The sequence below is a fragment of the Peromyscus eremicus genome, unplaced genomic scaffold (assembly GCF_949786415.1).
Source record: "Peromyscus eremicus unplaced genomic scaffold, PerEre_H2_v1 PerEre#2#unplaced_62, whole genome shotgun sequence".
In the NCBI taxonomy this organism is placed as follows: domain Eukaryota; kingdom Metazoa; phylum Chordata; class Mammalia; order Rodentia; family Cricetidae; genus Peromyscus; species Peromyscus eremicus.
In genome coordinates this window covers 38638-167752 of record NW_026734305.1, presented here as the reverse complement: position 1 = coordinate 167752, position 129115 = coordinate 38638, and the positions used below count along the sequence as shown (strand labels likewise).

Genomic DNA, 129115 nt, shown 5'->3' with positions numbered 1-129115 from the left:
AAGGCCTCTCAAACTGATGGCATTAGGGAAGGAGTATGGGTGGGCTTTTGGAATCTATCTACTCAAGTGGCCAAGTATTTTCATAAACTGCAAAGTAAGACATTTTAATAAGCACAGTGGGTTTCGATCTCCATCTCTCTAGTTGCACATTCCTGAGGTCTGTGCAAGATGGTACACTGCAGTATAGCTTTTTCTTGTAGGTATAACATGGGCATCCCATTGCCATTCTGGAGCATAAGATTACCTTGTAATCTGAGCAGTGAAATAAACACATCATCGGAGATAGGTAAACCTGTGACAATGCTAAGGAGCTACTGACATTCTTTGGTTAGGAGGGGAGAGGAATGTTCACAGTTTGGAATCTGTCTGGAATTCCAAACGTTACAGCCCTACCTCCTCCCGCCACCTCCTGATCTGATCTCCCACCTCCTGCCAACTGCAAGGGATCCTGGGAGACTCTAGCATTTATAAAGGAAGATGAAGGTTAATTGAAAGGGTCCTTAGTAATGCAACTTCCCAGAGGTCTCCATTATGATGGTGACGCAGTTGCTCTGGGGTCACTCATGAGGCTCTAAGTAAACCCTTACTCATGCTTGTTAAGTAAACCCAATAAACTAATTGGTTACCAAGTTGGACTTTGGTGGAATCATTACCTTGAGCAGGTTCTCTAACTGGTATTAACAGATATGTGTTGTTGACTCATTCCCAGGAAGGCTTAACATCATACACAGAGTTTTCTTTCTTTTTTCTTTGTTTTCCTCTTGGGAGGGAGTTTGAAGTGAGAAAATCTGCTTCCACAATGTTTGAGGTTTTAGGCTATTTCAGTATTTTGCACCAGTGTTGTGTAACAGTGTCCTCTAGACTGCAACATTCATCCTACAGGAAAGCTCCTTAAGCAGGAACGTAAATAACAGAAAAAGAGCTTCAGGAAGTCCCCGAAACTCACCAGATTCACTAGGCCCCTCCCTGTCACAGTAAGAAATAAAAGCCCATAGTCTCTCTCAGAAGAGCAAAGCCAAACTGCAGGGACGACTCTTGACACCAGAGCAGCTGCTTGGAAGAAGCAGAATGCATCTGAGCAGCTTGGAAGAGGTTAGACCAACTGAGGCACCGAAAGGACACCCTCCAACCTGTTGAGCCGTGTGCAGACTGTACAGCATGCTCCAGGTTACCAGCTTTTGTCACCCATGCTGGGGTGGGCTTTGGTGATGCAGCTGTCTTTGCGTCATTCCTGCTCCTGTAAGTCACCCCTCACCCACATTCCTGTAAGTTACCCCAATACAACTCAATGGTTCACCAAGTTGGACTCTGGGTGGTGTCACATGCCTTTAATCCCAGCACTGTGGAGGCAGAGGCAGGTGGATCTCTAAGTTAGAGGCCAACCTGGTCTACAGAGCAAGTTCCAGGACAGCTAGGTCTACACAGAGAAACCCTGTCTTGAAAAACAAAAACAATAACAGCAAAAAGATTTTTAAAATAAGTGTGTGTGTGTGTGTGTGTGTGTGTGTGTGTGTGTGTGTGTGTGTATTTGTGTCTGTGTAGGGATATGTTGTTTGCATGCAGATGCCCTAAGGGCTAGATTAGGGCATCAGAGTCTTTAAAACTGGAGTTATAGATAGTTGTGTGAGCCATCATCTGGGTTCTGGCAATCGAACCCTGGTCCACTTGAAGAGCAGCCAGTGATCTTCATGAGCCCTTTCACCAGCCCCCAAAATATTTCTATATGAAAGAAATGTGACAGAGTTTTCCTTAAATCAAAGGCAAACCTAAGAGTTCATAAGACATTATTGATTACAAATTGTGAGGCTGATACAAACTTTTCTAGATCAACAATAACAGAAAACAAATTTTAATTTATGCCAGAGGCAATAGTCTGTCTAGGAAATACTGCTGCACAATCATCACATTTTGGGCTTGAGAAATGGCTCTGCAGTTGTTACTTTGATAAAGGACCTGAGTTCATTTCCCAGCATCTACATGGTGACTCACAACCACCTGTAGCTCCAATTCCAGAGAATCTGACACTCTCTTCTGACTTCTGTGGGTTCCAGGTACATACATGCACCTGTCTGTCCTGTCTATCTATCTGTCTGCCTGTCTATCTACCTATCTATCTATACCTACCTACCTATCGATCATCCATCTGTCAGTCTATCTGTCTGTCTATCTATCTATCTATTTATCTATCTATCTATCTACCTATCTATCATCTGTCTGTCTATCTACCTATTCATCTATCTTTTTTTGTTTGTTTATTTTTTCGAGACAGGGTTTCTCTGTGTAACCTCCCTAGCTGTCCTGGAACTCTCTCTCTCTCTCTCTCTCTCTCTCTCTCTCTCTCTCTCTCTCTCTCTCTCTCTCTCTCTCTCTCTCCTGGAACACATACACACTCTCTCTCTCTGTCTCCTGTCTCCTGGATCTCTCTCTCTCTCTCTCTCTCTCTCTCTCTCTCTCTCTCTTTTCCAGAGCTGAGGACCGAACCCAGGGCTTTGGCTAGCACTCTACCACTGAGCTAAATCCCCAACCCCGGAACTCTCTCTGTAGACCAGCTGGCCTTGAACTCACAGAGATCCACCTGCTCCTGCCTCCTGAGTGCAGGGATTAAAGTCGTGCGGCACCACTGCCCACTCTATTTATTTTGAGTGTGGGTCGGGGAGTTTATGACACAGTGCACCTGCGGAGGTCAGAGTATAATTGGTTCTCTCTTTCCAACACGTGGGTCGCAGGCCCTCTGGCTTGGTGGCCAGTGCCTTTATCTGCTGAGCTGACTCACTGGCCCTCTTTATAGTTTACAGCCCGCAAGCCCTCTTCCCATTTCTTCCGCTGTTTCTTGTGGGTCTTCCTGTTTCATCCTGGGCCTCCCGAGAGGAGCATGTTTAGCCTCCAGGTTGGCTTATCTTGACTCTCCCTGCCACTCCTCCTCGCCCTCTCTCCTTAGTAACAGTTAACCAGCAGTTACAGAAGAGAGAGTGTGCTCAGACAGGAAGGAAGAGCAGGCCGAAGCCACGGGCTGAGCCAGAGGGATCTGTTGGCAAGCCATGCATACAGATGTCCGGAGCTAGGGAGCCTGGCCTCTGCGATAGAGCTTGGTTTATCCGGCAGAGCAGGCAGGCAAGGCAGAAGGGAGTCGGTAGCACCGTTCATGAATTTGGGAGCGTGGAATACAGTGCTGCCTGCCGTCAAGGCTGAAGGCAGAGAACGGTAACTTTTTTGTCCTTGTGGTTGACACGAGCAGATAAAATAAGCCTGTAATCCCAGGACTCTGGAGGGAGGCCGGGGTAGGAAGATTGCCAGGAGTTTGAGGCCAGCCACCCTGTGCTGCATTGTGAGTTCAGGACAGCCTGGGATGTAGAGTAAAATTATGTCTCAAAAAACCAAAGGGGCCAGGCAATGGTGGCATACGCCTTTAATCCCAGCATTCTGGAGGCAGAGACAGGCAGATTTCGTGAGTTCGAGACCAGCCTGGTCTACAGAGTTAGTACCAGGACAGCCATGGAGGTTACACAGAGAAACCCTGTCCCAAAACAAACAAAAAAACCAAAGGGGAAGGGGAAAATTTATATATGTACATATGTATGTGTATATATATATTGCATATTATATAAAATCATATATAATATATATAAATGATATATATCAAGAACCCCAAGAACACAAACTGTGAAATGACAGCCTGTTTTACTAGAAACCATTATATGGACAAAACCATGAGGAACTAACTTCTTTTGTGCATTGAAAGCTTTATACTTTCTGCTTATTTTATCTGATTCCATTTGATGGTACAAATTTCATTCTCAAAGATCACCTCATTGGGAGCCAGCTGTGGTGGCACATGCCTTTAATCCTAGCACTTAGGGAGGTAGAGGCAGGAGGATCTCTATGAATTGGAGGAGGCCAGCCTGGTTTGCATAGGAAATTCCAGATTGGCCAAGGCTATGAACAAACTAACAAAAATTCCTTCCTTAAGGTCAGTCAGATGGTTCAGCAAGTGAAGGCGTTTGCTGTCAAGTCTGATGACTTGAGTTCAATCCGAGGATCCCACATGGTGGAAGGAGAGAACTGATTCTCTCAAGCTGTCCTCTGGTCTCTTCAAGTGTGTCCTGGCGTCTGTTTGCACACAACAGGCACACACAATAAATAAATGTAAAAAATATTTTTTTTCCTTATAATCTAGAAATTTAACATGTCCTCTCAAAAGCAATTTTGTTTTGTTATTTCTAAGACAGCTCTTTTGTTGTTGTTTTCTTTCTTTCTTTTTTTCTTTTTTTTTTTTTGGTTTTTCGAGACAGGGTTTCTCTGTGCAGCTTTGTGCCTTTCCTGGAACTCACTTGGTAGCCCAGGCTGGCCTCGAACTCACAGAGATCCGCCTGGCTCTGCCTCCCAAGTGCTGGGATTAAAGGCGTGCGCCACCACCACCCGGCTTGTTGTTGTTTTCTGCTTGTTTATTTTGCTTTTGCTTTTTTGAGACAGGGTTTCTCTGTGTATTCCTGGCTGTCCTGGAACTCACTCTGTAGACCAGGCTGGCCTTGAACTCAGAGATCCAACTGCCTCTGCCTCCTGAGTGCTGGGATTAAAGGTGTGTGCCTCCACCACCCAGCTGACAGCTCTTTCGGAACTTTACCCCTACACAGGTTTTTAAAGATTCTGAGGGCTGGAGAGATGGTCCTGAGTTCAATTCCCAGTACCCACATGGTGGCTCACAACCATCTGTAATGAGATCTGGCTCCCTCTTCTGGCATGCAGAAATACATGCAAACAGAACATTGTATACATAATAAATAAATAAATCTTAAAAAAAGATTCTGCTTTATAAACGATAAAGGATTAGAGAGATGAGTCTAGCAGGTGAGAGCACTGGCTACTCTTCCAGAGGCCATGGGTTCAATTCCCAGAACCCACATGGTAGCGCACACCTGTAACTCCAGTCTCAGGGGATCTGATGCATTCATTCTCTGGCCTCCTTGGGCAACAGGCATACATGCAGGCAAAACACTCCTACGCATTAAAAAAAAAGTCAGACGATGCCTCAACCAAAGAGTGAGCTCAGGGACTGAGTTCCTTTATAGCACCAGAGTAGCAGCATGAACTACCTTCTCTGCAGGAGCTCAGGAAGGAGGGTGGTTAGGGTAGTGATCCTGGTCCATAGATAGACAAGGTAGGTCAACACCAGAATTCAAATGTTTAGGGGGGGTGGTGGGGAGGTAGAAAGAAGAGTTTTTTCTGGTTGATCTCCTGAAGTATGTATGGTCATTGACAGCCAGGAATATCCCAGCCTGAGATGAAAGAATCCTGAGTTTAAGTACTGGTTAGTTACTCCCCCACTGTTGGGAGCATGGTCCCTGACCACTCAGCTGTTGGTATTAATATCTTTGAGTAGTGGCTTCCCACACTGAACTAGATCACTAACTGATTGTATCAGAGTGATGGTGTGTGAGTTCCCAGGCAAGGTCAGAGTAGCCTATACCTTGTTCTTGGATGACTGACTTTCAAGATTATAAAGGAATACGGCTTTATTTAATTAAGAAATAGCTAATCATCTTAAAGCAAATATCCTGGTTAGTAGAGGGAACTAGTTTATTGGCCAACTCAAGTTTCTTCTTGTGTTTCCATGACTGTTGTCACCCCCCTCCCCTAATGGGCCTAAAGAGTCCCTCTCCCATTCCACATGCTGATATCGGAGCAGAAAAGCCTCTTCCTTTGCTCAGCTTGTCCTACCGGAGACAGGCTAAAATTTAAAAAGACTTTCTGTGTAATTAAAGAGAACACAGGGGGAAATAAACACAGAGAAAAGATGTATAAAAATATTCCACCAACACACATTATATAACCCTGTGTATATTTAATTTGCCTTCGCATATGCATATGTATATGTATATACGTGCACGTAAAACATCTGAAACCTGGGGCTGGAGCGATGGCTCATCGGTGAAGAGCACTTTTTGCCCTTGAGGACCCAGGTACATGCTAACTATTTTTATGGGTATCTGAGAAAGAGGGGAAGTGTGGAATGGCTGGAAAAGTACAGCTCAGTATAGAGGGACTTGGATTCAACCTTTGTGAGTGTGTGTGTGTGTGTGTGTGTGTGTGTGTGTGTGTGTGCCTACACATGTGCAGCCAGCCAGAGGTCAACCTCAGGTGTTTGTCCTCAGGAGGCCTAGACCAGGTCTTGACCTGACCTGTGCTGGAGTTACAAGTCACCATGCCTGATTTGTGTTTTGTTTGTTTGAGATAGCATCTCACTATGTAGCCTTGGCTGGCCTGCAGTTTAATATGGAGACAGGCTGGCCTTGAATTTACAGAGATTTTACTGCCTCAGCTGCCCAAGGCCTGGGATTAAAGGCATGTGCCACCATGCCTAGTTCATGACTGGCTTTTAAAAAAAAAAGTTAGATTCCGGGGGCTGGTGTGATAATCTGCTCATTAGTTAAGAGCACTGGCTGCTCTTCCGGAGGACCTGGGTTCAATTCCCAGCACCCACATGGCAGCTCACACCTGTCTGTAACTCCAGTTCCAGGGCTTCCGACATACATGCAGGCAAAACACCAATGATAATAAAATTAAAAAACAAACACAAAAACCAACACGGATTCTGGGGCTCAAACTCAGTTCCTCAGGCTTACATGGCAAGTACTTTAAGAAGTGAAGTATCTCCTCAGACTTGGATTCCTTTTTTTTTTTTCTTTTTTTTTTTTTGAGACAGGGTTTCTCTGTGTAGCCCTGGTTGTCCTGGAACTTGATCTGTAGACCAGGTTGGCCTCCAACTCACAAAGATCTGCCTGCCTCTGCCTCCCAAGTGCTCAGTTTAAAGGGGTGTGCCGGGCTCAGACTTGGATCCGTAATATGTTTACTTTATAGTATTTGGAAAAGGATGATGGCAATATATTAATGGCTGACATGTAGAATTAAGAAATGAATTACATGATATAAAAACTAAAATCAATGCAATTATAACACAGATATCTGTTGCATGATCCTTAGCTTGTTGCTGGGATTTTTCGGCTTCCTCAGACAACCTTTCCTCCCGATCCTTGGGTCTTGAAGACACTTTGTGGTCAGCCTTTCTGGTTTCTTGTTTTTTTTTTTTTTTTTTTGGTTTTTCGAGACAGGGTTTCTCTGTGTAGCTTTGCGCCTTTCCTGGAACTCACTTGGTAGCCCAGGCTGGCCTCGAACTCACAGAGATCCGCCTGGCTCTGCCTCCCGAGTGCTGGGATTAAAGGCGTGCGCCACCACCGCCCGGCTCAGCCTTTCTGGTTTCTTATAGGCTTCTTTCTACAAGGCATGTGTCTTCTGAAGCCCTGCTTCCAAGGAGCTCTGTCAGAGACCCTGCTTCTCCCCTATGTTGGCTCATTCAAAGAGAGCAGATCACTTCATATGGGAAGCAAACATACTCAAAATGCAGGACAGAAAGCAATAATGTTGCTGGGCATACCTATAATCTTAGGCCTCAGTGCTGAGGCAGGGGAATTTTGTGTTGGAGGCCAGGCTAAGAAACACAGCCAGGAGGACCTTGTCAAACCAACCAACCAACCAACCAACCAACCAACCAACCAACCAACCAACAAACACAGTCTTATATTCTACAGTGTCATGTGACAAAGCTTTTCCTGGGGAGACTCAACACACTGTCTATTCACTCCTGCTAGAGAACCCACACAGACCAAGTACAGACACCACCACAGTCCAACTTGGTGAGCCAATGAGTTTTATTGGGGTCACTTACAGGGGTATGACTCAAAGACAGCTGCATCACCTAAGCCCCCTCCAGGCAGGGAGGACAGCTCACCAAGCTGGGATCTGCAGCCCACTGCACAGCCTGCAGGCGGCTCAGCAGGTGGAGGGTGTCCTCTCCAGGTGCCTCAACTGTGTAAACCTCTTCCAGGTAGTGAGGCTGACTTCTGCTCTGCCGGGCAGCTGCTCTGGTGTCAGTCTTCTTCGCCGCTTGGCTTTGCTCTTCTGACCCCGACTCTCAGCTTTTATTGCTTACTCTGGCAGGAGGGGGCCTAGCGAATCTGGTGAGTTTCAGGGACTTCTTGACGCTCTTTTGAGTTGTTTACCTTCCTGCTTAAGGAGCTTTCCTGCAGGATGGACTCTTTCAATCTTGGAAGAAACTGCTGCACAACATACAGGTTCCTGGCTATAAGTTAGGAATGGTTCCAGGCTTGTGTGTGTGTAGTGTGTATGTGTGTGTGTGTGTGTGTGTATGTGTGTGTGTGTGTGTGTGTGTGTGTGTGTGTGAGAGAGAGAGAGAGAGAGAGAGAGAGAGAGAGAGAGAGAGAGAGAGAGAGAGAGAGAGTTAGTTCTTGGACCAGCAGACTCCCCAGACATGTTCTTCAAACTGTGTAAGCCAGGAGTGTTAGGAAGGCGAGCAGAAACATGCAATACCTCTTGAGGCCAGGACCTTCAGAGTCTTTACCCTGTAACTTCTGTCCATGTTGCTTTGGCCAGAAGCAAATAAAATTATCTGAGTTCAACATCAACAGGGTGGAGGAATGTTCTAACTCTGAGTTATGACAGATCTACCTTGCATTTTTTAAAGCATTGTTTTATTATTTTATGCGTGAGTGTTTTACCTACATATATTTCTTTGCACCATGTGCATGCCTGCTACCCACAGAGGCCAGAAAAAAAATGGCATTGTATACCCTGGAACTGGAGTTACAGATGGTTGTGAGTCATAATGTGGGTGCTGGGACTCAAACCCAGGTCTTCTGGAAAATCAGTATGTATTGCTGAGCCATCTCTTCAGCTCTCAGATCTACATTTCAAAGTGTATGCATGCATGGAACAGTGAAAAAACAAAACCAAAAAAACCCGAGAGAGCAGCAAGTTTTTTTTTTGCCTGGGACTTTCCAGCTTACTTTGGTTGGGAAACGGGAGAAACATTTCTTCTCAAAGTAGCTAATAGGAACAGGATGTTCCTGCATTTAAGATTTGTCTTTAATGAAAGCAAGCAAGCTCCTGCCATGTGGGAGATGCAGTATTCTTACTCAGAAAGTATCAAAGTGGGCAGTGGTTCTCATAAGTGATAATTTATTTGATCAGAAACAGGAGATAAACATAGTCCTCCAGAAAGGATGCTGTGTGTGCAGTATAACTATTATATATTAAGGTCTGAAAGTTACTGATACTTCCTACATGTAGTTCAGAGGGGTGCCAATAGTCACTAAGTCTTTGAACTCAAGACTGAAAACTTCTCTTGAGTTAAGAGGATAGTTGATTAATCACTCTGCTCATTCAGGTTTCTACCACATTTCAGAGTGAGAATGTCGTTCTAAAAAGTTGCCTTTTAAGATATGAAAGAATCACCTCCAACTAGGCAATAACAGCTTTTAAAAATGAGGTTAAATTCTTATGTTCATCAGGGACTTAAAACACAGCAGCCTCCCATTTGTCTCCAACATTTGAGCCCTATTCCAGGGTCATTTCCACGTTTCCCACGTTCATTTAAACAGCTATCAAACCGCTCAGGATTTCTTTTTCGTAAAAACTGATTGTAGAGCATCAAAAACGGGTCGGTGGGAGCCCAGAAATTAACCCGGTGGATACTGTTTCCAAGAGCCGAGTCTCCCGCAGGGAGGCTGCGAGTGTCTGAGCACAGCAGGATCGGCCCCCGCGCGCACCGGGACAGCCGCCGATGCTCTTTGTTAAAGAAACGAATACAAGCCGCGGCGGCGGGGAATGGTGGCGGTGGGGGAAGAGACCCGGGCGTCTGCATGCATAACTGCGCCTAAGAAAGACCATTAGCGAGCCGCTGCAAACGCAGGACATCCCGGGCACCGTGTCATTGGCTTTTGTGCCCTGGAAGGCGCGTGAGAGTGCCCTGCTCAGAGGCTCCCCTTTGTGTGAAAGTGTGCAGACCAGAAGCCTGCAGCTCCCGCTGGCTTCCTTTTTTCTCCCCCCCAATTCGCGGACACTTGGAACAAGATACTCTTGCTCCACTCACACGCGCTCCTTCACTCTGGTCCCTAAGATCCTGGGACTTGAGTTGCTTCTCGGCGGCGGACAGAGCGAAGAGCGACAAAGGCTGGGGCGGGCGGTCGCGGCTCCCCGGGACCCCCCCGAACGGGGGCCGCCCGCCCGCCGCGCTCCGCAGCTGCGCGCTGGGCCGCCCGCCCGCCCGCCCGCCCGCCGGCCACCGCGGGCACCAACCGCCGCGCAGCCCGGCCGTTGGGCGGTGGTAATTTCTGGGAACGGGGCGGGGTCCGCTGGGGACGAGCGGGGAGGCGGAGCGGGCGGCGCCCCCGGTCGCCGAGCGGGCGGGGCGGGGCGCCACGTGCGTCAGTGGCCGGGTGGGGCGGGCCGCGCGCTTCTGCCCGCCCGCCTGCCCGCCCGCCCGTCCGCGCCACCACCAGCCACCGAGCCCGGAGACGCGCGCGGGGTACTCTTGAACACCCGCGCCGACAAGAGTTTCATTTTCCAAACCCTCACTTCTCTAACGCCCTGTCCTAGTGCGGAGCGGTCACTCGGAGACCTGGGGAGGGGAACCCCGAGTTGGGAAGGGGATGAGGGGTGACAGCAGGGACCCGAGAGTGGCCCGAGGGCTGCGCGTGTCGTCCCGGCCGGGCTGCAGGTGCACGCGCGTCCCTGCCGTCCCCACGCGCCCGTCCCGCGGCCGCAGCGCAGCGCAGCGCGCGACGTGGGGGGGGGGATAATGTGGGGAGAAGCCCCGGGGACGCGGAGCGGGACGAGTGGCGAGCGTCTCCACCTGAGCAGGCGGGTTCGGGCGAAGTTGGGCGCGGAGGAGAGGGCGGGATTCGAGAGCGCAGGAGGCGGGCTGCGGGGGGCCCGAGGGCGGCGGGGAGTATAAATAGCCGGCCCGGTTTGACAGGCGCTGCGGTGACTGGCGGTGTCGCCTCCCCGGCGGCGCGCGGGGAGGGAGGAGCGCGCGGAGCGGCCGGGTGGGGGAGGCGGACTCCAGTGTCCTGGTGGCGGCGGCAGGAGGCCGAGGGGGAGGAGTCGAGGCGGGTGCGGAGGGCGGGGGCCGGCCGCAGCTTCCCCGCGCCGGGCCGTGTCGCCTCCGTCGCCTCGGCGGTTGGGGGGGGTCTGTGGGGCGGTGCGCGCGGTGGAGGGGGGGGGGGGAGAGTGGGTGCGCAGCGCGGGGCGGCGCAGCGCGGTTTTGTCTCGTCCTGGGGTGCGGAGCGGCTCGCGCGGTGGCCCGGGGAGGCCCCCTCGGCTTCCCGCAGGACGCCCGGCCAACGGCGGGCGGCGGCGGCGTCTCGGCCCCGGTCTGTGGCCCTGAAGGGAAGGGCAAGGGCCACGGCGACGTGGAGGGAGAGCCAGGTAAGAGCGCGGGGGACGGCCGAGGCCGGCGGGAGCGAGCGGGAGGGAGAGAGAGGGCGCGGCGACCCAGCCCGGCCGTCCCGAGTGTCGCCTCCTCCCGGGCGCCCCCGCCCCGCGCCTGTGTTGTTTGCTCCGGCGGCCGCGGAGGGGCTTTCCGGAGGCTTGGGGCGGTGACACCGGCGGAGCTGGGGGCAGGGCGGGAGCCCGCACCGGAGCGGCCCGGGGCAACGGTCGTGGCGCCGAGGGACCGCGCGCGGCGCGCGCTGTTTACCTCGCGGCGCCAGTCATCGCAGGGCGGCCGGGCTGCGGGGGAAGCGCGTCCCGGGCGGCAGTTTCCGTCGCCGTCGGGCCTGCTCACCGCCGCCCCGGGCGGGCGGGCACGACAGGTTGTACCCCGCTGTTCTTTTATTCTCACTCTCCGCGGGCCCTCTGCCGCCGCCGCCGCCGCCGCCTCCTGGTCCCCCCCGGGGAGCGGGGCTGCGATCGCAATCTGTGTTTGCAACAAAACAACAACAACAACAAGAAACCTCGGGGCTCTCCGGAGCGCCCTGCTCCGGTGCCCGCCTCCCGGGTCCCCTGCCCGCGGAGCTGGCCCAGGGGGGACCCCGCCGCGAGTGTCGTGGGCGCTCCGCGCGCCTCGGTACCCACTCTGCCCCGGCGGCGCTCCGCGCGCGCGCGGCGGCCGGACCCACTCGAGGCTCCAGTGGGACATTTTCACTCTGTCAGCCAAGGACAGAAGAATAACCCACGGGGCCGAGAGTCAGCCCCAGTGCAGTTTCCGACACCCCTCATGGGCCAACTTGCTGGGCTGTCCGCAGAGGAGCCACGTTCCGAACAGAATAGCCTTTCTTTAAGTTCTTAGTAGTCTAGCAAGTGAGAGAAAGATGGGGGCCGCGTCACTGTGACCCTGGGACATCTTTCCCGTGTTGATGACACCACTCTGTGGTTTCTGTTTTAATCGGGCAGTGAGAAACTATGCTAGAGATCGCTCCTTTGAGCTTTAGATTTTTTTGCTTTTCTTTTTCTCCGAGTCTCTTTAAGATGGGCAAATTACTCACTTTCTCTAAGTGCCAGGATCGGAACAATGTCAGTCCGGGCCTTACTGAGATAAGATTGTATGGGTTACAGTTTCTTCAGAGAGTTGAATGACTTCATGTGAGACTGGGAACTGTTGGATTTCATGTTTAATGGGATTTAGGAATAAGGTTTATAGAATGCAGTGCAGTTTACAGAGTTCATTCATGTGGCTGTAGTTGATACATCCAGTAAATACTAGAAGTAGAAATGTGAAGTGTCTTCAACATTTAAAATTTCAGTATTTAATGTTACCTCTTCCTCCTCCCTGTCTCCCCGAGTCAGGATAGGGTCTGTCTGTAGCCTTGGTAGTTCGTGAATTTGCACTGTAGACCAGGCTGGCCTCAAACTCACAGAGATCCGCCTGCCTCTGCCTCCTAAGTGCTGGGAGTAAAGGCGTGCAATATTATCTTACTTTAAACTTGATTACTTGGATTAATCATTGTACTTAGAGGGCATAAATAGTTACAAAATAACCTAGAGTATGTTTGGAAAGAATTTGAAACTTTGGGGTTTTTCTATCCTGAGTCTCTTCAGTGGTGTGATGGGCCTACCAAATCAGGGTTGATGATTTTGCCTGTTTACAGGTTGTGTATCCGTTTGTGTGTGTGTGTGTGTGTGTGTGTGTGAGAGAGAGAGAGAGAGAGAGAGAGAGAGAGAGAGAGAGAGAGAGAGAGAGAGACAGAGAGACAGAGAGAGAGAGACAGAGAGAGAGAGAGACACAGAGAGAGAGAGACACACAGAGAGAGAGAGAGAGAGAGAGAGAGAGGGAGAGAGAATGGGTCGGGGTGGGAAGAGGTAGAAGCACTATTGAAATACTAACCACATGCCATTTAGTTGATTATAAATGTACAAGTTCAATGGAGATTTTAAGATATATTCAGAGTTGCACAATTACTGTACTCAAATTTAAAGTATGTTCTTTACCCCTAAAAAAATCATACGGGTCATCAATGTAGCCCGGTGGTATAGTGTTTGCTTTGCATGGGGGAGGCCCCCCATGGAGTTCGATCCCCAGTAACAGCAATCAAGAATCTGACCAATCAAGACCTGACCAACTATCGCAAGCATTAGCAGTCACTCATTTTCGCCCCCATCCTTCTGGCCTTAGGTAACCACTCATCTACTTTGTATCTCTGTGCGTTTGTCAGTACTTCATGCAAGTACACGAGTACAAAATGTAATCTTGTGATTGGCTCTTTCACCCAGCATAACGTTTTTAAAGTTGGTGCATGTTATAGCCTGCTTCAGTACTTTATTGTTGTTATTTTGCTGAGTAATGCTCCTTTGCATGGATACACTTGCTTTTATTTATCCATTCATCAGTTGATAGGTACTTGAGTTTCCATATCTTGGCTATTATGAGTAATATTTTTGTGCAAGCTTTTGTGTGGACTTGCTTTCATTTCTCCTTGGAGTGATATTTTTAAAGAAATCAGTCTTTTGGCTCAATGTCAAAAATAATTCATCCATTTTGAGTGTATAACCCAGTATTTCTTCCCCTCCCCCCCCAGTATTTCTTAATAAATGTATAGGATTGAGAATATCCTAGGCTTTCTTTAGAATAAGTTTTTATGCCCACCCCCAATATTTTCTGCAGCCTGTTTATGGTTAGTTTTAAGTCCCCAAAGTCCCCAGTCCTACTACCTCGGCAGCCAGTCTGTTCTGTCCCCCATGTTTGCTTCCTCTGGCCATTTTGCATAATGGAATCAATCCTATGTATATATTTAGGTTTGACATCTTTCTCTTGGCACACTTTTGAGACTGTTCTATAGTGTAGCATGTATGAGGACTTTATTCCTTTTTATTGCTAATAAGTACTATATATTTTATGGATAGACCACGTCTGTCAGTCGACCAGTTGATAGGTATCTGGACTGTTTCCAGTTTCAAACTATTTAAAAGGATACACCTTGCATGTTTGATTGCAGGTCCGTCTGTGGATGTTTGGTTTCCTTTTCATGAGTACGCACAAGGGAATAGAATTACTGTGTCTTGTTTACCTTTCAGAGAAACTTCCAAATTGTTTCTCAAAGTGGCAGTGCCATGTTGCCTGCTCATCAGTCATGTACTTAGAAGTCTAGTTTTCTTCATATCCTGTCAACACATTATTGTTATTATTATTTTCGAGACAGATTTTCTCTGTGTAGCTTTGGAGCCTGTTCTGGAACTCACTCTATAGACCAGGCTGGCCTTGAACTCACAGAGATCCACCTGCCTCTGCTGGGATTAAAGGCGTGTACCATCACCGCCTGGCTCAACACTTTTTTTTTTTTTTAAATTTATTTTTATTTTACGTGCATTGGTGTTTTGCCATGTGTTGGGTCCTCAGGAACTAGAGTTACAGACAGGTGTGAGCTGCCGTGTGGGTGCTGGGAATTGACCAGGGTCCTCTGGAAGAGCAGCCAGTGCTCTTAACCGCTGAGCCATCTCCAGCCCATTATTTTCTTTTCATATAGTCAGTAACCATAATTGTCCTCTACTGTCTTTCTTTCTCATGGTATTAGTTAAACATGCTAAACAAGCACTCGGCCACCGAGTTACATTTACAGCCCATTCATACATCCCCTTTCTTTCTTTCTTTCTTTCTTTCTTTCTTTCTTTCTTTCTTTCTTTCTTCCTTTCTTTCTCTCTTTCTCTATTTGTTCATTTATTTATTTATCCATCTATCCACGTATGGATGTGCTCATCTATCTATTTATTTATTTATTTACTCACTCACCCATTTACTTATTTGTTTGTTTGTTTACTTATTTATTTAGAGACAGGGGATTTCTCTGTGTTTCCCTGGCTGTCCTGGAACTCACTCTGTAGGCCAGGCTGGCCTCTAACAGAGATCCGCCTGTCGTTGCCTCCTGAGTGCTGGGATTAAAGATGTGTGCCACCACCACCCGGCCCATTTTTATATTTTTTATAAATAATTTTAGGGCTGTCTGCATTTGAAATAAGGCCACTTGAGTTTTGGTAGAGATTGTTTTGAATCTACATCAATTTGGGGAGAATTCCTATCTTATCACATTGAACGTGAGAATTTCATTTACTGATCTAAAGTATTCATATAGAATTTTATGTTCTTCAGTGAATAAACCCTAAATTTTAAAAAAGAAGCTGTAAGCTGGGCGGTGGTGGTACACACCTTTACTCCCAGCACTCGGAAGGCAGAAACAGGCCGATGTCTTGAGTTTGAGGCTAGCCTAGTCTAGAGTGAGTTCCAGAACAGCTGGGGCTACACAGGCTTCCCTGCCTCAAAAAAACTGGGGGGGGGGGCTGTATTTAAGTGTGTAATATAGTATTGTTTACTATGGTCAAAATGTGTCACAGCAGATCTCTAAATTTGCTCATTTTGTACAACTGAAACTTTATGTCCATCGACGTTAGTTAGGCATCGCCCTCTTTTTTTTTTTCCTTTTGGTTTTTTGAGACAGGGTTTCTCTGTGTAGCTTTGAGCTTTTCCTGGAACTCTCTCTGTAGACCAGGATGGCCTTGAACTCACAAAGATCCTAGGCCTCGCCTTCTTAAGCCATCCTGGCGACCCCTGTTCTCTGCTTTTCTGAGTTTGGCTATTTTAGGTAACTCATATGTGAGTGTACTTACCTTTCTGTGTCTGCCTTATTTCACTTAGCATAGTGTTCTTAAGGTTCATCCATGTTGCAAATAGTAGAATTTGCTTATTTTTAAAGACTCAGTAGTATTCCACATATATGTATGTGGAATACACATACCAAATTTATACATCTTTCTTTTTCAGTTTATTTTCTGAGTATTTTATTCTTTTTGATGATACTGTGAATGGAATTGTCTTAATTTTTTCTTTGCGTTTGTTTCTTTGTTCAGTGTGTATGCACATGCCATGATATTCTGTATGTGTGGAGGCCAGAGGACAGCTTTTGGGAGTCAGTTCTCCTTGCCCCGTGTGGGTGCTAGGGATGGAACACGGGGTCAGGTTTGGAAGCCAGTGCCTTTACCCTTGAGCCGTCTCATGGCCCGTGGGTGCAGTTGTCTTTTAAAATGTTGTGCCAGTTTTGTTGCTGGTGTATAGAAGCTGCACTGATTTATTTGCAGATTGGTCCTGTATACTTTTCTCTCTCAAATAATTATTCTTGCAGTGTTTTGGGTGAGCTCTGCAGTATTTTTCACATGCAGACCATAACCTGTGAGTGAAGGCAGCTTTGCGTTGTACTAGTCAGAATACGTTTCTCTCCTTTTCCCTCTTCTCTTTCCTTCTTTTGGGTAGAACCACCAAGAAAGCACAAGGCTGACTAGAAGTGGGCAGGAGCCTGCATGGCAGGAGGACAGAGTCGGGGGAGCCTTTCTGTCCCTGGGCACAGTGCTGGCTGTCGCTGTTTTTGTAGCTCGTGCCCATCTGTTGTGTTGTTTTTAACGTGCACGGGCATTGGACCCGTCACGGATCTCTCCATGTCATTTGGCATCTCTAGCTGTGACAGTTTACCTGGGACTGCTCGTGTGTAGTGTTGAAAGTCTTACATCTTGGGAAGTCCTTCAGTCCTACACAGATAAGTGTGATTGGTCACTATAAGATAATACGGTTTGCCCTTTATTCCAGTAATATACTGTGTCATGTCACTTGACATTTCAGGTATGAAGCAGATTCCCAGGATAAATCTCTCTTGGTCAATGCAGACAATTATATGCTGCTGGATTTTGATTTGGTGATATTTGACTTATTTTTATGTCTGTGTTTATCAGGGATATTGGCTTGTATTTCTTTTCTTGTTAGATATACTTTTATTACTATATATATTTTGATTTACTCTTAATTTTAGCCAAAAGGAGAAGTGATGTCCCCTCTGGTTTAGTTCTAGAGTAACACTAACCTTGAGGGATGTATTGAGTATTTCTGCCTCTTGTTTTCTGTGAGGGTTTGTGAAGGATTGGTATTATTCTTTGAGTACATTTGATAAACTGTATCAGTGAAGGCATCTGGCCTGGGTTTTTCTCTTTGGGGATTCATTAATTTGAGTGTTGGTCTGACTCTGTTACAGTTCATCATGGAGGACAGCCAAGGCAGGAGCCTGAAGCAGAAGTCACAGAGGAATGCTGCTTACGGGCCTGTTCTCTGGCTGTCTCCTAGCTGGCGTCATTGTTACTATTACTTTTACTTTTAATCCTCCCCGCTCTGTGTTGTTGTCCACTCTCCCACCCCCACGTGTGAGTGCTCTGGAGCTGGTGTTAACAGGCTGTCGTAAGCCACTTGACATAGGTGCTGGGAACTGAACTCAGGTCCTCCACAAGAGACCCCACACACACACACACACTTCACCCCCGTAGCCTGCGCAGCAGACCTGTGCATCTCTGGCTATCTTAGAATTAACTCGGTAGATCAGGCTGGCCTGGGAATCAGAGATCTGCCTCTGCCTCCTGAGTGCTGGCGTTAAAGGTGCGTACCACCACTGCACGCCAGGAACACTTTTCACTCTTAACTGCTTTGCTACCGCTAGCCCCATGATAGCTCCCCCCCCCTCCCCCCCAGGGTTTCTCTGTGTAGTCTTGGCTATCCTGGAACTCTCTCTGTAGACCAGGCTGGCCATGAACTCATTGGAATTGGCCTGCCTGGCTTTCGATAGCTTTTTTATGCTGTCTAGAACTACCTGCATGAGAAATTGTTTCACCCCCAGTGGGTGGTGAAAAAAAAAAAAAAAATATATATATATATATATATATATATATATATATATATATATATATATATAAAAATCTGTGCATGTGTGGGTGCACCTCTGCTGCAGAGCACATGTGATCAGGACAGTCTCCTTTTGACCTAACAGACTTCCCAGTGTGCTGTTGGAGCTCCCTTTTCCTATGTTATTTGTTTTCTTTTTTAAAGGTAGATTCTCCAGACTGTCCCGTTGCTCACCGTGTAGCCCAGGCTGGCTTTGAATTCAGCACAATCCTGCCTCAATGTGCTGAATGCTGACACTTCAAGTATGTGCCACCATATGCAGCAGTATAATCTTTAATTTATTATAATCTATTTTAGATCAAGAACAACTTCAGGGACTGGAGAGATGGCTCAGAGGTTAAGAGCATTGGCTGCTCTTCCAGAGGTCCTGAGTTCAATTCCCAGCAACCATAGGGTGGTTCACAACCATCTGTAGTGAGATCTGGTGCCCTCTTCTGGCCTGCAGGCATACATGCAGGCAGAACACTGTATAAATAATAAATAAATAAATCTTAAACAAACAAAAAGAATGACTGACTTCATTGTGACATAGAAACTTGGCTTCAGTCTGTCTGTTAGCAGTAGTTGTGTTCAGTAGTACAACTTCTGTGTTTAGTTTCCCTCTGCTGTCTGGAGATGGGACCGTGCTGGGGGCCCGTGCTGCTGGGGGGCCCGTGGTGCTGGGGCGCCCGTGCTGTGGGGACTGTGCTGCTGGGGGACCGTGCTGGGGGCCCGGGTTAGTTGCCGTGATGCGCAAGCTCCTCCTGCGCAGCTGAGCCTGCAGTCGGGCGGCCCCAGCTCCGTCCTCCTCCTCCTCAGGACTTCTGCTTTCTCTTTTCAGTTGTGTGTCCTCTCAGAGAGCATTTGGTACTTACTGCGTGTTGATTTCTTTGTGTAGCTTTATATCTGTTTGTACGCATGCCTGTTCATGGACTTGAGTTGTTCAGCTGGAAGAAATTTCTTTTCTTTTCTTCTCTGTCTGTCTGTCTGTCTGTCTCTCTCTGTGTCTCTGTCACTCTCTCTATTTTTGAGACAAGCTTTCTCTGTGTAGCTCCGGCTGTCCTGGAACTTGCTCTGTAGACCAGGCTGGCCTCAAAGTCACTCTGCCTCCTGAGTGCTGGGATTAAAGTCGTGTGCCGCCACCGCCTGGCATGAATTTTTAATTTTAGTGTACTGCTTTTCAATGTCATAGTTTTCATTTGGTGCATTTTTATAACTTGAGTACCTCTATTGAGATGGTCTAATATTGATGCATAGCTGTCTCACTCTGCTTTGACTGTTTAAACGTAGGTGTTATTTATTTGGAAATGAGACTGAATTTTCTTTTCTTCTTTTTTGTTTTTGAGACTGGGTATCTCTGTGTATCTCTGCCTGTCCCAGATGTAGCTCTGTGGATCAGGCTGGGCTCAAACTCAAGAGATCCACCTGCCTCTGCAGCCTGAGTGCTGGGATTAAAGGTGTGCACCATCACTGCCTGGCTCATGTGATAGTTTTAAACAGTTTTCAACTTTTATATAATTACTAGTGGTTGTTGAAAGAAAGGAGCAGCATGTATATTTAAAACATTAACTAGAGCTGTAGTTGCATTTCTTTATTTTGATTGATGTGGAGGCCGGAGAACACCTTGCAGGAATTGCTTCTCTCTTTCTACTGTGCAGTTCCTGGGGATCGAACTCCGTAAGCCAGGCTTGGCAGCCAGCTTCTACCTACTGAGACATGTCCTTGGTCCTAAGAATCAGTATAGATTTAAAAGATTTATCAGGGACCCGGAGAGATGGCTCAGCTGTTAAGAGCGGCTGTGACTCTGAAGTGGACCCAGGTTTAGTTCTCAGCATCCACATGGTGGATCAGAGTCATTCTTAACTCTAAGGGATCCGATGACCTCTTTTGACCTTTGTGGGCACCAGGCATTCATGTATGTGGTGCACAAACATGATTCAGGCAAAACACTCTTTTTTTTAAAAAAAAAAAAAAGATTTATTTATTTATTATGTATACAGCATGTATGACTGTAGGCCAGAAGAGGGCACCAGATCTCATTTCAGATGGTTGTGAGCCACCATGTGGTTGCTGGGAATTGAACTCAGGACCTCTGGAAGAGCAGTCAGTGCTCTTAACCTCTGAGCCATCTCTCCAGCCCCCTGGGCAAAACACTCTTACACATAAAATAAATTAGGAAAATCCAAACAAGAAGATAGGTCATTTTGCAATCTCATCAGTCTTTGAACTGGAAACGAGTATAGCTAGTTACTTCCTGCGGTTGCCCAGTCCCCCGTGGAAGGCAGACACAACAAAACCAAAGGAATAGTAAGACTGGAGGAGCTCGGGAGCACATTGTGAGTGGGCGTGGTTCTGCAGTGTCAGATCTTCCCAGCCTTCGCTGTATAGCTGCTGCAGAGGACCCAGCACCTACATGGGGCAGGGCTGGTGCTGGTGGGGGTCCATCACCCCCTTCTCGGCTCAGATATCTGCGCTCAGATATCTGCTCGTGGCACATACACATAACTAATCAAAAATAAAACAAACCTTAAACAAAATAGCATTTTAAGTTTTTTGGGAGACACAGTAGACAGAGTAATTGCTATTTTACTGTTCTCATGGGTTTTATATTTTGGAAGGGGAGACAGGCATTAAACATTCAAACAAGGTCATTTTAGAGAGTGGTAAATAGCGAATGAATATAACAGGGTACTATGATTTTAAATAGGGGATGATAAGAGGGCTGTGTGCAAAGGAAATGTGATTTGGGGGAGGGGTGTTGGGAGAAGGTTGGAAGGGAAGGAATGCCTCTGAAGGAATGTTGTCCATCCTGTTGACAACGTGGAAGGGACTGCTAGGCTGGGGAGCAGGAGCTCCAAGGACCGGTGCTTGTAGTGTATTGTGTGAGTGCCCGGGTGCCTGGATCAGCCAGCCCAGGTAGGAGAGAAGTGTGAGGTCAGAGGTCAGCCGGCTGGAGGAGGAAGATCTTGGAAGCGTGCACACACACTAAGGAACATTCCTTTGTTTCTTTTTTCCAAGTGGGGAGAAAGCCACAGGAAAAGTAGTGTAGCAACTTTCATTCCAGGCTAGAGAATTAATTTACAGCAGAGTTTTTCCCTTTTCTTTTTAATAGAGGGTGGGTAAATGTTATATATACTTCATGTAAATGGTGTTTGGTCGTTTAGGGAATAACAGGAAAAATAAGTTTTCCTCTGGAAATTTCTTCCTTGAAGTTTATCCAAAAATCAAATATCATTATGTATAAAACTTCAGTTTTGCTGGGTGATTGTGGCCTTTAATCCCAGCACTCAGGAGACAGGCAGACAAACCTGAGTTCTAGGTCAGCCTGGTCTACGGAGTGAATTCCAGGACAGTCAGGGTTACAGAGAGACTCTGTCTTGAAAGAACCAAAACAAACGAACAAATGCAAACCTTTTAATACAGTCGTCACATTAACAGGTGCCTTCTCCATTATTTTTCTGACTCTTGCCTCCCTGCCCCAGAGTGAGTGTGTGTGGAAGGCTGGGAGGCTAAGAGCCACAGAGCAGTGTCATCTTGGGCTCTGATGGCAACGCTAGCTGCCGTGACACGTCAGTTTTGTCCTCTTGTCTCTATGCTCATTAAGTCTTTAAGCAATCGGATTGTAGTGGTTAGAAATCAAGAGATACTTCTGTAATTTTCCTACGTGTTTTCTATATAGCCCCAGGGCTTTTGGCCCTCATTTTTTTTTTTTAATCATTGTTTCCTTTTGCATGTAATGAATTTTTCTTTTTTAGTAGAGTCTTTAAATTTCTTATTTCTTGTTATATATCCTGTAGCTATTTTCTTTGTGTTTGCTATTGGAATTAAATTTACTAACCTGCAGTAACACTGTTTGAACACTGATTTGAATTTTGGCAGTGCGATTTTTTTTTTTTTTTTAGTAATATAAAAACTCTACTTCTCCAGGGCTGGAGAGATGGCTCAGCTGTTAAGAGCACTGTCTGTTCTTCCAAAGGACCCGGGTTCAATTCCCAGCACCCACATGGCAGCTCACACCTGTCTGTAACTCCAAAGATCTGACACCCTCACCCAGACATAGATGCAGTCAAAACACCAATGTACATAGAATAAAAAGAAAACAAAACCCCAAACCCTCTCCTTCTGGGCTGGTGATATAGCTTGCTCAGTGGTAGACTTGCCTTGTGCATAGAGCCCTGTGTTCAGTCTCCAACACAGAAAAACAAAAACTCCTTTATGACCCTCCATCTCTCTGTTTGATGTCATCAGATTGTGCCTTCCTGCATGTGTGCCCCCCAAACAAACTACTGTTGAAAATGGATTTTCTCATTAAATAAAAAAGAAAACCTGTAGTTGAATGAAATGTATATTAATATGTTGGCTTCTAGAAAAAAAAGTCTTGAACAAGTTTGTTAGTTCCTTAAAGCACACAGGAAAACAAAAGTGACTGAAAACCATTTTCAGCTGCATTTCCCTGCTGCCCAGGCTCTGCTCTGTGTTCTGCCCTGACCTCTTCACGGAGGTCCAGGGTCCTCCTCTATCTGGTTGGCTCACTGGAGCAGTTCCTGAAGTGGGGCCCGGCTTATGAGTAATGAACTGTTGGGCTGGTCTGACGATGTCTTCACACCTCTGCCTGTGAAGGACAGCTCTGAAGAATACAGGGTTCTTTGTTGACAGCGTATTTTCTTTTAGTTCTTTGAATATATATGTCAGAATTCTAACCACAAAATCTGATGACATATTTCCTGGTAATCTCTTGAGGATCCCTCATGTGTGACAAATCATTTCTGTTGTTTCCAAGTTTCCTTGTCCTTAATTTTTAAAGGTTTATTTATTTTTTTTATTTTTCTTTTTTTCGAGACAGGGTTTCACTGTGTAGTATTGGAACACACTTTTGTAGATCAGGCTGGCCTTGAACTCACAGAGATCCGCTTGCCTCTGCCTCCCGAGTGCTGGGATTAAAGGCGTGCAACACTATGCCAGGCTAGGGTTTATTATTTTTAGGTTTAGATGTATGAATGTTGGCCTGTATGTGTGTGTAACGTGTCTATGCAATGCCTGAGAATGCCCGAAGATGACGTTGGGTCCTGGAACTGTCGTTACACCTTCTTGTGAGTTGCCATGGAGGTGTTGGTCCTGTACAGTTCTCAACCTCTGAGCCATCTTTCCAGCCCTGTCCATAGTTTGTTTGTTTTACATTAGCAGCAGTTTAATAACCACCTCAGAAGCACCCTGAAAACTTAGGAACTGGCTCTTGCCAGTGCGGTCTGGAGTCAAGATACTAAGTTCTTTGACACTCTGAGCAAAATGTGGTTCTCCTCATCACACATCTTATATTTCTACTTCCTCTCCCCAGACAGACCTCTTCTATTTTTTTTGTGGGGGTGGGGGATGGGACTCCCTTTCTCTTTTTTCTTTTCCCATAGTTTTAAAAGGATGATTACATTGTGTGTCATTGTGTGTGTCTCGTTGAGTTCAGTTGACTTGGGGTTCATTGACTTTATTAAATTTTTTTTTCTCTGTTTCTGAGAAACGGTCCGAGCTACATAGACCAGGCTGGCTCCTGGATGCTGGGATTAGAGGCATGGGCCACTGCTGAGTGGTGGTAGCCCACACCTTTAGTCCCAGCACTCGTGAGGCAGAGGTAGGCAGATCTCTGAGTTCTAGGCCAGCCTGGTCTAAGAGCAAGTTTCAGGACAACCAAGGCTACACAGAGAAACCCTGTCTTCCAAAATCAAAACCAAAAAAAAAAAAAGTGCCACCATACCCATCCTTTTTTTAAAAAAATTCTTTATTTCCTGTCTGTGTGTCTGTCTGTGTGTCTATCTATCTATCTACCTATCTATATCTATCTATCTGTGGTAGAGTATGAGCTATATAGTGTGTTACATCTACAGTATAGTCCTGGCTGGCTTCAAACTCAGAGATCTGCCTGCTTCTGGCTGGACCTTAGGAGTAAAGGTGTGCACAAGCACACCCAGCCTTAGGGGTTTCTATTTATCTATCCTCTATCCATCTATTTTATGTCTGTAGGTGTTTTGCCTGCATCTATGTCTGTGTGAGGGTGTCAGATCTTGGAGTTACAGACAGTTGTGAGTTGTCATGTGGGTGCTGGGATTTGAATTTAGGTGCTCTAGAAGAGCAGTCAGTGCTCTGAACAGCTGAGCCATCTGTCCAGCTCCCTAGTTTTATTTTTTTAATTTTATTTACTTCTGAAGGAGGATGTCTTAGTTAGGGTTTCTGTTGCTGTGATGAAACACCATGACCAAAAAGCAATTGGGGAGGGAAGGGAAGTCAGGACAGGAACCTGGAGGCAGGAGCTGATGCAGAGACATGAATGGGTGCTGCTTACTGGCTTGCTTCACCTGCTTCCCCCCCACCCCTCGGTTTTTCGAGACAGGGTTTCTCTGTGTAGCTTTGCGCCTTTCATGGAACTCACTCTGTAGCCCAGGTCCCGAACTCACAGAGATCCGCCCGCCTCTGCCTCCCGAGTGCTAGGATTAAAGGCGTGCGCCACCACCTCCTGGGCCTCAGCTTGCTTTCTTACAGAGCCGTGGCCACACCCACAATGGGCTGGGCCTTCCCACACCAGTCACTCATTAAGGAAATACTCTACAGGCCGGCCCAGATCTTATCGAGGCATCTTCTCGGTTGAGGCTCCTGCCCCTCCAGTGACTCTAGCTTGTGTCAAGTTGACATAAACCTAGTCAGCACAAGGAGTTGCACTGCCAACACGCTCTGAGAACCTTTTGGTTGGGGCTTCAGCGATGGTTAAGCAGTGGAGAGTTTTTCTGGACGACCTGTGTTTGACTCCTAGCACACATGTGATGCCGCACATGTGCCTTCTTTAACGCCAGTTTCAGGGAATGCACCCTCCCCTCCCTTTTTGTTAATAATAATAATAGCCTTTTGGTTGATTGTAATATACTCCATAATATGGAGCATAGACTGTGGTGTGTATGTTGGATATGACCTTGCTTAATTGTCATTTAGTGGTAACTTAAAGTTGTAGCACTGATTTAAAAAAGTTTCTGATGCCTTAGTCATTTAGAAATAGTAATTTTATATTTGCATAAATATGTGCCATTATCATTTGGAGATGATTTGTGTTATTATTTACTGTCTGAGTCATACCTATGTAGGGCAAAATGTTTTTTTGTTTTGTTTTAATTAGAATTGTGTTAACACTTTCTCTTTTCCTTTCCACTAGTAGTTCCAGAGAACTGCTGGTTTAGACTTTAACTCTTGACGAGTTGTGAAAAGAGTGAAGGATGCTTAGACTACCTAACATTCAAACTGTAAGTAAAGTTTACTTCTGTTTTTTATGTTTGGAAAACAGATTTTAGAAATAGTAACAGGGACCTTTAATGTGATGGCATTGTGGGTTTTTCTTCAATTTTCTTTTTTTTAAATTTATTTATTTATTATGTGTACACTACTATGCTGCCTGCATGTACATCTGCATGCAGAAGAGGGCACTAGATCTCATTACAGATGGTTGTGAGCCATTATGTTGGTGCTGGGAACTGAATCAGAACCTCTGGAAGAGTAGCCAGTGCTCTTAACCTCTAAGCCATCTCTCCAGCCCCTTTAATATTCTTAAGATATAAACATTTCTTATTTAACTTTCTGTCTAAGGTGCAAAGTCCTGGAGAAATAGTCCAGTGGCTAAGAGCACTTGCTGCTCTTTCATAAGACCTGGGTTCAGTTCTTAGCATCCACATCCTGGCCGCTGGCAGCCTGTACTCCAGTTCCAGGGGATCTGCCTCCCTCTTCTGGCCTCTGCATGCATTTGCACATACATGGTACTCATATATATTCTCAGGCACACATACATGCACATTAAACCATAAACAAATAAATATGTGTAAGATGAAGTTTCTACTTTTTTTTCCAGGTACTTTTTTTGTTTTATTTTTGTTTTTCGAGACAGGTTTCTCTGTGTAGTTTTGGTGCCTGTCCTGGATCTCGCTCTGTAGACCAGGCTGGCCTCGAACTCACAGAGATCCGCCTGGCTCTGTCTCCTGAGTCCTGGGATTAAAGGTGTGCGCCACCACCACCCTGCTCAGGCACTTCATTTTATAGTAAACCTTTACAGGAATTCCTTATTGTTTATTCCTATTCAGTATGAGGCAATAGCCAAAGTTAGTATGAGCATAAGATTAATGGAATAATTTATTAGAAGTATAGATTTCCAGCTGGAGAGATGACTCAGTGGTTAAAAGCACAGGCTGCTCTTTCAGAGGACCCAGGTTCAATTCTCAGCGCCTACATGGCAGCTCAGAATTGTCTATAATTCCTGTTCCAGGAGATCTGACACTCTCACACAGACATACATGCAGGCAAAACACCAATGTACATGAAGTACAAATAAAGTACAGATTTCTTTAAATCTGTTTAAATTTTCTGCGTTGTTTAATTTTGACATTAAAAAAAATCTTGTCAGAAAGCTTTATATTTTCTCTATATGAAAAACATAATACAAAATCAAATTAAAAGTAACTTAAGGGAGCTGGGCAGTGGTGGCACATGCCTTTAATCCCAGCACTCAGGAGGCAGAGCCAGGAGGATGTCTGAGTTCGAGGCCAGCCTGGTCTACAGAGTGAGATCCAGGACAGGCACCAAAACTATACAGAGAAACCCTGTCTCGAAACAAACAAACAAACAAAAAAGTAACTTAAGGATTAAATCCAGATAAGACACATTTTGATATTCATCTCTATAAGAAGAGAGAGGGCTTGGAGAAATGGCTCAGCGGTTAAGAGCATTGGCTTCTCTTCCAAAGGACGCCGGTTCAATTTCCAGCACCCACACGGCAGCTCACAACTGTGTGTAACTCTAGTTCCAGGGATTCTGACACCTCACGCAGACATACATGCAGGCTAAACACTAATACACATAAAATAAAAATAAATACATTTTAAGAAAGGAGGAGGAGGAGGAGGAGGAGGAAGAAAAGACTTCAGAAGCCCCTCTGGGGAGATGGCTTTGTCTGTAAAAGCAGAAGCTGAGTAAGCCTGACAGTTCAAGTTTAGCCTCAGTGTGTTCAGTGCTTAAAAGAGTTTAAAGAGTCTTTTAAGAAAGACTCCTTTTGGGCTGGAGAGATGGCTCAGAGGTTAAGAACACTGCTTGCTCTTCTAGAAGTCCTGAGTTCAATTTCCAGCAACCATATGGTGGCTCACAACCATCTGTAATGAGATCTGGTGCCCTCTTCTGGCCTGCAGGCATACATGCAGGAGAATACTGTATACATAATCAATAAATAAGTCTTAAAAAAGATTATGTGTGTGTGAGTGTGTGGTGTGGTCACAGGTGTTAGCAGAAGGGAGAGAGCATTGCATCTGCCTCCCAGTGCTGGGATTAAAGGTGTGTGCCATCACTGCCCGGCTGAACTCATCACTTTTAACGAATGAGCTCTACGTCCAGCCCAGATTAAAATAAAAATCTGGCCAGGCAGTGGTGGTGCACACCTTTAATCTCAGAACTCAGGTGGCAGAGGCAGGTGGATCTCGGATCTCAGTGAGTTTGAGACAGCCTAGTCTACAGAGAGAGTTCCAGGAGAGCCAGGGTTATGCAGAGAAAACTTGTCTCAAAAAAACAAAACAACAACAGCAACAAAATCTGTAAAAATACTCCAGGTATAATGTTGCATCTCTATAAAAGAAAGAAGTACTAACATTATGTGTATAGGTGTTTTGCCTGCATGTATATCTGCGTACCATGTGTGTGCATGGTGTGGAGGCCAGAGGACACGGGATCCCCTGGAACTGCAGTTGTAGATGGTTATGAGCTGTCATGTGCGTGCTGGGAACTGAACCTGAGTCCTACGGAAGAACAGCCAGTTCTCTTAACTGCTGAGAAATCTCTCCAGCCCAAGGAAGTTTTAGCATTATGTCTTCTATAATACAATATCCATATACAATAGCTTGGTAAAATATTGTTCAATAAGTTAATGAATTTGAATATTAAATTCTTACGTAGAGTACTATATTTACTTCCTTCTTTTGACACAGATGTAGAAGCCTATATCCTTTTTAATTAAACAATGTTAAACATTAAATTGCTTTCTACCTTTCCTATGTATTTTGACCAATTGCAATTCTTCCTCTTTTTAGACCCTCTGGTTAATCATCTTTAGAAGACTGGACTTCTGGATGTCTAATCTACTCCATCGCTACTGAATTAAACCATGAAAATGAAACCTATAACTGGCCATCATCTGTGAGCCCTAATCACGTTGACTCATAGCATTTGAAACTTGCTCAGGGAGTAGGCAATGACATCGGCTGTGGTTGACAGTGGAGGTTCTGTTCTGGAGCTTTCCAGCAATGGAGTAGACAATCGAGAGGTTAGGCATTTAATATACTTCCTCTCTGCTTCGTTATAGAAATCAATACATGAGTTAATCTTGAAATCAATGACAGAATCAGGTATTTGAGAATAGAAATGTACAGTGCGTAAAATTGTACATGTATTTTCATGTAATTTAGTAAGAGGGTGGGAAGGGTGCTCACCTGAATGATGCAAGATGTGTCTGTTAGGATGAATTTGGAAAGAATGATGTTACATTAGTTTCGATAAAATTTAAGTTTCTGGCCGGGCGGTAGTGACACATGCCTTTAATCCAGCATTTGGGAGGCAAAGGCAGGTGGATCTCTGTGACTTTGAGGCCAGGCTGGTCTACAGAGAGAGTTCCAGAACATCCAGGGCGATTACACAAAGAAACCCTGTCTGGAAAAAAGACAAAAGAAAAAAAAATAAGTTTCTGATAATATCCACTTTCTTAGATCATGGAGAGTGAGAAATACATTGTATCTAAATACCTAAATTGCAGTCATCTTAAGTTAAGCTTATCTTTGCTTTCTGTATCATCTTTATTTCTTAGTTATTCTGTTATGTGCAGTTATTTCTATAATTAGAAAATGAAGTTTTGAATTTCATGTGTAGGATTTTGAGTTTTAGTGTATTTGGTCATTTTCCTGTTACAGAAAGAAAGCACTGAAGAATAGGAGGTGGGGGCAGGAACAGATTTTCTTTCTGGTCCTGGCTCCTGTTCCCACCATTGGTTAGAGACTGAGTGTGGAAACAAAACAGAATTGTAACAGTGCCGCCGTCGTGCAGATGTGTGGTTAGAGGCACCTTGGGAAAATGGACAGTTTTCAGTATCATGAAAGTCTCTTCTCTCTGTGAAAGATGCTGCTGTCACGGGGGTTGGTGCCAGGATAATGGACAGTGCCATGCCTGATGACAGTGAGGACACACTGGTGTGTGTTCTGCGGTCTGGATTCTTTTCCCTGCTTGCTTGGTGTCTGTTCAGTCTGTAAGTCCCAGATCTGCTGTGGACAGACTTAAGGGACAGTGGATTTGCTAATTCCTACATGTTCCCTTTGTATTTAAGACTGCTTCTAAAATGGATGTAGAGTCCATTAGAAGAAGCCCAGGTTAACTTCTTCCTTTAAGATCACTTTCTGAGCTGGGTGGTGGTGGTGGTGCACACCTTTAATTCCAGCATTTGGGAGACAGAGGAAGGCAGATCTCTGAGTTTGAGGCCAGCCTAGTCTGTAAAGGGAGTTTCAGGACAGCCCTTGCTGTTGCACAGAGAAACCCCGTCTCAAAAACAAAACAAAACAAAACAACAAAAAAACCCTATCTTCCTACCCCTGCCAAAAAACAATTCACTTTCTGTTTAACACCTTCAGGTATGAGTCACCAGAGATCCAGGTTGGACCCAGGTTGGGCTCTCTCTCATCTGATGTCCCCCAGGAAATGCTGCTTCTCTTTCAAATAATTTTTCTGTGCTCTGTAGCTTTGTAGTGTTTTATCATGTGAGGAGAGCTGCCATGAACAGTGTATTTACAGAGTATATTTACATTTTACTGATTAAAAAATAACAGTGTGGGGAAAGAGGGCCAAGGTCTGTTTCTGGAAGCCTTCTTTAGTTTTTCCTCATTTACATGGAATCACAGGGATTCCTGGTCAGAACTTAGCATGGAGGAAAAAATTATGAATTTATCAAGTTGTTATTGACTGATGATTTATATGGTATAACAGTGTAGTTATATTCTATGGAAGGACGTCAGAAGAAGCCAGTGTGCTTAGTGGATATTTGAAGTGCTGTGGTACCAGTGTGGGAACAACTTTCTGTTCAAATTCCACATCTGTTCATCTGTCCTTTTAACCAATGTTAGTCAACTACTTAATATGGATCAAATACTGTGTTTTTCCCCTCTGTCTTTCTTTCTTTCTCCCCCCCCCCAAAAAAAAAAAAAACAAAAAACAAGGTTTCTTTGTGTAACAGCTCTGGCTGTCTTGGAACTCACTTTGTAGACCAGGCTGGCTTCGAACTCACAGAGATCCTCCTGCCTCTGCCTCCTGAGGACTGGGATTAAAGGTGTGCGCCACCACCGCCTGGCCAGCGTGTGATCTTAACTACTGAGCAATTTCTCTGGTCCTGAGAGAAGATTCTTAGTGAAATGGGATTTTATAAAATTCTCTATCTATTTTTGATAAAATCTCTTACTTTATAGATGTGATATCTTGTAATCACGCACACACACACCCCTACACACACCCCACATATAACTAAATAAGTGTAATTTAAAAATCTGAAAACTTAAAGCATAGTGTTCCCATGTAGATCAGTCTGGCCTTGATCTTGATATGTAGCCAAGAATAATCTTGAGCTTCTGATTCTTCTGCCTCTACTTCCCGAATGTGGAGATAACAGGCATGCACCACCACTTGTGTGGAGCTGGGTATTGAACTCAGGGCTTACTGCATACCTGACGACTGAGTCATGTCCTCAGCTCCAGCATCTGAGGCTTTTTTATTTTATGTGTATGCATGTTTTGTCTGCATGTATGTATATGCACTATGTACATGCAGATACCAGAAGAGGGCATCCAATCCCCAGAACTGGAGTTACAGACAATGTGAGCTATCATGCAGGTGCTGGGATTTGAACCAGGGTTCTTTGCAAGAGCAAACAGTGGTCTTAACCACCGAGCCAACTCTTTAGCCCCTGAGTTTTGAAAACTTAAATTAGAGCCTTTATAAGGAATATGTGTGCTATTTAGTTCGCGTTCTGTAGTGTTGACAGGTAAATTCTGGGGAAAAAATGAAGTCAAGTTTCCTGCAGCTGACTGCCTTCTTCAGGTGGCCTGGCTGAGAGTAGCTGTGCTTCTTCTCCCAGGTCTGCCTTCACTGATGCCATGCCGGTAGTTTGCATTTGTTCATGGTGAGAGGATTTACACTTGTGTGGTTAAGTCATTTTTAAAACTGTGACTAGAACTTTCTAAGATGACATCTGCTTCTAGAGAAACAAATTGAGAATTTTTCCGTTTAGGATTGTGATGGAACAGTGGAGACCAGACTGCCAGCATAAACAAACAGGAAAACAGAGCATATGATGACATTGTGCTCCCTGAAAGACCAGAGGGCATTTCTGAGACTGCCCTGGTTGGCTGCTTGGAGCTGGTTTACTTAGGAAAAAGGAACGGAAAGTGAGGTAGCTGCCCCCTTGAATCAAGGAAACAAATCTTGGGGAGGTTCAAATGAACCCATGAAGGATATAGTATCCAAAAGCCAAAGAAGCACCCTTCCCAAAGAAAGAGCTGCATGCCTTGCTGGGGCTCTCGTCTCTGGCTGGAACATTCCATGGTTTAGGCATGGCAGACTCCATGAAGCTGTGAAAGGACTGGCCAGGGAGTCACAAATGCAGTTCTTGTGCTGGGAGATGCTGGCATTGCAGTTAGCCAAGTGCAAGAGTCCCTGTTGAAAGCCCAGAGCATTCATTAAAACCCCTGTAAGGGTCATGTCTTACATAGTGGGGCCAAATTAGCTCTAGAATTAAGGATGTTTGAAGTGTACCATGAAAAGGTTTAAAAACAGGTCTTAAAATTGATGCAGGGCCTAGTGGTGTAGTTGTCTAGCCAGTACAAGACCATGCTAGATCCCTGATACTGCTCACTTCCCTGAAAAAGTCAGTCTTTACATAACTGTTCACCATACTCACTTTCATTTATTTGTTTGTTTGTTTGTTTGTTTTGGGGGCAGGCTCTCACTATGTAGCCCTGGCTGGCCTTGAACTCACAGAGATCTGCTTGTCTCTGCCTCCCGAGTGCTAGGATTAAACACCACCCAACCGTAGAAAGACTCTTAAGGGCAGCCAGCAGTGAAGCTCAGTCAGTACAAAATGAAGACTAGCATTGCCGATGCTTCAGTTGGAACCTTTTAAGTCAGGGCAACAGTACCTTCAAAATGCTGGGGAAACGCTCCGGCTAAGAGCTCTGGCTGCTCCTGTAGAGGACCTGGGTGTGGTTCCTAGCCACCTGTGCGGTGGCTCACAAGCATCCGTAACTACAGAATCTAGTGCCCTCTTGTGACGTCCCAGGACACCAGGCACTTACCTGGTACAAAAACATACATTCAGGCAAAACCTACACACACATAAAGTTTATATATATCTATATCTATATATGTATGTATGTATGTATGTATGTATGTATGTATGTATGTATGTGTGTTTGGTTTTTCAAGACAGGGTTTCTCTGTGTAGCTTTGGTGCCTGTCCCATCTCGCTCTGGCGTCGAACTCACAGAGATCCCCCTGGCTCTGCCTCCACTGGGATTAAAGAAGTGCACCACCACCACCACCACCACCCGGCCGTAAAAATAAATCTTTAAAAAAAAAAAATGTCAGGCGGTCGTGGCACACACCTTCAAATGAGCACTTAGGAGGCAGAGGCAGGAGCATCTCTGTGAGTTCAAGGCCAGCCTGGTCTACAGAGTGAGTTCCAAGACAGCCAGGGTTACACGGAGAAACCCTGTGTGAAAGAAAAGGGGAAAAAAAGCCGAGAGGGTAAAAGTCTCAATTTTTAGTTACACATCTAGTAAAAAAACAAAACAAAACAAAACAAAACCATGTTGGCTCTGTGGCTCTTTGGGTCACCAAACCTGATGGCCTGGGTTCAGTTCCTGGGACCCACAGAGTACAAGGAAAGAACCAAGTTCTGCAGACTGTGCTGTGACCCCTGCATCCGCACCCTGAGTTCATATACGCACACAGTAATGTCATAATAATAAAAACTTTAAAATGAGTTTTCCCCCCAGACAAAGGCTGAGAGAATTCATCACCAATATGCCTAAACTGTAAGAAATATTACAAATACATTTTTTAGGCAGAAAGTTAATTATTCCATCTGGAAACTTGGTTCTGAGTGAAGAGGCCTGGAGAAATGGTTACTGTATGGTAAATATAATTTTTTTTTTAAAGTAAAGCTTATTGTAAACAATATGTAACATATTTAGGTATATACATTTTTTTTGAGACAGGGTCTAACTGCATATCCCTGGCTGGCCTTGAATTCACAAAGATCCACCTGCCTCTGGAGTGCTGGGATTAAAGGTGTGTGTTATTATACCCAGCATGTAAAATCATTTTAAAAGTTACTCAGCAGAAATAAAAATTATTGTGCAGTTTATAATGTAAAGTAAATGCATCACAGCAGAATGAAGTAGAGAATTAGAATAATACTGTTATAAGATCCTTATATTAAACATAAAGCCATATAATATAGATTGACAAAATTAAAAAGCATGGTGTAAAATGTAAAACAACCACTAAGAAATTAAGTAAAAATATGTATCTGATGAGCCAATAAAATTGGAACTTAAAATATTCAAGACGGTAAGCAAAGAACAATATGATATTTTAAACCTAATATCATTGGTATTAAATGTGCCACAGATACTCAATAAATATAAATAGATAAATATGTGTAAAAACAATAAAAATTCAAACTTATGGATATGATATATGACTGATTAAATTTCTTGGGAAGCTGAAGCAATAGAATCATTAGTTTAGGGATAGTGTGAGTCACATAGTGTGACTCTCAACAAAACCTTTACTAAATCTGGCAACCTAGCCTATAGAGTATAAGGTAGGTCATATAAAGACCCACTGATTTTGAGTTTTATCTATTTTAATTTTGCATACTTTAGTGACTTGAGTAAACTAATCCTAAGAAGATAGTGGATGTAGTAATTACTGCTCTTCCTCATCTTTCTGCGTATCTGTATGAGGTACCTCTGTTCTTCATCATCTGTATGCGGTACCTCTGTTCTCCATCATCTATATCCAGTACCTCTGTTCTCCATCATCTGTGTGTGGTACCTCTGTTCTCCATCATCTGTGTGTGGTACCTCTGTTCTCCATCATCTATATCCGGTACCTCTGTTCTCCATCATCTGTGTGTGGTACCTCTGTTCTCCATCATCTGTATGCGGTACCTCTGTTCTCCATCATCTGTGTGTGGTACCTCTGTTCTCCATCATCTGTGTGTGATACCTCTGTTCTCCATCATCTATATCCGGTACCTCTGTTCTCCATCATCTGTGTGTGGTACCTCTGTTCTCCATCATCTGTATGCGGTACCTCTGTTCTCCATCATCTGTGTGTGGTACCTCTGTTCTCCATCATCTGTATGCGGTACCTCTGTTCTCCATCATCTGTGTGTGGTACCTCTGTTCTCCATCATCTGTGTGTGATACCTCTGTTCTCCATCATCTATATCCGGTACCTCTGTTCTCCATCATCTGTGTGTGGTACCTCTGTTCTCCATCATCTGTATGCGGTACCTCTGTTCTCCATCATCTGTGTGTGGTACCTCTGTTCTCCATCATCTGTTGGCACAGAACTCATGAGGTTACTCGGGTCAGATACTATGTGTTGAGTGTGTGAATAACTGCCAAAGGCAGAGTCTGTCATGCTGTGTTCTGAACTCATTGACAAGTGCTTAAATTCTACGTGACATGATGTGTGTGTCTTCAAGGACTGAAGTGTAATTTTTGCTATCTAATAATTTCACTGTCCAGTCAAGGATTTGGAGATGTACTTATAATAGAATGCCATAAATAGCATTAATGGAGGCAAACAACTTGTGTCAGAAGGACTTGGAATAGAAAAATACCTGTTGGGGATTAAAAAAGACTCCCTAGGAACAGTATTCTCAAGAGACCCAAGGAAAAAGGCAAATCAAGAATTCTCTAACTAGCCTGGTTGTCATGTATGTAATAAAACAATTTCAACTGAAAAAAAAAAAAAAAAGACTCCCTAGAATGGGATGAAAAGCCTCTGGTAGAGGAAGAGGATTTGGACAGCCGAGGAGGCTACAAAATGCCATGAGTAGAAGTCATGGGAAGGTGTACGCACAGGAACTAAGTCACGCAGCTCTCGTGTAGCAAAGACACTGGTAAGGTGGTGGGTTAGTTGGGTGGGCGGGGCTGCTCTCTAAAACATCCCATGGACTGAGTGGTTTCACAAAACAAAACGATAGTCTCACGGTTCTAGAATCCGGAATTCTGCAGTTCTGCAGTGTTGGCTGTGTTGCTGTCTTCTGCGAGCTGTGAGAATCTGCCTTACGCCCCGGTAGCTCGTCAGCTTCACACTCGGGAGGTAGAATTCTCCCGAGTCTTCAGTGGTTTCCCTCCACCTCCACCTGAGGGTCCGGGCTGTCCTTGTTTATAAAGACTAGTCAGGCCGGGCGGTGGTGGCGCACGCCTTTAATCCCAGCACTCGGGAGGCAGAGCCAGCCTGTGCTACCAAGTGAGTTCCAGGAAAAGGCGCAAAGCTACACAGAGAAACCCTGTCTCGAAAAACCAAAAAAAAAACAAAACAAAACAAAACAAAACAAAACAAAAACAAAACAAAACAACAACAACAATAACAAAAGACTAGTGAGACCGGGTGAGCGCTCGTCTACTGATCATATCTCAACTCTCCAAAGACCCATTTCCAACTAAGGTCGCAGCCACAGGCAGTGGGGTGAAAAACATACATCAGCACTTTAGAAGACATGATTCAACCCATAGCAAGTGTGGAAATCATAGTTTTGTGTTTTAACCTTTTAACAAATACAGGATCAGTAAAGGTTTTTGTGCAAAGGAAGAAGTGACGGCCAGTTCTGATTGTGATGTGACAAGGGGCCCTGAGTAGATACGAAGACCAGCACTGTTGTAGAATGACGACAGCCGCCAGCAACTGACCCTTCCTGTGATATGCACTGTGCCAAGTGCTTTGTGCGCACTTGGTTCCAAGAAATTTATGACATCGAGCTGGGCGGTGGTGGTGCACACCTTTAATCCCAGCACTCGGGAGGCAGAGCCAGGCGGATCTTTGTGAGTTCGAGGCTAGCCTGGGCTACAGAGCGAGATCCAGGATAGGCACCAAAACTACATAGAGAAACCCTGTCTCGAAAAACTAAAAAAAAAAAAAAAAAAAAAGAAATTTATGACATAGTACTATGACTTATTTTCTAAACATGAAGGAGCAGGTTTAGAGAAAAACAAAATGGGAGAATTGGTAATTTATTTCAAAAATTTAGTGTTGTATCTTGTGGTAAGTTGAAAATTGAAGTTGAGCGTGTGGTTGGATGAAGGACAGGCACTTGACAGCTCTCATCGGCACAGAGGTGCCAGGGAACCGAGAAAGGGTGGTCCTGCTGCGGAGGGAGGCTGGGAAAGTGAGGGTGCTAGAAGACAGCTTTGAGCTGGGCAGTGTGTTCAGTGGTGGTGAAGGAGGAGTCAGGGTGAGCCTGAGTAGTAAGGAAGGGTGGGAGGGAGGCAGAAGAGGAGGTGCGGGTTGATGGTTAAGAGCACAGACAGGGCCACATGGTAGACCACGTGCCCTGCTACATGGTGTGCTTGCCTTGATTAAAGATTCATTCTCAATGAAAAGAAATTGTGTGTGTCCGTGTGTGTGTGTGTACGTGCGTGTGTGTACGTGTGTGTACGTGTGTGTGCGTGCGCGTGTTTGTGAAACCTGTGCAGGTGCTGTGGAGGTTGGAAGAAGACATCATTCAGATCCTGGAGCTCGATTACAGGTGGTCATAAACTGCCTGATGTGGGTGCTGGGAACCGAACTTGGGTCCCCTGCAAGAAGGTTATCCCTGCTGATTCATCTCTCCAGCTCTCTTGACTACATTTCTTAACACAACTCTGCCAAGAGGGCCTGAAGAGATAAGTGTGAGTGTCTGTGTGTGAGGTAAAATGACCTGATTCAGTGCAGTAGACATTTTCAAGCTCGTTGAATACTATTTGTCTGAGATTTGAAGTTTCAAAATTGTAATCCAGACATGCTGGAACATATCTGCAATCCAGCACTTGAGGTACTGAGGCAGTGGGAATCCTGCAAAGTTGAAGTGGCATGTGAGGGGCCCAATAAGGAAACTGTCGACATGGCTGCATGGGGGAAGAGAAGAGAGGACATCCAGAGCAACCAAAAGAGTCCAGAGCAGAGAGAAAAGGAAGGAAGCGGTCTTCATGGCCAGGGCTGGGGAAGTGCGAGAGTAGTGGAGACAGTGTGGCTGGGGAGAGTAGTGGAGATAGCAAGACACAGAGAATAGCCAGAGAAGGGGAGAGAGAGAGAGAGAGAGAGAGAGAGAGAGAGAGAGAGAGAGAGAGGGGGAGGGGGGAGGGGGAGGGGGAGGGGGAGGGGGAGGGGGAGAGGGAGAGGGAGAGAGGGAGAGGGAGGGAGAGGGAGGGAGGGAGTGTAGGAGAAGTAGAGAATAGCGGATTAGAAAGAGAGTGATAGCTTCAGGGAGGGAAGGGCCAGGAGACTGTTGTGGGCTTTGAAATGCAGAACAGTATTTGTGAATAGGGCCTGCCTGCCGCTGCCTGGAGGCTGGCGTGGGCTTTGATGTGCAACCACAAGTAGCCACGTGTTCCATCTGCCGGGGGAAGGGAGCTGACGCCTTTTGGCAGATAGGAACCAGTTCCACAAATTCTTGAGGAGTGCTGGCCTTTATCTAACCACCAGAAAGTCCTCCCATAGTCCGTCTCGAGCTCCTTCCTAGGCATGCGGTCATCCTGAGACCTAACAGGTCATCCTGGGCCACGTAGTTAGTTCAAGGCCAGCCTGTGGCACACGGAGACACCCTATCTCAAAAAGAGAACGGCAGAGAACTGGCAAGAGATTTCATAATAGCTGGGCTCCCCTGCATTTACTGTACTCCTGCCGTCGAGGTATTATGCTCCAGAGTCTCATTCTACAGATACTCGAGAATCTGCTTTATGAAGTAACAAAATAGTATATGAAACTATATACTAACTAACATTATAAAGCTGTTTTGGTGGGCATGATCAATAAACACATGAGAAAAAGTAGAAAGTAAAGAAATTAAAAATTGTAACCACAAATTGTAGAGGCAATGAATGATTTAGGGGGACAAGCGTGTGGCAGAGTATGGTTAGAGGAGACAGATAATTAAAATGAGAAGGCAAAAAGTTGTTTAAAGGGTGGGGCAAGTTGATTTTTGTAGGCAGAGCAGAATGTATAAGAGCCTTGAGATAAGATATAATTTTGCCAAAAAGGGGTGGTGGTGCAGAGAGGCAGTACAGAATGATGAAAACAAACAAAAAATTGTTCATTATTGATATTTTGAAAGTCGTTTTGGTAAGGTCGTGGAATCCAGCTGAGTCAGGAGTTAAAGAGTTTTTTGTTTTAGACAGGGTCTCACTTTGTAGCCCTGACTGTCCTGGAACTCAACTATGTAGACCAGGATGGCCTGGAGCCCCGAAAGACCTGCCTGTCTCTGCCTTCTGAGTGCTGGGATTAATGGTGACCAGCACACCCCATTAGAGTATCTTTTTGAGAAATATAAAAAGTAAAGATCAGGGGCTGGAGAGATGGCTCAGTAATTGGGAGTGCTCCCAGAGGACCCAGGTTCAAATCCCAGTACCCGCATGGCAACTCACAACTGTCTGTAACTCCTGTTCTTCACACAGACATACATGCAGGCAGAACACCAATATATATAAAATACAAATAAATAAATTATATATGTATATATTTAAATATAAAGTAAACATTAGTTAAAACTTAGGTTTTGTTTAAAATTTCTTTTGCCTTTCTGAGACCGGTTTGTTTTTTTTTGTTTTTTTTTTTTGTGTGTGTGTGTGTGTGTAATAGCCCTAGTTGTCCTGGAACTCACTGTAGACCAGGCTAGCCTAGAACTCACAGAGGTCTGCCTGCCTTTGCCTCCCAAGTGCTGGGATTAAAGGCGCATGCCACTACGTCCAAGGTACTATTCACTAATCTAGGTAAGACTCGATCCTGACTGGTGGGAAGAGAGTGTCCATAGAGGGATTTTACATTATGTAGAACTCTAGTCCTTGAGTGTTTTCATACTATGACAAGTATGAACTCTTCTTTTCTCTGGGATGGGTTGATGGGAATCCTTCAGTATAAAGCCATCTGGTGCCAAATTTGCTTCTAAAATACAGTATAGTTGAGACCATGGCAAGTACTACTTGGAGGAGGATTGCCTGAGTCCAGGAGTTTGAGACCAGCCTGAGCAACATAGTGAGACTGTTTCTCGAATGAAAAAAAAATTGTGAAAATGTAGGGGAAGGAAGTAATTTATACCTCATCGTGTAAATAAGCAGTGCGTGGGTCAGCATCGGCCCAGTGCTGCGTAGCAAGCTCCTCAGTGCTGGTGACCGGAGAGCTTGGCCCTTCACTTGGCGTGTGCGCCTCTGTAGCAGCTGCTTTACAGTTAGGGGTGCTGCTGTGGCTGAGCAGCTACCGGTGCAGAAGATACAGCTGTTAGTGTGCCCAGATGTGTTGCGGCAGTTTTCTCTGTCTGCCCTCCACACTTTGATGTTAAAAAGCTGGACTCTTCTTTGTCTTCTCTGAAATAGAGAAATAGTTAGCAAAAAAAAGTATTTTACAAATTAAATTTTTGGTGAAATGTTTTATAGACAATGAAGCACATATAAAGTACATACATATTTTAAGAATAATTAGTAAGCCAGGCGGTCGTGGTGCACACCTTTAATCTCAGCACTTGGGAGGCAGAGGCAGGCGGATCTCTGTGAGTTTACAGAGCGAGTTCCAGGGCAGCCAGAGCCACACAGAGAAACCCTGTCTCAAAAAAACAGAGCTGCACCCTCACATACGTTGTCATTTTTATACCTTTCTTTACAGTTTATCATTTATGAAAATACTCTTCAGCAGTGTATTATTTATCTTGTAAAATGTGACTCAGTTTCAGGCTGAGTTACGTCACCACAGGGCTTCTGGGAGAAATGTTTGGGTGGTTTATGGAGCTGCTCAGGGCGTGGGGTCATCCTGAGTTCTTGGGGAAGTGCTTCAGCATGGACCTGCTGTTGCCTGTGCTGCAGACACGTGGTCAGACAGCGGGTTCTGTCTGCTCGTTTCTGTGTGTGAGATCATGGTGGTTTTCTCAGCCCAGAAAAGTTGATCACTGATGAGTAAGTACTTTGTCAAGGCGAGGCAAATGTGGGTAGCAGTCTGGAACAGGCTTTCCCTGGTGTGTTCAGGAAGAACGTCACTGTTTGTACTGGTGTTAACAGCTTATCCTATCTCAGGAGATGCTTTCCATTTTACATAGTTCACCTTTCCAGTCATTGACAGGAGCATCTGTGGGGTGGCAAGGTATGACAGAGCAGAGCTGTTTGTCTCTTGGTGGCCAGGAAGCAGAGGAGTTTCAGACAGGAGCCAGGACTAAGGTGCTTCCAGTGACACTCTTCCTCCGCTAGGCCCAACCTCCAGTTCTTCTGTAGTCTGTTCAAAGTGTGAATCCACCCAAGGGTTAAGAATGTGCCAGAGAGGAGCTGCAGAGATGGACCAGAGGCTAAGAGCACTGGCTCCTCTTTCAGAGGACCCGGGTTCAATTCCTAGCACCCACGTGGCAGATCACAACTAACTGTCTGTAACTCCGTTTCCAGGGGATCTGACACCTTCATACCAATGCACATAAAATAAAGTTAAATAAATTATAAAAAAAGAACTAATTTATATATAAAAAAAAGAATGTGCCAGAGCCCTCATGATGAAACTATCTCTGGAAACACCCTCACAGACACAGTAGTGACGAGCTTTATTCAAAGTCTTGTATTTTTTATTTACAAGATTTTTAACAAATTTTTAAAAAAGATTTATTTTCTTATTTTATGTGAGTGCTCTAGCTGCATGTACACCTTTACACCAGAAGAGAGCATCAGATTCCTCTTATAGATGGTTGTGAGCTACTGTGTGGTTGCTGGGAATTGAACTCAAGACCTCTGAAAGAGCAGTCAGTGCTCTTAACCTCTGAGCCATCTCTCCAGCCTTTACTAATAGTCTTTTACATGTCTCCCAGTCCAGTCAAGTTGACTGTTAAGATTAATCACACACCTGACCAGTTGACTTTTAAGTCCGAGCACAGCTGACATCCTGGAGATGTCTTCTCTGTCTTGTATCTCACTTCTTCCTGTAACTCTCCCTTAAGTTAATGTTTTGGTTTTTTGAGACAGGGCTTCTCTGTGTAACCGCTCTGGCTGTCTTGGAACTCACTCTGTAGACCAGGCTGGCCCTGAACTCACAGAGATCCGCCTGGCTCTGCCTCTCAAGTGCTGAGATTAAAGGCATGCACCACCACTGCCCAGCATACATTCGTTTTTTTAATGGCCCAAGGCTGTGAGTTTGATCCTGGCACTATAATAAAACAAAAGAAAACCTTCTCATCTGACTTTGACTGACTCACGGTGCCTTTTTGGGCATCTGAGACGCTCTTTTGTTTGAACTCTTCCTTGTCAGCAGTGTCTGGTGCAGTCTGTGGCCTCCCACTGTGCGGTGTGCTGTTCTCGGACTCGCGGGTATTTGCTGTTAGGCTGTGATTCGGCTCTCTTGGGTTTGCGAACCCATCTGATCCCTGTGCTTCTCAGGGTGCTGTCTTGTCTCTTTGGTTTGGAGCAGTATTTTCCTTAGCGTAAAACACAGAACAGTCTCTTACCTGTGTTTTAGTGAGCTGTCACACGTTTTTAGTGCACGAGCCCTGATTCCTTCATCTTTCTCTGAAGACTTGAAGATGAGCACAGCCAGCCCTTCCATTCCCTTGCTGCCTACATTCGTACATATAACACATGAAAGGCACTGTGTGGACTGAAGGGGGTTTTGTGAACCCAGCGATTCAGAACGAACTCTAGAATTTTCCAACGAAAAGCTTGATTGTTCTTTAAATTTGCTTTTGTAGGGAGGTGACAAGGTCCCTGAATATCCGGCAGTGATTGTGGAACCAGTCCCCAGTGCACGATTAGAGCAGGGCTACGCTGCCCAGGTTCTGGTGTATGACGATGAGACTTACATGATGCAGGATGTGGCGGAAGAACAAGAAGTTGAGACCGAGAATTCGGAAACAGGTAGACATCGCAAAAGTGGTTTATTTTGCCTACAACTCTTATTTTAAAAAATTATTTTATGTGTAAGGGTGCTTTACCTGCAAATAGAGCTGCACTGTGTGTGTGTAGTGCCCATGGTGGCCAGAAGAGGGTGACGGATCCTCTGGAACCAGAGATACGGGTGGTTGTGAACCCTCAAGTGGGTGCTGGGAACCCAGCCCAGGTCCTCTGGATGAGCGTCTGGTGCTCTTAACTGCTGAGCCATTTCTCCAGCCCCAGAACTCACTTTGTAAGCTTTAGTATTACTATTGCTGGGGACTCTTATACTGAAGAACCTATTTAAAATGTTGTTTATCATAGGTTGGAAAATGGTATCAAATCTTTGTTTAAGACAGTTTATATAAATATAATAGAGTCCTTACATTATAGTTCTTTGGTATATGGCCGTCATAAAAGTTGTTTTATTCTTTTTTCTGGGACTACAAATACTCATTAGTTATTATTTACTTATAGAAGTTAGCAAGTTAGTACACAAAAATGATATTTTCTAATTTAAAAAAAAGCATTTCCCCTCTGTAACAGATTGAGCCCTCCTTTGAATCAGCATTGCTGGAGCAGTATCGTTTTTTCCTCTTCAGTCTAAAGCATCTTTGCCTGTCAGATTCCTCTTCTTTTCTGTCTTCTTTAACATCCTGGTGTCTCCATCAGTTTGTATTCTGTCAGCTCTATGTGGACTTGGGGATTAGTGTGTGCAATTCTTTTTTTTTTTTTTTTTTTTTGGTTTTTTGAGACAGGGTTTCTCTGTGTAGCTTTGCGCCTTTTCCTGGAACTCACTTGGTAGCCCAGGCTGGCCTCGAAAGTGTGTGCAATTCTTAGAGAAAAAATTTTTTTTTTGCTATGACTATGAAGAAATATTGTCCCTATATCATTTTAGTGACTTCCATAGTAATAAAAATTTTATTGTAATCTGTTAATATTTAAAAACAATCTTATTATTGGTTGCAATCCTAGTGAGATTTGTTTCGTGTGTGTGTGTGTGTGTGTGTGTGTGTGTGTGTGTGTGTGTGCAGGTCAGAGGACACCTCGTGGCCATCAGCTCTCTCCTTCCACCGTGTGGGTCTGGGGGCGGGGTGGGGTGAACTCAGTTGGTCGTTGGCGGCGCCTTTACATACTGAGCCATCTCAGCGCCTGGAAATCTCTTAAACACAGTTGGCAGACTGCCAACTGCCCTTTGGGGGTTTGGTGTCTTTTGGTTCCACGAGGCCCACTGCCGGCCGCCTTCTGAGTGTTTCTAGCTTCCAGACTCACTTGGTTCTGCAGCCTCACCTCTTTATTGAGTTAGAGGTTAGAAGCTGCCTTGCTTTTCCGAACAAGATGATGTGCCAGCAGAGCTCAGGTGAAGAGCGCATCGCTTTTCCTGACTTCATGACCGCGGTCTGGAGTGGTGACTTCATGACCACGGTCTGGAGTGGTGCCTTGTTCTAGTCGGGAGCGCTGCTCCTTCATGTGAGTTTTCTAGGCCCAAGGCGGAAGTTCAGGGGTGGCTTTCATTTTTTAAAGAAAATGTTATTATTATTTAATTGTATGTGTGTGGGTGCTTTGCCTGAATGTATATTTGTGCACCACATGTGTGCTTGGTGCCCACAGGGGCCAGAGGAGGGCATTGGATGCCTTGGATCTGATGGATGCCCACGTTACAGATAGTTGTGAGTATTGGGACTTCCACCTGAGTCTTCTGGAAGAGCAGGCAGCGCACCGTCATCTTTCTAGACCTGAGTTTCCTTCTTGAGGTTAAGGAACTAAAAGTACTAAATAAATGACAGTTTGGAGTAGATATTGTAATGATTCTATTATGCCACTATAGCCAGATAAAACAGTAACTGTACACTAAAAATTGTGATAGTTTAAGCTGAAAGCACAAAAGGAGAACTTGTTTGAAATTTCTAGATAGTTTGGGGGTAGGCAGTGGTGGTGCACACCTTTAATCCCAGCACTTGGGCGGCGGAGGCAGGCGGATCTGTGAGTTTGAGGCCAGTTTGGTATACGTATCGAATTGCAAGCTGTCCAGGGCTACAGAGAGAGACCCTGTCTCAAAAGACAAAACAATAAAATGAAACAAAACGAAAACCAACCAAAAATGACTGGTTTTGGCACCAAGTTTTAAACTTAAAGAAATGGAACCAGCAGTGTGGGATTTGCATAAGTCGATGCTTTAGGGTGCACAGTGTATTAGAGGGCCAGAGCAGGCTGACGGGTGCTGTGGTCTAATTGATGAGAAGTTCTTCACTAATTTCAGTGAACTCATGTAGAACACTTGGAATAAGAAATGAATGTAACCCAGTTAAGGAATCGAGAGGATTCCGTTCACAGGACAGAGATGTGAATTGTGATATTAAAAAGGAGGACTGGAGCTGGGTGTGGTGCAGAGGTGTAACTGGACTACTCCAGAGCCTGAGCCTCCGGAGGCTGTGGGTTTGAGGCCAGCCTGGGCCTAGTATGACCCATGCGGAGAAAAGCCAGTTACTTTTGTACTGTAATGATTCCGTTATGCCATTATAATCAGATATTGTAATTGTTTTTGACAAGTGGTTTTTTTAATATTCAATACTATTTTATTCTGAGAGTCTCTCTGGGACCCTCGGCAGGCCTTGAACTTGGTACTGCCTTCTTGCTGCTGCCTCCTGAGAGCTGGGATGACCCACATGCTCTACCATACCCACTCTCAATACTGTTCTTCAGACTGATTTTTCTTAAGCAGTAGTTAGACAAATCACTTACATTATTCTAAAATAGTAAAAAGTACCTCCGGACTTTACATGTTTAGTTCCATTCTTGGCCATGAATTTTAATAACTTTACAAGAATAATTGATAGCCGTAGGCTAGCTTTTGTCTTATGCACCCACCACACTCCTCCAAATAGTTATATGAGCAAATCTGAGCCTGATTTTGTTTCTTTTTTTATCTAACCACACACTTTAAGTGGATTTCCTTCTGATATTTAGAATGTACAAGCGAGTAAGGGTTGCCAATGCTTAGCTGGGTCTGTGTTTCCATTTGGTAATGGGTTAGAATGGGAAGGTCATTCCTTGTGATGTTAAAAGTTTATAACTGAAATTCTAAACTTGTTTAAAAAGAGGTTTAGAAAGAAACTGACTGAGAAGAAGCGGAAAGGAATACAAGGTCTCAGTTTTTATTTGGTGCATTGAGGGAATTAAGACGATTGAGTAAGGGCTGTGGAGATGGCCCAGTGGTTACTGGGGCTTGCTTGCAAGCCTGGCGACCTGGCAACAGGACCTCTGTTGCGTTGGAAGGAAAGAACTGGCTCCACACAGTTGTCCTCTGACCTCCAGATGTGCATCCTGGCATGTGAACACATGCACATACACATCATGAACACATGAAATTAAAAAATATACACAATAGGATTTCCTTGTAGAAGTTTAGGAAATATTTCCTAGACTTCCTTTAAACTGTGATGTGATGTGTGTGTGTGTGTGTGTGTGTGTGTGTGTGTGTGTGTGAGAGAGAGAGAGAGAGAGAGAGAGAGAGAGAGAGAGAGAGAGAGAGAGAGAGAGACTCTTTGTTTTTTTGAGACAGGGTCTTTCTGTGTAGTCCTGGCTGTCCTGGAACTTGGTATGTACACCACTTGGCCTTGAAGTCAGATATCTGTCTGCTTCTGCCTCCTGAGTGTTATGATTAAAGGTGTGCGCTACTACACCTGGCTTATAATATTTTATCAACCTAAAATAATAGTTTAACTTGTTCTATAAGCTCTGGTGGTCACATTGAAGTTTTTCTTCTTTTAGTTCTCTATACCCACACACATCCATGCCAGAAACACTACCCTCGTTGTTAAGTGTACAAGGATTCTCAGTTTGATAGTAACTATCGTCAGTCTATTTTGCTTATCTTTCTTTTAGAAGTCTACATTTTCCTCTCAGAGCTTAGGGGTGAACTAACATCCTCTTAAATGTTGTGGGAAACACTAGGTTCTGTTAAACTTTTCAAGAGGTGCATTCATCTAACGTGCTAAGAAGCTGCTGTGAGAATGCTTCAGGTTAGTAATCCCAGAGAGCCTTTCAGAGCAGCAGTAAGCTGCGGACGGAGGCTGTGCTTGTCTCTGGAGGCCTGAAATAACTCACGGGGCCGAGCACTTCCCCAGCACGGGGCGTGCTGACAGGTGGATGTGAAGAGAGCGAGGAGTTTAGTGGATTCTCTGCCGAGATTCGACACTTTAGTTCTTAATGTTCACATTAAAATATATAGATAGGAAATAAATTTTATTGAATGTCAAGAGTTAGTAATTAAGCAGATAAAACAGGCGCAAAGACTTCGAGGCTTTTCTGGAGGAAGCACTACTGTGGACCTGGCATCTCTGGATAGAGGATGGATTCTAGAAAGTGCTTACCTAGTATGCAAGGCCTTATGTTCAATCTGAAGTAGTATACATAAATAAACAAATACAATTTAAATAGCAATTGTTGGGACAAGAGGGCAGGGAGACTGGCTGTTGGGACTTGAACCGTGACTTAAGAAATATTAACATAATGGCTGTAGGAACAGAGGGCTACATAAACATCATCCCACATCAGTTCTAACCTGGAGACAAGGGAGGGCATACTCACGAAAACTGTCACCCTGTGATAATAAGAGACAGTGGCATCCTGTAGAGATTTGTGGAAGGAAAGACTGTCTTGAGAAGCCGATGATTTTGTTAATAGTCACATTGATTGTGAGCTGAAATAAAGTATCCAAGAAGGAATATTTAGGTATTTACAGATGCATAGAGGAATTACCGGGGTTCCATCAAAGGAAATGGCATACTCAAATTAGGCTAATTTGTGGGAAGTTTTAGTAAAGGAAAGTAAGTACAGTGTGAAGGAGGGGCAGGGGCAGTGTTCCAGCACTCTACAGCAGAGCTATTTCTATTCTTGGCTCCAGAGCTCAGAGGAGGGACTGCTCAGCTACTCAAATGTGAAGCAGTTGCCCTGGAAAAGGAATCACCGTGGGAAAACCTGGGACCTTGGTCAGAGGATGCACCTGGCTGGGTGGATGGCAGTGCCGTAGAGAGGGAGCCAGGGATTCAGTCCCTAATCTTCTCTTCTCCTCTGGTCCCCTGCCCATCCTCTTCATTGAACAAGCCGGTCTGAAGCTATGTGAGCCCTGTTGATGAGGCTACTCTCCTGGGATGGACAGTAGGGTGGAAAGAGCGAGGGGCCAGCTAGAAGCTGCTGGGTCCAACTGCAGCACACTAACAGCAGGGAAGAGGCAGATCGGGGAGTCTTTCTCGTTTGATGCTGTGGAAATAAGCTAGACCTAGACCTAGGGAAAGGTATTGGAGAATGGCCCTTATGGGAGCAGGTTTTCATGGCTGCATTTGTGCTGGGTAAAAAAATGATACAGAGTTACTAACTGTAATTAGACATGTTTGTCTTTTGAAAAACATGAAGAATTGTAAAAGCAAATCTGAGAGAGCATCCTGGGTGACTGAGTTTCACTTTCTCCTTTTAGCCTTTCAAGTATCTTTGTGTGGCAGGAAAGAGGATTGCCTTCGTTTGGCTGGTTCTGCCTTCGGTTGTTCTCCATAGCACTTACTTGGCAATATTTCAACTTTTCAGAGTGTTTATTCAAGGTTGTCAGAACCTTGTCATGAAAGAAGTACTTAAAGTACAGTTCTTGAGCAAGTCTTCCCTTGACTTCACCAGCAGCTTTCTGTATGCTTCCAAGTTTGACAGTCTGTAGTGCATTGAGTCAGAACATTAAATCTGTTTACATCTGTTGTATTTTCATTTCATTTCCATGGGAAAAAAAGGAAAAAAACAAATCACAGCAAACACATACATTCAGCAAGCATTTTTTCCTTGTCTTTCTTCCTTAGTTCACTGTGTCTGTCAGTCAGTCCACAGCTCAGTGTGTCTGTCAGTCAGTCCACAGCTCAGTGTGTCTGTCAGTCAGTCCACAGCTCACTGTGTCAGTCAGTCCACAGCTCAGTGTGTCTGTCAATCAGTCCACAGCTCACTGTGTCTGTCAGTCAGTCCACAGCTCACTATGTCTGTCAGTCTACTGCTCATGGCACTTGTCAGCTCTTTGGTTGCTAGGTTTCAAAGGCCACTCTTCTGGCAAGCTCAGTGGCGTTTGAGCCATCCAGAAGTAGGTCCTTCATGATCTGGCCTTACCTGTGGAAACTACTCTCCCAGCTCTTTTCCTTCCTGCCTTTCACAAGGACTTTTCAAAATGTACTGAGCTTCCTCGCCATTCCCTCATCTGTAATATACTCAGCACTGTTTGCTGTAGGTCCAGGTACCCGGGACTGTCTCCAGCTGTCACGGCCAGCATTAGTCACTCTTCTGGTCTTCCAGGCTCTGTCTGGATGCAGTTGCTTTCTTATGTTGTTCTCTCTTTGCAGTGAGGATAAAAGTGACTTTAAAATTGTGTGTGTGTGTGTGTGTGTGTGTGTGTGTGTGTGTGTGTGTTGCCTTTTGTGTTGACCGTGTGATAGGTAGTGTGGAAATACAAACCAGACCAGTAGAATTTGAAGTTACTATTTTAGTTAATCAGGAACCATTTTATGTTCAGGTGTGGTGACACAGGCCTGCAATTTCAGTATGTGGGAAGCTGAGGCAGAAGGATGGTGAGTGAGTCCAGCCTGGGCTACATGGAGCCAGACCCAGTTTCAGACAAACAAATGAAGGAAAGAAAGGAAGAGAGGAAAGGATGTCATTTATATGAAATCTTCAGCATTTCTTCATTAAATAACCTAATATTACTCAGAAATTTGAAAGTCATCCAAAAATACCTGAACATGGTCATATATAAAGGATTATAGCAAGTCTGTAATGTCACATGTGGATGAATTATTTCATAGACTGTTGATTTTAGTAATTTTTGATCATACTTAAGTTTGATTTTTTTTCTAACAATAAAAGCAATATATGATGGGAAGTATTATAAAGAATAAACAAACTGAAAGTCATCACTATCACTGAGACATGATTCTACTTTTAAAAATCCAAATAACACAAATTTGGTATTGACATGTTTTAATCTTTTAAAATTAGTATTATTATTTGAGACAAGCCTTACACGCTGCCCAGTTGGCCCTAAAGCATGGGCTCAAGCTGTTTTTCCGCCCCAGCCTCCCAAGCAGCCGGGTAACGGGCCTGTGCTGCCATGCTCATCCTCGTAGCTGTCTTGTCATTTTCTTTTGGTCGTTCTTAGACTGCATCACAAATAGGTGTGTCGATCTTCGGTCTTTAAGATCCTTGCATCTCTCCGCTGAGGAGTCGTGGCATGACTTTGCAGCCACCGAAGCGTGAAAGGTTATCCTTGTACTTAATTACCAAGACAACTTAAAAATTCTGTGTTTATGGGCTGCCATGATGGCTCAGTGGGTAAAAGTGCTTGCCACCACAGGCCTGATGACCTGATTTGATCCTTGGGACCCACATGGTGGGGTGAGAGAATAACTCTGGAAGGTTAGCCTCTGATTGCCAGTCACTTGTCCTGGCACACGAGTGCCCGAATACATACACACTCACAATGTACAATAAATAAAAGTGTAAAAAATATTTAAAACTGTTTTAGTGAGCAAAAAAAAAGAAATTGTATTGAAAGGTTAGTTGAAAGTTATATAATTCAATAAGAAAGCAATGGTTACTTTTTAATAAATAAAAGTTGAGATTTATAAACACAGTTTGAAAAAATAAAGTCAGATTTCTTTATTGAGATATCAGAAGCTGGATTTGTGTCTTGAAGACTCAGGACGAGTCTGACTTTCTGATGAGTTGTGATAACTTCTGTATTTGTTATACCATCAGAAATCCTCCCTGTGGGGGGCTGGAGAGATGGCTCAGCGGTTAAGAGCACTGGCTGTTCTTCCAGAGGTCATGAGTTCAATTCCCAGCAACCACATGGTGGCTCACAACCATCTGTAATGAGGTCTGGTGCCCTCTTCTGGCCTGCAGGGATATGTGAAGACAGAACACTGTATACATAATAAATAAATAAATCTTTAAAAAAAAAAAAAGAAATCCTCCCTGTGGCACAAAAGAACTCTTTTAATTAGAAAATATTGTTGCCACAGGGAGGTAGAAGATCGACTTGAGAAATGGGGACCTGAAAAGGCCCAGTCGTAGCATCACCGGAAGGTGACAGAGAGCCAGGAGAAGACAGTGCTGGTAGGTTGGCTTTTCATTTATTAAGAATGTTTATGGTGCTATATTTTGTTACAGTTCTTTCATCTACCTGTGTCATATTTTTATTTAAAGAATGACAGACTCCTCCTTAAGAAGAAATCATAAAGTAGTATCTTCACCTAAGCAGTTTGCTACCCAAGTTGTCCCCCTACCCTGCCCTGGTAATTCCTCCGTCTTTGGGGAAAGCTCCAGGACTGCCTGAGCCTGGGATGACTTGAAGCTGCACTCAGGACATCTTCTCCTTACCCTTCTGTTCCCTCTTCCAATACAGATGTTTTTCCAAACCTTTTAAAAATGTTTTCTTTTCATTGTCTGTTTTCTTGGGGTTGGTCGTAGAAATGGCAAAACATGAACCTCAAAGTTAATTGAGTTTTCTTTCTGGAATAACTGAATTATAATTGTACTGCAACTAAAAGATCTAGAAAGCATTATTGGAGAACGTCTTTTAATATTTTAATATCTAAGTTTCATTTAGCCTGAGGCCATCAGTGGTTAAAAACTATAACTTTTATACCAGGGTAGGAGAAAGATGCTTCCAATTATACACAGTAAGAGATCGTCAATTATAAGACACATCCCAATTTCAGAGATGTCGAATGTGAAAAACTGCATCTTAGAATTAATGAAATTATAATATGTTATAATTATGAATCTTCCCCAAACCCCCAATTCCCATTTCCTTGGAATTAGACATTAAAATGTCCAGTTTATGAACCACGGGGGCAAGCTGCAGTGTGGAGGTCGTTACGTGTGCTTATTCAGCTTTCAGACTTCTTCACTGTCTTTTAAGACAAGCTACTAAAACCCAAAACATGGGCTGGAGAGATGGCTCAGAGGTTAAGAGCACTGACTGCTCTTCCAGAGGTCCTGAGTTCAATTCCCAGCACCCATTGGTGGCTCACAACCATCTGTAATGAGATATAGCACCCTTTCCTGTCTACATAATAAATAAATAAATCTTTAAAAAAAAAAAACAAAACCCAAAACATTTGCTGAGTGTGATGGCTCATGCCTGTGATTCCAGCACTTGTGAGGCTGAGGCAGGAGGATCGTTAGTTCAAGGCCACCATGAGTTGTGTCCTCAGACACTACCTTAGAAACAATACGGATGGGCTGGAGAAGTGTTCTGTGGTTAGAGTGCTTGCTGCTCTTACAAAGGACCTCACCTGGATTCCCAGCACCCACATCCGGGTGCTCACAACCATCTGTAACTGTAGCTCCAGTTACCTAAAGCCTTAGTTCTGGTACCCAAGTACAAGCGCATACACATACAGACACACAGAAGGGAAAAATGGCCCAAAGCAAGTAATGACTCTGCCAGTTGATAAGCAGAAATGAAAAGGAGGTATTTTCAGTACTATTTAATAAACAACTGTTATGTAGAGGAAGAATGGAAAGTATGTTAGAAATAGGTCACTAGAAAAGAATTTTTTGTTGTTTGTTTCAGAAGCTATATTAATTCTTTTGTACTCAAGAATTTTTTTTAGTTTTTTAAAAAAAGAAACACCAGTTAAGGGGCTGGCGAGATGGTTCATGGGACAGTAAAACAGCAGAGATTCTGTCTCAGAAACAAGAAGGAAGGTGAGGACCACACCGAAGTTGTCTTCTGACTGCACATACACTCTGGTACACATGCACACCCATGAATGAGCCTACGGACATGCATCATATCATACACATTGGGATATACACACATCGTACACAGACAAAGATGTTAATAAAGATAAAACTGTTAAAAACACTTCAAATTTTACTATAAAATAGTATATCTGTTTATTACAAATTTTATTAATTTGATTGAAGAGAGGCTTTAATCTGAATTATCTACACTCTAAAATTTATTGCCTATGTTTGGAGTTTACAGCCTGATGCTATGAAATCCCTACACTGTGGGTTGGGAAACGGTTACTGTATTGGAGTAGACTGATACAGCTGCCATCTCAGACACGCTTTTTCGTGATAAGAAAAGCTCAAAGCTAAAATCTGCTGTTTCACGGAAGTCCTAATACAAGGCAGTTTTCTGAACTTTAGTTCTCAGCATCATTCATACTTTGAGGCCCGTATTTCTCTTCATCTTCCGTGCGGCCAGCTAACTCACAGCCTCAGACGCCGCCCAGGAAGACCAGCTGCAGTGTCCTGGGTGACCGAGGGGACTTTATCAAAACATATTTGTAGGCAGGTCCATTTAGCCATTTGCCCACACGCGCTGAGGACTTGCTGTGGGCCAGCTCAGAACTGACTTTCCTTCCATGTGGCAGACAGAGCCTCTGTTTGCTGGCCCTTCAGCTTTGTAGAAAAGATTAAACAAGTTAGTGTGGGTTATGGCGATATAAAATGTGGGAACTGCAGGCAGGTCAGAGACCGCCTGCCCGAGAAAGTGATTTGTGAAGGGTTTGGAGTAACCAGCCGGGTAGAAACGACAAGGTCTGGAGGAACGTGCCTTCTCTGAGTTGCAGAAGGAGATTCAGTGTGGGGAGAAAGGGGAGTAAAGGACTTTTAAAACTTTATATCCAAGTGCTGAGCTTCACTAAAGGGAAATAGAGAACTGCCTGTAAGTTTTAAGCCAATTAAACAACACAGATTTAGTTTTTGCAAAATCTTGAGTACTATCAATGAAAAGAGAGTAAGACAAAGAAGCACCTCCCTAAGTCTTCTGCCTCTGCGGATTTGGGCTACACTTGTAGGTCTGTGAGCGTGGTAGCAACTAAGATGGATGGTTGGCCTGGTATCCTTATCTTAGGAGTGAAGAAGGTGGGTACAGGGCTTTGTACAGGGCTGATGCAGGGGAGGAACCACTGCCCCTCATCTGTTCTCCTTCCACACTGCTGAGTGAGTCTTACTGTGGCCTGGGTGAGACAGCATCCGGCCTGATTGAATGCTAGTCTGTTTGTTGAATTGGCAGGATTATGTAGGGCTGGTGGCCTCTATGTTACATAATAGGAACATTATTTTAATCATTTGGGCTAGGAAGCCTAAGTTAATCTTTTGGTTCTGATATCTGTAAATAAAAGTTATCTTGAGATGCTTTTCATATTTTTTAGCACTTTATACAAATAACCACACGTTGACATTTTCACTGACTTTCATCTTCTTCATGGAGAGTCAGTGTTCTGGACCTTGTGGCGTACTACATGCAGTAAGCACAATTATATATGGAAAGGCTGTGCTGAAGGGCCTGCCTGTACAATAAAATGTATGCAAAAATGTTGGAAGGAGTTTTTAAAAAAATGTAACATACAATACTTAAAACATGGACAAAATTATCAACAAGTGCCCACTGACTTGCTGTGGAATTAGTAAACCCTGGCATGCTTGTGAGTAAACCTGCCCAGTCTGGTGTACCCCACCTCCCCCATCCACTCTTGTTCTGTGGTTCTCATGGTAACCGTGGGGTAGAGTCTCAGCACTAATGTGAGATTTTTTTTTTTTTTAAAGATTTATTTATTTATTGTGTATACAGTGTTCTGTCTGCACATATCCCTGCAAGCCAGAAGAGGGCACCAGATCTCATTAAAGATGGTTGTGAGCCACCATGTGGTTGCTGGGACTTGAACTCAGGACCTTTGGAAGAAGAAGCAGTGCTCTTAACCTCTGAGCCATCTCTCCAGTCCCCTAATGTGAGATTTTACATGGCCATTTTAGTTGCCAAAAAGAAATGAGCTTTTAGTTCAACAGCAATTTCTTAGTGATGGAAAAAACCATGATTTATTAAAGTAACCGTATATGCATCAGCTTGAAGTAATTGACTAGATGTATGCTAAGCAACATACATGCATATTAAGAACTGTGTTTACGGCCGGGCGGTGGTGGCGCACGCCTTTAATCCCAGCACTCGGGAGGCAGAGCCAGGTGGATCTCTGTGAGTTCGAGGCCAGCCTGGACTACCAAGTGAGTTCCAGGAAAGGCGCAAAACTACACAGAGAAACCCTGTCTCGAAAAACAAAAAAAAACAAAAACAAAAAAACAAAAACAAACAAAAAAAAAAAACAAAAAAAAAAGAACTGTGTTTACTAAAAAATATAGGACACTGAGTTTATTGTATCACTTTTTATAGGGACTTAGATATATGTGATAAAAATTACAGACTTGAAGCAGGGCAGACCAAAGTGAACAGGGAATTGTGACTCTCACCACTATAGAAGTGTGAGTAAGCATGGCTGTGTGTGTATTTGTTTTTTCTCCCAGCTAGAACATTGTTCTGTGTTTATGAAGGGTCAATTATTCTAGTATCCAGGCTTTAACTTCATGTTAGTTTTATTTCCTGACATATGCAGATGTCATTGGCATCTTTGCTCGTAACAGACGCTGGGCTACAAATGAGGCATGAGCCTGTCATACTATTTGGGGAGAGGCTTAGGACTTAAGTGTGTTCTCTGTTGATGGTTAGAGGTTTCATTTTATCTTGGTACCTGAAGAATTAGTTTTATTATTGATTTGTGGTAGCTTTTTCTTCCATTATTCCAGTGACAATTTCTCTGGCTGTAAATTTTTCAAACTTAATAATTTTTTCTTCCTTGTCTTGGAAAACGGGGGGGGGGCGGTTGAGAGAGAGAGAGAGAGAGAGAGAGCGAGAGAGAGAGAGAGAGAGAGAGAAATGGAAATATTTGGTACATAAAGTGCTCACTAGAAAAAAAATAACAGTATTAGTAGTGGCAGATGTAGCTCAGTGGTAGTGTTCTTGCCTGTATGAGAAAGGCTTGTTTAGGAAGCTTCCTGTGGTGTTTTGAATGAAAAAGACCCCCATAGGCTCATATATTTGAATACTTGGTACCCAGTTGGTGGAACTGCTTGGGAAGGGTCAGGAGGTGTGGTCTTGGAGAAGGTGTCACTGGTGATGCTTTGAGGCTTCAAAAGAACTGCCACCATTCTGAGTCTGTCTGCCTGTGGTTCTGAATCAAGATTTGAGTGCTCAGCTATTCTAGTGCCATGCCTGCCTGCCTGCCACCACGATGGCTATGAACTCCAACTCTCTGAAACCAGACACCCCAAATAAATGCTTTTTTAATAAGTTGCCTTGGTCACACTGTCTTATTACAGCAGTAGGAAAGTGATTAAGGCACTTTCCCTAAATGCTGTTGGCTTTTGCAGTGGGGTAACAGCACCCATGGCAGATGTTTCCCATCATGCCTGTCTTTAAATAAGGAAGAGTGGCCGTGGTGCTCCCCGTTTCAGCCGTTACGTCAGTGTTACTGAACCGGCTGCAGGTCCTGGGCGTGAGGCATGCCTGCCTGTGTGACCCGATTATGTTTATTAAAATGTCCAGATTGAGTATGAATAGCCCAGCCTACTCTCTGTGAGTCTTTTGGGACCTTCCTCAAGCAGCAGTTCCCACTTCTGTGGCCTCTCGCTGTCTGCCACGGACACTCACCTGCTAATCAACCCGAGCTTGTTGTTCCCTCTGGGTTTGCTACGCCTCTTTTCTCTCTCTGACCTGACCCTCATGTTTTGGGGAGTGCTTATTAGTCTTTGGAATCCCTTGAATTATTTTTATTTTATTTTTTATATATGTGCGTTTGTATGTATGTAATTTTGAGTCAGGGTCTTGGCTGCATAGCTCAATCTGGCTATCACAGGACTCAGCAGACTAGAGTTTTTGGACCCTGTGATGGCCTACTTCTGTTTGCTGTAGAACATTGCTTTGGGACCCGAGCATTTATTCTTTTTCAGTAGATTTCTATAAAATAGTTTAAAATTGAATGCCATTAAGCTAACATGTTGCTTGGCTCCATCTGTGGAGGCAAAACATTGTGGAGGCAGGAGCATGACAGGAAGCAGACAGGAACAAGATACCAGAAAGATCCTATCCCCTGTGACCTAAGTCCCCCAGCTAGGTCCCACCTCCTAAAGTTTCCAAAATGAACTGTATGATGACACATTCCTGGAATCCCACCAGTTGAGAGGCTGAGGCAGGAGGATTGCAAGTTTGAGGCTAGCCTGAACAAGATCCTGCTTCAAAAATCTAAACAGAGTGATGATGTTGAGGTGCATGTCTTTAATCCCAGCACTTGGGAGGCAGAAGCTGGTGGGTCTCTGAGTTCCAGGCCAGCCAGGGCTACAGAGTAAGAGTATCTTAATAAAACTAAGCAAGGCGCCGGGAGGTGGTGGCGCACGCCTTTAATCCCAGCACTCGGGAGGTAGAGCCAGGCGGATCTCTGTGAGTTCGAGGCCAGCCTGGGCTACCAAGTGAGTTCCAGGAAAGGCGCAAAGCTACACAGAGAAACCCTGTCTCGAAAAACCAAAAAAAAAAAAAAAAAAAAAAAAAAAACTAAGCAAGGCATCAGAAAAGAAAAGGAAAAAAGAGGGGAGGGGGACCTAAAAAGAAAGAAAAAATTAGTACCAAGCTAAAGTTTCCAGAACTTTCCAAGAACAGTTCTCCTTAGCATCTGTGGACCAAGCATTCAGCATAAGAATCTGTGTGGGACATTTCAGATCCAAATCATAATGGTATCTGTTAACTTTCTAACATTCATAGATTTCTAAATTTAAAATAACCAGTGGTTCTGAAAAGAAGAATAAGGAACTTAGAACTCTATTGGTTGTAGTATTAAGGCCACTCCACGTAGTTAAAAGGGAGGCTTATTTTGTGGGGTAACTCACAATTGAAGGGACAGGTTACAGGGTCTGGGAAAGGTGTGGCGCAGTCCAGCGGTGTTCCCTGGAGAACTGTACTCAATCTACCTCAGGATCCAGGAACCAAGAGAGCCTGCACAACCGTCTCTCAGGTCTTCAGGGCTCCTGTCTCAGCCCCACATTGTAGGCGTGACAGTTACTGAAGCCTCAGTGGGGACAGTACTTCCAGGTCAAAGCTGGAACAGCTACCCACTACATAACTCTGCTTAGTTGTTGAAAGATGCTTTTATTGAAATCCTTCAAAATGTAAAAGTTCCCAGTGGAATGGTAAAAATGTTTCTCTCTTCATTTATAGCTGTCAACTAGCAGGTAATTACTAATATGCTTAATGTTGTGTTTTATTTTTAACAGACTCTTTTAAAACCCATTATCTTGTAAGGTGGTCGGGTTGCTAAGAGGTGGATTGGGAGCATTGTGAGTGTCTCTCTGTGCAAATGTTTCTTCAGGTTGATAAAGGAGTGCTTCCCGGGACTATTGGCACTCTGCTTAACATCTGTGAGGGGTTCAGTCTTCTTGTGTGTGGAGCTTGTTGGCCATAGGGTGAAGCCTCTGAATCTTCTTTCAGAATGTTTCCAAATCTGAATACCTAGCATTGCAGAGAAGGTCCATATGCTAAGGCGAGTTACCAGCCTTCTCCATTGTGGTGTCGGGGCATGCGCTTCTCTGTTAGCACATTCAAGTCTGGGAAGGTCATTTTACTGCCCTCATTACAAAGTAATGCTGACTGTAACTTCTGCGTTGGGATATCAGTAATAAATGCAGCATAGTGTGAAAACGCATTTATTATTGGTCAAGAAGTCACAAATACTATAAAAATACCGTGGCTTATGCTCGAGTTTAAAAGTCGACATGGTAAACTTCATTTAGAAGCGAGGTGTAGCTGTAGTTTTCTCTGGTCCTGCCCAGCCCCATGGACTCAGTAGCCACTTATAAAATAATCACTCAGAAGCTTATATTAATTCAAACTGCTCGGCCATTAGCTCAGGCCTACCACTGACTAGCTCTTACATTTAAACTCAGCCCATTTCTGTTAATCTATATGTTGCCACATGTTCTGTGGCTCTACCTGTGTGCCTTAGCATATGGACTGTTCGCCTGAGAACCTGAGTTGATCCCCACCCAGACTTACATGATGAAAAGAGAGTCCGCTGACCTCCACATGAGCACCATAGTGTGTGCATGTGCTCATACCTGTGAGCTTATCAAAAATAAATAAATGAAATAAAAAAATTAAATACATGGATGAAAACTACCTGGCTTCTGTGGGATAATGCTTTTGTACACCGGTTTAATAAAATACTGACTGGCCAGTAGCTAGGCAGGAAGTATAGGCGAGATAAACAGACAAGGAGAATTCTGGGAGGAGGAAGGCTGAGTCAGGAGACACCAGCCCGCTGTCTGGGGTATGTAATGGCACACCTTTAATTCTAGCACTCGGGAGGCAGAGGCAGGAGGATCTCTGTGAGTTTGAGGCCAGCCTGGTCTACAGAGATAGTTCCAGGACAGGCTCCAAAACTACACAGAGAAACCCTGTCTCAAAAAAAACCAAAACAAAAAACAAAAAACGAAAAACAAAAACCTGAAAATCTTTGGAGATAACATCTAGAAACAGACTGAAGTGAACTGGGAGCAATCTTCTCAAGCAGTGGAGGGAGGCACAGGTGCCCTTTCCCATTCCCCTTACAGTTGAGATGCTGGTATTCTTTTTTTTTTTTTTTTAAAGATTTATTTATTTATTACGTATACAGCATGTATGACTACAGGCCAGAAGAGGGCACCAGATCTCATTACGGATGGTTGTAAGCCACCATGTGGTTGCTGGGAATTGAACTCAGGACCTCTGGAAGAGCAGTCAGTGCTCTTAACCTCTGAGCCATCTCTCCAGCCCCGATGCTGGTATTCTTAATGTAGGCTGTATTTACATTTCATCATCAAAGCCAGGCATGGTGGTGCATGCCTTTAATCCCAGCATTTGGAAGACAGAGTCAGGTGGATATCTGTGAGTTAGAGACTACCCTGGTCTAAAAACAAGTTCCAGGACATTTAGAGCTACATAAAAGAGAAAAAAAAGTCTCAGAAAAAAAAAAAAGAATAAATTTCATCTTTGAGAATATGGTTGACAGTTAATGGTCTTAGGGGCAGAGGAACTAGCAAGTCATATGGAATAAACATTCCTAAATGCCGGTGTGTGTGTGTGTGTGTGTGTGTGTGTGTGTGTGTGTGTGTGTTGTGTAGTGTGTGGTGGGTGTGGGTGTGATGGAAACGATTTATCTCTGCATCTTTCTCTTTTTCTTCTCCCCTCCTTTCTCTCTCCCTCTTCTGCCTTTAAAATCTTTCAAGTGAGTTCTATTGCACACAGGATGAAGTTCAATAGATTATTATTTTTTTTTTTCTTTGCAGTGCTGGAATCATACTTAGGCCCTTGCAGATTCTGTGTGAGCATTCTGCAGCTGAGCCACTCCCCCCACCCTCTTTTTGGGCAGATTCCCTCCTGCTTTGGCTTCTGCCTTTCAAGTGCTGGGATTATAGACGTGGGTTACTATGCCTGGGATGACTTTGAGAGCTCCAGACACCGAAATTTACCTCCTTTCACATACTTATAAATAGTAAAGGCAAACAAAACCAAAAGCAATAACAAAAATAAAGAACAAAACCTTTCTAACATATGAAGTTTCATTAATATATTGCTAGGAATAGTTCTGAGGGTTTTATATATTAACATAATTTACTCTCAGGAACACCAGGCTAAATAATTTTCCAAGTGTAGAAGCAGGTGTTTCAACTTGGAGAGTCAATAGCTCAAGAGCACACCTTCAAGCATCACACTGACAAATAGTGTCATATTCCTCCTCTACATACACAAACACACACACACTCACTCTTAACTGCTTCTGTTAACCCAAATTCTGTTGGGTGTTGAGCTGGAGAGGTGGCTCAGTGGTTAAGGTCACTGGCTGCTCTTCCAGCAGACCCAGGTTTGATTTTCAGCACCTGTATGGTGGCTCAGACATCTTAACACCAGTTCCATGACATCCAGTCATCCAGTACCTTTTTCTGACCTCCACAGGCACTGCTTGTGGGTCTTGACATATGCTAGGTTTTTTTTTTTTTTTTTTTTTTTTTGTTGTTGTTTTTTTTTTGGTGACAGGGTTTCTCTGTGTATTCCTGGCTGTCCTGGAACTCGCTCTGTAGATCAGGCTGGCCTCTGCCTGAGTGCTGGGAGTGCTGGGATTAAAGGCACGTGCCACCACTGTCTGGCACTAGTTCCTTTTTAAAAAGTATTTATTTTTGTTTTGTGTATGAGTGTAAGCTTCATGTGTGCAGGTTAATTTGGAGGCCAGAAGATGGAATGGGATCTCCTGGAGCTGGAGGTACAGATGGTTGTGAACTACCTGATGTGTGTGCTGGGAACCAACGTGGGGGCCCTTTGGAAGAGCAGGGATTGCCCTTAATGGCAGAGCCATTTATTCAGCCCGACATATGCTGTTTACTTTTTGGAACAAATTGCTTCCATTTTTCACTTTGTTTTGGCATTTTTTATCATAGGCTAGCACCTACAGCTTTGAGAAAAACTAGGATAATACATGATTGTTGGAAATACTTTCCAACAATTCCAACCATAAGAAATGGTTTGACTTTTTGGAAATGTGTTATTAATGTAAGTTGGTGAACTGACTTGGGTCATTTGTGTAGAGTAAGAAAAGTACAGAGAAGGTGAATGGGAGTAGCGAGTGAGGAGTGTGTGGATGTGTGGTGGGTTCTACAAGTTGCTCTAAGTTAGCCAAATTGATTCAAAGTCTGGCTGTGGTTTGGTGCCATCTGGTGGTGCTTATGTGCTTGTGTGGGTGTTCTTTGATGCCAAGAATAGCAGATGGGAAACAGTTTTTTCTCATTTTGTTCTTTCTGAGACAGAGTCTCACGTAGCTCAGGCTGACCTTGGACTTGTAGTGTAGTAGAGGATTACTTAAACTCCTCACCCTCCCTGCTTTTCCCTTCTCACATGTGGGATCACAGGCAAGTGCTACCTTGCCCAACTGTTTGATGCATTGATTCTAGGACCCTCTCTCCCTCAATACCAACTTCTCCAGGTGAAGCTGTAATGCCTCTTCTTGGGAGGCTGAGGCAGAAGGATTGTGAGTTCAAGATCAGCCTGGGCTACATAGTGAGAGCTTGTCTTGGAGAACAACCCTCACTGCCACTCAGTTCCCTGCACAAAAGGCAGTGTTTCTGAATAGCGTTGGCATACGCTTCTGAGTGCCATAGCTCATGTCATTCTAATACGTAGTACAGCATAGCTGGTCTGTAAGTAGTTGTTACACAGGAAAAGGACTGTCTATGGTCAGTGCCAGTGCAGCTCCTTCTCGAGTATTTTCAGATAGGTGGTTGAATTCAAGGATGTGGAACTCGGATTCAAAGGGACCAGCTGACTTACGTTTTACCCAGTGTATTATGCTTGCATTTATTTGATTAAATTTGTATGACGTGCTCCATAAAATCACAATAGACTATTTTAATTATCGAGGAGACAGCATGAGGCAGACACAGCACTAAGAAATTTGTGGTTATTCAGACACGGACAAGCCATGCAGTTCGGGACTTCAGCTGCTGCAGTAGGTGTGGCTAGAGAGAAGGCTGGAAGGGATTTTAATCATACCATGTAGTATGACAGAAGTCATAGCTTTGACCCCGACTGTGGTAGCACATGCCTATGGTCCTCTCCATCAGGAGGTTGAAGCAGTGTGGGCTACAACAGGAGACCATGTCTCTAAACAAAACAAAAACCAAGAAACATAGCTTGTAAAATATTAAGTTGAGGGTTTGATAAGGGAATAAATTAAACTTCATCCAACCTAACCACTGTGGAAAATGATGGATATCAAAATCATAAATCAGGATAATAAAAGTCCCAAACATGTCAAATTAATGACATGGATTAAACACACATTTATTTATTTATCTATCTATCTATCTATCTATCTATCTATCTATCTATCTATCTATCTATCTATCTTCAAAGACTTATTTATTTATTTATTATGTCTGTCTGCATATACACCTGCAGGCCGGAAGGGGGCACCAGATCTCATTATGGATGGTTGTGAGCCACCTTGTGGTTGCTGGGAATTGAATTCAGGACCTCTGGAAGAACAGCCAGTGCTCTTAACCTCTGAGCCATCTCTCCAGCCCCCACATCTGCTATTTATAATAGATTCAACAAAAATAGACCAAATAGAAGAAACAGGAGACAAATAACAGGAAAAAAAGTCCACAATAAATTTATTAAATGAAGAAACATTTCACCAGAAAAATATTAACTGAAGAAAATGGTAGTAATAAAAATAATTCGTCATGAATATCTTCAATTAGGACAAAGGGGATCTTAAACAGTTGAGAGAAGAGTTCTGAAGTATAATCATTAGCCTATGTGAATTTATCGTGAATATCTTCAATTAGGACAAAGGGGATTTTAAAGAGGGGAGAGGAACAGTTCTGAAATATAATCATTAGCTTACATGCATCTAACAACAGAGCTATGAAGAAGAAAGAACAAAACCAAGTTGTAAGCAAGGTGCTTTAACAGGATTATGGGGGCTGGAGAGATAGTCCAGACGCTTACTGCTTTCTCCAGAGGACCTGAGTTCAGTTTCCAGTATGGGTCCACATTAGGTGGCTCACAGCTGCCTGTAACCGCTGCTCTAGGGGATCCGAAACCTTCTTCTGGCCTCAACAGAAACCCATACTCCTACAGCACACACTCCTACAGAGAGATGAATTTAAAAGAGAAAAATCTGACCAGGCATGGTGGTGGCACACCTTTACTCCCAGCACTCAGGAGGCAGAGGCAGGTGGATCTCTGAGTTTGAAGCCAGCCTGGTCTACAGAGTAAATTCCAGGACAGCCAGGGTTACACAGAGAGACCCTGTCTCCAAAAGAGAAAAAAAAAAAAAAAAAGAGAGAAAGAGAAAAAAAGAAAAATTAAAAAAAAAAAAATTAAAAAAAAAAAAGGCTGGATGGTGGTGGCGTACGCCTTTAATCTCAGCACTTGGGAGGCAGAGGCAGAGGCAGGTGGATCTCTGTGAGTTCGAGGCCAGCCTGGGCTACAGAGTAAGTTCCAGGACAGGCTCCAAAGCTACACAGAGAAACCCTGTCTCAAAAAAACCCCACAAAACCAAAACCAAAAAAGGAATTTGGGGCTGTTGAGATGGTTACTGGTAAAGGTGCTTGGCATCAAGCCTGGTAACATGGGTTTGATCCCCAGGACCCACATGGTAGAAGGAGAACCCCTGAAAGATGACACCCTCAAGTTGACCCCTGACCTCCACAAGTGGCCATTGGCGTGAGCATGGTCACATGAGTACATCCAAACACAATAAAATGAATATAATAAAAAGACAAACAACGTACGGGAGAACACTGCAGCTCTGAATACATGTCTGGGGTCAGGGAGATGGTTCGTCCTTAAAAGCACTTCTCATTCTTCCAGAAGAGCAAGGTTCAGTTCCCAGCTCCCACATGGAGACGCAATCATCACGACTCCTGTTCCAGGGCATCTGATGCCCTTCTGACCTCAGCGGGACCCAGGCATGCGAGTGGCCCACGTACATGCGTGCAGTCAAAACATAATACACATACAAATAAAACATCTAAAATATTTTTTGAAAATAAAGATTAGTATAATGAGCATATGTTCATACTTAGATGCTAATAAAGAACTAATAGAATAAAACCAAATAAAGTAACCAATGGGAACCAATTACAGTTTTTTTTCCCCTCCTTTTCCCCCTTTTGTTCTCTTTGAGATAGGGTCTCATGTAGCCTAGGCTGGCCTCAAGCTTCTTGTGTAATTGAGGCTAACTTTGAACTCCTGATCTTCCCTACCTTCCATCTTTTTTTAAGTGCTGAGATTACAAAATGAAGGCTAAAATATGTTTATATGTGAAACCTTCAAATAAAGAGAAAAGCAACAACATCAAAATTAATGAAAGAGAAAATAAACCAGAAAAAAAATGGTTGAAGCGCTATAAAATAGTAAGGAAAAACAAGCAGTAGGAATAAAAGTAGATGATGGAGACTTAAAAAAAAAAATCACAAGTTCCCTTTAGGAATGGCACAGTGGTCTAACTCTGATGTTATTTCAAGCTCATTTCTTTCTCCTCTAGTAAACTGTTTTCTTTCCTGTAACAAATCATAAGTCAGAAGAACATTATGAACAAGCTACTGCTAAGGAATTTGAAAATTTATTAGATAATGCTAAAAATATATGAAATTTCGGGGGCAGGAAGGAGGATTAATAACAAAAGATGTATGAGAAAAAGCTGTATGTAAACTACTATCTTGTGACCTAAATATTATTAAAGAAAAGACTGAAGCTCTCCTGCATGGCTGACTGCTGCCCCTAGAGCCTTGGTTCACTAAACAGAAGTCACTAGTCAGGGGTGGATACTGAGTGAGCTGCAGTTAGGACCCCAGAGCCCCTGAAACAAAACTGCCTCTTGCCCGTCCTCTTGCCCACGCACCTGAACTAGGTGATAAGACCCTGTTGCTGCAGACTGTATACGTTGGTTAGAAGAACTAGAGAAAAGCTGGGACTGAGATAGGAACTTCCTGTCTGCTGCCGAGCTCTCTGAGTGCTGGACAGCATCATTCAGGCTGCTGTGAGGAGAAAAGGCACTGATAGTTTTACATAGATATGAATGCTAGGAACTTCCAAACCAACCTGCTAGGCAAGGTGTGTCCACTTGTCTCTGCTTGGATTTGAGGCTGGTGACACAGGAGGGGACCCATGCATGGTACTTTAAACCTCATCAAAAAGCACATGCCTGGGGAAGGGAGCATATTACTGTGTTTTAAATCCCTTGTGAGTGTCGAGGCTTATACCCATAGACAAATGTTACCCTTCCTTTTAATGAGAGGAGCTTCTCTGCTGAGAGTAGTAGTGAATGTAGACTCACAGCTGCTCTAGGTGCTGAGAAAAAGTGAACAACAATACATTTCTATTTCCACCTCCGAGGCTCGGGAGACACTTCAGAATTTGAGGTAGGAAGAATATCAGAGCTGGAAGATAAGGAGAAGGGCCGTGTGCAAAATGCCACCTTGGGCAGGACACAGCCATGGGTGTCCTAAGCTCACAAAAGATGCAGCTCCCTGTGTTAGGAGCTGCATGTCACTAGATTTATCGACAGGAGGTTGTGGATGGGGGTGGGCTCATGGGTCCCGACCCTCCAGGCTGAAATACTGGCTGCCGAGACATTTTAGGAGGGGGAGTCATTGCTCCCAGTTGTTCCCCACCAAGATCCAGTGGACAGTTCAAACCCACGATCACACAGATGGCCCTGGTTAAACTCAGCGGGCCACAAAACAAAACAAAACACATTAATGTGTGAGAGGGGTTTCTAGGGAGAAGGGGGATAACAGGATTGAACAGGGAGAGTAATTAGAATGCAGTCTATCCATGGATGACATGTTGACAAAGTACCTGACAGAAGTTTTTGAAGCGAATGTTTAGCAGGTAACCTGAACGTGGTGGAGCTTAGCACCTGCGTTCACTCCCGGAGTCCTGTGCAGCTGGAGGAGGGAGCGCAGTTCCACTCGTTATTCCCTGACCTCTCCACGTGTGCTGTGGCACGTGCCTGACTCTCTCCACAGTACATTTTTAAAATGTGATAAGAAGCATAAAATTTCCGGTGAAAACTCCCTTGATCATAGGTTGAAGGAAAACCCGCCCATGTAACAATTCCAATAGATCCAACACTCCTTTGTTAAAATTTGATGTGTGCTAAGGATAAAGACTTAGTTGGAACCTCATAAGGGACATTATTAAACGTGTACAGTAAACTGGGTATGGTGGCTCATGAATGTAATCTCAGCACTTGGGGAAACAGGTCTCCAACTTACAGTAAATGACATTTAGTGGAGAAAAAGGATGCCAGCTACCATCTTCACACACTAGCATTGCTGCAGGAACATAGAGAGGGTGCTTTAGTGTGGCTTTCTGTTGCTGTGATACAACACCTTGACCAGAACCAAAAGCAACTTGTGTAGGAAAAGGCTGATCTCAACTTAGACTGCCGGGTAACACCCGTCACTGAGGGGACAGGGGGCAAGGACTCAAGCCTGGTAGGAACATGGAGGCAGGATCTGGAGCAGAGGCCATGGAGGAGCTCTGCTTTCTGGCCTGCTTCCTGTAGTTTACTCAGCTTGTTTTTTCATACACCCCCAGGACCACCTGTCCACCAGCAGCACGCATCAGTCACGAATTAAGAAAATGTCCTACAGGCCAGTCTGGTGAGGGCATTTTCTCAGTCGATCTCTCTTCCCAGATGACTCTGGCCTGTGTCAATAACTTGATGCTAAAGCTAGCCAGCAGAGTAGGAAAGTCTTAATGATGAGAATAAGTAGGGTTGAGGTATGGCTCAACTCTAAAGTGCTGGCCTCGCATGAACAAAGCGCTGTGTTCAATTCCCGGTACCACATACATGCATCAAAAGGTTTTGAGACAAAACAACAAAACTGTCATTCTTTGTAAATGGGTCTGCAATTAAAATCTAAAAGACTACTCATATAGACTATTAAAGTTGCTATGAAGGTTCATCATACAAAAAAAGAAAAAGGATTTATCAGGGTTGCTGTATACAACCACAATAATCAGGAAGAAAATGAAACAATCTCATGGGAAAATCCAAACCGAACAGAAAAATCTTCATTAGATACCTAGGAATAAACCTGACAGCACATGTGATCCCTAAGTGGATCACAGTTATTTATTATTTTAATCTTTAATCCAAAAATACATAGGAAAACTGAGGATGATCAATCTAGTCTTCCTTCTCCAGCTAATGTAAAACCCAGTTTCCTTCTAGTCAGAATCCTTGCAGATTTGCGTTGGCTGAATTTGACAACAGTTTTTAAAATATGGATCTCATCAATATAGTCCAAGCCACTGGTTCTTAACGTATAGGTCGCAACCCTCCGACAACCCTGTCCCCCCAAATATTTGCATTACAGTTCTTAACAGTAGCAAAATGACAGTTATGAAGTAGCAACGAAAATAATGTTATGGTTGGGGGTCGCCACATGAGGAACTGCATTAAAGGGCCGCATCCTTCGAACCACTGCTCTAGACCATTCTACGAAAGAACAAAGAGCTGTGTACTTGTCCTGTGCACAAAGAATGATTCCTGGCCAGGAGGAAAGGTGTGAGCTGAGTATGCACAAGGCCCTGGATTTAACCCCTTGAAGGAAAGGGACAGGGAGAAAAGTACCTGCAGCTGTAGAAAATACAAAGTACAGGCATGGCAGGGTATACTGATAATTTCAGTATGGGGAGGCCAAGGCAAGTTCAAGACTTAGAGATGTGCAGAGCAAGCAGTGGTTCCCAGCCTTCCTAAAGCTGCACCCTCTAACACAGTTCCTCATGCTGTGTGGCCCCCAGCCATGAAATTCTCTTTGTTACTGCTGCATAACTGCAATCTTGCTACTCTTAGGAACTGTACATACCTGCTATGTAGGACATCTAATACGTGACCCCGGTGAAAGGGTTGCTCCATCCCCCTAAGGGGCCGCGTCCCATAGGTTGAGAACTGCTGATAGAGAGTTTCTGTCGAAGAAGAGAGAAGAGGGGGGCTGGAGAGACGGCTCAGTGGTCAAGAGCACTGGCTGCTCTTCCCGAGGACCCGGGCCCCAGTCTAACATTCACATGGTGGTTCCCAATTGTCTGTAACCCCAGTTCCAGGGATCCAACACCCTCTCCTGGGGTCTGCGGATACCAGGCATGCATGTGGTAATACAAAACACTTATACATATAAAATTTAAAAGTAACGTAATTAAAACTTTTTTTTTTCTTCCAGAAAATAAATCAGGCCTGGTGGTGGTGGTGGCAGAGGTGGAGGCAGAGGCAGGTGGATCTCTGAGTTCGAGGCCAGCCTGGTTTACAGACTTGAGTTCCAGGATGGCCAGGGCTACACTGAGAAACCCTATCTTGGAAAACCAAAAACTAAGAAATAAATTAGAAATTTATTAAATTTTTATTAATTTATTTAATTAAAAAATCAGTTGACAGAACTGCAGTGATGAAGTGTTATCACCATAAAAAGATCCATAGAACAGAGTAGAGAGCCTAGAAACAGGCCCACACAGCTCCATACAGCCAAGCATTTAAAACAGCCGAGAGGCCAGGTGGCGCTGCATGCCCACTCGGTGAGTTCGAGGCCAGCCAGGGCTACACAGAAACCCTGTCCCAAAAAACCAAACTCAAACCCAACCAAACAAGTGAGAGGAAGAGAGAGGAGGAGAAAAGGCGGAAGAAAAAAATGAAGTGTACTGCAGGGAAATGATAGCTGATAGATGGAGCGAGGGTCTAGACACAGTGTGTACCATACCTGCTGTTTAGTGGCTATGCATTTGAAGACAGGAGGGAAGACGGACTGTCTATTAAAGTGTATACACACACACACACACACACACACACACACACACACACACACACACGATTATAGGGACAGAAATATAAAGTTGGATTTATTTTATGCTTCTTTAAGGTGATTTATTCCTTATTATCTTTCGTATATATCAGTTCTTTGTGTCTAGCTCCCGTGTGAGCATCCAATTTAATTTGATTAGTGTATTTTTTTATGTTTACACCTGATTATTTACATTTATACACTGAGTAAATAATATTAGGTGTCTCAGTTTCCTGTATTTTTTAGTAAACACTTAGCATACATCTAATCAGTTACTTCAAGCTGCTGCATATATGGTTGTTATGATAAGTCATGTCCTCCCCCTTTATGAGCACGGTCAAATGTTGACCTCATTGCAATCTGAGTTGAATGTCTCTGGCATTGTTCTTTGTTCTGTCTTAGGGAAGTCTTTAATGTTTGCACGTGGATTCATACATGATTTTATTTTCTCACATCGTCCTTAAGTAGTTTTAGAATCAAGATTATACTGGGCCCAACAATAATACAGGTGGCTTTCATGTATTTTTCCCATTTTCAGCAACAAATTCTCTAGTCATTAAAATTGGTGAGAATTTTGTAGTACCTAAAAAGGTATTCAAGTCTGGAAGTTTTCTGAGTAGAGAAGGTTTTGGACAACACTTCAGGTTCTTCACCATTTATGTTTCTGAAATTTACCATTTCAGGTTTATCCCTGTGTGTATTTTCTAGTGATTTACAGACTACTGAGGTGCCATGTTTATTAGCATAAAGTTTCATAAAAACATGTTATTGTACTGGTGGGGATCTGTTCAGTATTCTGTATACACATATGTATGTATATACACACACACACACACACACTATCAGTACATATTATATTTTTTCCCTCTTATTATGATCCTGCTGAGTCTTTACAAAATCACCCTTTGGCTTTATGAATTTTCTCTTTTTAAAAATTCTGTTCAAAGTTGAATTATTTCATTTTCCCTGTTATTTCCTTTCTCTTTCTTTGATTTACTCCTTTTTTTTCCTTTCTTTCTGAATTGAATGCTTAATTTATTTATTCTTGGTTTTTTGAGACAGTGTCTCTCTATATAGCTCTAGCTGTCCTGAAGCCCACTGTGTAGACCAGGCTGGCCTCAAACTCCCAAGGATCTGCCAGCCTTGGCCCTCCGGTGCTGGGGTTAACTGTGTGCACCACAAAGCCCTGCAGCTTATTCATTCATTTATTTTTAAGCCTGTTTCCTAACAGCTCAGTACTGTTTCAGCTGTACCACACATAGCTTGACATTTTGCATTTTGTAATTCATTAGTGAATATTTCTTGAAAGTTTTTAAATTGCGTGCGTGCTTGCGTTCGTGTGTGTGTGTGTGTGTGTGTGTGTGTGTGTGTGTGTGTGTGCGCGCGCGCGCGCGCAGTGTATTGACTCATTTCTGGCCTTTATCAAATTTTTGCCAGCCTCTAAATATTTCTTAATTCTTCTGTAATTTACTTTTTATCTGAAATATTATTTAGTATATCTTCTATAGGAAAATAGGTCTAATTTGACATCAAAAATTGAACTTCTATAGGACGACCAGTTTGAGTTGTATATCAGTCAGCAGGCTGACAGAAGATATCTGAAACACGTGTGTTGCAATCTAGACTATGTTAACATTTTACAGACCAGAAAGGACAGCATAGACTACCCAGCCAGCTCTGGGCCATTGACAGGGCTTGTCTCAAAAAAAAAAAAGGTGAGACTCTTGAGGGAAAAGCCCTCAAGTTGACTCCCTGCCCCCCACACTTATGCCTGTAATTCCAGTGCTCAGAAGTGGAGGCAGGAGAGGGAGTTCAAGGTCATCCTGCACCACAGAGCAAGTCTGTAGCTAGCCCCGCCCCACCAGGCCTCAGAGCAGGATGAAGCTCTGTGGCAGAGAGCTTTATTAGCATGTGTGAAGCTCCAGATTCATTCACCAACACTGAAAGACAAATGAAGAAAAAACAAAAACAAAAAAACTCCAAAATAAATGCAGAAACCCTCTTTGAGAAAGGAAACTGGACTAGAGAGATGGCTCAATAGTTAAGAGTGTGTCCTGCTCTTCTGGAAGTTACAAGTTCAATTCCCAGAAACCATGTCAGGTGTTCATACCCACCTGTAACTCCAGTTCCTGCGGAATCCAACTCCTCTGGCTCCTTTGAGCACCTACAGTCATGTGTACATACTACCCACAGACATAATTTAAAATAATAAAAAAATTAAAAAATTTTAATGGAGGAACAGTTTTGTCTAACAAAGAAGGAATTTGATGAATACAATTGGGTAAATTCACGTACTGAAATATTTTGTAGAATTTACAGAGCATATGGCTGTATTTACTTACATTAGCAGGCATTGAGTGTAGCTCCTTTATGAAAAAAGTATATGTAATATAATGACATTTATCTAACCAGAGAATATGAGCAATATGTGTGGAGACCCACAGAGGTTTCCTAGTGAGAACTTACTCAGGGTCAGAGAATCTGGGCGGGCTTTACCCAGCAGGGCTGCATAAGGGGATGATCCCAGGTGTAGTTACCAGGTGTTAGGAATGGTCTTCACTTGGCTGTGTGGTGTGCTTTGATCTTTCAAGGAGGAGGTCTTTTGCCCCACCCCTTGGCATTGTTATAAAAAGCCCTTTTCAATCAACGAAGTGGTTGTTGGGTATTGATCCAGGCCCTCCCGAAGCTATCCTGTGTTTCTTCTGTCTTTCTTTTCGTCATCTAGGTTTCTCTTTCTATCAGATATTTCCTCATTCCTCTCTCCTCGACCTAAGAACCTTTCAAGAGGTGAGAGCTGGACTCCCACAAATATGCCACTCAAGTATGTTCACACAAACACATAAATATACTCATGCAACAGTATAAAGGCTTGATGTGAAGATAAGTGTCATATTTGAAGAATATAATGGTTTTAACCCACCTATTCCACTATTTTTTTTTTCAAAGATTTATTTATTATGTATACAGTGTTCTGCCTGCATGTATGTCTGCATGCCAGAAGAGGGCACCAGATCTCATTACGGGTGGTTGTGAGCCACCATGTGGTTGTTGGGAATTGAACTCAGGACCTCTGGAAGAGCAGCCAGTGCTCTTAACTGCTGAGCCTTCTCTCCAGCCCCCTTCTTCTACTATTTTTAATTAATTTACTAACCTCCCCCCCCCCCAATTTAGCATTTTAAAATACCAAATATCTACCATCCCACATAGTACTTGAGGTTAAAGGTTAGGGTGTGGCTTAGATGCATGGTCCTTACTCCGGGTCTTTGATCAGGCTGTTTACAGTCTTTTCAGTTGGGTTAGTCATCTCAAGACTTGGTAGGGCTGGAGAGCGTCTCCTTGATAGCTCATTTTACAGTTGTTGGTAGGATGCCATTGTCCTACCCACTGTTCTGGCTTCACAGGCTTGTTGAGGTTATTTATGCCTGGTATTTGGCTTCCTTCGAGGGTCTGTGACCTGGGCACTTGAGCTTTATTCTGTTTGTTAGCAGGGAGGAATTGAATCCAGTGAGAGGAAGCCGAGGCTACATCTCTTTAAGGAGGAGCTATAAGAAAGAAATGGTAATGAGAACATTGGTGTGACAGAGAAGTAGGGATGTTACTTTCGTTCCTGGCCAGTGGTGGAGAGCAGGGGCACCAGGTTCAAATTCTGGCCCTTTTATAACCAACTACAACTTTAAGCAAGGACCCTTAGATCCTTCATCAATGAAATGAACATAATAGTAATATCTGTTGTATAGAGATGTGGACATAATACGTGGAGAGAAATGAAGGTAAAGTAATTAGTATGCAGGCTTTTATTTAGTAAGCAGTGAGATCTGGTATTTACCTCCCCCCCTCTCTGCTGGGACATATAAGTAATTTTTATGTAGTATTGTCTTTCTGTATTTTTATTAGCAGAATTGAGTTTATTTTAGGGTATCTACCATCAAAGCCTATGTATTCAAACTTAGTTAAAATTCTGCTTATAACTGTTTGAACTTGGAGACTTGAAAACTGCAGATAAATGTTTGTATACACACACACACAGGTATACATAGCAGATGCTTGATAAACACCATAATATGCCACTTTGTGCCAGTATACATTCTAGTAGCAGCCTATCCTACTTATTATTCTCAGTAAAGTATTGATGGCTTTTGAAAGTCTGTTTAAGGCAAGGCAGAAACGCACTAAAGTTGGAAATTCTCCTTTTATACATTCCAAATGTATAGGAATGTTGTGTTTTCCACAGAAAATGTTTTGCATTATTTTCTGTGTATGTGTTAAGTGTATAAATTACTATGCAAGGATGTATACAGCTTCTATTCTCTTGGTGCTTCAAATGTAAGCCAGACATGGATGCATATAATGATGATGTCTACCCCGCAAAGCACACACATGGCTTACACACACACACACACACACACAAAAGCAGATATATCTGAAATACAGTAAGGTAAGAGTGGGGCAGACTTCAGACTGAGCTTTTACTGAGAATCCTGTTTACTGTTTTTAAGCCACATTGACTTGTCACCTACACACACACACAAACACACCCCTTTGGTTCCCATTTCCATACTAAATGGAATACATGGAAAATGTGTTACTGGAGTAGAAACTCTGATTTGTTACCAGTTTCAATGATCTGCCTCAAGTCAGCAAATTACTCTTTAGTATTCTTTATCTTTCTTGATACAGAAAACTGCTAAAGATGCTGCCTATCAGTGGGAGATCCTTATTTCAAATTGATAGCAATGAAAAGTAAAAGCTATCCGTTAGCTGGTTCCTTTTATCCTATGCATGGCAATCCTAGACAAACCCATCTGATGCTGTAGTGGCGTTGGGTAAACTTATAAAACCATATTGTGTTATATTACTGTGGAAAATAACTTTATAAGCAGCTAACTCAGATAAAATTTATAATCCTACAATAGAGATGATTATTTAATAAATTTTTTATCAAACACATAATCTACTGGAGATGCATTTTACATAAATTGTGTGGCGAACAACTTCAGGGTAATATTTTGTTTCAGTTTTTATGTTAAATTCTGAAACAAGTAAGGCATTTTGATTAGGTCTTGTTTGGCATTTTATTTGGTTTGAACCCCTGTACTTCCACTAATTTATAGCCACTAATTGACCACATAATTCCCTTTCCTGTTGTAGTATGTGTTTGTAAGGTCAGTTTCTAGCAAATGGATATTTCTAAAAGATGACTTAAGATATGAACGACTATGTTCATTTGTCCACGTGAACCAAATAAATGTGAGAGTACACGAATTTCATGACCAGTAAACCGAGTGGCTCTAATCCAGTCTCCCTGAGGCTGGCCGGCTGCTCTGCTGTTTACTAATTACCTGTCTAGTGTACTCTGACTTCTGTAGAGAAGAGGACCAAGTCGTCTTTGGAAGTAGTTGGAGACTCCTGACTTCCCTAGTGATGTTTTCAGACTATTTTCTAGGTACGAGTTTTTAAAGTGCAGCTCTTTTCAACTGAACTGACTGTATGTTGCATAAGCTCTGGAGGGGACAAAACAAGTGAAAAAGCCACCTTCATGCACAGCCGCGGGACTAGGTATTAGGTCGCTTCTAGGAAGAAAAATTTGATTCATGGCTCTTTTCCAGAGGGGACATTTGCAGACTTCGCTTCCGCAGAACGTGAAGCGCGCCTCTTCCTGCCGAGGCCCGCGTCCCCGCGGCGGCCTGCGGCTCCCCAGCCTCAGGTGTCCGTGCGGCCGCTAGCTGCCGGCGCCCGGGACTTCCTGTCTGGGCGCGGGGCGGAAGGATCGCGTTGCCAGCCGGGGCCGCCGCCGCCCCTGCCGTTAGGTGGTGGGGCTGCTCAGCCCGGCGGCGGGAGGCGGGCCGGCCGCCGCTTCCTGTCGGAGGACGCGCAAGGATCCGGGCGTCGGAGTGTGTGCGAGTGCGTGAGTGTGTGCCGCCCGCACGGCGTGTGTCTCCGGCCGCGGGTTCCGCCTTCTCCCCTGTCGCCGCTGCTCAGGGTGTAAGTCAATGTGAAGCAGCAGTTCCAGCCCCGGGATAAACATGGCGACGTCTCTGCATGAGGGACCCACGAACCAGCTGGATCTGCTCATCCGGGCCGGTAAGCGCAGGGGAACTTTTCTCCGGTGCATCGGTGCAGCGGGCGAGGGGGCGCCCGGCAGGCGGGGAGCGTCCCCCGGGGCGGTCAGCGCCCGGGTCCGGTGTCCGCCTCCGTCAGCGGGGCGGCCGCGGAGAGGGGGGAGTGAATGAAGTAATGGAGGCGACAAATCAGGAAGTGATCACCTTGGAGAGTAACCTGCCTCGGATCCCGGCTGTCGCCCCGGGCGGCGCGGCAGCGGCGGGGGCCGGGCACCGAGCCGCGGCTAAGTTGGGGAGTCGGCGCGGGCGAGTTGCGCGCTTCACCCCAGTTGCCGGGGAACCAGGAAGTGAGCGGGGCTGTTGTCCCCGCCGCCTGCCACGCTGTCCGGCCGAGAGGCCGCCCCTGCCCGCGGCTGGGGGCGCTGGCCGCCCGCCGCCCTCGCCTCACACTTCACACAGCCGCCACTTCCGCATGGACGCCGCGGCCCCGGGAGCTACCCGCCAAAACGCGCCCGGCCGGCCTCCTGCCTCAGCCCTCACGGAGCAGCGCCGGAGTAACGGTCTTGAGGCCACTTCCCCGGGCCGAGCGGGACGCCCACCCGGCGCCTCCCTGTCCCCGGCTAACGGCGGCGGTGCAGAAACTAGGCTGCTGCCCTTCCGTCCCTCGTGGGGCGGGTGTTTCAGGGGGACGGGAAGGACACGGGGTGTATTCCGTGCAGCCGACCCGGGGCTTTGGGACAGCGAGGGAGAACGTTTATTTTTGTCAACAGTGGGTGAAAGCGAGATGCAGGGCGGGCGGGAGGGCGTCCTGGCCCCAGGGAAGTCTCGGCTCGGAATTGCCCCCTTTCCCCTCCCCCCCAAACCTCCCACCATAGCGGAAGCGCCTGGGAGAGGACAGAACGCGCGCGATTGACAGGCCCGCCGTTCCAATCTGCGCTCCGAGATGTTCCAAATAAGAACGTTGATTTCTGGGGGCGGGACCATGGGCCCGAGCCGGGCCAATGAAGATTGGGCGGGAGTGAAGCTGACAATGTAAGCATGGAATTGGAGGGAAGAGGAGTGTAAACACGGAAGTGGCCGCGGGGGTGGGGGATGTGCTGCGCCACTGCTGCAGCGGAAGGGCACGGACTTAAGTTACATAGAAAAAGCAGCTTTCCTTGCTCGCAGACAGCGCAGCGAGGGCCCTGGGTCGATGTGGCACGGCTTGAGCACTGTTGCTTACTGGAATAATGAGCGCACGCGGTCCTCTCTCTGGTCCTGGTTCATACCATCCTTGTGGAATTGGAAGATGAGAAATAGTCACCAGACAGTACTGCTGTAAAAGAGCTGAACAGTCTTTTCCATCTATTGTTTTTAGGTAGGGGTCTTGAAATCGGTAGTTTGGCTAACAAAGCTGACCCAATTCGATTGGGAAGAAAAATCAACATATGTTTATCCCTAAATTTAACAAAACTTTAAATTCAAATAAAATCTGGACTAATAGAAGCATATGTACTATATAACACATAACGGTGAGTGTGTTTAGTGTGTGGCACATTTTACACATTTCAAAAATCCCTGTGGAAAGCACAATTTATTGAGCAGCGTTTAAATACCTTTTTTGGATAAAAACTTGTGTTGAATGAGAGGCAGAGCACTGAGAACTTGGATCCTTCAGTCCATTGATCAGTGTGAATTAGTGTACACTTCCGTGTCTGGTTAGCGGTGTGTTGAGTGTGTACAGTTCTAGAGATAATTACATTTCTGGGCCAGAGAAGTGCTCATAGGGGAAGACCACTTGTTGCTCTTGCACAGCACCCACGTTCACAACCATCTGGAACTCCAGTTCCAGGGGATACACCCCCCCCTTCTAAACTTCATGGAGACTAGGCACACATATGGTACGTATAAATACAGGCAGAATTTTAATAACTAAACCTAATGTTGTTGTTTCTAGTGCATGTGAATACTTGAGAGAACTATAGCACAGTTTCTTCAGTCAGAACCCTGAGAAACCGTGTCGAGATAGAGGACCTAATTCTGCAAGTGGAAGGTTTCTTTCTGTGAGCTTTTGGAATTACCAGGAAAACTGAATGTAGCCTGTAGATATTTTGCTAGGAGTGCATATTACATAGTCTTCGGAAATAAATGTTTTTATCTTTTCATAGGCGGTCGGTTTTGTGGTGCCAGGGATCTGAGCCAGGGCCTTAGGCAAGTGCTAACCATGGAAAACCTCCCATGCTGGTTTTCTAAGACTTTAGACACCATTTTCCAGATCTTCTTGATTTTTGAGTACTACTTACAGAAATCTTACAACTAAAGGTTTTTAAATCACAATGTGCTATGAAAGACTGCTTTATACATAATTATTTTATTTCTCCTTTCATGTTCGTGTAATCTGAAGGTCCCTATAGGCTTTTAGAAGGAAACTTAAGAGGATTTGCTGATATACTCAAGAGTTAGTTCAGTAAGTTCAAAGCTGGAGAAGGAAATACAGATTTAAAAAATTTACGATTTTTATGATTCTAAATTTTTTTATTGCTGACAGTTTTTAATGGCATAACCTTTCAACTTTTTGTTAGTTTTTGTTTTTGAGACAAAAGTCTCATGTACCTCGGACTGACCTCATACTTTCCATGTAGCTGAGGCTAGCCTTGATCCCTTGCCTCCACCTGCTGAATGCTAGTGGTAGAGGTGTGTGCTCGGGGTTTCAGCATGCACTCTGCCAACTGAGCTACATCCCCAACCCCAATGTCTGCACATTTTATGAGTAAATGGATGTAATCTCTTTATCTCGTTGAAAGAAGTCATTAGACATAGGCAAGCAGATGAAAATCTATATAATACACAAATGAAAAGTAGCTATAATGATTGCAGTAATTTCCTGATGATTATGTAAAATGACTGACACTCGGGAAGAATTTAGAGAATAAGTAAGCTTTGAATTGAATGATGTTAGTATAACTTGCTTCTAAGCAACTATAGATCACTTAATAAGATCGCTGCTATATCACTACAGGATATATTGCTTTACTTTCCCTATTTACAACTCAAGTTTTACACATATAGTTGTCTAGTTACTAATATTTATGCTATTAGGAGTTTAAGTGGGTGAAATAAATAAACTTGTATCAAATTGGTGTCATTTTAAAATTAAAAATGTTTTGTATTCAAGACTTAATATTCTTATTAAATTTGCATTTGGGTGGGGCATGGTGATACCTTCCTTAATCCCAGCACAGAGGGGGCAGAGGTAGGCAGGCTAGCCAGGACTACAAACTCACAAACTTGCTTCAGGAACCATGGAATTGAGGGTTGAGGTTCTCTAGTTAGCTATCAATAAAACTATGTCCTAGTTAACCTTAATCTTAACCTCCTACCCTCTTTAGCACATAACTAGGTGAGTGACCTCTGAGGACTTTTAAAGCTCTAAAGTTATGAGTGGTCCAACACATTTAATGCAAAGGTAAAGATGTAGGACTTGCTTTTAAAGGAAATTTTAGAAAATACACCGTGTGAGTATGTCATAGATGTTAATTTCTTTTAGCCAACCTTTGAAAACTTACAGTATTTGATGTAGTTTAATACTTGAAGCTCAGTTCTGGTATGAGTGAGTGTATATGTGTATATAGATTAATGAGGGAAAAACAATTGTCTGACATTATTGCTTTCCTAATTATTTATGTGAACATATAATGTATGCACTGTTTTGATTTGGGAGAAGATTTTCAGTTGAAAAGATTCTGCTTTCTTTTCTGAAGTGCGCAATCCTTGACGACCTCCTCCTCCTCCTCTTCCTCTTCCTCTATCCTTCCCGCCTCCTTTTTTTGTTTTAAGACAAGGTCTCACTATGTAGCTGAGGCTGTCCTGGAATTTAGTATGTAGACAAGGCTGGCCTCAAACTCAACAGGGATCCACCTGCCTTTGCCTCCTGCGTGCTGACATTAATTTCCTTTTTCTTTTGAGAAGGGAGGTCATCAGAGTTTACTCTTTAGTTCCCCCCCACCCCACCCCGCAAGACAGAGTTTCTCTGTGTAGTCCTGGCTGTCCTGGAACTCACTCTGTAGACCAGGCTGACATTGAACTCAGATATCCTCCTGCCTCTGCCTCTGAGTGCTGGGATTAAAGGCGTGTGCTGTGACCACCTGGCTGCAGTGCAGTTCTTAAACACAGAGGAAATTTGTCTATGGAAATACAGGGTAGTCTGTGTGTGAATTCATGCACATCTGGAAACCAGAGGTTGGCAGTAGGCATCTTCTTCAGTCACTCGGCCTTATTGTTCTGAGACAAAACTTCTCATTGAGCTTGCAGACTGGCTGTCCACGAAGTCCCTGAGATCCTCCTGTCTCTGCTGCCCTGCTGGGGTTATAGTTGCTTGTAACACTGGCAGAGGACTGGGGATTGAGCACCCATTTCTTTATTTGGGTGCTGGGTATCCAATTGAGATCTTCCTGCTTTCCTGGCAAGCAGTTTACCAACTGCGACACCTCATCGGCGCTAGTTATCTCATGAACAGAACAATGTATATATTTGGTCAGTGTTCATCACGAAATTTAAAATTGAAGAAGTCTCATTTCTGAATATCTTGTAAAAGTTGGTTATCTCTTACCCATAGTATTTCGGACAGAAGTGTTTCACTTACCAACTTTTCTAGATTTTGGAATATCAGCATATGCAAACTCCAAAACATTTCAGAAGTTGAGATTTGGATATTACTGTGTCAGTCTTGAAAAAAAAAATCATTAAAAGTAGCATTATATGATGAAAAAGTAGGGCCAGCTGTTGGTGGCATATATGTCTTTAAGCCTAGCTTCTGGAAGTAGAGGCAGGCAGATGTCTTTAAGTTCAAGGCCAGCCTGGTCTACAGAGAGAGAGTTCCAGGATAGCCAAAGCTACACAGAGAAACCCTGTCTTGAAAAAACGAGAGAGAGAGAGAGAGAGAGAGAGAGAGAGAGAGAGAGAGAGAGAGAGAAGGTACCATGTATTGAAATAAAAATAAAAGAATGTCTTTTTTTTTTTTTTGTCCAGAGACTTACCTTGCTGTTGGCCAGATGACTGAGTGGTAAAGGTGCTTGCCAGGCGAGCCTGGAGACTGAGTTCAGTCTCTAGGAACCAGATGCAGGTGGATGAAGATAAATGACTCCAGAGTTGTCCTCTGACCTACACACACACCACAGCACGTGTGTCCTTGTACATATTTGTGTACACACACATCTAAAGTAACATCTGGGCTTGGGGATTTAGCTCAGCGGTAGAGCGTTTGCCTAGCAAGCACAAGGCCCTGGGTTCGATCCTCAGCTCAAAAAAAAAAAAAAAAAAAAGTAACATCTGGGGGTGGAATGTATGACTTAGTAGTAAGGTCCTGGATATGATCTCCAGTATAGGAAAAAAATTGTAATGTCAGGGTATAAGGTCAATCAGTAATTCAACAAAGCAGTTTTCTTTAGAAACAAATAATGGGCAAGGTGGTGGTCTTACACACCTTTTATCCCAGTAGTCAGGATGCAGAGGCAAGTGAATCTCATGAGTTTGAGGCCAGCATGGTCTACAGAGCGAGTTCCAGGGCAGCCAGGGTTATGCAGAGAAACCCTGTCTCGAAAAACCAAGGGGTGGAGGCGGGAAGGAAAAGGAAGAAACAAAAAACGTTAGAGAAAAGCAGACAGTATACTGATCTAGAGATTTTGGGAGGCTGTCAGGGGGTCTAGAAAGTCAAAATATTTTTCATGATATTGAAAGATAATACTAGCCTTTCAGTTTTACAAGTGTACAGAAAAAATATAAAAAATTTAAAAATATTCCCAGAAAAAATTATATATATATATATATATATATATATATATATATATATATATATATATATATATATATATATATATATTATAAATATAAAAAGCATGCTGGATTTAGTGGCACACATCTATAATCCCAGCTACTGTGGAGACTGAGGCAGGATTATTGCAAGCTCATGTCTTAAATAGGCTATGTAGTGAATTCAAAGCTAGCCTGGGCAAACTAAATGACACCCTGTCTGAAACATAAGTGAATGAATGAGGGCTGAGGATATAGTGTAGCTGAAGTTTTCCTGTGTCCCGCTTGGCCTAAGGTTGGGACAAATGTCTCACCCACTTTCCTGCAAATAAACACACAGAGGCTTATATTAATTAAAACTGCTTGGCCACAAGCTCAGGCTTACTACTGACTAGCTCTTACACTTGAACTCAGCCCATTTCTGTTAATCTATATGTCACCACGTTTTTCGTGGCTTTACCTGTGTGCCAGTACATGCTGCTCCTTGAATGGCTGGAGTCTCCTGACTTAGCCTTCCTCTTCCCAGCATTCTCCTTGTCTGCTTATCCTGCCTATACTTCCTGCCTGGCTACTGGCCAATCAGTGTTTTTATTTAAACAGTGTAGAAAAAGCATTATCCCACAGCGTTCTAGCTTAACAGTAGACTGCTTGCCCAGCATATATGAGGCCCTGGGTTTAATCTGTCATGAACCCCCACCTCTAACACGTACATATATACCCAATACATACATACATACATACATACATGCATGTATACATAACATACACACTTGTAAAGCCACTGAGTTATTTTAGTTATTTTTCATAACGTATATTCATATTTAAGTAGCATGCATATGATTATAAATGAGTAAATATTCTTGAAGTTAAAGGTTTGTTTGCTTTTTTGTTTATTGTGCTAGCCCATGCTGGCTATACTAAAGTTCCTAAATGTTGGGCTTTCAGGCATGAAGTCACGATGCCTGGCTAAGTTTTATTTTTCTACAATAACTCTCTGTAGATAAGACTTATTTTCACCCAAAATCTTTTTGAGAGTCTCAATAATTTGAACGCAGAAGTGTCTTCTGACCAAAGTTAAGTTTAAGAATGGGTTTAGGCTGTCATTTGGTGTAATGGCCACTAGCCACCTGTGAGTATAGAGTACTTGAGATCTGGCTGGAAAATTCAATTTTGGAAGTTCTTTATATTGATTACATGCTGACATGACAGTATTTTAGATGTATTATGTTAAACAAAAGGTATTACTTTCAGTTGGAGATGTAGCTCAGTGATTGACCCCTCGCCCCCATAGAAAGGTATTAATACCACCTTTGTACTTTTTTAAATGTGGCTATGAGAAAATTTTAAATTATGGCTTGAATTTAATTGGCTAACACTGGCTTAGAAAGTAATTCTCATTGTCTTTTTATACTTACAAAGCTATATAGATTGAAGGTCAAGGGAGACAGATGTGAAGATGAACGATCCCAGATCTCTTCTTCATTGCAGTGGTTTACGGCCTGCTCTGTCCCGACTGGAGCTGAGTGTTAGAGGATGTGGTCAGTCAGTGCAGAGCTTGAGTGATGACCTTGGAAATACTAGTTTATGGCGCTGTGTTTAGGAGAAAACCACTAACACCTAATGAAGTATTTCTCATTTTTCCATTGCTCTCACACTCCACTGCTAGTAAAGTTTATTTCTGACTCGAGAACATTGTTATGAACTAGATCCATTGCCAGCGTCCTCTCATGCAAAGCTGGGAGGTATGCCTCTTGTCAGACTTAATTACCAAGTTTGGTATTTTACAACAGCTGCTGAGAGTCTGGAGCAGTGTACTACAAACACCAGCTGATTAGAGATGGAGCTGGAGCGGGCATATTTACCCACAGTAAATGGCAGCACAACCATGCTTATTGATGGCGGTGTGCTCAGAATTAAATCGCTCTGAAATATATTTGGTACATTACTTGAAGGAGGTTTGGCCGGGAGTTCAACTTGCTAGAAAATGAGACCTGCCCAGTTACTTCCCAGTTTGTTTCTGTTTTTAAACTGAGTAGCTTCTTTTCTACCATAAATTTCATGCATGTCTAGAAAGTAGTAAGAAGGAATTTTATTTGCAGATGTTGCTTTTATTGCAAGGCACTGTTAAATTGATACTTATATCTTTAAAAATACGCAGTCTTATTTTTTTATTTTATTTATTTATTTATTTTTTGGTTTTTTTGAGACAGGGTTTCTCAGTGTAGCCCTGGCTGTCCTAGATCTCGCTCTGTAGACCAAGCTGCCTTGAACTCACAGAGATCTGTCTGGCTCTGCCTCCTGAGTGCTGGGATTAAAGGCGTGCGCCACCAACGCCTGGCTGCAGTTTTAATTTTTTAATTATTGAGCTGAAGAAAACAGCATTGAAAAATTTAAAAGTACAGAACTAGAGAGATATTAAATTTCTGGTATCAAAGATTATTTTAGAAAGTCACCTGTTGACTTAGGTCAACAAAGTCTAGATACTCCTCCCTTTATAGAATGGGTAAAATATTCTGGAACTTCTCACCCGACACCAGGCTTTTAGGTTTTTATTATATGGAGCTGCAGATGAACATGGTAAGTTCCTAAAGTAGAAAGTACCACTCACTCTCTTTAGCAAGCCGTTCAGTTACAGAGTTATGAGATTATTTTACATTTCTATTTGGGTTTTGACGGTACTCTGAACGCGAAGCTACAGGAGGCAGAGGCTCTGTTCAGACACGGAACTCAGATTTGTAGCCCAGCACTCAGCACCTGAGAAACAGTCAGGTGATACAGCCTGGCTGTCCTTATAAATTAGGGCTATTTAAAGTACCAGTCAAATATTTTTGGGTTATAATTTGTTAAATTTTAGGGGGAAGAGAAGTTTGGGGTCAGAAGTAGAAACAAGAAAATACACTTTAAAAACCTAATTGGAATTGGGTGTGGTGGTACACCCTTGTAATCTCAGCACTTAGGGAGCAAAGCGGGAGGATTGGGGGGTTCAAGATTTCTGCCATGTCTAGAGTTCCAGGCCAGCCTAAGTTACATGACACTCCATCTCAAGAAACAAACCAGAGCAGAACAGAATCAAGATTAGTTTGTAGTAACATGAACTTAACATGAATTTAATGATTTTGAAAATGCACCCCAAGCTACCTAAGAATTTAGGGCACACAATATATAGCAGTTAGGCAAGTATTTTTGTAGTTGTTATTTATAACTTAAATATTTTAAAATCTAGCTTTATTGCCCTCTGATTATTAAATACTTGAAGCTATAATTGTAGTAGCATACAGTTTTTAGAGTATATCTTTATAATATTACATAAGGAATTAGCTTACCCAGGATAGTTTATTAATAGCTCCTAAGACGACAACTAAATTACAACACCAATCCTGCTTTAAAGAGAATGGCTCCCAGGTGGATGTTTAAACCTGAGAATTCGCTTCCTGAGGGTTGTTAGTGTCTGTGAGTCTTAGAGGAGGCCCTGTGAAGAACATCCTCAAGATTGGCCGTGTCCTCTATACTAAGTTTTTAAGGCTGGACGACTAGTAGCTGAGTGAAGCGTTTGCCTCACGGAAGCTGCAGATAAGAGTAAGCAGGGTCACCTAAAGATAGATTTACTTAGAGGTTTGGCTGCCTCTCCCGGTCCATTTAGCTTGGAGCAGATTTCCATAAATGGAAAGAGCAGCTGGACAGACCCGAGTACCTAGCTTGAGAGTGTGGACGGTGTGGAACAGGTGCTAAAAGAGGCCTGAAGTTTTAAAACAAGTGCTCCCCAAATGACTTCCTTTTTAAAGGCTGAGGTTTTAGCATTTGGTGAATTTGGAGGCTCTAAAAAATTTTCTTTTTACGATTCAAGTTTCTTGAGACAGGCTTTAGAAGATTCATGTCTGGACTTGTGAATTTGGCATGGCTTTATGAAACTAGGAACAGTCACAGCAGCTCTTTAGGAGAACATCTTCAGAAAAACAGATTAAAATTTATTATGTTTTAGAACCTCTAATCACGTAAATTATTCAGTATATAAATAAGTCAGAGTGTGAAATAAATGTACTACTAAGATAATGAATTCTTGACAATTCTCCTGTAAGATCATGGGATCATTTTTAACTTGATACATAAAAGAAATGCACGTGTTATATGGAAAATCTGGGGCTAGATATACCGCTTAGAGGTGGAACACTTGTCTAGCAATGTGGGAGGTGCTGGGTTTGATCCTCAACATTTGAAAACGAAATAAAACCAGTTGTGAATGCAAAGCTTGCCCTTTTACAGGAATGAGAGGTCATCATACTGAATTCCCATTTCATGCCAGGCACTGTATGTGGTTTCCACAGCTATTTGTGGAAATTGCCCTGCTCTGTCAAAGCGGAAACTTAGGCATCGGAGAGTAAGTGGATTGCCTTAGTGGCAGAGTCTAAGAACCCTGCTGTTAGACCTGCAAGTGCAAACCTCTGTCTGAGTACCTCATTGTTTCACCAGTCATTTGATAGAGAGCATGAAAGACATGTAAGAGAGATAGGAAGAGCAGTTGAATCGGACCGGCTTCCGGGTAAGATCATCTGTCTCTATCCATCCACCCCCACATGTACATTTCTTAGGGAAAACCCAGCAAGCCCACTGACATTCTGAAAAGAACAATGTTACTGTGAAAAAAGTTAGGAAGTGTTGTGACAGTAAAATTAATAGCTTGCCTGGCGATTGTCCACTCACAGGAGACTATATAAAAATTGAGGCAATTCATTAGGCTGCTTAGAACAGAAGTGCTTCTAACTGGTTTCTGTTGGCAATCATATTACCCCAGCTTAGAGACATAGTTGACCTACAGGGTGGTGGTTCTCTCCCTGTTCCCCAGACCCTGTGGACGATTCTCCCAGGTGATTGTGGTCTAAAATGGATGCAAATTTCATATTTCAAGGTTCTTTCTTTGTTTTCTTTTGGTTAAGATCCAGGAACTTCTCAGTAATTTCTAATTAGCTTCATTGGGTTTTTGGTTTTGAGATAGGGTCTGCCTGTATATAGCCCAGGGTAGCCTCAAACCCCATTCTCTGCCCGAACCTTCCAAGTACTGGGGTTATGAGAATGTGACACTATTACCTGGCTTATTGGTTGCTTTTAAAATCAACACTCACTTTACACAGCGTAGACGTTAGCTTTAGTATTCTTTATTACTTAATAAGTAGTAATGAGTACGTACTCCTTGGCTTGTGTAGAATTGTGATATTCAGTAATGATATTAAGTTGTTTGTTCTGTTTTCCACAGTGGAAGCATCTGTTCATGGCAGTAATGCACACTGTACAGACAAGACAATTGAAGCTGCTGAAGCCCTGCTTCATATGGAATCTCCTACCTGCTTGAGGGATTCCAGAAGTCCTGGTATGTGAGCTGTCCAGTTTATACTAAATGATACATTGTTTCCATTAGAATGAAGACTGAGATCAGTAATTGACGGGGAAAGCTCTAGAATCTTTTTTTTGTTTTTTTGTTTTTTTGTTTTTTCGAGACAGCGTTTCTCTGTGTAGCTTTGGTGCCTGTCTTTTTTTTTTTTTTTTTTTTTTTTTTTTTGGTTTTTTTGAGACAGGGTTTCTCTGTGTAGCTTTGCGCCTTTCCTGGAACTCACTTTGTAGACCAGGCTGGCCTCGAACTCACAGAGATCCGCCTGGCTCTGCCTCCCGAGTGCTGGGATTAAAGGCGTGCGCCACCACGGCCCGGCTGGTGCCTGTCTTGATCGAACTCACAGAGATACACCTGACTCTGCCTCCTGGGTGTTGGGATTAAAGGCGTACGCCACCACTGCCCAGCGAAGGCTCTAAAATCTTAAATGCTGTGCTTAATGCCCACAAATTTTTATTAAGCAGCTGTGTATGTTGTCATGTTTATTTTCTTAATTCTGAGTAAATTGTAGGTAGTTGTAGTCCTTAAGAGCAGGACAAGTTGGATCATTTGCTTCCTGTAGACTTTCAATCCTTGACTCACTTGTCAACAGGCAGTAACTAACTACAGGGAACTGGCCATGGGACAGGGAAAGGAATTTATTTCATATTCCTTTCAGCTTGTGAAATAAGGTTCTTTTTTCCCTTGCAGATTGATTTTAATAGTGGTGGTGTACTTACTTGATTTTGTCTTGATTTTAACTCATTGTACAGGAAGTACAGTTAGTTGCTAACAGCAGCCATCTTTAAAAGGTTATTTTGTATGTATGGGTGTTTGCCTGCATGCATTTCTGCACTGTGTGCATGCCTTATACCCATGGGTGCCAGAAGAGGGGGTCAGATCCTCTGGGACTGGAGTTACAGATGGTTGTGAGCTGCCATGTGGTTGCTGGGAATTGTATTCCGGTCCTGAAAGGGTATCAGTGCTCTTAAACACTGAGCCATTTTTCAGTTTTCCTGCAACCATCTTTTTAATTGCATTAGGATCCAATGCATTCTTCAAAGACATGAGAAGTAAGCGGTGGCGTTATTGGGTAGCATATTGGTCCATGTTAGGATACAGTATTTGGATCTACTAATTTCAAATAGAAATGTGTTATCCTGGTTACTCATGCATGTGTGAGGGAAGTTGAAGCAACATTATTGTATGTAATCTATTGTATGTATGTATTGTTAGACATTTATTGTCCTAAAATGAACAGTTAGTCCCTTTCTTATATTTTAAAATGAGAAAAATTTGTACTTTGTACTGAACTTATAAATTTTTAAATTTTGTATCATGTCCTTGTATTTCCCAGTTAATGAATGATAGATATGTGCAATGAAAATAATTATTAAAGGACCATTATTTTTTAATTTTCTCTGTCAAAATCATGTAAGATGTTGCTATAATTAACCTAGAAGTTTCAAGGGAGTTGTGGAGAGATGGCTCAGGAGTTAAGAACACTGTGTGCTCTTGCAGAGGACCTGGGTTTGGTTTCCACACCACATGGCAGCTCCAATTCTAGAGGAGCTGATGCCCTCTTCTGGCTTCTGGAGGCAGTAGGCACACAAGTGTATAAACATGTTGGCAAAACCTCCGTACACACAAAGTAAAAATAAAACCTTCTTAAAAAAGGTCCTCAAAGTATGAAAAAGAGGTTGACTTCATAACTGTCAAAATGATTGTCCTTTATTTTAGATAGTTTTGGATATTCAGTAACTTGACTTCTTCAGGCACAAGTTCTTACCTTGCTTTGGATAATTCTGTACACCTCGCCTCTTCTAAATATTGACCTGTCCACATAGGAAACTATAACAGGGGTGGGAAATTGTGATTTGTCAACTTTTTTTTATAGTGGAAGTGTTTGTCCCTCCTTGTCTATCAACTCCAGAGTTCATCCACGCGGCGATGCGGCCAGATGTCATTACGGAGACTGTAGTGGAGGTGTCAACGGAAGAGTCTGAACCAATGGACGCCTCGCCTATTCTCACTTCACCAGACAGCCACGAGCCAATGAGAAAGAAGAAAGGTCGGGGATACTGATCAAATATGGGAAGTCTTTCCCATCTTATCTTTTATTGTGGTTTGTTGTTTTGGTTTGTTTTGTTTTTCCAGACAGGGTTTCTCTGTGTAGCCCTGGTTGTCCTAGAACTCACAGAGATATGCCTGTCTCTGCATCCTGAGTACTGGGATTAGTACTGAGTACTACTGCCTGGCGGGTTGATGTTATCTTAATTAGACTCAGAAATACATACAGCAAATTGAGATGTAAAGATTGTGCTTTAGGGATGAGAGGGGGATCTGTAGTTGGTATGTAAAATGAATAAAAAATTTCTTAATAAAAAAATGACACAAGGGAAAAAAAAGATTGGGCTTTAAAGCCAAGCAGTGGGGGCCACGCCTTTAAACCCAGGTCTCTGAGTTCTAGGACAGCCAGGACTGCTTCACAGAGAAACCCTGCCTTGAAAAAAATAAAAAAGATTGGGCTTTAATATTAATATTGTTTAAAGATGCTTATAGTCAGGCCTGGTGATACTGACTGAAGCAGGAGGATCTAGTATTGAAGGCCAGTGGGCAAATAAGTCTAGTATTTATTTAAAATAAAAATAATTCCCCGAATTGCTGATATATATCATGATGGTGGGGTACTTGCCTGGCATGTTCCATTTCCTGTACTGTTTGCCACACACACCCTCAAAAAGATGTTTGCATTTAAGCTCTAAAGGTGCAGGTGCTGGGTCCCCAAAAGAACCAAAGTCCCTCAGTTGTCTCTCTTCCTGGTGTAAACTCTTTAGGGGAAACTTGCTTGTTACATTCAAACTTGCTTTTTAGATTTTTGAATTATTTTTTGGGTTAGGTCTTATTTATATATAGTTTAGGCCATCTTTGAATTTATCATTCTCCTGCCTTGGCCTCCCCAGTATTGAGATGATTATAGACACACACACGCGCGCACACACACACACACACACACACACACCCACACACCCACACACCCACACCAGAACTACCAAGTAACACACATAGTATGTTGTCTTCCTTTTGTGGACAGTGTAAACCAAGCCAGCCATGGTGTGACATGCCGGTGGGTAATTTTTTTCTTTTTATTTAAAATTTTTTTCATATAATATATTTTGATTTTTTCCCCCCTCCCATAATGACTTCCAGATCCTCCCTGCCTCCCTACCAACTCAACTTCATTCCCCTTTTCTCTTTGTCCAACAGCTCTGCCTACCCCTCCTCTGTCTAGTTATTGGCCATTCAGCATTTTATTATACCAGTCAGGTGCCTTAGGCAGGCAAGGTCTTTACGTGGTTAAACAAATACAGCTTGACCACAAGCAACGCATCTTCACAGAGTTAAACAAAGAATTCCGTCCCACAACAGCGAAGAGACTCTGACCACAGCAACTCTTCTAAAGGAAAACATTTCACTGAGGTGGCAGCTTCCACTTAGTCCATTATCAGCGGGGCGGCATGCAGGCAGACATGGTGCTGGCCACATCTTGATCAGAAGGCAGCGAGAAGTCATCTCGACCCTGGGTGGTATCTTGAGCATAGGAAACCTCGAAAGCTTGCCCCCATGGTGACACACTTCGTCCAACAAAGCCACACCTCCTAATAGTGCCATTCCCTCTGAGCTTATGGGGGCCAATTGCATTCAGACTACCACAGTGTGTGTATATGTGTGTATACATGTATATGCACATGAGATTTGTACACATACACCAGAATATTTAGCCATGAAAAAGAGGGGAATCATGTTTGCAGAAAAATGAGTGGAGCAAGCAAAATAAACTAGACTTAGGAAAACAAACATTGTCTTCTCTTAGGGAACTAAGACTGAAGAAAACAAAATGTGATAAAACAGTGTGAGGTGACATATACTTGTAATCTCAGGCAGGAGGATAATCAGTTTTAGGCCAGGCTGGATCATGGAAGTAGAAGGGGACAGTTTGGGGAAAGGAAAAGGACCTGGCCTGCAAGGAGACCAGAAAGAGTAGTGTGGATCAGTAGTATACTGTATGTATGAGAATGTGATAATGAAACCCATTACCTTGTGCAGTCAATATATACTAATCAGACATTAAACATACACACAATTCTGTGTTTATTGCTGTCCCCGAGACAGTCAGAATGCCATTATCTGTGTGTTTTTGTTACTATGTGCATTTGAACACACAGTCTTTGAAGGTTTTTAAGGTATTTTATTGTGTGTGATGTGTGTGTGCCGGGGTGCACATACAGAGCTTAGAGGAAGCTGCTTTGGTCCTCCTTTCACCTTCATAGGAATTCTGGGGACTGGGCTCAGGTTGTTGGGCTCCGTGGACTGCCCGAGCCACCTTGCGAGCACCCTAACCGTACTTTTCCTGAGGACCCACTGGAACTCATTTCACATGTGCCCTCAGTGTGTTGAAGTCGAGCCCTTGCTTATCTGTCTTTGCTGTCTGGCAGAAATAAGGACAAACGTGAATGGTACATGCATTCATTAGACATAATCACTTGGAAGAGTGTGTTGTGTGCTTTTTTCCAACATTTACAGTGTATCTGCAAGTTGACAAGGGGAAATAAAGAGTATAAATAAATATACTACAGATCAACCAACCAACCAACCAACCAACCATACTGAATAACTTTCTAACAGCTGGGTGTGGTGGTGCACCCCTTTGGTCCCAGGCCTCGGAGGCAGAGGCAGTAGTATCTCTGAGCTCAAAGCCAGCTTGGTCTACATAGTGAGCTCTAGGACAGCAGTCCAAAAAGGTAGCCCATTGAGGCTGTCTCTGACCATATAATAGAAGTTAGAGAAGTTACTGACTTTGTACAGTCAAGTTTCTAATCACTGTTTTACTTAAAATTGCAGGAGTGTTTAATGCTCCATTTACAAGTAGCGTTCATACACACAAGTCTTCTTGAGTGAGAGGAGTGTGCTAGGGATTGAACCCAGGGCTTCATGCTTGCTGGGCAAGTGCTGTACCACTGAGCTACACTGAGTAGGCTGGCCTTTAAAGTCACTCTGTGACCCAGGCTGTTCAGAGTCTTCCTTCTCAGCTTTTCATGAGGGTGTGCCACCCCTCCTCGGCAGTCACTGTGTTAGTCTGCACATTAGTGTCTAGTTTAGTGAGGACTGTGTTTTTAGAGTCTGGGAGTTATTTCTGTTTTCAGTTTATGGTTTCATTGTCTTATTTTCCAGTTGGTCGCAAACCAAAGACCCAGCAGTCACCAGTTTCCAATGGGTCTCCTGAGTTAGGAGTCAAGAAGAAAGCCAGAGAAGGAAAAGGTAATTTGTGGAGGGTTTTGAGGAATAAGACTGTTTTTGGTGACACTTTTTGCAGTTGTAAGGATTGTTTTTAGTAGAGGTACAGATGGGAGTCCCATCTCTCAGCATTTCTTAATCAGGTGTGGGTTAGTATTATGGGGAACTTATCGAAAGAGCTGTGTCTCAAAGAGATGGAGATTGGTCGAGTCCACAGGACAGCGCAAACCACAGTGTTGTTAGGGACCACTGTTTAGGGGACATTTCTATAATAGCACTTATCCTCATGTTGAGCCACTTGAATAGAAGAGGCCGTATACTTGTTTGTTGGTTTGGGTGGGTGTGACAGTCGGGTGACAATCTGTGAGAGCCAGCAGCTCTGTACTGTGTGCTCCTAGTGACTGAGCTTAGGTCATCAGTCTTGGCCACAAGCTCTGACATTTAAGCTACCTTTGGCCTTCTGATACATACTTCTTTTCTTTGTTTCAAGACAGGGTTTCTCTGTTGTAGCTCTGGCTGTCCTGGAACTCAGAGGTCACCTGGCTTTGCCTCCTAAGTGCTGCAATTAAAGGTGTGCATCACCACACCCAACTCTTTTTTTTTTTTTTTTTTTTAAGATCTCCTGGAGTTGGAGTTACAAGCAGTTATGGGTGCTGGGAACTGAACACAGGTCTTCTCCAAAAGCAGTCAGAGTTCTTAACCATTCAACCATCTCTTCAGACCCTCTGCTTTCTTATTTGGTGTGTTTGATGATCCCATAAACAAAAATTATCTCTGGTTAATAAGTAAATGTCTTTAGATTGATAGTCTTAAATTTTTTATTAATATGTTTAAATTTGTCCTATTTTTAATAGGTTTACTATGTAATCTAGTGAAAACTGTGCCTAATAAGTCCACAGGGAAATTTGGTATTATATCCAAGAGGAAGAAAGAACAAACTCCAGTTTCATTGATCTTTTCTTAGTTTGGGACAGGTTTCTGACGTTCACTTCCTTGTCCGCCCCTGGTCATCTGCATTTCCAATGGGTTAGGTTTTTGTTTTTCAATGTATACTGAGAAGCTAAGTGATGTATCGCAGCCATTAGGAAGACTTGCCTAGTAGACACCTAGTAGACATATTCTCCAGCATGAAGTAGCACAGTAGTGCACACCTGTAATCCCAACAAGAGGATCAAAGATTCAGGGTCATCCTTGGCTACCTAGAGAGCTTGAGGTCAGTTTGGGTTACTATTAGACCTTCCCCCAAATTGCAATATTGCAAACATTAAAGTTACACTGTCATAGTAAATCTGTAACTAGTAAGTGGAAAGTCAAACTGTAAATAGGCAATTATTTCTGGTTTGTTTGCTTTGTGGTGGTGCTGTAACTGAAGGCCTTGCACACACTAAGCAGGCACTCTGTTTCTGAGCCACATCCTCAACTCCTCATCACTTTCACTTAAAATGTAGTCTAAGCTTGAAGCAGATGTTATGATATGGTTGAAGTCACCGTTAAAGCTGTGTTCAGACTCTAGCCTTTGTTCTGCAAACTCAGGATAAAGTGTCTGTCTTAGCCATAGTCCTCTGAAAGCTTCCATGGCTGAATTCTGCTTTCCTTCAAATTACTAAGTTGGGAATGGGAACTTGGACAGAGTAAAGATAACTTTACAGATGTTGATGAGTCTACTTAATTCAACAAACAGAGTAATTTAAATTCTTGTTAAATCTCTGCTCACTTTTCCTGGTCCAGTCATAGGATCTAATAACCCCCTGCTTGTAAAAGAGTGGCCCAGCTGCATGTTTTATGTGGTTGAGTGATGTGCATGGCCAAGAGCTGCCAGGTACTGATGGGGATGCAGTGCTGCTTCAGAGATGATGAGGTGGTGCTGAGGAGGCTGGCCTTTTTTGGCCAAGGGATGCATACTGTGATCAGCTGTGAGCGATTAATGAGTTTGTTGACTTTGAAGGGAGTTCTGAGTGGAAATGAAGTGCCAGTGTTTGAGTTGAAGATGGGGCCGCAGTGGGTTAGGTTTGGTTTGGAAGCCTCTCCTGAAGGTCTGCATTCCAGGATATAGTGAGGGATCGTTAGGAGAGGCATCTTGGACTGGATAGGAGGAACAAGTGTAATGTTGCCTTCTCCGTCTTCTTTCATCGTCTAAGGATCCCTGCTTCTAGAGGTTCTGAAGGAAGAAAGAGGAAAACAGATTGCAAAGTGCTGGTTCTCTCCCCCTTTCCAAGGGAAACGGATAAATAAGAAAATCTTAGAGTGAGGAAAGGCGCAAAGGTACACTGAGAAACCCTGTCTTGAAGAACAACAACAACAAAAAATCCTTTTCTTCCTTTTGGGATTAAGTTATTTATTGTACTTGCTAGATCCCCCTTCTATGCATATTTTAACTGTCTTCCACGACTTACCATTCCTGAAATGTTAATCACTGTTTCCTGTGATTCTTTGAGACCTCCAGTTACCATTGCCTTGTGATCTGTCTTACACTGTTTCTGGCTGACAATGCATCGTTGTCTATCTTGTCTTCTACTGCGGTCCCCAAATTGTCAATTCCTCAAGGCAGAGAGCCGATCTTCTCTACTTGGGTTGATAGATACGTGTAGATGCTGTGGCTGAAGTTTTTCCTGTGTCCCAGCCTGCCGGCAGTCAGGACAAATCTCTCCCACTAGCGCTCCCCGAGTAAACACACAGAGACTTACGTTACTTATAAACTGTATGGCCGTGGCAGGCTTCTTGCTAGCTTTTCTTATATCTTAAATTAACCCATTTCTATTAATGTATAAGTTGCCACATGGCTTGTGGCTTACTGGTATCTTAACATCTGCTTCTCATCATGGTGGCTGGCAGCGTCTCTCTGCCTCAGCCTTTCACTTCCCAGAATTCTCCTCTCTGCTTGTCCCGCCTATACTTCCTGCCTGGCCACTGGCCAATCAGCACTTTATTTATCAATCACCCAGAGCAAGATGCTATATTTAATTTTGTATTCATGTGTGTAATGTCTGTAGGTATGTGCGTGTCAGTGCGGGTGCCCGTGGAGGCCAGAGGCATCAGAGTCTGAGAGCTGGAGTTTGTAGGTAGTTCTGAGCTGTCTGATAAGGGTGCTAGGATCCCAGCTTTGGTCCTCTGGAAACAGAATGAGCTTGTAATCACTGAGCCACCTCTCTAGCCTCAAGTGTAGACATTTTGTCTCGCAGAGAGATTTTAGTGTTCCCTCGTTTTTGATGTTGCTGACAGTGTGCTCCATGATCCTCCTCGTCCTGTTTCTGTTTAGGAACACGTATCCTAGGACTGGAGCATGAGCATATCTAACAGACCTGTTTATATATACTGAAGTGATTTAATCTGTTATATTCACAGTACTGGGTACACTGTGTAGAAATATGAAATATTAAAAAAAGTAGTTAAAATACAGTAAATTATATGGTAGTCCAGTCTATGTTTACTAGCAGTTCAGAGATCATTAGAGTTCTTCGAAGATTGGGGCAGCCTGTAGCCGAGTACCCTACAGTTAATCAAAGAAAAGCATTTCTTCCAAAGAGATCCTGATGGATGTGCCCATCATTGTGGCACATGCTTGCTGTCCCAGCCCCAGGGAGGGGAGGTCAGTAGTCCAAGGCCAGCCTGGGCTCCGAGACCCTGCCTCACTCAGTACTAGTAACAGCAAAGCTGGTTAGTGCTTCTGATGAGTTTGAAGGGACTTGGATAGAATATAAAACGAGTACAGATGATTATATTCAGAGTTCAAACCTGTATAAGTTAAGTAGGAAATTAGATTCTGTTTAATTCAGGCTAGCACTGTATTATACTAAGCATTATGCTATTGCCTCTCCTGAGCCTGAAGCCTTGGATACAGGACACATGACAGTATAGAATCTAGGGCCTCTATCAGCTTCCTTGCGGAAGAGCATACATTTTTAAGAACAGACACATAGTCTGGGCATAGTGCAGGCCTTTAATCCCAGCATTGGGGAAGCAGAGGTCTTGGTTTGAGGTCAGCTTGGTTTACATAGCAAGTTTCAGGTTTGGCTGGGCTGCATAATGAGACCTTGTCTCAAAAAGAAACAGCAAATAAGTATATTTAGGATTTTATTGTAAATAAGGATATTTTATTTGCAATTAATCATATTAATGGATTTTAAATTAATGCCTGTCATTGTTTTTGCTTTGTTTTTAAAGGAAACACAACCTATCTGTGGGAGTTTCTTTTAGATCTACTTCAAGATAAAAATACTTGTCCCAGGTACATTAAATGGACTCAGAGAGAAAAGGGCATATTCAAACTTGTGGACTCAAAGGCTGTCTCGAAGCTGTGGGGAAAGCATAAGAACAAACCAGATATGAACTATGAAACTATGGGACGAGCTTTGAGGTGAGAATGGACATGGGCTGGTTTTTAAATAGAACTTACATGTCTGTTTAGATTGTCTGTTAGTTGTTAAAGTCGTTTAAAGGAAAGCTTTAAAAAAAAAAAAAACCCTTACTGTAACTTCTAATTTTGGTGAACAATCTAGAAGAATTTCTTAGATTTGGAAATAGATGGGGGAAAGAGAGATTTGGTCTACATGCAGAATTTCAGTATTGGAAAACCCATATTTATTGAAAATGGATTCTGCATTTAGGATGGTTCTGGAATAGAAATTGTTACATTGTAGGTCTTTTAAAACATCCAACCCAGACTGGATGTAGTGGCATATGCCTTGCAGTCTTTACTGTTTGGTAATTGAAGACAGGAGGGTAAGAAGTTCAAAGTCATTTTCCTTTACATAGTAAGTTTGAAGCCAGCCTGGACTACAATGAGAGTAGTTTCCTATAAGAAATTTCCTATAAGAAATCCTAAATGAAATGCATTTTCCAAAGTTAATTTCCTGCAAATGTTGTAAATGACTTTATCTCGATAATGAAAAATTTTTGTTGTGTTGGGCAGTATGAGAAATCCATTAAATCCCAGTATACACATTATTGCGTTTATTTATTTGAGACAGGCCTTGCCGTGTAGCCCAGGCTGGCCTGGGGCTTATGTAATCAGACTGGCTTTGAACTTGCATCAGTTCTCCTACCTTGAGGCAGGAGCCACTCCACATTGTGGTTTTTTTTTTTTTTTTTTTTTTTGTGACAGTGTTCACATATTCCACAGATTGCATCTCTACTAAACATGGCTGAGGTGATTATCCATATAAAGTCGGATTGTTTTTATAACAGTTCCTTGTAGTATCAATAGTGTCCTGTGTTTAGGCTAAGCTTTTCTAAAGAGAGACAGACTGCGATCTCATCACTTGGGAGGTGGAGGAAGGAGGATCAGTCTGGAGTTGGAAGCTAGCCTGCTCTGTAAACAGAGGTAGTGTGGTGCGGTGCTGGAGATGAAGCCCTTTCCTCTTAGTAGCGAGTCTCTCCTTCAGTCCTCGGTGCCACACGTCTTTGTCCACATCACGGTTACAGAGCTGCATCAGCCACGTGTTATTGATGTGACCAAAGCAGCTCAGGGAAGAGCGGGACATTGACCGTGGGAGGACTGGCGCGGCCTCCGCAGCCCGACACAGATGGATGCGGGCACTTAGCCTACCTCTCCTTTTCAGTGGGTCATCCATGCCCCACTGTTCCATGACCCACTTTAACCAAGCGAATCCAGAGAAACTGCGAGTTAGTTCTTAAGTACTTCTAGACCTGGTCAGATTGACAGTCAGCATTAACCATCGGGGCCTGTGGCACGATATAGCGACTTTGTTTCCTCACAGCTCTGTAATCTTAGAAGTGCTCATCTCCAGAAGTAAATGTCTGTCCTGTTGGCTTTACCGTGATGGCGATAGTAGGATTGACTGTTTTCCCTCCCACAGATACTACTACCAAAGGGGGATTCTTGCCAAGGTTGAAGGACAGAGGCTGGTCTATCAGTTCAAGGATATGCCCAAAAACATAGTAGTCATCGATGACGACAAAAGCGAACCGTGCGCTGAAGACCTGGCCGCAGCCGCTGATGAGAAGTCCTTGGAACGGGTGTCACTGTCTGCCGAGAGTCTCCTGAAAGCGGCAACCTCTGTGCGTGGCGGCGGCGGCGGGGGGAAAAACTCCTCTGTGAACTGTTCCAGAGCCGAGAAGGGGGTGGCTCGAGTTGTGAATATCACCTCCCCTGCTCACGACGCCTCCTCCAGGTCTCCTCCCACCACAGCATCTGTAGCTGCGGCGGCGGCTCCCAGGTGAGGGAGGCAGTGAACTCTGACACAGTGTTTTGTGTTTCGATGCTCCTTGGGACAGAGGGACCGTGCTTGTTTAATCTCTAGTAGCCAAGGCTGGGTGAACACTGGAAAACATGCATCGTAGGGCTGGAGAGATGGTCAGTGGGAAGAGCACTGGCTGCTCTTCCAGGACCTGGGTTCAATTCCCATCACCTACATGGCACCTCACAACTGTCTGTAATTCCAGTTCCAGGGGGATCCAGCACCCTCACACAGACATGAATGTAGACAAAACACCAATGCACATAAAATTAAAAAAAAAAAATCTTTTAAGTGCTGGATTTTTAAAATATACATTTAGCTATACATAGTGGAACACATCTATAATCCTAAGTACTGTGAGGCTGAGGCAGAATCACAAGTTCAAAGCCTGCCTGTGCTATAGAGTGAGTTCTAAGCTAGCAGTGAGTTAGCAGGACCTTGCCTCAAAAAGCTGGGGCTGTAGCTCAGTAGTAGGACACTTGATTAGCATGCGGGAGACGCCAGGTCCAATCCCCAGTAGGGAGCAGGGAGATTTTTTTCCTCAACTTTACTACAACTGTCAAAGTTGGAAGCACTGGTTTTAAGCCTTTGGATTTGTATTTACTTTTAAACGTGAGACTCATTTTCAATTTAGTACTAACTGAACATAACCAACTTGTTTGGTTTTATCCACCAGGACAGTCCGTGTGGCGATGCAGGTTCCCGTGGTGATGACATCCCTGGGTCAGAAGATTTCAACTGTGGCAGTTCAGTCTGTCAATGCCGGCACACCGTTAATAACCAGCACCAGCCCGACTACAGCCACCTCTCCAAAAGTAGTCATTCAGACAATCCCGACCGTGATGCCAGCCTCTGCTGAAAGTGGTGACAAGATCACCATGCAGCCTGCCAAAATTATCACCATCCCCGCCACACAGCTTGCACAGTGTCAGCTGCAGACCAAGTCAAATCTGACTGGATCGGGAAGCATTAACATTGTTGGAACCCCTTTGGCCGTGAGAGCACTTACCCCCGTCTCCATAGCCCACGGTACTCCTGTCATGAGACTATCTGTGCCTGCTCAGCAGGCTTCGGCCAGACTCCTCCTCGAGTTATTAGTGCGGTCATAAAAGGGCCAGAGGTTAAATCGGAAGCAGTGGCCAAAAAGCAGGAGCATGATGTGAAAACTTGCAGCTGGTGGAAGAAAAGGGCGCGGATGGGAATAAGACAGTAACCCACGTCGTGGTCGTCAGCGCGCCCCTCTGCCATTGCCCTTCCTGTGACTATGAAAACCGAAGGACTGGTGGCCTGTGACAAGTGAACTGTTAGTGTCGGAAGGGAGTCATCGAGAGACGCGGAGGAGGACTGTGAACAATTGTGCATAGACAAAAGCAATGCGACTTACTGGAAATATTTCCCTATCCCATGTTTCAGTGGGAAGTGAACTACACGTTGAGATGCTGACAGAAAACTGCCTCTTAAAATAGAACAACTGAACCCTCCATAAGCAAAGACTGAAAGGGACCAAGCGGCCCACTACACTATCAAGTCACACTAAGAGTTGGAACACTAACACCTGGAAGAGGTTACATAGTTTTCAGTGGGGCGGGGTTGGATGGGTGATCTCATTGTTACATAGAGCAATTTTTGATGCATTTTATATGCATACCAGCAATTCTTACTGTGTTTGCACAGTGCTCACTTAACTGGTGCTATGTGAAGACTCTGCTAATATAGGTATTCTAGACTATGAACTGAGTGGATCCAAAAGCTCCAGAAGAGGATAGCAAAAAGATCTAGTGCGTTTTCTTGTTTTATTTTTTGTTTTTGAATATATATATCATATAGCTTAAGCTGTTTTAAAACAAAGGCCTTAGACTAATTTTCAGTTTTCTTTCTTGAAATAAGCTAATGGCTTGTTTGTGTAAAGCTTTTTTATTAAAGGAAAAAAATTTTAAAAATCTTGTACCTAGCACAGTATTGTTATAGAATTTACATGTAACATTTTTATATGGTAGTTTAAGTCTGTTGGTTTCTTAATTGTGAGGAAATTGACTGTCGGCTCTGGCCCTTTACTGTAACATACTGCGTCGTTCAGTTCAGCCCTGGCGTCTTGCAGACACCTCAGTATCAGCTCTGTCATTCTGAACTTCAGGCTCCGCATGAACTCATCAGATTAGTGCTCCTACCTGCTCTGTTCCTTTCTCCTCCTCTTCCCTCCTCCTCCTCCTCCTCCTCCTCCTCCTCCTCCTCCTCCTCCTCCTCCTCCTCTTCTTTTTTCTTTTTTAGTTGACGTTTAAGAGGGAAAGTACCAGTGTTCAGATTTTGAACTATAATAGTTTGTATATTCAACATTTGAAGTATATTCTATTTTGTTGTACTCTTGTTTCAAAGTGTATTCAAGTAGGTTTCTGAAATATAGAAGTGAAATTTATCTGGTGGTTTTGGTCTCTGGTGATATTTCTCACAGTACTCTACGGCCAGCCGGTACAGGGTGTCGTTTCAGTTAGGCAGTGGGTGTTTTCTGAATTACTACATGAAGAAACGCTGCTCTGGTTTGTCCATTGTACTAAGGGTTGGCGGCTCTCCGCACATTCCCATGTCCTTTGTAGCTATGATCGGCTCCTTAACAAATGCAGTGTTTTAGTTGGCCATACTTAGGGATTTCTATGTGTGAAGTCCTTTCAACAGAGTGGCAGAGTGCTTGCCTGGTGGTGCCAGCTCCTGGGTTGTCACCTACACACTGAGTCACCTCAGTCATACCGTTTGTTTCCATCAGACTGTTGTATGGGTAGAAACTAAGGTCCAGCCTTTCAAGGTGAAGGCTGAGGCACCAGAGGATCACACAAATGATTTAGCGTCACACATAATTAGGACCTCCTCTACATCTTAGTTTTTCTTCCACAAATAAAAAGTTGTTGTCTATCTTTTTAGAAATTTAGATGAACTGTTCAATATTTTTTGGCCTTGTGACCAGAGGATCACACAAATGATTTAGCGTCACACATAATTAGGACCTCCTCTACATCTTAGTTTTTCTTCCACAAATAAAAAGTTGTTGTCTATCTTTTTAGAAATTTAGATGAACTGTTCAATATTTTTTGGCCTTGTGACCAGAGGATCACACAAATGATTTAGCGTCACACATAATTAGGACCTCCTCTACATCTTAGTTTTTCTTCCACAAATAAAAAGTTGTTGTCTATCTTTTTAGAAATTTAGATGAACTGTTCAATATTTTTTGGCCTTTGTATATTTAAGACAATGCTACTTATATCAGCGAAGATTTTTATAAAAGTTCCCTTTCTAACCTTTTTTAAAAAAACTAAATTGATTTAAAAAAATTATGCGTATGAGTGTTTTGTCTGCATATGTATGGCTGTGTACACGTAACACTGTGCTGATGCCCCAGGAGGCCAGAGGAGGGTGTCAGATCCCCTGCAGCTGGAGTTACAGATGGTTGTGAGCTGCTCTGTGGGTTTTGAACCTGGTCCTGTGGAAGAACAGCCAGCCCTCTTAACTGCTAAGCCATCCCTCCTGGCCACATCCCCCCTTTTCGAATCCACAAACTTATCTAATGGTTCTTTTAAAAATAAGGAGTCTAGGTCAATTTCTTATCCCATTGAGAGTTAACCTCAAAATCTACTTCTTAAAACATTTCCTAAATATTTCATCTTTCAAAATCAATACCATGCAGTTAACTTTTGGTCAAATCTTCTATAAAAATCATTTTTCAAAAGGCTATACGTGACTGGACCCAAGTCCTGAGCCACACAAAGCATATACAGATTTTGGTTACCGTGCTAAGGGTCTTAATAGCTGAATTGTAACAGATACTTTCTTCTGTGATTTGAACTCTATTCTAAAAGCAACAGAAAAAGTTTCAGACAAACATCCAAAACCTAAACTTGCAAATGTAACTACAGCTTCTGAGCTCTGTCTTTGAACTATGAGTCAATATAATGAGGTTACACTTTGGTCTCCAGCACTTTAGGAGAAAAGTCACAAAACCATAGCTTGATGCCACTGCATCTTCAAACTCCAGCCTCTGCATTGTGGTGAACAGCCTGTGTTTATTCCTTAGATCACTTTCCAGGAGCAGTCCCAGACTTCAGTCACCACCCTTCTCGCCAGATAACCAAGAGACCTCACCAGAGACCCCTTGGCTGGACCCTTTGCCACAGGATCTCACATCAGCAAACATCCTTGTCTGTTTCAAGAAGGAGATGCCTCCTGTTCATAAGCATCACTTTCCCTTCACACACCCTTAGTCTAATAGTTAACAGTTGACCATTCAATTTCTCCATCAGACCATTTATTTTTCAGTGGAGATCCTGCAGTACTCACTCAAGTTCACCAATAGCCCAGCTTCCAATCAAACAATTTATTTGAAAGACCTGAGGACAACTTGGAGAAGTCAGTTACTCCTTCCACCATGTGGGTCCTCAGAATAGAACTCAAGTCATGAGGTTTAGTCGTAAGCACCTTTACCTATTTATCAAGCCGTCTTAACATGTATGTACGTGTGCCACATGTATGCAGTGGCTGTGGAGACCAGAAGAGGGAGCTGGAGCCCCTGGAACGGGAGTTACAGTTGTGAGCTGCCATGTAGGTTCTGGGGATTGAACCTGGGTCCTCTGTAAGAGCAGCAAATGCTCTTAACCTGTGAGCCCTCTGTTGAGCCCCTTACTGAACCACCCTCTTCCCCATCTCACCTTGTGCCTTAGTTTGCTTCTCAAAGTCAATTTGATTTTCCATGACATGCCCAAACGGCTCCTCTCTTGACCTGGTTTTGACTTCCAACAAAGGTTTTCTCTGTAGGGCTTAGAAGAGTTGAGGAATGAAAGTGTAAGTCTGATGTACAAGCAGACACTACCGAATGCTTATTAAGTGATTTCATTGTAACGGCTGTTCTTCAGTTAGTTGTCATGTTGTTTTCTACCAGATCTCGGTCTAGACTAGATTTCCACTCTAAATCTTAGATCACTTGAATTGCCACATCATAGTTCTTCCTGAGTGCTGTGTTTTTCTGTCCCCTTTAGTATGAATAGGTCATAGCTTCTCCCAGGGGTCTGTAGCGGTCTCCGATACCTTGTCATTCACATCTAGACGTACTCCAAGTCCTATTGATGGTGTCTTCTGTATGCCTTACCTCTGATAAGGCCTAGCTATGGCATCCAGGTTGTCAGAAAACTAATCATCTTCTTGCTTCTGGAATGCTGAGATTTCAGGAAGCTAGAGTTGAGGTCAGCCTAGGCTAATGTGGGCCAAAAAGCCCAAGTAAGTAAAATGTGAATTTCATTACACCATCATCATTAAAGTCAATGGCATCTTCTTGAACTGCCACCTACCACGCCCTCTTCTTTGCTGGAACTACCCCAGGCACACATTTTCTCAGTAAGCCATTCTATCCATTCCTCCTCGACCTAGTTTTTAGTTTTCTTATTTATTGGGCTGGAATTAAGAAACACCAAAACAAAAATTCCTGAAGTGGGCTCTTGGAAGCCTTTTTCAGAAGGAGAAAGGTCTACTCTGACAGGCTGAGGACTGGACAGTACTGAGGCATGCTGGGAAGGGGAGCTAGAAAGAACCAGTGTCCTCAGAGACTCAGGAGAGATGAAAGAACTCCACTGGACAGCGAGGCAGAAACACTGCTGCTAACGAGGCTGCCTTGGGCTACAGAGCAAGTGTCTCAATAAAGGTGGAGGTAAGGGAAGGAGAATAAAGCAAACAGGACAAGGACAATACTAGTGGCTGAACCTCTGTTCAACAACTACTTATTCTGGCTTTTAAAACAGTTTCAAATTTCCTAGGCTGGCCTTGAACTTGCTTTGTAGTTGAAAATGACTATGAACTCCTGATCCTCCTACCTCTACTTTCCCAGGGCACTACCATGTCCTGCTGGTGGTTGTTTCCGTCCTGGTGCTGGAGATAAACTGGAGCCTTATGTATACTTATGTATGCTAGAACAGTGCTCCACCACTGAGCTACCCCCAGCTCCTAAACTGCCTTGATATTCAGTTACTCCAGGTCCTATAAGAACTTCAGAGACAGTGAAGTCAGGCCTTGTAGGGAAGTACTGTTGGCCCTTGGTGTCTACATCAAGCCTCCCAACATCTGAAGCACTCTAGTACAGGAGAGACTAAGCTGGCTACTCTATCACCCACTTGTGGATCTGGAGGTGGAATGCTGGGAGAAGCCATTCTGGAGCACTCCCTCTTTGTACCAATACACCCAGAAGCTTGAATTACTCCTGTTAAGTGTCAACAGGAAAATTCAGTGTGGAAATGAATAGTGAGCCACATAATATTAAAAGATACAAACTGACTCCAAGATACCTTTTGGATTAAAAAAAAAAAACAAAACAAAAACCACACACACAAAACAAACAAACCGAGATTAAACATTTTTATAAGTCCATTTATTAATCTTAAATAATATTTAGAACTCATATATTAAAACATTCACCATTTACCACCAGTAGGTTATTTTGTTTGGAAGAGGCTTCAACAATTGGAAGAGAACTCCAGGTTATTGTTTCTACTCTTACATTCTTTGAGAAATTTTGAACCCAGTCATCTGGCTGTCTTTGGGATTTTTTTTTTTTGACAGCCCAAGCTGTCCTCCAATACACAGATTTTGATCACACCTGACCACTCAATAGGATTTCTGGAGTCCTCATCTCAAAAGGAATTCTTACTATTCTTAGCCACTGTCCCAGGACTATTCCTAAAGCTACTTGTAAAAAGCACATTCCAGAGGTGATGGAGTAATCGTCACGTGTATACCAATGTCATCACAACAAAAAAGTACAAATACTTAACAATGACTAAATAGTGAACATTAATTCATTGAAAACGACTGGAATTTCTTCAAGAAACACAATGATAAGCTGAAGGCAAAGCAAACAGCAGGGATTATCTGTGAAGAATGTACTTACAAAGTCCCAACTCCCTCAGGGCTAAATAGAGTTCCTTAGTGTACAGTCTGTAGATCACCAAATCAAAACAACTGCAAGTTTTAAGGAAATTATGTCTATTCCTGCAAGGTTCTAAAATATCTACAATGCTATATAATCCACTTAGTTTTACATGAAGATATAAAAAAATAAATATTGCCATGCATTTCTTGCTGACATTTAAAAATCCCACAAATAAATAACTTGAAATGCTGTCTAGAAAACTTCCTACATCTTACTTTAATTCTGAGGGGCTTACAAGGGTTTTGTAACACCCTCAGCTTACACCAACAGTCTAATTTAATGCCCTTAAATGGTGGAGAACGATATGGACAATTAACATTACAAGCCCAAATTGGAGTGCAAACACCTTTTTGCTGCAGGTTTGAACTGGAAAGGTGTGTGAACAAATTCTTTTCCAAGGGCATGCTGGAAACGATGGAGAGTCCAGTGGCAGAAACTAGTGTCCTTTTTCAGGCAACTTCTTGTCATATTTCAGTTTCCCAAACATCCCATGATTAAAATGATACAGTGTTCACAAAAGTTCATCAGGCCCCTCACTGAAGCTGAAGTCACACACTAGTGATAGGTGGTCTGAAGGATAATGAAAGGATGGGAGCCGGTTGGGCCCAATCTGTTCTTCAGTGAGTAGATCCAGAGCAGAAGTGACATTCAGAGCATGTCTGGAGTACCAGATGTAGTCCAGGGTGTGGCGACACTCCCCTGAGGTTCGGATCTTCCAGGTCGTGTATGGAGGCTCCGACTGTCCATCGGGACTCAGCAGCTTGTAGGCGCTGTTAAGATTGAGGCTGGAGGAAGCGAAGTGTTTGTAGACCTCTTCAGTGGGCTCTGCGTTGAAGTCCCCACAGACAATCAGGGGGATCTTGGCTCCCTGGGTGATGTTCTGCAGGTTCTGGAGAAGGTCGCAGCCCTGAGCTGACCGGAAGCGCTCCCAGCCAGTGCGTGCTTTCAAGTGGGTGACCGCAATGCAGAACTGCCGGCCGGATTCCTTGCACTCAAGTGTCTGTGCGATGGCCACCTGGTTGGTCTTCAGGGTCATGGCCGTCAGCCTAATATTGGTGCTGTTGATGAGCTTGAAACGGTTTTGGAGGAAAAACAAAGCACAGCCATCTGGTCCATTGTTGTGTTCAACATCGAGACAGGGTGACCAGGGCTTGGGGAAAAATGTGCCCTGGTAGCCCAGTCTACTGAGGAGCGGCTGGAAGGTGTCAAAATAGTGGTCCACTTCTTGGAGGCACAAGACATCCGGTTGGTAAGCCAAGATTTCCTCCAGGATAAGGCATTTCCTTTCTTCCCACTTGAGTGCTTCGACAGGGCACTGTACAAAGTTGTCTTTGCCTTCTCCAAGAGCTGAAAAGAAAAGCCAAGCATCTGTCAGCCACCACAGAACCATGACCTCAAAGAAAATGGGAAGCCTGGTGCGGTGATGCAGTACTGGGAAGGCAGATCTCCATGAGTTCGAGTCATTGTGGGCTACATAACTGAGCACCAGCCCAGCTAAGCTGCACACTGAGCCCCTGCCTCATACATGAATAAACAAAGCTCAGGGGTAGGGGCCTGGAGGTCCACATCTGCCTCAGATGCTGGGGCAGTTCTCAGCCGTGTTAACCCACCCGGACAAAATAACCTCATACTATCTGCTGAAGCAAGATATATACAAAACTATTTCACAGAACTGTATTCTAGGATTAAGACCTTTGCCTTTAGGCTTAGAGAAACTTTGTAGGCCTGGGGATATAAAAGTGTGTCAATTTAAATAAAGGACAGTTTTAACACTCACTATAAGATAGCCATGTAAACTGATAAATAGATACTATTCAGAATGAATGGGACAAATGAATAGCTTTTTCTCCTTATGAATGAACACCGGGAAACAGACTCAAAGATGGCCATATGTTTGTACAGGCGCCAGGGTTGGTTGGTAGGGTGGAAGTAAACAACATACATGGTAACTATCAGAGAACGATAGTCAGAGAACGAATAAAAATACTTTTTAAGATTGGTAAGTCAGAGATACATAAACACATGAAAATGCCTTTTCTTTTTAAAAACAGTTTTGTTTTTTTTTTTTTGCTTTTTTGAGACAGGGTTTCTCTGTGTAGCTTTGCCCCTTTCCTGGAACTCACTCTGTAGCCCAGGCTGGCCTCGAACTCACAGAGATCCACCTGCCTCTCTCTGTCTGCCGAGTGGCACCACCACTGCCTGGCCTTAACATTTTTATCATATTTAATTATGTTTATGGGGTAAGGGGAGTGTGCACGTAAGTGCAGGTGACTGCAGAGGCTGGAGGTCTTGGGTCCCCTGGAACCACGTGGTGTGGGGTGGGTGCTGGGAATCAAACTCAGGTCCTCTGGAAAAGCAGTACCTACTCTTAACCACTGAGCTATCTCTTCATCCCCAAAGATGCCTTTCCTTACAACTTTAACTACTACATAAAAGGTATTACCACGTAAGAATGATGGATAAATCTAGTTTTTAATTCAGCAAGTATAGTAAAAGGGGTCCTTTTCTGCCACAAATATTTTTAAGTAACTTTATTTAAATGCTAAGAGTTGGCCAAGCAGCATCTCTGGTTTTATTGTTTTGAGACAAGGCCTCACTCCACAGCTCAAGTTGGCATCCCACTTTGGCAGTCCCCATGCTTCAGCCTTTTGAGTGCTGAGATTACAAGTCCTTGTGGACCACCAAGACCAGCCGAGACTAGTCTCAACTCCTGCTCCACACGTCCACACTACCCATTCAGTTTGTTCCCTGTAAATGTGGTCACAGTGCTAAGGACTCCAGTTGTTGGCCACAGAAGGTCTAAGGTTATCCCACTGAGCTGCTGAAAAGACCACCCTCCCCGATGCTGTCCCTCCACACAGCACACAGAAGCAGAAGGAAGCCACAGCACGCTTCTTCACCAGGCATACCTTGGGCAAGGATGTTCCACTGCATCACTCTAATGGGAGGGTGGCTACTGGCGCAATCTGTCCTCAGGTCCACGAAATCCCTCTGGTAGCGGGGTGGCCGAGTGTGCAGAACAGCCCTGCATTCCTCCAGAAGTTCCTTAGGATCAATGGGTTCCAGATGATCTGGGTCAGCTGACACCAAATACTCGGGGTGCTGAGCGGCTGCGCTGCTGTTGAGGGTCTTGGTGAGAGCACTGTACAGTCTGCTCGTGCCGTTGCCCATGGAACTCCCTGCGAGGAAGGAGCAGAACACAGCCAGCTGTGAGCACTCACTGTGAAGAATGGAGTCTCTAGCCTCCAGCTTCCTGTCGGGACAGGTCAAGTATTGCATTAACCAATCTCTTAACAAAAGCAAACTTGTTCCTCTAGCCTCACTAACCTCTTAGTTGTCTGTATACACCCACCCAGTCTTGAACAAGCAGCACTTGACAAAATACACATTCTTCCAAGTTTTTGTTTGTTTGTTTGTTTTTTTGAGACAGAGTTTTTCCGAGTAACGGCCCTAGCTGTCCTGGAAGTTGCTTTGTAGACCAGGGGTCCACCTGCCCCTGCCTCTCAAGTGCTGGGATTAAAGGCGTGGGCCACCACACCTCACCCCAAATTTTTTTCTATAAGAACGGTTTTTGAGGGGTGAACTGTAGAAAGCTGTGGATCTAGCTGTAGCGTTTGTACAGGTCCCTTGGTTTCAGATGTTAAGTGTCCATCCTGGAGAATCCTGTGATCAGCACTGAATATATACTCTTCAAAAAATACAGGGCATGCTCTGGGGAGTGGAGGAGGAGATACCTGGTTCTGCTCAGTTGGTCCATCTAAGAGCTTTCTTTTCCTGACTGGCTACATTTCCTAGAATCCTAAAGACAGACAACAGTGCCTCGAAAGAAATGCTTTCCAGTGCACAGGATTTCAATTTGGGGTGTGTGTGTGTGTGTGTGTGTGTGTGTGTGTGTGTTGTGGTGTGTGTGGAATGTGTGGTGTGGTGTGTGTGGTGTGGAATGTGTGGTGTGGTGTGTGGTGTATGTGGTGTGGTGTGTGTGGTATGTGTGTTGTGGTGTGTGTAGTGTGTAATGTGTGTTGTGGTGTGTGGTGTATGTGGTGTGGTGTGGTGTGGAATGTGTGGTGTGGTGTATGTAGTGTGGAATGTGTGTTGTGGTGTGTGGTGTATGTGGTGTGGTGTGTGTGGTATGTGTGGTGTGGTGTGTGTGGTGTGGAATGTGTGGTGTGGTGTGTGGTGTATGTGGTGTGGTGTGTGTGGTATGTGTGGAATGTGTGGTGTGGTGTGTGTGGTATGTGTGGTGTGGTGTGTGTGGTGTGGAGTGTGTGGTGTGGAATGTGTGGTGTGGTGTGTGGTGTGTGTAGTGTGGTGTGTGTTTGTGTCTATTGGTCTGAATGAGAACTGTCCCTCAGAGGCTCGTGTATTGAACACTTGGCTCCCTCCTGGTGGTACTGTTTGGGAAGGTGGGCTTTGAAGTTTTACAGCCTGGACCCACTTTCCATTCATTCTGCTTCCTGTGTGTGGAAGAAATGATCAGGAGCTTCCATACATATTTTCTTTCCTTGCTCTCCCTGTCATGATGGCCTCTGTCCCTCTGTAGGAACTGTAGGCCAAAATAAGCCCCTTCCCAAGCTGCTTTCATCTGGGTATTCTAGCACATAAGGGGTGGGGGTGGGGGTGGGGAAGCAGGCAGTGTACGAGTGTGCATGAGGAGGCTGGGGGCATCAGATGTCTTGCCTCGATCACTTTCTACTTTAGTTTTTGGGACAGGCTGGCCACAGAGTGGCTAGCATTATGGACAAGGGCAAGCATGCTTGATTTCTATGTGAGTGCCAGGGAACTGATCCTGGATCCTCATGCTTACGGGGTAGGCAATCTACTATCTCAGCCATCTCTCCAGCCCCTTAACTTCACTTTTAACAGACTGTGACCCATAAAAACAGATCTTTAACCAATTACCATTAGAGAAACAAAAGCAGCCAAAGATTCTCAATTTCTTTTCTATATCTGACATCCTGTCCTCTCAATTTTCATTTTAGTTGAGCGTGTACCAGTGTGTGCAGGTACCTGAGGTCAGAAGAGGGCACTGCTCCCTGGAACTTAAGTGACAGTGATCTGTGAACTGCCTGGCACAGGTGCAGTGACCTGAACTGGGGTCCTCTGTGACAATCTGCACTCTTACTGCTAAGCCGGGGTTTCTCAACTGTGGACCTTGACTCCCACAGGGGTTGCATATCCATTTACGTTTATATTTACATTACCATCATAGCAGTAGTGAAGTGACAGTTATAAAATAGCAGTGAAAATCATTTTATGGTGGGGGTCGCCATGACATGAGGAACTGGATTAAAGGGCCGCAGCATTAGGAAGGGTGAGAATCCTTCCCACTGCAGATAGGGTTGCTCTGTGTACTCCTGGCTGTCCTGGAACTCACTTTGTAGACCAGGCTGGCCTCGAACTCATGGAGATCCTCCTGCCTCTGCCTCCCAAGTGCTGGAATTAAAGACTGCACCACCACGCCCGCTCAAGCACCTTCTCTTTGTTAATTTTTCTCAACTCAGCTGCTCCTCCTCACCGAGAAATTCAAGTCTAAAAGAGGCTTAGAATTCTCTGTACAATGGCTACACCACCCAGCAACAACTACATCAGGGTTTGGCACAGCAAAAAGGAGGGCAGAATAAAGAAAGCATTCAGTTTCAAACGCAGAGGCTGGCAAGATGGCTCAGTGGGTAGAAGTACCCGCTGTCAAAGTTCATCCTCAGAACCACATGACGGAAGAAGAGAAGTAACTCCCAAAGTTATATTATGGCTTCCCTGCATGCACACACGTACACAAAAAATACAGAAATAAGTATCTGCCCAGCGGTGCTGCGACACGACTTTAATCCCAGCACTGCGAGGCAGAGGCAGAGGCAGGCAGATCTCTGTGAGTTTGGGGCCAGCCTGGTCTACGGAGAGTTCCAAGACAGCCAGGGCTGCACCAAGCAACCCTGTCTTTTAAAAATAAAAGTTTCAAAAACAACTCATAACTGTTCTTCAGTCAGCAGTTAGTTGTGGCGACATTTCTTATGAATGCCAGCTTGTCACACACCAACAGTACTCTGGTCCCAGGAGATCAGACACCCTCTTCTGGCCTCTGTGAGCACTGTACATACATACGTGCAGGCAAACCCATCCAATTAATCAATAAGAAAAAAAAAAGAAGGCTGAGATTTAGTAAAAAAGAAGAAGGCCATACTGCAGCCTTGGGAAAATGTGTTCAGATTAGAACAGATGGAAACTTCTTATCTGTTTGTGGGCTCTTCATGTACAGTGTTTATTTGGTATGTGACCGAGAAAACCTGGGTGATTTAATTTATGAGCTGGTATCTCATTTATAGCCTACACTGGTCTAGACAGTTTACTTTATGGTCCAGGCTGGCTTTAAGTTTGGGGCAATCCTCCTGCTTCAGCCTCTCAAATGGAATTAATTATAGGCGTCTAGTACCATGCTGAGCCCAGAATGACTTTCATCTTGTCCTAGAACAGTGGGTTAATATTACTCAGACTTGAAACAATACACTAGAACATGCCTTTTAAAAAATGTCCTTCCTACAAGAGAGGGAGAGGAGGAAGAAAATCGTTCCACCAACAGACCCACTGCCTTTTCTTTGTGGGTGACTTCACACCTGAGAAAAGGGCTTCAGTTAAACCTGAACGGAGTCCAGAAGGCGCGGTAGTGCCTCTGCTCCACTTCCATCTTACGTCAGGACAGGAAACTGAGGTGTTGGAGCAGCTGAGGACCACTGTCCTGGAACAAGTATCCACATGTGCACGTGTGCCTGGACGGTGGTGATGGATCAATCTAGTCTACTGCCTAGTGAGCACAGGATGAGGAGGGCAGCCAGCCAGGCAGTGCTGGCAGCTAGTGCCACTCATTTAACTTCAACTGCCCAGTGCAGGGCCTCACCACCTCGGCGCATGCCCTCCGTCAGTGGGACCATCGCTGGCGAACCTCAATCTTGTTCCTCTAACCTAACCCCAAGTCCTCGAGGACAGTCTTTTGTAGTATGTTAACTTTTTTACATCCTTATTCCCCTATCCCTTGAGGTTTGGGATAGGCACATTACAAAATAGCTTATGATCTCTTCCTTCAAAAAGTTAACAAGTTTTTACTGAAAGAGACAAGGTAAATGCTAAGCACTGAGGAGGAGCCAGGGTACAGTACGGACTAAAACAATTGGGATGGTTGATAAGAACCAGAGAAAGCCAGGCATGATGGCAGACCCCAGGCATAAGAGCAGTTAAGAGGCAGGTGGAGGCAGCAGCCTCAGGAGTTCAAGGGCAGTCTTAGTTACAGGATGAGTTGGAGGCCAGCCTGGGTTACCTGAGACCCTACCTCAGAAAGCCAAGAATAACCAGAAAAAGTCTTTAAAGAGACTAGCATGGTTGAGCATGCCTTTAATCCCAGGCTCAGAGGGTAGAGGCAGAGTTCTCTGAGTTCCAGGCTAGCCTGATTTACACAGCAAGTTCCAGACCAGCCAGAGCTACACAGTGAGAGCCTACCTCAAAAATAAACAGCTGGAAGATGGTGGTGTGTGCCTTTAATCCCAGCACTTGGGAGGCAGAGGCAGGCAGATTTCTGTGAGTTCGAGGCTAGCCTGGTCTACAGAGTGAATTCCAGGAGAGTTACACAGAGAAACCTTGTCTTGAAAAACCAAAACCCACCCTCCCCGCAAAACCAAACCAGAACCCCAACAACAAAAAAACTCAAGGAAGGACTTGGATACAAAACCCACTTGTGAACATCTATACACCGCCTAGCGAGCCCATCACAGTAACCACCATCAACCCTGCCTCACTCGTTCCAGCACACCCACGGCTGCACAGACATCTCTCACCCAGTGTCTCAATGCCCACTGTGGACCAGATGAACTCTGCTGCCTGCAGACACTCCAGTGATCAAACAGGCCAAAGCCTTGCTCTCAGGCAGCAGCAAATTTTGCAGTGGGAAGACCACATGGTTTGTATTTGGCGAAGTGTTATGGAGCAAAGCAGGGGAAAGGTGAGCTAGGGATTGTGGGTGGCAGGGGAACGATGGCACCCGGCGGCACGCTGAGACAAAGCGAAAGGAGAGCAGAGCTGGACTCAGCGACACAGGTCTTACTTCTGGTGGCAGTGTGATGGGAGGAGGGAGAGAAGAAGACAGGAGAAGTTACTCTGAGAAAATTTTCCCTAAAAGGGAGAGAAATGTACAAGTGGTATGAGCATTTTGTTTTTGAGATAGAATGTTTGAGTGGGGTGCCAGAGGATATACTGAAGAAATGTATTACTTCTGGCTTCTGGTAGGACAGCTGAGGAAGCTTATAAAGCTCCACTCTTCTCTCCTCCGACACCCCCAAAAACTTCAACAAATATGAAAAACAGTTATTGTGATGCTCAACAAAGAACATATAATAAACTGAGTTTTTATTCGTGAAAGGCACTCAAGCTCAGGTGAGGAAAGTGGTGGGCATTCTTCACAGGGCGGCAGAGCTAATTAATAAAGTCCCCACGCCTAACAGTCCCGAAGGCTTCATTGTGAAGTGTATGATTTCTATGTGGAGCTGGCTATTCTGAAAAGCAGCTTGGTGGGGCTTATATATATAGGTTTACTATATAGCCAGGAGTTGACACCTCTAGGTATTTACTTAATTAAAACTAAATACACTTGAAATACTGCTTTCATACAAAATACAGTATGTGAACAGTTAAACACGCTGAATGTCCATAAAGTAAGACATTAGGTGGAAAGGCACATGAGCTGACTCCTGAGGAATGACTCGTCCATGCGCTCTCTAAGTGAAAGAAGCCAGGTCCCACAAGTTAGACTGTGGATTCCCCTGAGGGACCCCGGAAGGGAAAGGAGACTAGAGTTCGCAGGATGGTGGCTGCTAGGGGCAGCACAGGGGCTCCTAGAACAGTTCCGTGCGGTGGGAGAGCGGTGGTACGTGGCTGTGCTTTGAAGGAGAGTGGCATGCAAAGCCTCCCATGTTTGAATACTAGGTTCCCAGTTGGTGGAACTGGGAAGTACAGTCTTGTTGGAAGAGGTGTGTCATTGGGGGTGGGGCTTTGAAGTTAAAAAAAAATCCCAGTGTGTGTGTGTGTGCCGTGTCTGTCTCTTGCTTGAGGGTTTGAATTCTCAGCTGTCCTGCCTCCATACCTCTGCTCCCCCACCACGCTTTCCAGCCCTTTGAAACTGTAAACCCAGTTAAACACTCCTTTATAGTTGCTTTGGCCATGGTGTTTTATCACAGCAACAGAAAAGGACCCAAGAAGGGCTGCACAGAGAAACACTGTGGAGGGAGGGAGGGAAGGAGGGAGGGAGGGAACAGTTATGCATGTCAAAGTCCACAGGAACAGCCATAAAGAATGAATTTGATACATGCAAATTTAAGTATTAACTGGAGGTTGGAGACTTCAAAAGCACCTCAAGAGGAATCCGACTACAAGCAGTCCAGAAAAAAAGAAGCTGTGATCTACATATCTTTGGAAAACAATGTTTCAACAGCAAAGTACAGGGATTAATTAAGAAGAACTAGTTACCTGCTATACCTGGTGAAATCCTTTCTCCTAGGGCAGGACCTACTAATCCAGAAATGAGTAGGTAGGTGAAAGCAGGAGTGTCTCTAGTTAGAGGACACTCTAGGTAAAGGAAGAGACGGAAAGGGATGCTGTGACCACACACACACACACACACACACACAGAGAGAGAGAGAGAGAGAGAGAGAGAGAGAGAGAGAGAGAGAGAGAGAGAGAGAGAGAGACGCAGAGACAGAGACAGAGACAGAGATAGGTGGGAAATCATTACCTTCCTATGATGTACATGTCCAGACATGGATGTAACTGTGTGTGTGTCTGTGTACACAAACGTGCACTCCTGAGTGCTAAGCCACAATGGGGCATATAAGCACTCTGGCACTCATATCTTGGTGTCTAATGTTATTCCCCAAATCCAACCAACCCGGGGTGTGGAGTATGTAGTGTTGGAGAGATGGCTCTCCAGTTAAGATTAGCTGTTGCTCTTGGAAAGGACCTGGGTTCAGTTCCCAAGCACCCATATGGTGATTCCAGTTCCAGGGGATCCGACACCCATTGCGGACCTCCATGGGTACCAGGCATGCATGTGGTGCACATACAACATACAGGCAAGCACCCATACACATAGAATAAAATAAATCATCTTAAAAAAAATACAGTAAGTAACTGAGGCTGGAAAAGAGGTTCAGTACTAGTGCGCACACCAGCCAGCTCACTACGGCCTCTAACTTGGTCCGAGTGATCTGACACCATCTTCTGGCCTCCCTGGGCACTGCACACAAGTGGCACACACTCATACAGACTCACACATTAATGAAAAATTAAAAATAAACAAGTAAACAAACAAAGGCCTGAGCCAGGCCTGCTGGCTCTGTAATGCCAGTCGCTCTAGAAGCTGAGGCAGGAGGAGAGTGAGTTCTATATTTGCGTAGCCTATGAAAGTAAGTTCAAGACTAGCCTAGGCAATCTAGTGAGATCCTATCTCAATAAAATCAATCAATCAATCACTCACTCAATCAAAGCTGGGAATATAGCTCAGTGGTAGACAACTTATCTAGCATGCATGTCCAAAGCCCTGGGTTCAATCTCCCAGTACAACAGAACAAACCACTCAACTGACAGGTGAAGTATTACACTGTAGCCCACACGGCCTAGAACTAGTCTCCCAACGCTGCTGTTACAGGTGTGAGCCATCTGTTCAGCTAAAAACTGTACTTCTAAGAAGAGTGCAGGAGAAAACCTTGTAAGTTAGACCGAGTTCTTATGCACAGCACTCAAAAGCATGAGCCATAAGGGAGACTAATTGGGGCCAATACCTATGGACAGTATATTTATATTGCTTGATGCAAATTTAAAACGCTATTTTGAAAATAGTCTGTTGTTATTTTAAAAAGTGAAAAGCAGGTTAGCACAATAATTTTACTTTCAAGCATGTATTCAAGGGAAATGAGAACTCACCTACACTCCAAGATTAAAACAATATCTCAGATTCAGCATCTGAACACGGGGTAAGTATGTCACAGGTGTTATGTAATGCAGACTATTCTGTTTATAGGCTGAGGGTTGAAAGTGCTAGACCACCGCTCTACCACTGAGCTACACCCCAAGGAATGTGCAGGGCCGCCTGCAGGTAGACGGTACTGCTTTTATTTCAACTGAGAAGCATACTCTGCCAATTTCTCCTCTGGATTAAAAATAAACACTTTTAGCAGCCATGTGCCATCTATTGCTGGAACTATGACAGTCAAAAGTGAACAACAGGGAAATCTTACAGTCTCACCTCAGCTCTTAAGTTGGCTTACCATGAAAGGAAAATGCTAGGTTTTATTTTAGTCATGAACTAGCACAATGGAGAACCAGCCTAACTTTAAGGAGTCCAACAGCACACGAGTGACCCAACAGCACCATTCCTTGCAATGAATAAGCATCTAAGCACCTCACACCTTAAAGCAGCACATCCCTATCCCCCCCACTAACACACCTGAGCAAACCACCTAGAATCAGAGGTAAGAATGACTCCCCAGCCTGGCTCACTAACACTGGGATCTTCAAAAATATCCCCTGCTGTTAGCCGGTGTACTTCTGATACAACCCAAGAGTGTGGACTAGCTCAGGGAGCATCTAGAACTAACTCTTCACAGTACAGGAAAGGCCGAGAGCTACCAATACATAAGAACTTGAAGAAATCCTGCCCTTTCTCCTACAGAAGACAGGATTTCTCAACTAGCTAAGGGCAACGAAATTTTGTTTTCTTTTGTTTCTGAGTCAGGGTTTCTCTGTGTAGCTTTGGAGCCTGTTCTAGAACTCACTTTGTAGACCAGGCTGGCCTCGAACTCACAGAGATCCACCTGCCTCTGCCTCCCGAGTGCTGGTATTAAAGGTGTATGTCACCACCACCTGGCAAGGGCAACCAATTTTACAGACTTTTTCTAACTGCTGTCTGTCAACAGATAATTTAGTTTATACTACCATCTAACTGCACTTTCTACATGACATCTTTATAAGTTCAGGATGATTAGGAAGATAGAAAAAACGATACAGCTCTAAACCATTTTTGCAAAAACATTGCCTAAAATTTTCTTTACATGTTCTTGGGGTGGGGGTGGGGCGCAGGGTGGATGGAATTCAAGGTTGCCTTGATGCTCCATCTAATTAGTCCTCAGAAGATGTGGCACTCCCAGTGGTGAACATTTAAGTTCAATCCCATTTTGTATTCCTGGATATGAGTTCAAAGACAACTTGGGCTGTCTCAAAGATACTCAGAGGATAAAAGGTGAACTCTGTTGTTGTTTGAAATGGAGTCCTGGGGTCTCTAGTAGCCCACGGTGGTTTCAAACTTGTTTTTGAACAGAGTCTGGCCTCAAATTCCTAATACTCCTGCCTCCACCTCCAAGTGCTGGGATTAAAGGCATGCACCACTCTGTCCTGCTAAGGGAATTTAATAAAGTTTGTATCACTGGGCATGTTAGTACAGACTTTGGTCCTAAGCACCTGAGCCAGGGGTAAGAAGATCGCTTAAAGTCCAAGGTCAACCTGGTCATACTGTCCCAGGTCAGCCAGGGTTACCACCCCCCTCCCCAGTACATTAAACAAGAGAAGACTATATCAAGCTTTATCTAGTCCTTTCTCTTCAGAGATCGATTGTGCCAGGACTTTGTATCTGCTGGGCAAGTACCTGACTAAGCTGTAATAGCCACTGGCTGTGTTTAAAACGATGGTGACTTAAATAGATGCTTTTCATTTCTAACTGGATCTTTGGAGGCCATCTCAATAGTTGAGACCCAAACTGACTGGTCCTACCTAGTTCCCAAGCAGTCCTAAGAGCAAACCAACAGAAGACACCTCCTCATCAGGCTCTAGTTACCCAGAAACTACTCTTCATGCCCAACTGACCACTCAGTGGATACTGTTTCTCAGTTTGAGCTTAGTATCTCCAGGGTGACCCAACTAAAAAAAAAAAAAAAAGACTAAAAAGGTAAAGAATGAGCAAAATTCAGGACTGTCTTAGGCACACACCTAGTGGGGTTTGGGAGCTGATCAAGCCTGGGCCCAAGGAAACCTGGAACAGTGAAGTACACAACACTGTAACTGTAAATGACAAATACCAGCAGCCCAATGCTGCCATCTGCTGGCCATGCGCCGAACTACCTCAAAAAGCTAAGACAGCTAATTTGGTAGGGAATTTTCTCATTAGGCTTATTAGAGTAGGTTCCAGAATAAATGTGGCCACCATTCAGGGCAAGTAGGTGAAAGTTCACACAAAATATCCTCCAGGGGTGTTGACTATACTGCATATTTAGTGTATTTTTAAGGACTCCAATATTCAAGCACCCATGTCTAGGTCTATGACCACAGAATACTGGCTTTGCTGGTTTTTTTTTTTTTTTTGGTTTTCTGAGACAAAGTTTTTCTATATAATAGTCCTAGCTGTCCTGGAACTTGCTCTGTAGACCAGGCTGGCCTTGAACTCACAGAGATCGCCTGCCTCTGCCTCCTGAGTGCTGGGATTAAAGATGTATGCCACCACTGATCGGCTCCTACCAGATTTTTTTAAACTTTAATTGTCCCTGGATATCTGAACCATTTTTCCTTTCACAATCCAAGTGCTAAGATAAGCAGTGTATACACCTGCTCGGAACAGCTATCAAAAAGGCAGGGAACAGAACACAGTATGGTGCTTTAGGAAATGTTAATAGGGCTGCAGAGCATTTACCCAGTATGGCAAAATAAAAAATTAAGTTTTAATTATAAAAAGAGTGGTGTGGGGGGAGAAGTGGCCAAGTGCTGGCTGGCATAGTATGAGCAACCCCAGAGTTCAACTCTAGCACTGTGCTTCAATAAGTCAACCATAGCTCTGTAAGACTGTGAACAGAGGTATGTAGCACATCTGAATGGCTGGCTTACCGTTAGCAATTCTCTAATGTTTAAGGAAGCAAACACACTTTGGGGCTTAAAGAGCAGGCTGTGAGAAGTGCCAGCTTACTTCTGTGTTCCCACTACTCTTCCTGGCACTCCTGTAAACCACCACTCCAGACGTGGAGACTGACGTCAGACTGCAGTTTGGGCCCTTGAGCGAGTTACCTGCACCTTGGACTGTGAGCCTCAGCATTTCCAACAGTGCTGGCTCCTTCGGGGAGGGCCAGACACACACAGAGCCCAGGTTCTGTGCCCGGAGTCAGCAGAGGTCAGGTTTCACCTCCTCCATCTGCAGACGTCACTGCCATTAAGGCACACACGCTGGTACAGCACAAAGTGTACAAAGCAGTGTCATGACCTGAGTGGCATTTCCAGAGACATCCAGTGAAGGTCATAACTCTCAATCCAACGTGTCTAAAAATACACGACCTAGACACGGTGTCACAATCCAAGAACAGCAGGCAGCAAGTCAGAGATGAGAAAGCCAAAGCATGTTCCAGAAAAGGTTGAGCCACATTTTCAGTTGTGACAGACTTATTAGAAAAGATCTCTGAAGAAATCCTTTTAAATACAGCTGTACACACTCTCTGGTAGCATCCCACCCCTACCATTAACACCCGAGATGCTTTGAAGAATGACCCAAAGGGACGTTCTGCTGACACCAGAGCTCTCTACACAGGGTCCACACACTCTGCCCCGAATCTGCTGTTCCCCTGGCGTTGTGCGGCTGCTAAAAATCTATGAACCACTTTACGTTCTTCTACAGTGGTAAGTAGTTGAGAAAGAATTAACAGTAATATACCAGGACATGTGAAAAGGGCATGGAATTCATGGAATTCAAATTAAATGTCCACAGGTGAAGTTTATATATTACATACCGTCTGTGGAATCTCACCTATTGGCAACTGCAAGGTGTAGACATGGGCAGGGAAGCCTAACACATTTACCAGGTGGCTCTTCACAGTTTGCCAGCTCATGATTGAACTTTTATTATGAAACTGTCGCTGAGAATGGATGCTCATACCTTTAACCTGGTGGAGCAGGTAGAGCTCTGTGAGTTCAAGGCTGGGCTGCTCTAGCTAGTAAGTTACAGGCCAGACAGTACTATACATAGTAAGCTCTTGTCTGTCTGTCTGTCTCTTCCCCTGCTTCACTCTCCCATCCCCAGAGTGTACAGACATAGGATAAAACCAGCCAAGTTTTCTGTCTCTTAAAGAACAAGGAAAAACCATTTTCATACAAGAATTTCCAGAGCCTTCTGGGAGTGGCAGCACATGGCTGTAATCACTTGGGAGGTTAAGCTTGATGACGAGGTTCACACCCAGTCTTTAGTACACACTGAGTGGGAAGCCAGCCTAGGCACACAAGTGAGTTCCACTGGGCTATTCAATGAGACCTGTCACAATAAAGCACAGCTAAAGTAAAATTGTAATTTTTTTTTTTTAATGGAAACTCGCTATCTGGTACACCACAAATATTGGTTCGAGATCAAGGTAGCAATATGAACACACATACACACACATACATACTTTCTTTATATTTATTATTTATATTTACTTTCTTTCCTTCCTAAGATCTCCCAAGAATAAAGAAAGCACCTACATTCCAAAAAACTTGGGGCTGCAACGCTGTCTCGGTGGTTAAGCGTGCTTACTGCTCTTGCAGAGGACCTGGGTTTGGTTCCCAGCTCACAGGCATCTGTAACTCTAGCTCCAGCAGATGACAGCCTCTTTTGACTTCCCAGGGTACCAGGCACACGTGTTACACATACATATATTCACGTAAACCATTCACACATAAATAAATCTAAAAAATTAAAAGAATGGATCAGTGTCAGAAAGCCAAAGTTATGCCATCAAATTCTTGGCACCATATTGGGCTGCTCAGACCTCCTGGAACTCCAGCTCCATGCGACCCAATACCCTCTTATGACCTCCTCAGGAACACACACATGTGTACAGACGCATACACATAAGAAAACAATGTATTTAAAAAGAAATTGTAAACAGCTGCATTAGGTTCAGCCTGCCCTCCTCATAGATACGAGCTTTTTGCTTGCAGGACAGAACCAGATAAAGCTCTAAAGAAAAGGTCTTGCAAGCATGCCTGTCCTCAAAGTGAAGCAGACCACATCAGGAGCAACCTATGAACAAACATCCCCGGCATGTTCATTTAGACCCCCCCAGACCCCCACCCCCACCCCGTTTTTGTTGCTGCTGTTGTTTTGGAGACAGGACCTCATCATTCAGACCAGGCGGGCTTCAAACTTGACATCCTCTGGCCTCAGCCTCTTGAGGACTGCACCACAAGCTTGTACCATCCAGCTCACTTTTCAAGGGTATTTCTGAGCAGGGAAATGAAGGGTTATGGTGGAGACCACAGAAGGCAGCTTCCTTACCTTTGGTGTAGGGAGTTCTCCACTAGCTCCCTCGTTCTATACACAGAGTTAAGCCTCACTGCCACTTCCCACTTAGAGCCATGCAAACTGGGAATGTCGCTGAGTGGCAGTGCCCACCGAGCATGCAAGGGGCACAGGATTCAATGCCCAGCACTGGGTTTAAACAGAGTTGTAGGAAGGGCAGATAAGAAGGGAGACTGAGAAACAATGCTCCAGGAGTAAGGAGCGACTTCCCAGACACGTCACTGTAACACTTCTGGCTGGTCCTGAAGACTGAACGAAGAGCTGTACCAGTGGGCTCCATTCTCTGACTTTAGTGTGTTATATACTTTTGGAGACAGGGTCTTATGCCTCCCAGGCCGGCCTCAAGTTCTAAGTGTTTCCTGAAGTATGATAACCACTATTTAAGAGGCTATGGAAGCCCTGGAGTTCTGAGGCAGAGGTAACCCTAACAGGTGCCTGTCAGTCCCCTTCTTCCTCCTCTTTCCAAGGCACCAGGACAACGGCCTTCCTTCTCCGGCAGCCCTTCTTCTCCATGACACCTCAAACTTCTAAGGAGCAGCTGGGACTGAAGATAAAGCCGAGCGGTTAAGAGGACTTGCTGCTCTTCCCAGGGCCTAGAGTGGCTTACAACCACCCAGTAACTCCAATTCCAGGGAATCCAATGTCTTCTTCCAACCTCCTCAGGCCCCAGGCACATACATGGTGCACAGACATATTCGAGCAAAATACCCACAAACATAAAACAAAATTAGGGAGGAAAAAAGGAGCCCCTTTGGAAAGGCAGGGTCAAGCTCAGAAAATATTTCCAACCCCGCAGAAGCAGCAGAGGCACTCGCTGAACAGAACTACCGGTTTCTCTTTTGAGAAATCAATCTGTAACTGTGTATCTGACATGAAGAAGTGCAATTCCATGAAGCTGTTCTCTCTGGACCACTACTACCCCGTGTACACTCTTTTCTTCCTCTTCAAAATCCTCCCTAACAAATCCAGCCACATCGACTGTTCTCAATTCCTGCTGTAATTAGCGTGTGGAACAGAAGGTATACTGTGGATATAGTGCTATCAGTTGATGTGTTAATCTCTTCTAGATGGCACCTGGCATTAAGACACAGCAAGCAAGGTTAAAGGATTTGCAAAGGTATGCCAGGCAGTGGTGGTGCACGCCTTTAATCCCAGCACTCGGGAGGCAGAGCCAGGCGGATCTCTGTGAGTTCGAGGCCAGCCTGGTCTACAGAGTGAGATCCAGGACAGGCTCCAAAACTACACAGAGAAACCCTGTCTCAAAAAACCAAAAAAAAAAAAAAAAAAAAAAAAAAAAAACCAAAAAAAAAAAAAAAGGATTTGCAAATGTCCATGCACCGATTTTGATTCTGGAGCCGTGGTTATTAAGAGTCCCAGCCTGTATTTAAATTTACCAATGAATACTACAGGAGAATGATACCTCAGTTCTCCATAAGGAAAAGCATTTACTCTGTAGAAGCTTGATAATTACAAGCTCTCCCATTTCTTCTTTCTCATAAACAGCTTACTCACATAGCTGAGGGGCCTACTAAATAAAGCTGCCTTCTCAACTGAGATGCTATTTGCCTTTAAAATTGAACCAAGAAAAAAAGCACCATGTTCCAGTGGTGGAGAACACTGACTGGTACAGCCAACTCTTCACGAACCGAGGAGGAGGATCTGGAGAACAGCATTTCCAAGCCCACAGATGAGTCTGCGCACAGTAACTGTGGCAACCGCTGCCGCCTCATTGCGGGATGCTGTCTTGGCTTGAGAGAGGAAAGCTGCTAAGATCACCCCCAAGGCTCCCCTTTAAGCCTATCCATTACAGTAAGTGATAACTGGGAGGGCTGTGCCCAGCCCCTGAGTACATCCAATTGCAGGATGCAAGTTAGATTCTGAACGTGTTGGGGGACTTAACTACGGCTCCTCCCAAGAGGTGCAGTAGCTTTCAGCTCCTTCAAGGCCTTTGGAACAAGTCTGGGGCGTTTAGGGACAATCTGCTTGCTCGGCCCATGCCTGCAATCCTTGCATTTTGTAGGTAAAGTAAGAATAATCAGGAATTTGAGGTTATCTGCAGTCACATTAAGAAAGTTCAAGATCAGCCCGACACGAGACCCTTTCTCAAAAAGAAAAAAAATCTGCTTAATACAAGCAAGGGTCTAGGTTTAATCTAAGAGAGAAAGGGAAGGTGGAGGGACTAGAGACAGCTCAGGAGCCCAGAGTACAGCTGCTCTTCCAGGATCTTCCAGGGCCAGGCGGGTGAACAACGCAACCATCCCTAACTCAGCCCCAGGATCTGATGCCCTCTTCTGGTCTCCTCAGGTACTCCCACACACGTGGCATGAAAAAAACAAACAAAACAAAAACCCACACACAAAGATTTAAAAACGAATATTTTAAAAGTGAGGAGCAAGGAATAAAGGAACTTAGGGTCTTGTTATGTCTCTTCAATAATATGGAACCTGTTACCACCATTCAATTGACTAATTCAATAATCTGAGTTCTCAAAAATCAAATGTTGTTTCTAAGATACTTTGGAAAACACTGCCCACTCTGGAAAATGTTTCTTCTCTCAGCCTTCTTTAATTTCCTTTCCTTTTTTCTGCTTTTCCTCACAAAATGTTTCATATCCAACCCTTTCAACCCTAGCCATATTTTCAAAGTCCGGCTCAAGCTCCTGCCACCTTCTGAATCCTCAAAGTATCAAAGACTTGTCATTACTGTGCAAGGAACTCTGTCCCCACTCTTCTGACGCTACAAATTTAACCATTAGAATGAAAGGTGTTTCACTTAATTAAACAAATCTTAGTGAGAACCCGCTCCCTAAAGGATTATCACTTACAGTACACACAGTACTGGAACTCATTACTGGCAGCCCAGGCTGGCCTTGAATTCAAGAACTGCTCCAGGCCAAGCAGTACCTTTAGTCCCAACACATGGATGCAGAGTTCCAGGACAGTAAAGGCTACATTGAGACCCTGTCTCAAAAACAAAAACAAAAAAGAAATGCTCCTGCCTGAGTCCCACGTCTACTTCAATCTCACCTGTTTGAAAATTACTCTTTGTTGGATATGTGTGTAGGCATGTGTGGATGGCAGAGGACAGACACCCTGAAGGAGTTAGTCCTCTTCTTCCATCATGTGGATCCCTGGAATTGAACTTGGGTCTTCGGGCTTGGTGGGTGGCAAGCACCTTACCATCTGGGCCATCTCCTTGGCCCCAAATCTCACCTCTTCATGGAAAGAAAGCTCTTCTGAATAGCCTAAAGCTTAGACTCTTCAGTATTACGTATTACAGAGTCCCCACCTGTGGTGAGTGACATTGTGTAAGATCTTGAATGAGCAGTGAATCAGCCACTGTATCCTCCCCAAGAAAGGAAAGCTACAAGACGCAGGAAAGCTACCTACACCCTGCACTGTCTAAAATAGGTTAAGTACCACAAAACCCTACAAGTTCGTTCTCTGTTGCCAGAGATTGAACTTAGGGCCTGGTGCACACTCCACCACTGCTCTACCCCTACCCCATGTCCCCTTTTACCTATGGGTAAAGACACATAAAACCGAGGGATGTCCAACCCCCCGCCCCAACACACAGACACACACAGACACACACAGACACACACAGACACACACACACACACACACACACACACACACACACACACGGTTTCTCTGTGTAGCCCTGGCTGTCCTGAAACTCACTCTGTAGACCAGGCTGGCCTCCCCTGCCTTTACCTGCTGACTAAAGGTGTGCGTTAGACATCTGTCAGAAACCTCACATTGCAAATACTCTTTAACTACTGCCTCCACTATCCCAGCTGTACTTGATCTGTATTACACAACTACCTGTATTCACAAGATGTGCTTAAGGGCAAATAATGGTTTCTGAGGGAGCGGGAGGGGGATTTAAAATTGGATCTGGTACCAGACCTTCCCACCCTCAAACCCAGCGATGTTCCTCCTGAAAACAACCAACAGGAAAACAACAAAAACCAGTTAGTGGTGCTATCCACCCCGACAGTTAGTTCATGACGTGCCAAATCTCTAAAGACCCAGAGGTGGGGGCACAGCTCTGGATTTTCAAAAGTTCACCATTTCTTTTTTTTTTTTTTTGGTTTTTCGAGACAGGGTTTCTCTGTGTAGCTTTGCGCCTTTCCTGGAACTCACTTGGTAGTCCAGGCTGGCCTCGAACTCACAGAGATCCGCCTGGCTCTGCCTCCCGAGTGCTGGGATTAAAGGCGTGCGCCACCACCGCCCGGCAAGTTCACCATTTCTAAAGCAACACCGACTCTCTAGTGACCAGTTTCACGCTCTAATTTTTACTTTTGTACTGGAGTGGGAGGGCACTCCAAATCCTGATCCTCCTGCTGAGTGCTGGGATTACAGGTGTATGCCACCACACCCATTTTAATGCCTCAATTTTAAAAAGCATCACAGTCTAAATGTCTGCCAATAATGTGATTATGGTGTAAGGTTTTGACTTCAATCAACCGGGAGGTGGTGGCAGCCCTCCTTTTAACCTATTGCTAGGGAGGCAGAGGCAGGCACATCTCTGGAAGTTCGAGCCCAGCCTGGTCTACAAGGACAGCCAGAGCCACATGTCAAGAACCTGTCTTGAAAAAAACAAGAAAGCCTCAATGAACTTATATTTTCTAGTGTGGAATCTGTCCTTTAATCCAAATCTCTACCAAAATGTACCCTAGTAAAATAAGAATGGTTATACAAATGTGTTGGACAGCAATAACCTAGTTTGAGGTAACAACCAAATCACAATTTCTAGAAAAGTATTACAAAATAATTGCTAGTTTTGAAGGACGGACTACATGAAATAACTGCTTTGATATGAGGGAGAAACTATTCATTTAAAAACCATACTTAATTTGTATGTAGTTCGTGGCCGTCGCAATCTGTCCTTAGGCAGAAAGAGGACACTCAAACCACAAGGGTGATGTAGAGGACTGACCCTTGGTGAAATGCTGATTTACAATGTCTTCACCCAGGAATTTAAGAGTCGAAGTGGAAGCACCCCCAACCCCCGGCCCCCCCCCCCAAAAAAACCCCAAAACGTAAAGAGAGTCGACATGTACTAACGCGGCTTGAGGGAGATTCAGAGCCCCTAGGCCCTGCAAACCCACGATCAAGCGTCATTTTTAGATTTTTTTTTCTCCCCCCCCCCCCCCTCATAAAGATAGCCACAAAGCAGTCCGGGCAACCTAAGCGTCAGCGCCCTGCATCCGGGGTGGGTACCACGAAGCTAAACGTGTGACCATTGGGGGTGGTGGTGGTGGAGGTGTCACAGTGGCCTCCCGGGCTTCAGGATGATCAGATGCGAAAACCGAAGCCGGCACCCCAGCGGCGTTCCGCTCCCCGCCCGCCCCGGCCCCCACCCCGCCGCCGGCCGCCCATTCATTCGGCGCTGGCTCTCACCTGTTCGGGGACGCGACCTCGCGGCGCCCGAGGCCGCCGCCGCCTGCAGTCGCGGGGACGCGGGCCGGGGCCGGAGCGCCGGCGGCGGGGCGAGCGTGCGGCGCGGGCCGGGCGCGAGCGTGCGGCGCAGGCCGGGGGCGTCCCTGAGCAGCAGGGCCGAGCAGAGCCGCCGCGGGCTCTGATACATGCCGGGCGCCGCCGCCTCCTCCTCCGCCGCCGCCGCCGCTGCTGCTGCTGACGAGCCGGGCCGAGCGCAGCGGGAACGGTGGGGTGGGGTGCGGAGGGCGCGCGCGCGGGAGCCGGGGGTCGCTGCGGCGCTCCTGCCTCCACGTCCCTCGGTGCGCGGAGCGGAGCGGGCGAGCGGAGCCGGGAGGCGGCGGCGGCGGCGGCGGCGGCGGCGGCGGCTTCACTGAGGCGCGCGGGCCGAGAGCCGCCGGGCAAACCGGCGAGCGGCGGCGGGGCGGGCGCTACCACGCGGCGGGCTGCGGGGGTTCCGCGGCGCACGAGCCGGGCGCAGCCGGGTGGGGACGGCTCCTGCCGGGGATGGAGCCGCGGGACCGAGGGAGAGAGAGAGGGAAAGAGACAGCGGATCGGTCCCAAGGTGGAGAAGGCGGGACGGCTGAGGTCACGGGAATCGGTTCGGGAGGCGGAGCCGGCGCGCCCCTCCGGCTGGCTGCAATGGGAGCGTCCGCGGGCAGGGAATCCCGGGTTGGTTCCCGGGGCTGAGGGTGTGCGAGCGCGTTTTTGGGGAGAACGTCCGGCGGCGGAGGCGGTCTACTGCACGCTCCCCAAAGCAGGCATGTAAATTAGTCACCGAGTCACCGTAAAGCGCTTGCATCCTGACTTCGGTGGCGGCTGCCGAGAGCATCCTAAGGCGCGAGATGCAGACGCTGGCAGCGGGCGTCAGTCCACGAGGCTGCCAGGAAGTCGGCTAGAATTGGGTATTGGAGATGAGCCATGATTGGAGGGCTGGAATTCACACCTAGGGAAACAGCTCCTTAGTTAGGGGAAATGAAGGCTAGGGAATTAGGAAGAAACTGAAGGCAGAGTAGACCAGATGAGTGTTAACCGAATTTAGAGGGGTCACAACTCGTGTCCCAAGCCAGGGCGGCTCACCCATCCAGTGAACCACTGAAAAAAGTGGAAAGCACTGTGTGGTGGTGGTGGGCACATGCCTTTAATCCCAGCACTCTGGAGGCAGAGGCAGGAGGATCTCCAGCATGGTCTACATAGAGAGTTCCAGGCCCGCTAGCTAGAGCCCTCAGTGAAGCTCAATCTCAAAAAATACAAAAAAAAAAAAAAAAAAAAAAAAAAAAAAAAAAAAAAAAAAAAAAAAAAAAAGGAAAAACGGTGAAAAGGAGAAAAAGGAGATTTACTTAATGTGGCCACATTGGGAAGAGGGACAAAGAGACAATTAACTCTAGCGAGTCTTCTTCTGTCTCATAACAACACAGAGACATTAATTATGAAAGCTTGTCCTTAGCTTAGGCTTGTCCCAATAGTTCCTATAACTTAAATCAACTTTTTTTTAAAATTAATCTACGTTCTACCATGTGGCTTTTATCTCTCTCCCATTTTGTACCGCCTGTTTCCATGTCTGGCTGGCAACCCCACCTTTCTTTTTCCCAGAGTCCTCTCTGTCCCCAGAAGTCCCGCCTAGCCTTTTCGTGCCTAGCTGTTGGCCATTGAGTTCTTTATTAAGCCAATCACAGTGACACATCTCACACAGTGTGCTGGTAACCCACAACAGTTAAGATCGTCAGAAGAGGCTCTCTGGGGTCCTGAAGTGAGATTCAAATTTAAATAGAGGGGTACGCACATCTAAGCAGTCCAGGTCAAGGTGTGGTCCTGCCCACCATTCACCCAGATTGGACTTCAATCCTGTAAGGTGACCTGACTAGATAGAACTGTATGAAATCTCTATCTGGGAGACAAATTCCTCCTCAAGTTGAGGCCTTTCCCTTTTCCCATCAGGAGTTTCCTGCAGGAAATTCCCATTTCTTTGCGGGGAGGGCGTCTATTGTTTCAATAATCTAAGAGTCAGATTCACACACACACACCTCTCTAGAATACCCTTATTTCTGCCAGGTCTGTTGAACGGGTGCAAGCATACAGTCAGAGCTGTGTTTTAATTGGATAGCCTGTGTTTCAGGAAAAGGCAGGGAAGGACTGGGGGTGTTCCTCAGTGATAGGGCACTTACAGAGCACGTGAGGGACCCTGGGTACACTCTCCAGTACCTAAGACAGAGTGGGAAGAGACGGGAAGGGAGAGGAGAAGGGGGGGCAGGAGAGAGAATAGAGAGGACTGTTAACTTCAAACGAATGAGCTGAAGAAACGTCTCAGGTAGATTGTGTAAGGAGTGACTAACCAGGGATGGGAAGGAAACCTTGGAGGAGCATCATCACCAAGGATTCAAAATGTTTTTCAGACCTGGCTTATAAATCTAACACCCACGGACTGTGGATGAATCAGCTGACAAGCTGCTGACGGCACCCGGGAGAGGAACACCTTGGCTGGTCATAGAATCCGGGTCCGTGTTCTTATCTATACAGCGATCATACCTGAGTCATTAGGTGAGGCAAAGGGCAATGTAAAAGGTAGCGAGTGTTTTGCAGATGTAACAAAATGTAACAAAACTGTTGGCTTACAGTTTAGGTAATGGATATTTAAGTGTTGACACCCTTCCCTCCCCCCAACCCTCTCTCCCTCCCTCCCTTACTCCCACAAGCAAAGTTTATTTATTTATTTTTTTTAATAGGCAAGAAAATGAAAGCATAGTGGAGGGAACAGAGAGGGTCAACCAACCAAAACTAGTAACGAATGAAAGAGCCAAAGGAAATTAGATACTTGATGAGCTAATTAACAACGTTTTAAAAGAAATTTGTGGGGAATTATCCTGTGTGGGTAGATAAAGCTGCCCCCATAAAAAGCCATAGGTTATCAGAACTTCCAGAGCCAGCTGTGAACTACTGTGCACATTGTTGGCTAGAGAGGCTCCTGAAACCACTAAAACAGTCCGAGCTCTTGCCTCTGCTATTGGTTGCCTACCAGAAATAATCCTCTTCTGGAATAATCCTCTTGTACACTGTAAAGATTTGTCACTCAAATTGGTTTAATAAAACGCTGATTGCCCAGTAGCCTGGCAGGAAGTATAGGTGGGGTGACCAAACTAAGCATGATGGGAAAGAGAAAGGTGGGTGGAGTCAGAGGGTCACCAGCCAGATGCAGAGG

At 44.3% G+C, this 129115-nt stretch overlaps 2 protein-coding genes and 1 non-coding gene across 3 annotated transcripts; 2 read left to right on the top strand and 1 right to left on the bottom strand.

Annotated features, from left to right (window-relative positions):
• The first annotated feature begins 11102 nt into the window (after positions 1 to 11102).
• On the top strand, positions 11103 to 99118 carry Elf2 (E74 like ETS transcription factor 2). The gene is given in 13 exon segments (XM_059252474.1): positions 11103 to 11280; positions 25227 to 25311; positions 28129 to 28361; positions 42051 to 42216; positions 85576 to 85689; positions 87620 to 87757; positions 90919 to 91005; positions 95143 to 95335; positions 96798 to 97157; positions 97855 to 98246; positions 98249 to 98344; positions 98347 to 98414; positions 98416 to 99118. Coding segments are annotated over 11 exon segments (1749 nt in total). The 5' UTR covers positions 11103 to 11280; positions 25227 to 25311; positions 28129 to 28289; the 3' UTR covers positions 98479 to 99118.
• On the top strand, positions 79750 to 79825 carry Trnaa-agc (transfer RNA alanine (anticodon AGC)). The gene has a single exon. It is a non-coding gene; the product is annotated as a tRNA-Ala (tRNA).
• A 5517-nt stretch (positions 99119 to 104635) lies between the features above and the next one.
• On the bottom strand, positions 104636 to 126070 carry Noct (nocturnin). The gene is made up of 3 exons (XM_059252470.1): positions 125884 to 126070; positions 107049 to 107318; positions 104636 to 105486 (listed from the first exon to the last, which is right to left on the bottom strand). Exons 1-3 carry the CDS (start codon positions 126068 to 126070, stop codon positions 104651 to 104653), a joined length of 1293 nt encoding a protein of 430 aa, XP_059108453.1. The 3' UTR covers positions 104636 to 104650.
• Positions 126071 to 129115: the final 3045 nt, after the last annotated feature.

Bases quoted from the DNA above. Each gene is read 5' to 3' on its own strand.
- Noct (XM_059252470.1), bottom strand. From the start codon at position 126,070: ATGTATCAGAGCCCGCGGCGGCTCTGCTCGGCCCTGCTGCTCAGGGAC. The intron at 107,319-125,883 runs GTGAGAGCCAGC...CCTTCCTCGCAG, and splicing joins GAGGTCGCGTCCCCGAACAG to GGAGTTCCATGGGCAACGGC. The intron at 105,487-107,048 runs GTATGCCTGGTG...TTTTCTTTTCAG, and splicing joins GTGGAACATCCTTGCCCAAG to CTCTTGGAGAAGGCAAAGAC.